Source organism: Mercenaria mercenaria, chromosome 18, assembly GCF_021730395.1.
Source record: "Mercenaria mercenaria strain notata chromosome 18, MADL_Memer_1, whole genome shotgun sequence".
In the NCBI taxonomy this organism is placed as follows: Eukaryota; Metazoa; Mollusca; class Bivalvia; order Venerida; family Veneridae; genus Mercenaria; species Mercenaria mercenaria.
In genome coordinates, this window is record NC_069378.1 from 41,071,263 (window position 1) to 41,186,438 (window position 115,176).

At 33.9% G+C, this 115,176-nt stretch overlaps 4 protein-coding genes and 1 long non-coding RNA gene across 5 annotated transcripts; 4 read left to right on the forward strand and 1 right to left on the reverse strand.

Moving 5' to 3' along the window:
• Positions 1-38,538: 38,538 nt before the first annotated feature.
• On the reverse strand, positions 38,539-41,102 carry LOC123538785 (uncharacterized). The gene is made up of 3 exons (XR_006683826.2): positions 40,902-41,102; positions 40,452-40,549; positions 38,539-40,000 (listed from the first exon to the last, which is right to left on the reverse strand). It is a non-coding gene; the product is annotated as an uncharacterized LOC123538785 (long non-coding RNA).
• Positions 41,103-44,368: 3,266 nt separating this feature from the next.
• On the forward strand, positions 44,369-48,390 carry LOC123538141 (uncharacterized). Its single transcript, XM_053530699.1, has 2 exons — positions 44,369-44,514; positions 44,981-48,390. The coding sequence occupies exon 2, from the start codon at positions 45,088-45,090 to the stop codon at positions 48,259-48,261; it is 3,174 nt and encodes a 1,057-aa protein (XP_053386674.1). The 5' UTR covers positions 44,369-44,514; positions 44,981-45,087; the 3' UTR covers positions 48,262-48,390.
• LOC128550551 (uncharacterized) lies at positions 48,377-51,223 on the forward strand. The gene has a single exon (XM_053529791.1). The coding sequence runs from the start codon at positions 48,377-48,379 to the stop codon at positions 51,221-51,223; it is 2,847 nt and encodes a 948-aa protein (XP_053385766.1).
• Positions 51,224-60,357: 9,134 nt separating this feature from the next.
• On the forward strand, positions 60,358-62,142 carry LOC123539429 (complement factor H-related protein 5-like). The gene has a single exon (XM_045324008.2). It carries the CDS (start codon positions 60,494-60,496, stop codon positions 61,544-61,546), a length of 1,053 nt encoding a protein of 350 aa, XP_045179943.2. The 5' UTR covers positions 60,358-60,493; the 3' UTR covers positions 61,547-62,142.
• Positions 62,143-69,932: 7,790 nt separating this feature from the next.
• On the forward strand, positions 69,933-87,808 carry LOC123538611 (chitin synthase chs-2-like). Its single transcript, XM_053529792.1, has 27 exons — positions 69,933-69,947; positions 71,401-71,740; positions 73,186-73,316; positions 74,036-74,177; positions 74,682-74,890; positions 75,520-75,890; positions 76,478-76,589; positions 76,751-76,917; positions 77,272-77,359; positions 77,667-77,788; positions 78,075-78,148; positions 78,965-79,064; positions 79,626-79,785; positions 79,993-80,179; positions 81,405-81,605; positions 81,764-81,856; positions 82,127-82,431; positions 82,982-83,146; positions 83,550-83,685; positions 83,866-83,983; positions 84,249-84,445; positions 84,705-84,885; positions 85,284-85,470; positions 85,668-85,796; positions 86,212-86,384; positions 86,559-86,699; positions 86,996-87,808. The coding sequence occupies exons 1-27, from the start codon at positions 69,933-69,935 to the stop codon at positions 87,189-87,191; spliced, it is 4,440 nt and encodes a 1,479-aa protein (XP_053385767.1). The 3' UTR covers positions 87,192-87,808.
• The last annotated feature ends 27,368 nt before the right edge of the window (positions 87,809-115,176 follow it).

A 115,176-nucleotide genomic window follows, 5' to 3' on the forward strand; every position in this document is an offset into this window, starting at 1 on the left:
TGTCTTTTTGCAATATATATCTCTGTCCACACAAATTTCACAATGCTATTGGAAAATAGTTGCAAAGTAAGTGCAGTGTCTTTTTGCAATATATATCTCTGTCCACAAAAAAAATGCACAACGCTATTGGAAAATGGTTGCAAAGTAGTTGTAGTATCTTTTTGTAATATATATCTCTGCCCATAAAAATGCACAGCGCTATTGGTAAATGGTAGAAAAGTAGGAGTTTTTTTTCATTTTACGTTGATATGTAATGGCTCGGCGATTTATGACCTTTCTGTGTCGATTCGCCGTAAAATCCAACTCATTAATTTGATATGTAATGCATTTAGCAACCAGAATTTACATTTATTGTGGTTGCTGTAAGAAATGTCATTTGGGCATTTTGTTTTAATCCATCTCATCCAAAAAACTGATTGAAATTTGACAATCTGAAAAAAGGTGATCTATAATTTCTGAATGGGTGTGAAAAAATGAACACCTATTATCATTTCTTTTCCTCACCTTTTGCAGTAGACTGTTTTTTTGCAAATAATTCTGTAATTAATTACATACTGGAACCATTGTAATTAAGTGCTTACTGATACAGCAAAAGTGAAATAATATGTTTAAATCCATATAAATTTAATCGACACGTTCGCAAGTGAAAGCTAACACGTGCGCACGTGATAAATAAAATATTTCCTATGTCGCCTCTATGCCATCGTAATAATTATGAAGTTGGTATAAGAATTTACAAGACTTAGTGAAACCCACTGTCTTACAAACCTAGGAGAGTCATAATTATCATCTCCTATTTTAAATATTTCATTGACCAACCTGATATAAAGCACAGAATTCACTTCATATTTAGGTGTTTGCATACTCAAATATATATACCCCAGGAGAACATTTTTCCAGATCGGCTTCATTACAATGTTAAATTTGTTCCATTATATTCATTACAATTAGTAAGAAACGGATATTCCTGGGTAATATCATTTAATCAATCAATACTAAACTTATGACCTGAAAGTACTATTTAAAGTGAAATATTGTTATAAAATTTATAAAATTAACCCGTTGAGCTTTAATGATATTACAGGAAAGCTTCAAAAACATTAAATCATATTAGAGGCGAAGTGTATTTAAACATAATTACCTGTTAATAGTGACATATAAAAGTTAGTGAACAAGTTAGAACTGCATTAACTAACTCGTGTTGTCTCCATCGAATCGTATTGGAAAACAAAATTAAATTCAGTTTTAGAAGTAAATAAGTATTTACGAGTATTTTCTGGGAATGGAACCCCCGACAAAAATATATTTATAATTCATAAATAGCCGATTCGGAATCAATGTGGCGTCGCAAACGTAGTGTATTGACTTCAATTTAATTTTATGTTATTGTTGTTGTGCTTGACGCTATAATACTGTGCAATACCTATAGCAGCACGTTAATAGCCTTGTTATATCATACATGGGCTGATCAAGTAAAAAAAGTGGCTTTCATGCAAGAATGAAAAACAAACCATTAAATTGAATGGATACTCGTCCAAATGTATAGCCGTATTGGACAGAAGAAGGTTTAATAACCTTATAATGTTCCATGGACAAAGTTTAGTAAAATCACGACATAATGATCATACTATCTTTTTCAGGGTCAGTATTAATTTTGAACAGGAATAGAGTGATTCACTATATAAAGTAAGTTCATCAAAGGAAATTGTAAAGCAATAAAGCCTGGTGTCATTAATCAAAATACTGCCTTGGTGTAAAATAAAATCTAAAATAAATAACATACTGTTGTATGATTTAACATCCAAGGTATAGTGAGAGCAGTGATAGCACAATAAGGCGATCTCTTAAAGACGCTCTACAAAATAATTGTTTTCTTTTGTATTTCCATGATGATAATTATACATGACTTACATGTCGAAAAATATGAGATATACAAGAATTTAGTTTCAAATTGACAGTGACATATATTAGGTCAAGACAATGTGTTTAATATCTTAACATTTTATTGAATCTATTTAGTAATATGTACATAAAACAGTGCATTAAAGTTAAATTTCAATCACATTTTGTTTCTACAGTGTAGGACAGTTATTTATTTTTATTCTTAAAACTATCCTGAAAAGAGATGGACCGAAGAAGCTTGCAGATAAAGTTGTGAAAACAAATTTATTTAGGAAGGGTCGAAATTGTCCACCTGAAAACCTTTAGTATAGCTGTAAATTACCTGTATTTAATTTATAAGAAAAAATTTTGTAGGCGAAAAAAGTAGGTCACTAGGTCGTGGTGGGTCTTTAAATGTATATTTTGTTCATAGTTATTTACTCTACCGGGCAAACTTTTGATCAGGAAACAATATATGATTTTTCCTACTTCCCAATCAGGAAAATTATTACCAAAGCTTGAACCTTGCTACCCGTTCAGGGAGCAAAATCACCATTGTTGACTTGCTTCGTGCAAAAAGCCATGGTGCATTATATATACGTGGTATCTCTGATAGAAATTTGCCATGTAAAATTAAATTTCTACCTTTATTTTTTTAAATGACCTATTTTTTTCATCATTTTGTGTTTCTTAATAACAAAACTTCCCGAATAGAAAACTTAACTTCCAGGTAGTATATTTACCCTTGTCAATCCTTCCTTTCATGTGACAGTCCGTCCGTCCGAATTGTGTCGTGTATGTTGAACAAAGTATTTGACCGAGAGTAATGAAACATTATAGGCGTTTTGTTCAGCATGTGAAGTTTGGCACTTAGGGCTTTGTTTGTGGTTTCATTCAGTAAGAGAATAGCTATAACTATGAACAGTCAGATATATGCATAAAGGCCTACAAGTTTGTGTCGCATATGTTTCAAAAATATTTGACATAGAAATTATTGTGAAACAGTATTGGTTTGATGTCCATCATGTAAAGTTGTACACCTAGAGTTTAATATGTGGTTGCGCTCAGCCGAAACAGAATTATGACCCTTCACTTAGTCAAAAATATAATTCAAGGGTTTTAAAGTTTGTGTTGCATGTATCTCCAAGATTATTTGATCTAGAGTCGAATTAAACCCAGCGCGTGAAGTTGTACAACAACAGTTTTGTTTGAGTTCTTTGTCTGCAAGACCAGAATTATGGCCCTTTACTGAGTGAAAAAAAAATGCATTAAAGGCCTAAAAGTTTGTGTCGCATATATCTTGAAAAGAGTATGTCCTGACGTCATGAAACTTTTTAGGAATGCTGTTTAACATATGAAGTTTTGCACCTGGTGTTTTTATTTGGAATTAAACCCATTTCTCTGTCTGCCAGAAAATACAATTTCAGTTTCAATTATCTTGTGCTTCTTGGTGGTGTTCAATAACATCAACCGTCTATTGTGACAAGACGTGAGGACATCAGTGTCCTGTGGACACTTATCTAGTTCCTACTCACGTTAATCAAGATCTGATTAAGCCATGATTGCCTCGAAACGTAAATCACGCTTTGGAACAAGCTGAGGACATCAGTGTCCTGTGGACACTTATCTAGTTCCTACTCACGTTAATCAAGATCTGATTAAGCCATGATTGCCTCGAAACGTAAATCACGCTTTTGTTTTAATCAGATCTAGGTGTAAGATAAAGTAGGCCTAGCATATCTTTATATTGCATTCAGTCAGAACAAGGACCCCTTTTACATTGTTTTTGGTTCTTGTTAAGCCAGGGTAAGTCAAAGATTTAAATGATAAAACTATAGCATACGTGATTTCGGTCATAGAACTTTAATGAAAACAACAATTAATAATTTTATATGTATAAGAACATAAAAACAAACGTTGTGTGATCTTTGTGAGAAATCACTATATTATATAGTTGTTTAAATATTTACCTGTTACGTTTGTGGAATTTAGGTACTCGAAATAAGACATTAGCTTCTGTGTTGGGAAGTTAAGATCTCATTCGGAAATCTTAGAACTGAAATGATTTCGGTGTTGAATAATATTTTAATAGGGTCATTTAAAAAACTTTAAAGTGTAAAAGTAAGAAATACCTTGTAGTTTTACACGGTTACATTACATCTAATGATCCCTAGCATATTCTTATAAGATGGAAGCTTTCAAATAAAAAAAAATCCAAAAGATGATGATTTTACTGTATAAAGTAACAAGTTTCCCGAACGGGACGCTTCCCCTTCTGGGTCCACTTGTTCGAAACTTTAACCGGATGTTAAACAAACCGCCGGTTAAATTTTGATTCAAAATGTTAGTCTTAGTGGGAAACACGTAGTATGGTCTTTGGAATTTAATGTAAAGTTTTTTTAGTGTCCATGATTCTTAACCCATACATCTGTTTTTTATTTAAGTAATATAACCCTAAAAGTTAATTATCCCTAAGCTTCATAGCCAGTTAAAGTTTCAAACAACTAGATCCTGACCGTTATTGATTAACGTACTGCTTGTTATTAAATTTTAAATATGCAGTAATGTTAAGAATAGTGATTTACGGGCGCTTGAAGTTATACGTTGTTAAAACACTGAATTATTTAATATAAAATACTTAATGTTTTAAAGTTACATTTACAATAATTTGTACAGGACATTGTGTCTGTGAAACTTTTATTGATTGTATTAAGTTACAGAGGTGGTGTTGTGGTAATATGACAGATATCTATGAAATATTCAGTGAAGATTGTCCTGCTTAAAATTGGTTATTAAACAAACTGGCGCGTCAGACAGAATGTGTACAGATTCCGCGTCTTATTCCGCATTTCACTAGGTATAATGTTTTGATTCAATACTGAAGCGAACTTGAATACAACACCATGGATGCCATTCGTTAATCAATTGTTTATCAAAACAAGCCCTGTTACGTTACAGCTATGCATCTAGCAAAGTACTTGATTCTTTTGCTAGATGTTTACGATATCATGATGTCGATTGCTTCCTTTCAAGTGATAAGCATGAAAAGAAATAATTCTTTGCAATTATTTTACTGATGTTTTTAAAATCTAGATTTTAATCAAACTTCTCGCGGTCGTAAATAAACATATTCATATAGTTTATTACTTGTTCATGAAACATTTTTCCATGATAAAAATATTAATCACGTTCAAAATTGATTTTATGACACTATTTGGCACCATTTGACGTTTCAAACTGTTCATACTTCATCTTAAAATAGATAGTAACGTTACCGTTTAGATATGCCATCAAGTCATAAAATGATTTTTGTTTTCGTATGCCGAATGCAGACATTATTCTATGTTATCCGGATAAATGACGTTACTCTTTTACTTCCGGTCATCAAAGTGTAGAACAACCTTAATCGATGTGCTCTCGTACACATACCGGAAACAGAATGAACAAATTTTTACATGAAAAGGAAACAAAATGTTTATTTACTATCAAAGTATATTACTTTTTCTGTGCTTAAATAATACGATACTCACTGACAAAGGATACAGAGAAAAACAAGGCAAGTGAAATCGGTACTTATTAGGCAAAACATACTTTACAAAAGACATCATAGCAGCCACTATTATAAGATGCTCCTGTATTTTCTGAACCATCTAGTATAAAGCCAGGGGCAACATTGTAAATTGATGAAATTTCACTTTTGAGGAGATATAAAAATTAAGTTCTACTTGCCAAAAAGCAGATGCTGTTCTACGTGGTTTGCGGGCTCGACCCCTTTAATACCAGTCGGCTTAATACGCTTTTGGGAATAAAGGTAGTGAGTCTGTTATGACAATCTGTTAATTCCATTTTTTTTTTTGAAATAAATATTTGTTTGTTGTTTTCGGAATTTTTCGGAAATTAATGCAACACTTAAAAGCTCGTGACTTTCCTTACCAGACAGGAATTGCCAGAACATAAGTAACTTGCCGGAAATTGCCGGAAATTGCCTATCGTCATTGCAGGTGAGGTATCTTATCTTATATCTGACTACTATAGTGGGAATTATAAAACAGCTCATATTGACAAGTTGAATTATTAAAAAATCTATTTTCAAGTGAAATCTCTTTAGCTTATTGCTTATGTTTTAAATAGTGAAATAATTCTGCACAATATGTTAACTAGAAGTGAAGTTTTACGTCCTTATGCCAATAAAGATCTGATCATGCCAGTCACAACTTACCGTTAAATTGATTAAGTGTTTAAGATATTAATGCATGAGATCCCAAGCAAAAAATTTATGTAACAGATATATATGAGCTTAGGCAGCAACAGTTTCAGACAATTTATTTTACATATACTTAGAGAACATCGTCTGTGGTTATGAGACCTACACTTGCCATGTATAGTAATAAGCTAGGAATTATACTTATTGCTATAATGCTAAATCATCAGATTACAACAACGATAAAACTCGGAGACATTCGATTTTCAAGACGGTTATCTGGATTTGATATCAAGACCATTGTACATTTGTCTCTTTTGTCGTGCCAGGAGGAATGTCAACGTAAGGTGAACTGTGAATCTATCAACTACAATCGCATGAAGAAGATTTGTGAATTTAATTCAGCGCCACAAACTGAATCTTTTCAGCTTAAACAAGAAGCAGGATGGGTTTTCGGCAACATAAGTAAACGGTCACAAAAAACAATGAATCCTTGCAATAGTGACATTTGTAAGCAGAATGAAACCTGCGTTGAAAAAGAAGACACTTTTAAATTTAAGGTAGATGAGTGTCGAGCTCCTCCCCTGTAATTGAGAACGGAACAGTTCTCGGAAACATGAACAACATTGGATCTGTGCGTGCGTTGAAGTGTCATTCTGGTTTCACTTTAATTGGTTCAGATAATGCTGTATGCACAGAAACTGGAAAATGGAACTCCTCTGAAGAGACGAAATGCGAAATATTGTGTCAATCCCCACAATCATCGAACACTTTGCTTGAAATCGAGGATATATTTGTCAAAACTCCTGATGGAACTAAGTATGTGACAGCTTCAAATATGAGCGACTTATCTTCCCTAATGATAATGCAGGGTTCTAATGCTATGTACAAGTGTAAAAATGGAATGTATGCGATTCGAATTCCAGTTAGCCAGTGTATAGCTGGCGCATGGTCGACTCCACCAACAATATGCATTGACCAGTGCCCACCCTACTTAAGCTACAGCTACAGCTTGTATGAATGTGTCACATTGGACTCTTGTGTAAACGGGTATAGAAACACATTTCAGAAATACGAGTCAACTGTGATGTATGACAACGATCATCGAGAAATTCAAGGCATTGCGGAAAACGACTGTCTTCAAACTTGTGTAGCGGATCCAGAATGCAACTCATTCGATTATTGCAACGGTCATTCATCATGCCATTTGGAACCAAAGTGCTTCATTCAAAGACTACAGGGTGTAACCATCCCAATTATTAGAACGCACAAAAAGTGGACATATTATCAACGTAATTGCAAATAATACCATGCACCAGAGATGAAACGGCTAAGAGCAATATAACAAACGTTTCAAATATCATTGATCTAATATGTTATACTCTATTGTAAATATTTGAAATATTGAAACAATTACGTATATTTCTCATGTTCATATCACTGGTTGCTTAGGTATAGCTTTGCTCCTTGTGCCGACTTTTTTTCTATACTCTGCAACATATTTATGTATGTGGACCCTGGTCTCTACTAACGAAAGGACTGCAAAGATATTAAACTGTATTTTTAAGTACTGATAAGATGACATTGTTTAAATGTTGAGTTATGCTCAAACTGCGACTGAAGAGCGTGGACGGTAGCTTGCGAAATCGTTATCGTCCGTGAACAGTCTTAATCAAACCGAGCCTGCAATATTTTCATTTATGTCGTGTTGGGCGACATGTGGTTTAGCTAACTCATAATGTACAAGATCACAATGACAACTGCTTTTGTACAAAGAAAACACGTGTTTTACAGTTTGCAGGCTATGTCCTGTTCCACAGTGTTATTCAATTATTTACTCTTGAACTGGTGTTCGAGAACCTGGCCCAGAAATTGGCCACAACTTTCTGTTCGAACACCCTAATTAGGGGTATATTTGCCCATCGCAAGATTAAACGCCATTGCCTTATTCTGGACTTCTATTTTTAAGGAGAAAGATTTATATCCCTAAATTGCTGCCCCATAAGCTATACTTCATTTATTCTTCATTTTGTGTTATTGTGTTGTTTGTTTACATTTTAAACGCCATAATACTGTGTGATACTAATAAACTTTGATAATGTGCAGTTGACCTCAATACAATCGACACTTTTTATGTTCCAATACAGGTAAATCCAGTAACTGCTTTACAATAGATCTGTGAGGGATTATCTTTGAACACCCCTGGACTAACTGGACTCAACTGCCACATTATCAAAACTTATTAGTACCTATACGTGTGCGCTCTATTGATTATTATGTTCGGTGTTATTTTTTCGTACTGTCATGTGGTGTGTGTAAGGTGCTCTCTGAACGGGGTCCTTTGTTTTTTTTTTGTTGTTTTTTTATATAGACCGGGAAATCCTTATCAGAAATCGTACACGAATGTTTTTGTTTTAAATCTATTAGGAAAACAACGATTCCCAACAGATTCGATGAAAACTATATTGTTAGAACATCAAATATGTGACGTAAAGATGAATATAGGACAAGTTTGATTTTTAGCTCGACTATTCATAGAATAGTGAGCTATTGCACTCACCCATGCGTCGGCGTCGGCGTCCGCGTCGGCGTCCGCGTCCAAATTTTGGTTAAGGTTTTGTATGTAAGCTGGTATCTCAGTAACCACTTGTGGGAATGGATTGAAACTTCACACACTTATTCACTGTGACAAACTGACTTACATTGCACAGGTTCCATAACTCTACTTTGCTTTTTTACAAAATTATGCCCCTTTTTCGACTTAGAAATTTTTGGTTAAGGTTTTGTATGTAAGCTGGTATCTCAGTACTTACTAATGGGAATGGATTGAAACTTCATATACTTGTTCACTATCATGATCTGACATGCACTAAGCAAGTCCCATAACTCTACTCTCTTTTTTTTCAAAATTATGCCCCTTTTTCGACTTAGCAGTTTTTGGTTAAATTTTTGTATGTAATCTGATATCTCAGTATCCACTAATTGGAATGGATTGAAACTTCACACACTTGTTCACTGTCATGATCTAACATGCACTGTGAAGGTCCCATAACTCTACTTGGCATTTTTACAAAATTATGCCCCTTTGACTTAGCAGTTTTTTGTTAAGTTTTTGTATGTAAGCTGGTATCTCAGTATCCACAAATTGGAAAGGATTGAAACTTCACACACTTGTTCACTGTCATGATATGACATGCAGTACAGAGGTTCAATACCTCTACTTTGCATTTTACAAAATTATGCCCCTTTTTCAACTTTTGTATTCATTCAATTGACAAGGCTGTTGAATAGTCGAGCGTTGCTGTCCTCCGACAGCTCTTGTTTAAAATCTCACACCACGATATGTTGGTTAATCCACAATTGACCTCAAATCAGTTTTATGTGAATTTACTCTTATCGCATAGTGCGACAGTTTTCCTTTGATCTTTGCAGTATGTTAAACATGGTAACACACATTAATACTACAAAATCTGTGCTGATATTTTACAAAACTGTTACGATATATATCAGCACAGAAATCTCTATAGAGTTTCATTAGAAAAAACAAACTGTTTTGATATATATCAGCACAGTAAAACTGTTCCGATATATATCGCAACACTTTTTCTCTATCGAGGTCCTATCGAGAGAGTATAATTTTTTCCTTTCTAAGAAAAGGTGATTTTAGCTCCAATTTACAGTTCACAGAGAAAGAATTATCACAAACACCTACATTTATAAAGTAAAAGAATAAATAAACTAGAATATTTCAAAAACTCGATAGTTATCGCCAAATTCAGAAATACATGAAATATATAAAATTCTGAGATTTCTCAAATGTTTATTTTTTTTTCAAACAAACAAAACAAGACGTTTCACAATATGTTTGGCCAATGAAATGCAAAGATTTAAAACCAATGCAGAAATCTGATACTTTTATCTGGGGAACACATTTACTAAAACAGAAATTTTAATGATAAAACTATGCGATAAAACAGTTATAATATGCAATGCTCGTGTGTTACGAGGATATAACAGAGCTAGGGGTACATCTCGGTATTTTTCTCTGCACCTACCGCCGAGACAGATATGTGCAGAGAAAAATACCGAGATGTACCCCTAGCTCTGATATATCCTGTTATTCTATACATATTTTATCTATCCAATCGCGAACGTTCATTTGCAACACGTGACCGTACAATATATTACGGTATTTGGATGCACGTGCGTACAAAAATCCTGTATTTTCTGTATTTGGACGCACGCGCGTACAAAATATCTTGTATTTTTTGTATTTGGACGGTTCAACAGTCCCATGTTAAAAATGCGATAAAGCCCGAAACGCGTGAAAATGTTCCGAATGTAAATCGGATGAAGTAGGCGCTCTATGTACAGAGTTTGATTATGCGTCTTGAAATCTGGATTAAATTTGAGATTTTTTTTGTTTACAACACACAAAAACGTTTCAAGGGATAACAATGCTATCTGATTAAGATATCAAAACTTTTGTTAATAATCAAAAACTTAAAAATACAAAAAAAAGGATCATCAGATGTTGGAATATTTGAAAAGTCGCTAAAAGAAGCCGTTCCGGACGAAACCTAGAAATTGGTATCAGCCCTGACTGTCTGAATAGCTACCTCAGCAGTTTTTATTTAACGGTTAAGAAACAAAATGGAGAAGATTATGAATGACAGCGGACGGGCGGTCAGCATCCAAAACATGTCTGCTCTATAATTCACTTTTCGTCGGATCTTCACCAAACTTGCTGACAATGTTTGTGGGCATTACATCTCGGCCAATTTCGATAACCAGTCAAATTGTACCAGGCACTCTTTGATTATAGTCCTTTAATTACTCAAAAACGGGGAATTTAGCCTTGTCCGCTCTTTTAAGTCGAACAGTTTTCATTCGATCTTCACCAAACTTGCTAACAATGTTTGTGGGCATAATATCTCAGCCAAGTATTATTACCACCCAAATCGCCAAATGGCTGTTGTAGGGAGGTTGCACCATACACTTTTTTTAATGAAGATACGCAGAAAAAAAAACATTCAATGAATTACGCATATTACGTATGAAATGAAATAAATATAGAATAAAAATGTTATTTTAAGGTCTAACATTGTTCTGTATAATATATATTTGCACTCATACCAAGCTGGGAAAAACTAGAAAAGGCAGGAATACAATATTCAGTGAAACATTTTTAATTTAAACTATTATTATGATAAGATAAAACAGATACAGAATAAAAAGGTTATTCAACATTGTACTGTACAATACAAGATATATTTGGACTCGTACCCAGCTGAGAAAACCATATTGAACTCGCCTAGCGGCTCGTCCAATATGGTTTTCTCAGCTGGGTACTCGTCCAAATATATCTCCGTATTGTACAGAAAAATGTTGAATAACCTAATAGTAACACACTCTCACACATACTATAACTATTACTTACACACGAAGACACAGAATTGTAAAACGATTTAATAGCTTGTCACTATTCTGTATTCTGTTTTAGCCGATTTATTGAGTCTCAAGCCGTTCTAAAGAACGATAAAGTTGTTATCTAACAGTTTTGCGAGTTTTGTATGTTAGATAATGAAGATAAAAAGTGTCTTTCTGTCATCATTTTGCTCACCGATAGAGATATTATTCTCCTCAATATAATTGTTCGATCTGCTATTAAGTGTCCTACAGTTGACTTTGTAAATTGCAGAATATTAGTTTAGGCCATGATTAAAGATTGCCTGACAGGAACACATGTGGCTGTAGCTTAAGTCCATCCTAATTAATAATGTATATTGTGCAAAGTACTTAATTTTAGCCTTTTTAGTGCCCGTACACAAAGCAGTCAAGTCATGTAGAGCCTTAACAAGTTTTGAAAATATCCCCAAATTACGTCGAGTATTAGATTTTTTCTTCTGTTAGGTTTATAGTAAAATACATTTCTCCGTCCTCCGTCTAAGACTTTTACTTCTTTACCCAACTCCCACGCATGGCCATAATATATCAATATTAAACGTTTGCCATTACTGAAAATGTTGATGAATGATGAAATGTCATGAACTTAAACTGGTTAAATAGGATCATTTTTAGAGGAATAACTGAAAAGTTGGCCACAGTATACACAGTATGTGTACTAAATGAAACAGAACAGACCTGTAGGAATACAAGGAGTCAAAGTATACAAGTTTTACTTAAATGCTTTTATTTCTTCTTTCGATTAATATCAGTATTTGCATGAAAATAGATGCAACTTTGCCACATGAAGGTGTCGATGCCTCCAGAGGTACATGGAATAAAATATACATTCCCTACTTACGGTATCAGTGTCCCGTATGTTTACAAATGTTGATAAATTTAAGGTTGTACAAACCATTACACTTCTTTTCATAAATTCTTTCTATTGGTCCGGCATTCATTTTCATATTCTATGTATTTGCATTGAAGCTATAAATGCAATATATATATCATATGATTCCTTAAATGCAGCACGCTGTTTCATTTCGACTCTTGTTACATTTGACTTTATTTATACACTTTCTCTTCCTTTACAAAAAAAGTTGAAATTGAAATTTAATATATAATGAGATAATAGCAATTTCCTTGATAGCATTTTGAAATTAAAATAGATATCTTGACACTGAAATATTACCCATTCAGATGTTTTACAACCAGAAAATATTAAAAAAACATCAGATGGGTCGATTGTTGAGGTCAATTTAAATAGACCTTCCCAAACTTCAATGATTACTGACAAGGATGATATTTCAGCTATTAGTCTAATCAATTTTGAAAGTGATGAAATATGGCGGTTCAATAGTAACTAAATGATTAACAATGTGTGAATGCGTGAAAACAGCTTCATGCAGGATAAGAAGAGCAGGAATAAGAGGTTTGAAATTAACAAAATTAATACCACTGAAATGTCAAGTCCTACTTTCATTCATTTCTAATATACAGATTTGAAGTCGTTTCAGCTCATTCTAGCATGAAACTGCTGTGGTTTCAGAAAGTGTTTTAACAAGGTACTCTTAAAAGTGTGTTAACAGCTGTTTGATACACCTTTTTTATATATGCGTGTCCCATTATGACCATTTACACGTCTCACGTTGTAGAAGGGAAAAATTACTATTATTAAAAGTTGATAATACACAAGAATGATAAATGATATCGTTTTAAGTATAGGAGACGTTTGTCCGATTGACTGGGTCTGTAATAGTCTGTAATAAGTAAAAGAAGAAGAAATTTTGATGTTTCATCAGAAAAAGCTTACATATGATAAAAAAAAATATTACATTTGTGTCTTTCCACGTTGAATTTATTAAATTTATTGGACGAAAATGATAAATCGCTCGGCAGAGCCTCGCATTTTATTATCTTATTCAACTCGTTTAATAAATTCAATATGGAAAGACACACATATACTCAAATTAACGAATATTAGAAAGGAAATGACATCAATGTAACCAATCAATATTCCCGCACATTTAATAAACGTTTAAAGACCTTGATGCACAGTACTAATTTCAAAGTTTTTACACGCTTTAGGGTAGAATAACGTTAGCGCAAGTTTCTTTAATTTCATAACATCAGCAGCTTCCCTAGTGATATATCAGTACGCTCGTTTTACCGGGCTCTTGTCACCAACCAATACCTCGGGATTCTGAAGATTCTGACAGGAAAAAGCATGCATCATCCTTACCTTCGAAGTCATAAATTATAAAATTCACAGTTAGCTATTAAGCATTTTGAAGTTATGACACCCAGAGAGCCAGTTTTGTACCTAAATTTTAAACAATTAAATACACATACGTAAATGTTTGACTGAGACGCCACACACTTGAAGAGCGATTTTTAGTTCTTGCAAAGAAATACTTAAAGCTTATTCAAATATATAAAGAGCAGCATTATTTTCATGCTAATGGAATGCAGTTGCACATAATACTTAAAATAAACTAATATCTACGACAAAATCTTACAATAGTGACCTAAGCTTTGAGGAAACTAATTTTTAACACCAAGCAATGTATGGCATTTACTAAGAGGTTCGATGACTATAGGAGGAAGCAGTAGTTAGTATACCTTAATACCTGACACTAAACTATTACATGTCTGTCTCTACCACGGCCATCTATTATGCAAGGTCTGATGATTATAAAGAAAGTTATCAAGCAGATACAGTGAATTGCTCTAGAATCAACTTGCCGTATAGTTTAACCCAAATGCAATGACGACGCCGACACCAGGGCGGGTATAAAACTTTTCTTTATTTTCCGGAGTAGTCGAGCTAACACACATATGAAAACTAGAGATTTATTTCCCACCGCTTTACGGGGCGACATTGTAAAATGCCAGGGATTTAGGGTCATAAGTCCATTGAAAATCATAACAAGACTTCGCACTGATTACGCATGTAAAGTTTGGTGGAATTTCAACTAGTGCTATAGGGGGAGTAGCAAAGGCATCAAGAAATTTGACAAATCAAGGGCCATAACTCCGCTGAAAATCTCTTAACAAGAACATGTCGATGCGGTTTTGTGGAAATCCGTCAAATAATTAAAAGAGAAGTAGCCAACAAAACATCATAAACTTTGAAAAATCAAGGGCCGTAAGCTCCACTGAACATGCCAACAACGTGTGCAACTAGATAAGCAGTGAAATTTGGTGTAAATCCGTCAGGTGATGTTATAGGAAATGCGTGGACAAACTTTGTGACAGACTGACAGATTGACAGACACGCAGACCGACAGCTATAACTCAATATGTTTCCCCAGCTACATGTGGCAGACATAACAATTATACTCACCCACAAGCGGGTTTTAGTCCTGGTTTTAACATTAAACGGTCCGTCGAGGAATAAATTGTGTTTTGTTAATTCACATTTCAAAGTGTAATAATGATGTTCAAAATAAAATTATACTAAAAGAACTTGTTCAGGGATAAAAGACAGTTTGTCATGAACCACTCATTCTTGTGAGCGTAACAAGGATTCAAATTCCATATTTACGTTCCACGCGATCTGCCATTTAGGAAAGGGATCATATATTCAAAGGAAAGGTTTTCGATATACGTGTAGTTATTGAAAGCAATCTGACTTTGTACATCAGCGGGATTTAAATTGGTGTGTCAGCAAAGAAACATCTCTTTGCAAACTATTTGAGATTTAGTCGGCTTAACAGTTTCTCATGGGAATATCTAATTTATAGTTTACATTTTGAGCCCTACGGAGAGTGGAAAAGATTATCATGGTCATGCTTTGTGACGAATGAAAATATAATGTGAAGAATACTGGTTGACGATTCAGGATGATGATGCGTGTGAATATTTTTCCAAGTCAGGAAAATAGGTCGTGACAAAAAACATATTTAAATATTGAGCTCGTACATATAGGAAAATGTTACTACGCTCACATATTGCTACGGCTTATTAGAGGAACATCGATGAAATGTGTTTGTGATCGTGAAACCGGTAAAGAGTAAGATTTTAAAATTTTAATGTTTGGACTATAACTATTATGGCAATAAGTTCAGGCAGTTTTTAAAAAGGCACACTACTCTAGAAGTTACAGATATTTGCATGACTGTTTACGGCAGAATGTTTTATCATAACTCCCAGCTAAACCATTAACTGAATTAAAAGGAATGCTTACCTAAAAGATACGAATGACGGACAGTTCAGATCTTGATCAGTCTGCACGGACGATCATGATCTACACTGGTCGCAAAGACAAAATCAATCGAGTCCAGCATAATAATGGTTAAACAACCCTTTTCTAATGACAACATGTTAAAAGAGACGATCTGACTCTTAAGATATAATTTTATTTCAAATATATATATTTAGAGAACATTTTAACGAACAAGTAAAAGCAACTTCCATTTCAAAACCAATTGTTTCTTCAAAAGAGAATAATAAGTAGGTACAATACAAGGATGACTGCGTGGACAAAATATTTTTTATATAAGGTTTGGTAATAAAGTCGCCAAAACTATAATACTATATCGGGTCTATCAATCAAAACAGCGTAAAAGACAGAAACATATAATTCGTATTGGATCGATTTGAATATTGCAAAATTTTAACTTTGAAATAAATATCTTATAGTTTTGCAAGTTTTAATCTGAATAGTTGATTATATTACAGATTCTGTGAATGAATTCGCTTCGAAACCAAAGTAAAGATACTCAGATAGTGACCTGACAGACATGATGAAGTTTCCTGAGCTATCATAGCTAACAAGCTATGATAATTAATTTAGTAATACGTGTCTTCACTAACTCGGGAACTGATTTAGTTGCAGTTACGTTGATAATACGACCAGGCTGACATATTAGTTCCAATAACTGAAATATCTACATGTTGTAGTCTTTGAATATAGCATCTTTTAGGAAAATGCCAGTAATCGAAGGAATTACATTGTGGGTCAGACAGGCATGTAGCTAAACAGTTTTGTTCACTAACGTTTATGATTGTATCGTCGTCTTTAAACCACATAACTGTTGCGTTGTACTTATGAAATGTGTCAGCATATCCATTAAAACAGGACTCTATGGCAACGCATTCATACAGACTGTAGCTGTAACTTTTGTAATCTGGACATTTGTCAATACATGATATTGACTGTAACCATTCACCGCTTACACATGTGCTTACAGGATTCCCTATCAAGTAAGGTTCAAACGTGCATCGATATGTAACGTTAGATCCCTGCATAGCAACTAAAGAAGAAAGATCACTGGCATTCGAAGCTGCTACATATCTAAATCCTTCTTCAGTGTTGATATATGCTTCCGTGATTTCAAGCCCATGGAATGATGACAGATGTGGACATAGAAGCTCACACCTTGTCTCAAGAAAGGATGTCCATTGTCCGGTTTCGTCACATACAGAATTATTCAAACCAAGTAAAGTGTAGTTTGGTTTACACACGAACGCAAGCACAGATCCAATACTATTCATGTTTCCAAGCACTGTCCCGTTTTTTAATTCGGGAATAGGATGACATTCTTCTACTTTACATTCAAAACTTGCGCCCTTCTCCATACATGTTTCAGTTTGCTTGCAGGGATAACTTTTGCACTGGCTTGGCTCTTGAAACAACCATTTACTTTTGTCGCTGAAAATCCATCCTGGCGCTACTTGCAGCTGAACGCAATCGCTACTTGAAACTGAATTAAGTTCACAAAGCTTCTTGGGGCGATTGTAATTTATAGATTCGCATTTTACTTTATAGTTACATTTCTGTGCACAAGACGACAATGACGTTTTATCAATTGTCTTGATATTATATCCGTAACATTTTCTTGAAAAACGAATTTCCTTTACTTTAATTGGTAATGACTTGTGAAAATAAATGAGAAAAAATCCTATTACGAATCCAAACAGTTTGTACATTTTTGGATCACATGCTGTTTGCTCAGTTTCTTTGATTGGCACGATGGAAATTTCCTTTATCAACTGACATTTGATCTGTATCAACTACTGATTTTGTTTGCAGCAAAGTGCATATCCTCCTATCAATGCGCAGCATTGAAATGTTAATTAAATCAATACGTTTTATTAATACCTGGTTGGAAAAGGAGTTATACAAATATATATAATAAAATATTTTGTAGCTCTGTAATGTGAAAATACGTAGTGTGTTTGGAAAGGGAGAGTCCAGCATTTCTCGATGCTAATTTAAATTGTGTTTCAATTTTGTCAGCTGCCAAGCGTTCAGTATCATTCCATTGAATGTTAGACCTAGTAGAGAGGTACACTGATTGCTGAATTCCTTTATGATGATGTTTCTGTAAGAACAGAATAGAACTTAGAATAAATATATGAGCCATGCCATGAGAAAACCAACATAGTGGCTTTGCGACCAGCATGGATCCAGACCAGCCTGCGCATCCGCGCAGTCTGGTCAGGATCCATGCTGTTCGCTAACAGTCTATCCAATTCCAATAGGCTTTAAAAGCGAACAGCATGGATCCTGACCAGATTGCGCGGATGCGCAGGCTGGTCTGGATCCATGCTGGTCGCAAAGCCACTATGTTGGTTTTCCCATGGCGCGGCTCATATATCATTGTGTTCTGCGTACAAGGTCTAAACGAACGCTAGGGTCATTTCGAAGATGCAGAATGTCTAATGAAGACTTTCTTGCCGTTCAGCATCTCTTCAATATTTATTGTCTGGGCTGTCATTAGTACCTTCACATGGTAACCGTTTCTTTATGAGTAATATGACATTAATTAACCTTTAACTTCTAGCCGGCGGTCTCACCCGCCTTCTCGTTACAATAACACAACCACAGTAATTTGATTAATTCGAGGAGCAAACCTGTTCTGACAGTAAATTCTTTGTTGTCTTGAGTAGGGTAACAGCGCGGTGCTCAGAGCTTCAAAAACGGACATAAACACAGCTGTCAGAATATCAACATTATGATTTCCGTTCCTGTTGTGTAATTGATATAACGTTTTTATGTACTAATATTCAACTTCTTAGCTCATCAGTTTACGTGGAGTATTAAGAATAAAGCATCTTTTTTGTTATATAGCAGATATTCTAAATCTCTTGTATACACGCGTATCTCTGACACGTAAGTATTTTTCCAGAGTTGATGACTTGTGTAAGATACTAAACCAGCAGGTAAACCCATGTGTTTCTGACTTCTCAGTATTCTTTTTAGGGATGAAAAACGGCCTCTAAACACCTGGCGCCGCATCTATTTGGACAGGAGATGGCGCTAATGAACTGAACTTTACGCGTGATGTAAAGAACACAGTGGGTGAGTTGCTCTTTTTACTTTACGTAACTAATCTAAGACATCATCATCAGATAAAAACACATATAAAACGGGCAATGTAATTTCTAATGCATATTTAACGTAAGACTGCTGAACGCTTTTAAGTTAACACCAAACCATCCGTTTTCATACATAGCTGCACCCTTTTTCTCTGTTGTAACGTATTTAATAGCGCTCGAAAATAAGGTAATTAGTGGAATGTAACGGGAATTTCGCATACGACAACAGATTTTTCATGGCTGACAAATTTTTGAATTAGATTGAATAGTTAAAATATGTGGCAGTCGATGTGATTACAAGTTTCAGTTTTGAAATCACTCTTTTTATTTTCAATATTTGCTTTGTTTGGTTTTTAGTCAGGCTAAAGTATTACTAAAAGTCTTATTGTAAGTAAGTAGACTTGTGGGTAGCCTAGTTTGGGTAAAATATTAAGAAAGTATAATTAAAATGTACTTGTTTTTCTTAAGCAACCTGTCTGCTCATGTTTCTGTTTGTTACGGACCTACTTAGCACTGTATGGCTCTAGTAGTTATGTGATTCTGGGAAGTCTACCCTTATCTTCCTTTCAACTGCTTTTTTTATAGATGATGCCTAATGTAAGATACCAGAGAAGTCTATTTACACGTGTATCTCTGTCTTTTTCAGCAAAATCTGCAGAGATGATGTCTTATGTAAGATGCCAGTGTAGCCTGTACACACGTATGTTTCTGTCTCCTCAGTAATGTCTTCAAAGATACTGGCTTGAATAAGATATTCGTCTTACGTTTTTATTTACACTGGCATGTAACTTAACGTGGATTTAGTGTCAGTTTTGTTCGTTTCGTTTATTTACACTCCCGCGCAATTTTGGAACATTTTAGGGATTTGGTGTCGGACCTTCTTCGCATCATCCGGTTTATAGTTCCAATGGTGATTTAGAACTGACTGTTCCTCTAGGTGATGCCCAACCATCTTCCTTTATTGATTTGCTTCATGTATCTATTTTTGTGTACACATCTATAATTGACATGTATATATACAAGTATTGTATTTTTCTGTATGGAGAATACGTGCTTGAAACGTAAGTAGATCTTTTTGTTGAAAGTTGGTCCTGGTTTTCATCTTCTACACAAGATTTGAGTCCAGGTACTCTGGTACCAGTAATTATGTATGGAAGAACATACTTTGATGCTTGTTTTAGTTCTGATTGATCAATATTAGGTAAAAGTTTTGCAGAATGAAGCCTTATCAGTTCATCCGACTCTTTTTTAAGAATTCCACTGTTTATACTATTCTTAGTTTATCTTTGCCTGTCTCATAGAATTTTCACAGTAATGTGGTCCTGTGCCAACATTAGTTACGGAATTTTGCTAAGTTTTATATTGATAAACTAATTTTGTTAACGAGATTCACTGAATCTTGATTTTATGCTTCTAAAGGTTTATAGGAAACATGTCATAAATTTGCATAGAAAATATATTTTTTTGACAAATAGAATTCAAAATCAGGCATCAGAAGTAAATAATTAAATAGATATGGTTTCCTAGTGAAAATTGTTATGACACTTCCGGTACGTATTTAGACATAGCTTGACAACGTGATCGTTTGGAAACTGCCAAATGCAAATGGGGTGTGTTCCTTTCAAAATGAAATAAGTCTTTTCAGACAGTAGCGCAACCTATTTGTTTTCGGATGAAAGCGTTTCCTGTATTGAAAGAATTGACTGTTGTTGATTTGTAAAAGAATTAATATGTACCATGTGCGAACAATTACGAATGTCGAGTTTTTTAAAGTCCATATTTAAATCTCATTCACAGGTTTTAATTGAATATTAAAGTAAATATCTGAGAGTTATATAAGTTCTGATTTAATTGTTAGCTTTTGTTAGTATTGTTAATGCTTAAAGTGTGATTGTCTTTGCATGTTTGCTTACACTGACGCTAATGCAATTTTTCTTTATAGTCTCATACTGCCTTTGTTCGTGCTGTGGCTGTCACAGTTTTTGTTATGAACTACCCTAATCTCTTGTTAAATACTATTTTCGATAAGTGTTAAAGGAATGAATGTCATTTTTGTTTGTTTTACACACCCGAAACCGAAGTACACATATCCGAAGCCGGAAGGCCGTTATCGTAGATATGTGTACGAGGTTTCGGGTTTTGCAGGTGTGTAAAACAAAAAATATGACATTTATTACTTTTGTTTCTTTTTATAGTCATTCTTACAAATGTAGATCTACAAACTATTTCAAATCTCTGTACTGGCAGTATATGTAAGAAGTGAAAAAAGTAGTCCAACATCGGGAGCAGCACAAAAGTTATCCGAATAAATTTGTTTTACACACAAAAATTCTGTTAGCCAATCAAATTGAAGGAAACGATCCAAAAAAGAAACAATTTCTCTTAAATCTATCAAACAAACAGAATTTATTAGTAAAAATGGAATGTAGTATCGAATCAATTGTTTTGATGACATCCCTTTATGATGCTGACCGTTTAGGTCCATGTGCAATATTGAAAGCTTTGACTTTCCAACAATGTTATAAATGTATAGCATCTATTTGCACTTTAACATAAACTCAAAAGCCTTATTGGACTTTAAGCAATTTTGCTATACTAGGAAATACAGTAGTTATAATATTCTAAAAGTGAATAATGTTTTCTTTATTACCAAAATCTAGACTTAAAATCAACACTGTGAACTGTCTACCTTTCCATGAAAGTTTTTGTAATACCTATATCCTAACACTGTGCAACACATTCTCATCCATCAGAGGTTCGTCAAAATCCCGAGACGAACCTCTGATTTATTTCCATCGTTTATTTGGTGAGCATGTGCACTCGTAATTACTATCGGGAGTGGTTTCAGCCAATCATTGTTCGCCATTATTTGGAACTCCGAATTGAAACTTCAAAAAATATGTAAACAAGATACTTGCTTACGATGGATAAAGGCTGTATTCCATGATTGCGATAAATAAAGATTTATTCCTGTAATTCGACTTTAAGAGATTTACATCAAGAAATAATAATATTCGTCGTAAATGGACATCGTATTCACTCGATAATATGGAAAGGACGCGGACACGCTTTTCACGGACGATTTTGATTGGTTCGCTACGATTTGTCGCGAAACGACGCTGATTGGCTGAAACGTTTTACCTGTAATGTAACCAAACCATAAATATCGGCGAAATGTGCCAGAGGTTCATCCGGGGAACCACGGTAGACCTCTGGTATGCGAGAATGTGTGCAACAGGGCAACACATACTACAAAAATGTACGCTTCTGGTGCCCTGGGCATTGAAATTGTCAAGGATTGTTTAATATACATAGAAAGAGAAGTCTTGTCTCTAACAAATGCAGCATTTTTCAGTACCAAGACTGACTTAAAACAGTATAAAGTAATCATTTAAACAGAACATGATGATGAAAAGGAACAGTTACAGTAACGTTTTTGATAAAAACAACCAATTCATTTTTACATTAATTTTTATTTTTGGGGCAACTGTACTTTTGCTGAATAATCATAGTAGCAGTTCATTAGTCGAAGATTTCATGGTTTTTATCTTAAAAAATACTGAGATTTTGGAGGTGTCTGACAAAGTATTTACATAAAACTTGCATGGAGGACGGATGCTGGTAACGGTATCAAACAATTTAACTAAAGTACCCGATCTGCCTAAGTATGTTAGATCTGATGGCTGATCTTTCTGTGTTATCGGATTTCCAGTATAATTGCTATTAATTTTATATTTCCGCCAATATATTTGTATTTGAAGCAGTCAGACGACTTGTTTCAACAGGCATAAAGGGATTGGACTCCAGATTTTGGCTCAAATGATCTTTCTTTAAAATTGAAATTCCGTCATTTTATGAATATGAAAACATGAGCTTCTGTCTCTAAATTTCTAAAAACATGCGAAGTACGAACTTACGAATAATCTTAACATATTATTAAATTTTCATTTGAATTAAAGTATTACCTGGTGATTTTCATGTTTATTGTGTTACTTCTACATATATGCACTTGGTCAATATTTGTATTGTTCCTCAGGTTAAGCTCTGTGACTAGAACACAAGACTGTTAATCGCGACATCGCAAATGTGGTACCCGGGCGAGGCAAATATTCTTTTATACCTCAATCTACGGTGTTCCATTAGGGCTGCATACTGCGAGCTCGAAAAAACGAAATAATGGTATGCGATGTTGGAAGTCGAAAAAAAGAAACTACGATAGTGAAAAGTTGAAACAACTGTGATGAAAACATAAAACTACGATAGTGAAATATCGAAACAATAAAATGATGATGTTGTCATGAAAAGTCGAAACAACGAAAGCACGATGGTGAAAAGTCGAAAGTACGATGGTGAAAATTCAAAAAATTTCAACTTTTTGCTATGGGACTGCGGTGATTGCGGTATATAAGAATATTTGCCTCGCCCGAGGATGTAAATGCAATGCGACAAACCTAGACCAACCAGCTTCTGATAAACCAGCCCTGATAAATTCAGGTCTGATAAACACATCGAATCAAAACAGTCGACCTTTTCCATGAAATTTGCAGAAAGATGGATATCACACCACCAGTAACTTTAGACCATATTGAGCATTCACATATAATCGGTAAATTAATTACAAAATAGTTTATGAAAAACCTAAATCAATACTGTTATACAAACTTGTTTTATTCATTACTTTAAATACAAACGCTTTGATATAACTTGTTCAAATAAAAACCCATCCAAAGTTTATTTGTCCTGTTGCGTAAGAATCTATTTGAAAGGTTTACTGATATAAAAAGCGAGAGTCTAATATCTGCTCTATTTTTCAGTTTTGATGCTTTTGTTGCACATTAAATAAATTTTATTCTATTTGTCTTTACAAAATGATTAAATTGTACAAATTATTGTATGGGATTGGCTTAGTTTTTATTATTTACACGCTTTTCCCGTGTGCAACAAGGATAGACGGTCACATTATATTTTCCAAAAAGTTAAACGGTTGGAAAATTAATACCATTGTCCGAGTGGCAATGTCCACATGTGCTAAGCATTGTCATAACAGATATGACTGTTTTTCTTTTAATTATCACCGACAAAAAATACTATGCGAACTTAACGCCGGTGTTTATGATAACCGTACTGAATTAGACGTTGCAAATGGTTGGGTGTTTAGTGAAATAGCAACTTGGTCTACGGTTGAAAATATATGTGACACGGATGTCTGTTGGCTTAATAAGACTTGCTCAGTAAATCCACCTGAAATTGAGAATGGCGACATACTTGGAAATATGAACAATATTGGATCAAAGGCTATTTATACCTGCGAGAATAGTTTCGTCTTTGTTGGAAACAAAACCATCGTTTGCGAGACGGACGGTAGTTGGAGACAAAATACGAATTCTAAATGTGTGACACATTGCCCAGCGCCAGTAATTGACGGAAATTCAACAGTAAGTGAAGCCACTATTTGGACTGCGGGCGGTAGGAAGTATTACAGAGGAGACAATATGACAGATATACTTTCATTACAAATGATTGACGACTCTCTTCTAACATTTACCTGTCCTGATGATTACAGCCCTTATCCAAGTACAAGATCAGTTTGTCTTAACGGCTCATGGAATGGCTGGCCAGTGTGTTTGGAAAGTAAGCTAGGGAAGCCCTGTAACATGTCATCAGACTGTGAACTCGATGGAATAAAAGCATCTCTACTCATTTGCACTAGAAATGTATGTAGATGTTACGTAAAATATTCGTACAGCTTCAGCCGGTTTACCTGTGTACCAGAATGTCCAGCAGGATATGCGGATACGTTTCAGGTGTCAGAAGACAGAACTGTTTCTGAAAATGTGCTCATCCGAGTTGTTAGTAGTGATTGCAAAACGACCTGCCTAAACAAAACAGACATTGCCTGCAACGGATACATACATGAAACCGGAAATGACTGTTATTTACAACTACATCCATTGAACAATACAAATTTCTAGACATCAGGATTTTAAAGGAAGCTTCTTCCGACGAAACTGCAACTGAATCATTCATAGAAGAAGTTTTCGTCGGCGGGAATGCTTTTGCTGCATCGAACTATTTTTTTTAAACTCTAGTGGCGAACTATAAATAGATCATTAAGAAATGCATATTTATTTAATCTAGCATAAAACTAATGTTCTTGTCACTTTCCGGGCGTGTTTTAACAGAACAGAAAAAAGTGTGTTAACAGAGAGATTCTCGCGTTAACGTGCTGTTAAAACCCCCTTTTATATAATTATGCGCTTCCGTTGCAAAGCCTAAACGTAATTCGGCCCCTAAGCGGATAATTCACAAGGAAATGACGTCAACGTGAAAAAAAACTCAAATATTCCCCTCACAGTTCATGGACATTTAATGAAGTTGATGGATGATGTATTCATTTATTAGGTTTCTTTGCACTTTGTGTTAGAAAATCTTTCACGCATGCACGTTTCGTGACCTAATTGCAATAAACGTTCATTCACAGAATATAGACAAGTTTGTGAAAGACTTTGAATCGGAAATAGAGGATGTCCTGATTAAGCACGCTGTCCTGAAAGAAAAAACTATAATTCAGAGAGCACCCAAACCATGGTTCAATAAAAAAAAAATTGCAACATCAAAAGCAACAAGTTAAAACAGGTCAGTTTGAGTCGTATACACAAGTAAGAAATGAAAATAATTTTGAAATCAAGCGTTAAAAGAGACACACACTCAGTGAAAAGATAGAGAACGCTAAAGGTGATTCCAAGACTCTGTATGAATTGGTATCTGAACTCACTGGTACCAAATCTGAAAACCCACTGCCTCAAGGAGAGTCTAATAATTCGATGGCCGAAATATTTGCTGACTTTTTCATGGCAAAAATCTCAAAAATACGTTAATCCCTAAGTAAATACCAAAACTTTGAACCTCGAGTAAAGGATATACAAAATTTAAACGAATTTACTGAATTGACTCAAGATGAAGTGAAAACTCCCATCGATGAATTAAATACTACGTCTTCAGAGTTAACATTTTGCCAAAATTTATTCTGAAATCACAGAATGGTGGACGGATAGCTCAGTGGTTTGCACACTGGCCTTCCAATCCTGAGGTCGGGGGTTCGATCCCCGGCAGCTACTCGGGAATTTTCAGAAACGCTTTTCAGTGTTTCCCACCCAACTAGAGGTGTACTGGTCAGGAACCCAGGCAATCCTTGCGTGTATCAGTGCTATACACTGGGCACGTTAAAGAACCAGGCTGTCTATTCGCAACGAGCTAGGCTAAGGTAGCCGGACAAGCCTGTATCTGATTTCTGATCTCTCTGTCGTGGGGGCTTTGTCTCACTCTGTCCCTCTGGTCAGATCGCTCTGTGTCTGTACTAGTAGAGGATGAATTATGCGCCCTATGTGGCTGCATTTGAACTATGTAAAGCGCTTTTGAACGTGAAATTGATCATGAAAAGGGCGCTATATAAATCTGGTATAATAATAATAATAATGTAGATGAACTTCTCTCTAGTATTCACTAAACTGGTGAATCTGCTACTTCGGTTGGTCAATGATCTTCTAAGTGGTATGGAGAAAAAGGAAGTAACGGCCCTTATTGCGATTGACTTAAGTGCGGCATTTTACACTGTCGACTACGACATTCTTCTAGATGTCCTAAAAGCACAATATGGCGTCTGTGATAAAGCTCTTCAATGGATAGACTCTTATAGAAGACTTCGTACTTTTAAGATTATTATCAACAATGTATATTCATCAGACCGCCATCTTGAATGCAGTGTGCCCCAGAGCAGTTGCCTTGGTCCGTGGCTGTATCTCACCTATGCTGGAACACTTTTTATGTCATTCCAAAATCCATATCAGTCTACGGTTTTGCTGATGTTCATATAGCAAATAAAAACTTTCGTCCTACATCTGTTTCCGAAGAATCACAAGCGATCGGAGTCCTTGAACGATGCGCAGTTATAATCAATGACTGGATGAATAGAAACAAACTGAAAATGAACATGTTTGGTAGCAGACCTCAACTGAACAAATGTTTTATAAATTCCATTAACATTGCTGGTGATGATGTCAAACGTGAAAGCACAATTAGATAGTTCTGTGCATTTCTTGACGAAACTTTGAAATTTAAAGATTATGTAAATCGCAAATGTCGTACAGCCATGTTGAATTACCTACGAACTAAGAACATCTGAAAATACCTAACAAAAGCAGCAACTGAAATTTTAGTTTTGTCTCTAGTTATTTCACATCTGAGTTATTGCAATGTCATACTGTATGGTGTAGCTAACTGTGAGGTGCGTAAGATGCAACGTATTCAAAACATATGTGCAGAACTTGTCCTTAACAGGAGGAAATTTGACAGTTCTAAACAAGCATTGTATCACTTACATTGGTAGTCAGTGAATTTTCTTCTTTTTTTTTTTTTATTTAACGTCGCACCGACAGAATGTCATGATAGGTCATATGGCGACTTTCCAGCTTTAATGGTGCTGAAAATTCTAAATGTCGTTATGTTGTTCGATACAAGTGCAAAACATTCAATGATAGAGGTTTCTGTGCTATTGGTCCAAAACTTTGGAATGAACTGCCGTTAGAAATACGCAAAAGTTAATCACTTGACATATTGAAAAACAAAATATCTTAAGGAACTGTATTTCAGAGATTTCGCGGCATTGTTTTAAATTTTTTGATAACTGTTTATTATGCGAAAACAGCAAGTGAAATTTCTTAAATTTTTGAAAATGGTTTTACATTTCAACATTGATATTTCCAAGGTTTGTTTAATTAAACGCATTTATTGGTAAGGCTGTATGGGTAGGGTACTGTGTAGTATTTCTTTCTTAAATAGTATATGATGACACCATTAACCGGGGGTGGGGGAAGTGTGAACCTCTATATGCATCTCGTCTGGGCGTACCATGTGATGCTTTAAGCATTGTTATTCGCAATAGAGGTAAAATGGCCTCAAGGGGAGGGAAGCGGTCATAACTGTTTGTTAAATAAGGCTGTTATTATTATTGTTATTATTAATATTGTTATAATAATTGTGATTTTTTTTTTTTTTTTTTTTTTTTCGGGCTCCCTATTAGGATAACCCAATTTATTTTATAAGGTAAGAACATTTACAAGACAATAACATAGAAGAAGACATTAAATTACCAATTCATACAAACATTTGAATAATAAATTCAGTAATTAAAGATAATAGTTACTTCGCCAGTGAAATAGAACTTGTTCGAAACGAAATGACAAGTAAAATTTGACGAAGTTTCTTTTGACTAAATGTTTTCAGGCTTACAAATATCTTATCATACATGATTCAGAATTAAGTTTCATTTCAACAATTAACTAGCTGATATTTCAGAGAAAAAAATCACAGTTTAATGACTCTAAAGTAATAACATAAACATTTCATTAATATAAGTTTCAATAAATACAAAACGAAAGGAAAGAAAATACATTAAAAATCAAGATTTGTGGCATGCAATCCAAGATCTTCGTTGTACTTGAAAATCGTTATTTTTCAATGATGATGCACTCTGACATATATACAAAAAAGTTTTTTTAATGGTATTTGTATACCACACATATGGTATATGAATGTTGACTTGTTTCTTATAATCTTGTGAATTAGAAGAAAAGTTGAAATATTAGAAACATTAAAATTCAACATTATTTTCACTTTGAACATGTTAGTGCTGATTATCAATCAAAAATTCAGATTATCTTACATTAATTTCCTCTTTTAATCTCTTTTTTTATTATTCTTTTTCAACAGAACATTTTGTATTTACTATATAATAAACCACTTGTTGGTTTTCATTAGTCGTGTTTTGATACTGTATTTGTTGTCTTACGGTGTTGGTTATTGAAATTTTTAAATTCTTAAGTGAAGGGGTTTCTAATTCAGCTCTGAATTTATGAAAATTCCGAAATTTCCAAATGTGCCATTTAGTCTCGAATATAAACGTGTTGATTAAATTAACATTATTTGAAGAAAGTCCAAAAGCAATGTCTTCAAACGAAAAAATATTTTTAATATTCAGTATTTTAAATGGTTCTTCTAATATTGTTTGAACATATTTCCAGACTGGTTTTACTTTTTTGCACTCCCAGAATAAATGTATTAATGTTTCCCTATGAGATTTGCACATGTTACAAATACCGTTTGAGAGACGCATCAAACTTAGTTTGTTTTCTGTGAAAATACAATTATGTAAAAATTTCCATTGGAACTGCTTAGCTTTTTTTGTGGAGTAACAGCGGTACAAATTTGACCAAGTACAATTCCAATTTATCAAAACGCTTGTAGTTTTAAACTTTTCTTCCCATTTTTGTTCTGTATGAAGTTTTTTTGGTTGATTATGTCGTACAAATAAATTTAAAATGTCGCGTGTTTGCAATTTACTAGGCTGAATTACGTTTCCTTTTCGCGTACAGACAGTTAAATTTCTTTGGGACAAAATGATATTTCGGTTATTTTGATCATTAACCTGTATTTGGGAACCTAGCTTTAAGATATTCGTAAATTCTTTTGGTATGCTGGATTTAAGTTTCATCCACTCTGCAATCCAGTTAGTGGACTTCTTTAATTTTCGTAGAAGCTCTCTTTCTGAAATGAAATTTCTATTTGAATAATCCCAGACGTCTTTAATTGTAACAATATTACTTTCCAAAAAGGACTTAAAATACAGCGGCTTACTGCGTGATAAAATTTTATGGTTTCCAAATAATTTACAGTTTAAGAGGTCGTCCGATTTTAACGGTTCAAAACATTTGAGAAAATCACACCAGTTTTTTATTGCTTGCATGTAAAAAAACATGAACCGGGGTTTTCAAAAGTGATTTATCAAAAAATGAGCATGTACATATAAAATATCTTTGGTAATATTCTTTATCTCGTGCAGACAACACAGACTTTCCTATTACATTCCAGTTTTGAACATCTGCATGCAAAATCTTGTATAACATTCTTATATTTAAAGCCATGCTCAGGTCTGATATACTAAAAAGATTGAGACCACCGGAATATTTTTCACGCTTAAGTGTATTTTTTGCAACCAGAGGCTTTTTATTATCCCAAAGAAAATTGAAAATTATTTGCTCTATTTCTTTTGCGTTTCTTTCAGGTATACCGCGTGTTTCTAGTTCGAACATTATAGTTGAAAAAACATAGGTTTTGATGATCAATGATTTTCCGTTAAAAGTGAGATCTCTTGATTTCCAAACTTCTAGACATGATTTAATTTTATTGATTTTCTTTCTCCAGATGTCCTCGTTGTCAATGCCGTAGCCATGATGAATGCCAAGCGTTTTAACAAAAGACTTAGTCCAATTTATTTCTTTATAGTTTGGAGTTTTGTCTTTTAATCTGCCAATAAATAGACCTGTAGTTTTTTCTTTGTTTAATTTTGCCCCAGACGCGCGTTCATATAGTTTAAGATCTTTGAAAATATGGTACAAAGAGTCTTAATTTTTCGCGAACAATTGCATGTCATCCACAAACTGGTTTATTTTTGCTTCATGGGTGACGTCATCAAGTACCGGAAGTTGGATGCCTGCTATTCGGTTATTATTTCGTATTTTGCAGGCCATAGGTTCTGCTTGTAGGATATACAAAAAAGGTGCACATGGGCAACCTTGTTTTATTGAACGCGTGATAGTGAAAAAACTTGACATAAAACCATTACACTGAATACTCACTTTTGAGTTTTCAAGAAGCATGTTGACCCAGTTTCTGTAGTTTTGACCAAATCCGATTTTTTGTAAACATAAATCAATCCATTTCCATTCGCACCGATCAAACGCTTTGACCTGATCGAGAAAAATGATAAGTCTTGATTTTCATTATCACAATAATTAATTAAATCTTGAATATATCTATTTGCCTCGTTAATATTTCTGCCCTCTATATACCCTTTTTGATCAGAATTGATTAAATATGGTAAAACAGGTTTTAAGCGTTCCGAAAGACATTTTGCCACAATTTTATAATCAACATTAAGTAGGGTTATAGGCCTCCAATTTCTCAAATCTTCCCGCTCTCCCTTTTTATACATTAATGATAGTACTCCCTTATATTGGGAGTCGCTTAAAGAGTTGTTTTCTAAAATTTCATCAACAATTTCTTTGAAATCATGCTTTATCAAATACCAAAATTTTTGATACCACTCAGCTGGAAGTCCGTCAATGCCCGGTGATTTCGATTTTTTGAATTTAAACACTGAATTTTCTAATTCTAATAAATTGATTTTTGATTCAAGTGAACGTTTATCGCTTGTCGTCAATTGATTTCTTATGTTGGAGAGTAGAATATTCGCTGATTCATAATCAATATTTTCAGCTTGAAATAAATTTTTGTAAAATTTTGTTTGAATTCTTAAAATGTTTTCTATTCCAAATTCAAATTTTCCTGATTCTGATTTTATTTTCGACCAAAGCTTTTGCTTTCCGTTTCTTTTTTCAAGATTAAAAAAGTAAGCAGAGGATGTCTCATTTTCCTCAATAAATTGTGCCTTTGACCTTATTTTTGCAGCGGTTGTTTGATTTTCATAAAATTGTTTTATTTGAGTCTTTAGATTTTCTATTTCGGGATCATTTGTATCACTATTTTCTTTTCTGCTTAATAAAAGCTCTAAGCTGTTTTCAAGAGTTGAAATATTTGGTTTATTTCGTTTTTGCTCGGAGCAAAAAGCAATTGTTATTGATTTTATTTTACATTTAGTTAAGTCCCACCATTTTCTTTTCGAATTACATTCTGTCTTGTCTATTTTCCAAACCGCCCAAAACTCTTCTACTAGAGAAACATAATTAGGATTATCGAGAATACTGGTATTTAGTTTCCAAATACCCGGCCCCCTTTCTACGTCTTCTATGTTTATTTTTAAGGAAATTAGGTCGTGATCCGAGAACATGAAATGTGTAATTTTCGTATTTAATATTTCGTTATTGATCGACTTCGAGGTAAGAAAATAATCAATACGCGACTTGCTGTTGTTACGTACGAATGTATAATCTCTCGTTGACGGATAGCGCCTTCGCCATCGAAATAATTGTGATTTTTATTATATACAACGCCATTGAATATATCATTGTATAAAAATAGGCGTTTAATTAAATTATTCAGTTTAAGTTTCAGTTTCCAGTACAAATGCAAGTCCCTACTGTTTGACTGGAAGTGTGGTATTAGTTATTAGTTCTTCACTTGAATACGTACTTGTTTGACTATCATAAAATGCATGTTATTATCCATTGGTGTTTCTCAAACTAGGATAAAACGTGTCTGTAACTGAAACAAGTTCTGCTTTATGGAAAGCTATAAATATTCAGTCAAAATCGAAAGTGCTTGTTTAACTTTTTTAAACAGTAGACCAATAAGTGTCGAATTTTCAGCACAGAGTAAGTATACTAATACCATTCAGTTGCATACAGTTGAGACCATTTTAACGCTTCCATTGTCATATTAATCGACATAAGCTCTTATGCCACATTTCGCATGTAAATGTCATGCTTAATTCATTTCTTGCGATTACAATGGCGTACGATTATGTAGGACGTTCGTTCTCACTAGAAACACATACTCTTCCAAGGTTTAACAAAAATAGCGATGCCACACCTAAGCAGACAAGAGTGAGTGACCCCAGGTGCTTGTACTGCTGGCGTCTAGAACTTCCTTTCTTGACAATGCATGTCAGTAAAACTGTCGTAGGAATCCAAATTCACGTCACAGTATTCATAATAAACAACTAGAGAATTTTCTGACAGGCGAAGGTCAGTTGAATCAGGTTAACAACGGCTGGGAAAACCGTTACAATACCCTCAGATATATATTGCGTTAACGTTTTTAAACGGCGTCAAGTACGACAGTTCAGCTTGGAATCGGGACACAAACATTATTAAACGTTTGTGACCAAACAGAGTTCCGATTAGACCCAGACAACCGTTTGTTGGAAACATCCTGACCAGACGGAATCGAATGTCACGTCCGTTATTTGCGAAAGACACGTACTATTTGGGCAAAAGAGCTTTTTAGCGTCGAATCTGGCTTTGCACACGTAAGGATTCGTGTTTAACGTTGAAGGGTTAAGGTCTGCTAATAAATGTCTCCTTGAACATGACCGCTTTTAGTGGTCGAATCTTGCATTAATATAAAATTTTCACATGGTAAGATTCGTGTTTAACGTAGAAGGGCTAAAGATTGGCAAATTACTGTCTTCTTGAACATGACCTTTTTGTGGTTAGTGTATCAGAGTCTAGGGTGGAATTATGGGAGGAACAAACGTTAACCTTGTCGTCGGACGGCATTTGAATACTCAGAGCTGCATGAAAGAGAAATTGTATCTTGTGCTTCCATTTCTTCAAAAGTACCATTGAATTTTCATGAATAATAGCGAATGTAGCTGCCCACGCAAGGTGATTTCCTGTGGAATAAAACATGCATGTTTTGCCATGTCCCGTTTATTTACAGATTGTTATCGCATATCTGTTTAGGAGGAGGGCAGAAAAAAACCGTTTTGAACAGCCTGCAAAATCTTAGAAATGCGATTCTGTTTGAATGGACCAAACTTCCAAATGACGTAAGAAGACGTTATGTTAGATCAATGCGATTTTGATTGGTATCTAAATTTCAAACAGGTGCTCCCACTAGAAATAAGTTAGTTTCAGGAGGAAGGCGCTTTGTTCAACCTATCCTACAGTTTCTGCCTGTTTAAAAATTGACAATATGCTATAAATCAATGATAAAATCTTTTTTTTCTTCTGAAAAACACTTGACAACATTGATGCAGAAATATTGATAATAAATTGAACCTTTAATTTATATCAACTCTTATATTTATACATGGCTGTCTTAACCATATGCACACTTTCTTTTTTTGACTGAGCATGTATGTATTGACAAATGATAAAAGCATGTTTTATCAGTTATTCAGTTATTCTAATATGACTGAAGTACTATAATCATCACAAAGTCACTTCGATCGGCGTGATATTTATTGTCACGTATGCGCCAAGAAATAGCGTTTCATTATTTGATCAAATGGTTTACTCACAACAGACAGTTACGTTAATTTGCACAACTTTTTGATTATTTTTTTATACACTGAAATGGTTAATCCTGTTACCATTCGTATTTTAATGGAACTAATCCACAAAACGTGCTATGTTTTGTATGTGTGCGTGTGCGTGTGCGTGTTCGTTCGGGTTTAACGATTTTTTCAAACATTTATTTTCAGTCATATAAACGACGGTGTCTATTTGTAGCGGTACGCAAAATGCCCAATTTTGTAGTGCTGCCTCACTGAAATATCACGCCGGAGACACATGGCATTATACCCCACCCAATCACATTATACTGACACCTGGCTGACCAGTCACAGCACTGTCCTCTTAATGCTGAGCGCCAAGCGAGGAGCCTTGTAGTATCATTTTTATATCTTTGGTATGACGCGGCCAGGGATCGAGCCCGCGACCTCCGCGCTTGAAGCGGGCACTCTACCACTAGGCAGCCGATGCGGTATGCACAGCGTATTGCTGTTTGCGGTCCTGATGCACGTAACGACTTTCTATTTGGCGGCACTATGCATGCACGAAGAAAGTGTTCTGTCATATTTGATCAAAGAGTTTTAATAAATGACACAGTAGTTCGAAGAAATTACATAACAGGACAGTTTTAAAACTTAACTAAACCATCCATTCGGATATAGGTGTGAAGAATGACTCACTCGAGATTCGCTCTTGTAAATTTATTTAAAAATGTTTCTATGTATTATTTCTTGAATTAGAATACTAAACCTCAATGTTCATACTGTATGCGCAAAAATACCTATTGGGTGATGTTGAAATAATGCACGGAAGAGCACCTGGGATCTTCCCCCACCAATAAAGCTGGAAGGTCGCCAAGTGACTTAAAACTAACTGTGTCAAGCAAAACAATCCCAGTTTGTTCTTAAAAAGATGTAAGCGTGTTTCAAGTGTAAGTTATATAACTGAGTTTGGGCTAAATTTGAAGATGATGTCTAGGGATTGTCACAAAGTAAGTATTATTTCTAACGAAAAGTTTGATCTCTTATTATGTTAAGTCTCAGTCACACTACACCGTATAGCGTTAACGGACGTCCAACGTATAACAAAATTTTCAATCCGTTCGTGTCCGTACGCATGCGTACCTTTTTCGTTTGTCATGCGGCGCCTGCGCTCCTTGTCCGGCGATGATGGTTCCATCCGGTGGAAGGTTTTGAGCATGTTCAAAATTTGGAACGTACACCACCGGATAAAGTTATCCGGTAGATGTACGGTAGCAATGCGCTAGTATACACTAATCGCGATAGCACTGAGCAGGAGTGGGGGATGCCTTTCATCACCGGACAACTTTCTGCCGCAATTTTTCCATATGTTGGAAGTCCGTTAACACTATATGGTGTAGTGTGATTGACCAATTAGGTGTAAAGAGCAAAATCATTCGAAAATACAATGTCGACAGGGAAATATGTTTTCTTTGCATTATAATGATTAAATCATTTTTCCTGATTATGTCATGCATGTGTTAACCTTGACTTTCAACGATTATTGTGAATTTTTTCTTGATATCCAGTTAATATTTGTACCCAAATTGGCAATTAACGGTTAGACTTTTCGTAGCTATTGTTCTCAAAATAAAACATGTGTCATACATACATGTATTCAAATTTCTTGACAGTGGTGTCAGATATTGGATATATTTACATTTAAGCATATTTAATGTCTTTGAAGTGCTTTTTAAGTTTTAACAGTTTCTGAACTATTCCATCAAAATATGAAAATTTCAATTTCTTTCAGCCTAAACTTGAGGACTCTAAATTCCTGCCACCATTTCCTTCTTTACAAGAGAATGTTCAAACAATCAAACTGTTTTAAAAATGATTTTTGCTCCTTCCCATAAGCTTTATTCATTTTACAAATATCTGTGTCAACATTAAAACAGTTTTGTGTTTGTCAGTTACCAATCGTTCGATTATTTTTCTCAGTCACACAAAAGTTGTAAGGCCATCTGTCCACCTGCTTTTATATATAGCGGACTTTAGGTGGAACAGATTGGATGATAGTTTAGCTTTTCGGCATCTCCACTTGTTATATCGTATGTCTTACTGACATATACTGACTACGAGGTGGTACACTTGTGTTGCATGGTTGTGCAGTGTTCAAAAACATCTGACAGAAATAAAAAAAAAAGCTGAATGATTTGGAAAAAGTGTATATTTGTCTTTCTTATTATAGTAAAAGGCCTCATCAGATGTACGCCCGCCCGCTTAGCTCAGTAGGTAAGAGCGTTGGTCTACGGATCGCGGGGTAGCGAGTTCGATCCTCGGGCGGGGCGTATGTTCTCCGTGACTATTTGATAAACGACATTGTGTCTGAAATCATTGGTCCTCCACCTCTGATTCATGCGGGGAAGTTGGCAGTTACTTGCGGAGAACAGGTTTGTACTGATACAGAATCCAGGAACACTGGTAAGGTTAACTGCCCGCCGTTACATGACTGAAATACTGTCGAAAAACGGCGTTAAACCCAAAACAAAACAAACAAATCATCAAATGTAAGTTTTGTTGCAGTTTTCATCACAAATAATAAAATAAAGACCACAATTATCCATTAAAGACTAAATCAGTGTGTATTTACAAGCAAAGATAGGCAGTGGATTAATTTTGAAAGAATTTTCAAAAGCTGAAAGTTTTGCAAAATGTATTTGTTATCCTTATATATGGTACGAATTCCTAATATCTCACGTTTTTTACAGTATTTTACAAAATGAGTCGCGATTGCAGCCGCCAAAAGTGTTTTGAGTGCATTAATGGGGAGGACCGCACAGTGTTTAGTTAACGTATTACTAAGTGAATATGTGGATGGCACTAATGGGCACCAACATGCAGTTTCGTCCTGTTAAGATACATATGTGGATAAAACGCAGTTTTGTCACTTGCCAGATAATAACTGAAGAAGTGACATTTTACATATTCATACGAATTGTATACGTGAACATCTGTTCTGTTCTAGTGATATGTTAAACAATAGTGATGTTTACTTAGTATATTTTCAAATAACATTTTCCCTTAAATCAATACTTTTATACAAACCCGTTTTATTCATTACTTAAAATACAAAAGTTTTTTTCAAAACTTGTTCAAATACAAAAAGAAACGTTCTATTTCTATTAGATTTTTTTTGCGTAACAATCTATTTGAAAGGTTTACTGATGTAAAAGTGAGACTCTAATATCTGCTCTATTTTTACAGCTTTCAATTGACGCTTTTGTTGCACATTAGATAAATGTAATTGCATTAGTCTTTAAAAGATGTTTAAATTGTACAAATTACTGTATGGGATTGGTTTTATTTTTATTATTGACACGCTTTTCCCGGCTGCAACAAGGATAGACGGTCACATTATATTTTCCAAAAAGTTAAATAGTTGGAAAATTAATACCATTGTCTAAGTGGCAATGTCCGCATGTGCTAAGTATTGTCATAACAGACATGACTGTTTTTCTTTTAATTATCACCGACAGAAAATACTATGCGAACTTAACGCCGGTGTTTATGATAACCGTACTGAATTAGACGTTACAAATGGTTGGGTGTTTAGTGAAATAGCAACTTGGTCTACGGTTGAAAATATATGTGACACGGATGTCTGTTGGCTTAATCAGACTTGTTTAGAAAGTCCACCGAAAATTGAGAACGGCGTCATACTTGGAAATATGAACAATATTGGATCAAAGGCTATTTATACCTGCGAGAATAGTTTTGTCTTTGTTGGAAACAAAACCATCGTTTGCGAGACGGACGGTAGTTGGAGACAAAATGCGAACTCTAAATGTGTGACACATTGCCCAGCGCCAGTAATTGACGGAAATTTAATAGTAAGTGAAGCCACTATTTGGACTGCGGGCGGTAGGAAATATTACGGAGGAAACAATATGACAGATATGTTTTCATTACAAGTGACTGACGACTCCGTTCTAACATTTACCTGTCCTGGTGAATACAACCCTTATCCTAGTACAAGATCAGTTTGTCTTAACGGCACATGGAATGGCTGGCCAGTGTGTTTGGAAAGTAAACTAGGGAAGCCTTGTAACTTGTCATCAGACTGTGAACTCGATGGAATAAAAGCATCTCTATTCATTTGCATTAGAAATGTATGTAGATGTTACGTAAAATATTCGTACAGCTTCAGCCGGTTTACCTGTGTACAAGAATGTACAGCAGGATATGCGGATACGTTCCAGGTGTCGGAAGACAGAACTATAGCTGAAAATGCGCTTTGTTATTTACAATTACATCCATTGAACAATTCAAATGCTAGAGCTCATGATTTTAAAGGAAGTTTCTTCCGACGAAACTGTAACTGAAACATTGAAAGAAAAAAATCCGTCAGCGGGAATGCTTTTGTTACATCAAACGTTTAAGACTAGCCTTGCATTTTGAGAATATTGTATCCTGTGGTTTCATTTTATCGACAGCACCATTGAATTCTCATGAATAATAACGCATGTAGCAGCCCACGCAAAGGGATTTTTTGCGGAACAAAACGTGCATGTTTTGCCATGTTCCGTTTACAGATTGTCATCATATATGACAAGCCATGACAAAATGGTCCCAAATGACATTTTTATGGAAACCGAGTTTTTCACATGTTCTGAACTGTACATGTGTCCTTAACATAAATTCAAAATTTTAGACCTGCATCTTTTAAAATAACAAAATTATAGCATTTTTTGTACAATAACTCCCCATCGCAAAATTGCATTTTTTGTTTAATAATAATGACAAATGATAAAATCATTTACTTTTATCATATATTTTAATTTCATTCTTTGCCATCATTATCAAAAGTATTTAACATGATTAGCACAGTTGATAATGCCTTCTTCCTATAAATATGCTATTTTATGTTAAAAAATTGTCACAATTCATGTTTCCATAGCAACAAAATACAAGAATTGCTTTAAATGTCAATTTAACAGACATTTTAGTCTACATTTGATACAAAAATGTAAATTTATAAAATGTATATTAGTTCTCTAGATGAACTAGAATTTGTGAATTTTCTGATTTATATTCATCTCAAAAATATCTAAAAGCAATTCCATAAATATCTAATATTTGTAATGTGTCATTCAACTTCAAATGTACTTAAGATGCATTGCTCAATGACTGTAAATTGAAAATCAAAAGTATCAGATGAGTGATGATTATATAACTGTGTTACATTAAATTGTTAACATTATTATAATTACAAGTCATATAACTCTGGTATGAAAGCAGATAAACTTAATACTCAAGTTATGTTTCCATGGCAACAACATTTTTTATAAAATAAAGAATTCATTTTCACATCTATTTCCTTCATTTTTCACATAAATTTTCAAGTAAAAGTATCATTTCAAAATATTCTTCCTGGATGGTAGCTTTTTTCAACTTATATAGTTGCATAAAATATATCTTCACTAAAATATTTAACATTCAGGTAATTACTTCAAATGTAGATAATCATCAAGATGATTAATAAATATATTTAACTTTGCTTAATGTATAAATCATGTGTATGTAGAGCTCCATTCATAATTTTATGTCATGCAGTACTAAACTGTAGATTGTTGAAAAATCTTCCAGTGTCTTTTAGGAATTTCACATTTATACTGTGTTCAGCCTTACATACATACAGTGTGTCTATATTTAACCAATGCATACTACTGCTGACACCATAATGTAGCATTTGTTCATATTCATATATGGAATTTTGGTCTAGTACACCTTTAAAAATTCAAAAACACTTTCAAATTAATTAAAATTTCAGAAAGTACCAAATGAGCTGAGCTCTTTCTCTGTATTACTTTAAATGTTAAACACTTTTTTCCATTCATTTTGTTTTAAATGACTGAGTTCTCAATTTTAATGTCTTTGGCACTGCTAATTTGGAGCATACATTGATGTTGCTGCAAAGGGGCGCTATTTCATTATACAGGTACAACTGTCGACTGGCATCCAGCTCAGGAATGGTAATACCATTGGAGAATTTGCGTCATGCCAATCACCTGCCTAAAATATTAATATCCGTCTCTGTGTTGAACTTATTATCCTTCAAGAATACTATACCAAGTCACGCAGAAGACATTCTGTAATGATAAGTGTATCAAATATTTAAGACAAAGAACACTAATAACCTTTTTTTCAATCCTGAACAACAGCTGTCCATAAGACAGCTCACACATAATTACATTAAATTACATTTTAGAATTTTATTATAGTAATGACAACCTCTTTTCATCAAAAAGTTCAACCATTGCACATATTTTACATCAAGTAAGGGCCATGATTTTGATCTCGTTTTAACAAATAGTTCTTTAACCTGGATAAGAAAAAAAAACAGTTACTGTATTACAATTATGTTATTTCTGTTGAACTGGCTTGCAGTGAGCTAGAAACTCTTTAACAACATAAAAAGAAACAGAAAATGTGGCATCTTAAATATAAGTGGCCTTTTTACAGACATCAACTCTGCAGCAAGTTTTATCAATACCTGATTATTACAAAAAACTGCTTAAAGAGGTGACAAGCCAAATATACCTAAACATGTTCAGGACTGAATTCTGCAAGCCAGGCCTCCATCAGGTTGTACTCCAAGTCAATCATGTAGACCCATCATAACAAGCCACATTCCAGAACTGAAATAAGGGTATATTTAAACAATGAATTCTTAGACAATAACTTTTAAGTAGTAATAGTGTAGTCCTTAGAATATAACATAGCATCACTTTATTACAACAATTAAATACCAGCTACACAGTTGAATTTAATACAATATGTTATGCAAGTATGCAATATTCAAATTATAAATAAATGTTTATCAGTGGAGATATGATGTTTCATTTACATAAAAGTATGCACATTATATATATAAACTGGAAACCAGTGACTTTCCAAACTGAAGTGTATGATCACACTGTGAAATTAAATATTTCAACATCAAGTTCTGTGAGCTTAATAAATATTTCTTTATTTTTTGGAAATTCTTACCTTATTAGAACACTTTTCTTATTTTGTCCAATATAACTGTCCCTATGTAATGAAACCTTTTTTTATCCATAGCCATGATGCTCCTCTTCCAACAGCAGTACTGTACTTTTCATACACTAGGTAGAAAATCTGAGAGCATTAAAAACAAGAACGGTTTATGAGAAATGTATCAAAATCCTGATCAAAATAGGGTGAATCAACACTGACCAAAAATGTCCATCATTTCTTATAGATACTGCTTGACAAAAACTTGCATTTATCAAAATTTAATTGAATTCTGATTTACAGTGCTTATTATACAGCATCTTTATTATAAACCAATGCAGTATTTTCAATCCCATTTCAGGGATTTACAAAAAGTTCAGTGAAAAAAAAACGAGCAAAGAAATCAATAGTAAAATCAAGTCTTAAAAACACATCTTCCTTTGGATAATTTCACTTAACAAAATTTCTGTAATTAAGGTGTCACTGTAAATTCAAATGTAAAATGTGCACTGTAGCTTTGTAGCTTTTATTTGTAGAGCCATGGTTGTTTTGAAGACTGTGGAATTTAAGTTAGTGGTACTGCAGTATATGGAATTTCATATTTAAAATTGATATTCAAAAAATGCATTTGAGAAATCAATACTGACACTGATATGAATGTAAACACTAACTTTAAATATTATACCTGCATGAGAACTCACAGCAACTCCACTTGCTGAGCATAGTATGTGTACAGTACTTGTTGAGCATAGTCAAAACTGCAGTGAACCTTTATATCTCATACTGCTGGAGGTTGTCCTGAAAAATATAAACAAAGAATTTTTCATTTATTTAGTAGCCTACCAGTATGCTGTCTGTCAGTACTGACAGTAGTGAGAATGAACAAAAAAAAAAAGCATTGTAAATTGCATGTAGATTTTTTAAAGAAATTTTCAAGGTCTATTTTAGTTGCTATTACAACAAAAAGTGACAATTTGAAACACCACTTTTCCTGTGTTATTGCACTTTTCTTTTCTAATTGTCATAGATTCTACTGTATGTGCATAAATTAATAATTAATGACCATGTAATTATTCACCAGTTCACATCTGTGACAGTTAAAGAAAATGTACAATATTCCTGTTTATTTACAATTTCTGGATAGAAAATTTCCTACAGAATGTACTTAATATAGTAGATGCCTGACTGTCTTGGCTGCAAGTATATTCTGCCATCATGAAAATTTACAAATATACAGAAAAAAATATTAAAAGTATTTGACAGCAGACAGTCAAATCGAAATGTCAACACGGCCATTTTTCGCTGCCAAGTTGTCTTCGATACATCAACAAAAGAAGTGGTCTGTCCATTCTTTTTAGCTCACCTGTCACAAAGTGACAAGGTGAGCTTTTGTGATCGCGTGGTGTCCGTCGTCCGTCGTCCGTCCGTCCGTCCGTGCGTGCGTGCGTAAACTTTTGCTTGTGACCACTCTAGAGGTCACATTTTTCAAGGGATCTTTATGAAAGTTGGTCAGAATGTTCATCTTGATGATATCTAGGTCAAGTTCGAAACTGGGTCACGTGTGGTCAAAAACTAGGTCAGTAGGTCTAAAAATAGAAAAACCTTGTGACCTTTCTAGAGGCCATATTTTTCAAGAGATCTTCATGAAAATTGGTGAGAATGTTTACCTTGATGATATCTAGGTCAAGTTCGAAACTAGGTCACGTGGGGTCAAAAACTAGGTCAGTAGGTCTTAAAATAGAAAAACCTTGTGACCTCTCTAGAGGCCATATTTCTCGATGGATCTTCATGAAAATTGGTCAGAATGTTCATCTTGATGATCTCTAGGTCAAGTTCGAAACTGGGTTACGTGGCGTCAAAAACTAGGTCAGTAGGTCTAAAAATAGAAAAACATTGTGACCTCTCTAGAGGCCATATTTTTCATGTGATCTTTATGAAAATTAGTCAGAATGTTCACCTTAATAATATCTAGGTCAAGTTTGAAACTGGGTCATGTGCGGTCAGTAACTAGGTCAGTAGATCTAAAAATAGAAAAACCTTGTGACCTCTCTAGAGGCCATATTTTTCAAGAGATCTTCATGAAAATTGGTCAGAATGTTCATCTTGATGATATCTAGGTCAAGTTCAAAACTGGGTCACGTGCGGTCAAAAACTAGGTCAGTAGGTCTAAAAATAGAAAACCTTGTGACGTCTCTAGAAGCCATATTTCTCAATGGATCTTCATGAAAATTGGTGAGAATGTTCAGCTTGATGATACCTAGGTCAGATTCTTAACTGGGTCATGTGCGATCAAAAACTAGGTCAGTAGGTCGAAAAATAGAAAAACCTTGTGACCTCTCTTGAGGCCATATTTTTCATGAGATCTTCATGAAAATTGGTGAGAATGTTCATCTTGATGATATCTAGGTCAAGTTCAAAAGTGGGTCACGTGCCTTCAAAAGCTAGGTCATTAGGTCAAATAATAGAAAAACCTTGTGACCTCTCTAGAGGTCATATTTTTCAATGGATCTTCATGAAAATTGGTCAGAATTTTTTATAATGATGATATATAGGTCACATGTGCTCAAAAACTAGGTCACTGTGTCAAATAATAGAAATAACGACGTCATACTCAGTTCAACACTGGGTCATGTGGGGATAGGTGAGCGATTCAGGACCATCATGGTCCTCTTGTTTACTTAACTTACGAATAAATTTATGATGAAAATAAACACTTACCATAACAACCAATAAATCCGCCATGTACTTTAAATATCCGCGTATATTCAGCGCAATAACTACATGTTTTCTCTGACCCAGTTTCACACATGTATACACCGTTAATGGCGTGGAGATTTCAAAGGGAAACAATTCGCTAATTCACTCATTATTTGTGATATTTCACTACATTGTATTGCGATAACTAAATGTTAACCGTTTAAACTTAAAAATCTTCGTCTGATATTATTGATTTTAACACTAAATGGCTGTTGCTTTAAAAACAAATTAATGAAAACAAATATCTAATTAAGTGACGTCAACTTCAACGTCATTTTACCGATATCGAGGCTTGTGTCATTTGGGATAAAAATGTCATGGCGGGATATCTCATTTGGAGGAAAGTCAGAAAAAAAAAGTTTTGAATAGCCTGCAAAATCTTCGAAATGTGATTCTGTTTGAATGGAACAAACTTCCAAATGATGTAAGAATACGTTATGCTAGGTCAATGCGATTTTTATTGATATTTAAACGTCTAACATATGCTCCCTCTAGAAATAAGATAATTTCAGGAGGAAGGCGCTTTGTTAAACCTATTCTACAGTTTTCTGGTTGTTTTCTTTCAAATCTGCGTGTTTTTAAAATGATCATTAAAAATTACTGATAAAATTAACGTTTTCTGCAAAACACTTGACAACACTGATGCTTTTATATTGACAATAATTTGAACATTTAATTTTATATCAACTATGGATGTTCCGTTTTTGTACAGTTTGTGTACCGGTTTAGTACGGAATTTTCACTTTAATTTTGTAAGAGTTGTGTCCCTTGGTATAAGTACGCCTTTTGTATAGGAAATGTCGCGTCATGCGAAAGGCAATTTTGCTCCGGCAAATTGTAAATTTATAGGCCTCCCTAGGTTCCCCACAGTGTAAGTAATGATCATGCAAGTGTATTAGTAAATGGATGAACTGTTTATATATGCAATTAAAGTATATTTATTCGTTGAAGTGCATTTAGAATTTCCTTTGTTTAAGGTCACGTGATAGATTTTTGATTTGAAAATCTTCAGAATCGTTTGTAAATGTACTAGAATTGCAAGTTGCATATATCTATTGTCCAGTTATTGTTTAAAAAAGTATTACATTGTATTGTTTAAGGTTGTGCTCCTTATTGAAAATTATTGTGTAATTTAACACAGTATTTGGGACTAAATCAATTTAAAACAGGTCAGGTCTTTTAGATCTGGTATAGTCTAGTAAGGTAGTACCGGGCTGTCCGGGAACTTTATATGTCATATTATTCAGGCTTCACTTAGACGATATCGATATTTGTCTGATTTGTATATACCTATGTTTCACTGTATTTATCATTTATTTGTTTGTGTGTATTTACAGCTTTTTACCTTGCCTCTCTGGAGGGATGTAATCGATGAATAAAATACTAGCAAACTCAAAGGTCGTTACAGTAAAAAGACTGTGTTTACCAGCAAGTGGAGGATAAGATGGATCCCGCTAAGACTTCCTCAAGAAGAACAAGAAAACTTACAATTAAGGGACAAGAAATGTATGAATTAAGAGTCTGCGAATTTGGCCGTATTCTGTTTAATATTCATCAAACAATAGAAGAAAACATTACACTAGTAGAAACATATAAAGAAAATAAAACTGTTCTAGGAGAACTAAAACAAATATTAGAAGAAGAACACCACAAATACGTAACATTATCAGACCAATTATGTGTTTATTTGAAACAAGCTAAAACCAAAGAAGCAGAAGCCGAATTAATGTCGCATTTAATTATCAGACAGTCTGTGGAAGAAAAGGTCAAGTATGCTCAAGAGTTTGTAAATGAACAAATAGGTGAACCTATTGAACAGATTGAAGTAGCACAGAGTGAAGTAGCACAGAGTGAAGCAACGGCTACAGATACAAAGAGCCTTAACGACAATAACAGTCAAAGTCGAGATAATGTTTCAGTGAAAAGTAACCAACAACAGTCTGGTGGTTCGGTTAAAAGTCAAAAAACTCGGAACAGTCAAAGTGTTGGAAAAAGTCGAAGTACACATTCAATTTCATCAAGTAAAAGTAAGATGAGCCAAATGCTGATAACAAAGAAATCCAATCTTGAAACAGCTAAAATAAAATTAAAAATAGCAGAAGAGGAAGAAAAGTTAAAAAGGCAACAAACTGAGTTTGAAATAAATGTAAAAAGAGAACAAGCAGACAAACAAGCACAAGTTGAAAAAGGACAAAAGGAATTAGAAGCCAGTTTACACATTTTACAGTGTAAAAAAGAAGTACTTGAAACTGAAGCAGAGTTGAAAGTAGTAGAAGAAATAGCTAGTCTTGAAGTTGACAACACAGAATTACCTTCAGAAGTTGACAACAGAAGTATCTTCGTGAAAGAGTACATAGACAATTTACCTGAAATCACTAGAGTTGACGAGTGTGTAATCAGTTTACCTCTACACAGCAATCCTTGTACTAAAGTAGTGGAAACTTCTATGCAAAATAAACTTGACAATACTAAAACTTCTTCATCACCACTGGAAAACCAATCGAATCTTGGAATCCCTGAACCCACTTCACAAGTCGAGAAAGATGAAAACAATTCTACACCCCAAGGTGCAGGAGTATCAGAACTTACAAAATATATCATGAAGAAAGATCTTTTATTGTCGCGTTTATCTAATTTTGATGACCGCGCAGAGAGATACTTCAGTTGGAAAAATAGTTTCCTCAATATAGTGAAAGAATTAGACGTGACAGCCACAGAGGAACTTGATCTTTTAGCACGTTGGTTGGGACCAGAATCTAAGCGACAAGCTGTGAGCATTAGAGTTTCTAATCCACACGATGAACAGAACGCGTTAAATAAAACATGGGAAAGACTTGATGAGCGTTTTGGAGCACCTGAGCAAGTGGCGGAATCCCTAAGAAGAAGACTAGAAAGTTTTCCCAAAGTGACACTAACAGAGAGACAAAAATTGTATGAGTTGTCTGATTTGTTGTCAGAAATTGCAAGTGTTAAAGACAATGAGAGATATAAAATGTCACTGTCATATTTTGATTCTGCATTAGGTGTTAACAATGCTGTGTGTAAATTACCTGTATTTATACAAAACAAGTGGGTAGATCATGCTAGTTCTTATAAGGTTCAACATAATGTTATGTATCCTCCTTTTCATGTTTTTGTTGAATTTGTAAAGAAAATGGCTGTTAGACAAAATGACCCCAGTTTCAGAATTCAGTCAAATGATAGTCAAAAAGGAGACAGTACAGTACATGTAAAGCAAATGTATAAGGTCAAATCAGTGAACACTAGAAAGACAAATTTAGAAACTTCACAAAGGTTTGAAACTAAAAATCTCAAGTGTGTTATTCATGGAGATGAATCCAAACATAAATTAAAACACTGCCGTACATTTCAGGCAAAATCTATTCCTGAGAAAAAGGAAATTGTGCAAAAAAATGGTATATGTTTCAAGTGTTTAAATGGTAAACATCTGGCGAAAGATTGTAAAGAATCTGTTAGTTGTGAAAAATGTAACAGTTCTCGTCATTGCACTACATTTCATATTGATCGTCCTGAAGCATTAACAGGTTATGGCGGGGAACATCACCAACAGGATCCATCTTCACGGGTTAATGTAAGCTGTACAGAAGTATGTGGAGATCCTTTAACCACTGGTAAATCATGTACAAAAACTGTGTTAGTGCGTGTATATCCTGAAGACCAACCTGACAGAGCAATTACGTGTTACGCCATTATAGATGACCAGAGTAACAAATCACTTGCTAAATCTGCACTCTTTGATAAAGTAGGTAACAATACAGACACTATAGATTATATTTTATCATCATGTGCAGGAAAAGTAGCCAGATCAGGAAAGTGTACATCAGGAATTTGTGTTGAACCTTTTGATGGTTCATGCGTATTGAAATGTCCACAACTGATTGAATGTAATGAAATTCCAGACACCAAGAAAGAAGTTGCTACTCCAGCAGTTGCAAGACAATATAAACATTTAAGAGATATACAACATTTGATTCCAGAGATTGATTCTCATGCAGATGTTTTGTTATTATTGGGAAGAGACCTTCTTGCAGCACATCACGTTATAGACCAGAGAATAGGAGCTGAAAACGAACCATACGCACAACGTCTCCGATTGGGTTGGGTTGTCGTAGGAGAAACATGTTTAGGCATGATACATCGCAATGATCAAAACATGATTATAGTAAACAAAACCAATGTTTTGTTTAATGGGCGTAGTTCAATGTTTTTGCCTTGTGAAAACAAATTTGAGATCAAAGATACTGTTTTTCAAAGAACTGTTGAAGACGATAGTCCAGGATTATCGCGAGAAGACAGAGAATTTCTTGACATGATGGATAAAGAAATGACAAAGTCTGAAAGTGGTCACATCATTGCACCGTTACCATTTCGTAAAGCGAGACGCAAGCTTCCAAACAATTTTGAACAAGCTAGACGTAGAGCAGAGAATTTATCACGGGATTTGAAGCGGAATCCTGCCAAACGAGAGCATTTCGTTGAATTCATGAAAAACATATTTGAGAAGAAACATGCAGAAGAAGCTCCTTCTGTATATAAAGGTGAAGAAGTTTGGTGTGTATCACCCGAAAAAGCCAAACAAAATTCGTGTTGTATTTGATTCTGCTGCCAAATTTGAAGGAGTTTGTTTAAATGATGTTTTGTTAAAGGTACCGGACTGGACGAACAATCTTGTTGCTGTTTTATTGAAATTTCGCAAGGAAAGATTCGCTGCAATGGCTGATGTAGAGCAGATGTTTTTTAATTTTGAGGTTCAAGAAAAACATAGGAATTTCTTACGCTTTCTCTGGTTCAAAGACAACGATCCAGCAAAGTCACTGGTTACATATAGAATGCGTGTACATGTTTTCGGAAATTCACCATCTCCTGCAGTTGCGACCTACGGTATTCGTCAAGCTGTGTGTGGTCATAACTCGGACATTGATTGTGATGATGTGTGTGACTACGTCAAGAAAAGTTTTTATGTTGACGACGGGCTGGTTTCAAAGGCGCATGAAAATGAATTGATAAGTTTAATCAAACGGACACAGGCAAGATTACAAGATGGAGGTGTTATTCGACTCCATAAGATAGTGTCGAACAGTACAGCTGTTTTAAGCAGTTTTCCACCAAGTGACTTAGCAAAGAACATTACTGAAATTGACTTTAGTTCGGAAACACCATGTATACAAAAAAATTTAGGTCTGAGCTGGAATGTAGTGAAAGATGTATTCTCATTTCAGGTGTCTACAGATAAGAAACCGTACACCAAAAGAGGTCTGCTGTCTACTATAAATGGATTGTTCGATCCCCTTGGTTATGTGGCACCAGTTATATTAGGCGGTCGTCTTATAATGAGAAAGGCCATCCAAGACAATAATCTGGGCTGGGATGATCCATTGCCGGAAAACTTAAAGAGAGAATGGACAGACTGGCAAAAATCTCTTGTTCATCTTGTGCAGCTGGAAATACCACGTGCCTTTACAGAAATGTCATTTGAACACAGTACAAAACGCGAACTTCATGTATTTTCAGATGCATCCAAGGAGGCTATCGCCGCAGTGGTCTATATTCGTATATATGAATCAACCGGAAATTCTCACATTGGGTTTGTACTTGGAAAGTCGCGGTTAACTCCTACCCACGGACATACAATTCCAAGGTTAGAGTTATGTGCTGCTGTAGTAGCTACAGAACTGGCTGCATTTGTACAGAAATATTTAGACATACCATCTCAGTCAACATATTTCTACACAGATAGCAAGGTGGTCTTAGGCTATATAAACAATGAAACACGTAGGTGTTGTGTGTATGTGGCAAATAGAGTTGATAGAATCTTAAAGTTGTCGTCGCGTAATCAATGGAACTTTGTGCCTACTGAAAGAAACCCAGCAGATCATGGTACACGTCCAGTGAGTACAATCAATATGAAGGACTGTAAATGGTTGACAGGAATAGAATCTGGGTTGCAGAGAAATATTGAAAATCAACATGTACAGTTTAAACTAGTAGAGCCTGAAGAAGATGTAGAAGTTCGCCCAGTTGTAAAAGTGAACAAGATAGAAGTGAGAAAGGCGAATCTTGGTGGACATCGTTTCGAGCGTTTTTCATCCTGGAATAGACTGGTTCTAGCAATTTCGTGTTTGAAAAGAATTGCAAATAAATATCATAAAACTGTACAGACTGATACAAGAAACAATGTAGAATTCAAGAAAGCTGCAGAGATTATGATTCTGAAAGAAGCTCAAAGGGAATCCTATTCTAAAGAAATAGATTTATTAAAAACTGACAAATCAGTTGCTAAAGACAGTAGTTTATTGAAGCTCTCACCTATTTTAGACTCCAATGACTTGTTAAGGGTTGGTGGTAGAATAAGAAATGCCAGGTTAGAAACAGGGGAGAAAACTCCTATAATAATACCAGGAAAGCATCATATCGCAATGCTTCTAGTTAGACACTTTCACCAGTTGATATCTCATCAGGGTCGTCATCTGACTGAAGGAGCAGTACGTTCAGCTGGATATTGGATTACAAGTGGAAAACGACTTATTAGTCGTGTAATTCATAACTGCGTTAGATGTCGTAAGTTAAGAAGACCTACTGAACACCAGAAGATGGCGGATCTTCCAATTTGTCGCTTGACTCCAAGTCCTCCTTTCACATACGTGGGCGTCGATACTTTTGGGCCTTGGTCTATAGTTTCCAGACGTACAAGAGGTGGTTTAAGCAATAGTAAACGCTGGGCAATACTGTTTTCATGTTTGAATACTAGATCAGTCCATATTGAGGTGATAGAGGAGATGAGTGCTTCATCATTTATAAATGCGTTAAGGAGATTCATTGCCATTAGAGGTCCAGTGAAAGAGTTTTACTCAGACCGTGGAACAAACTTTATAGGAGCTGTTGGAGAAATGGGTATGGACAAAGTGAATGTAGAAGATACAGATATTAAAGGTTTTCTAAGAAATCACAGTGCTGTCTGGTATTTCAGTGCACCTCATTTATCACATATGAATGGATCGTGGGAAAGAATGATCGGTTTGGCCAGAAGAATTTTGGACTCCATGTTGTGTGATATTAGTACTAAACATTTTACTCATGAAGTACTTTGTACGTTGATGTCTGAAGTCATGTGTATTATTAACAGTAGACCAATTACCACTGTGTCAGATGATCCAACTTCTCCAGCCGTTCTTTCTCCAAACATACTGTTGACACAAAAGGTAAATTCCGACATTGAACCTCTTCAGAACTTTGATATAAAAGACATGTATAAATCTCAGTGGCGGCAGGTACAAGTACTAGCTGATCAGTTCTGGAAACGTTGGAGAGTTCAGTATCTTCACAGTCTACAAGTTAGGAGAAAATGGCAAACTGAACGTTCAAATATAAAGTCTGGTGATGTTGTATTAATGATGGATAGTAATGTACCGCGTATTCACTGGCCAGTAGGAATTGTAGAAAATGTGTTTCCTAGTTCTGACGGACTTGTACGTAAAGTTTCGATACGTGTGATAAATGAAGGCAAAGTTGCGAATTACACGCGTCCGATTACCCAGTTGGTGCATTTGCTTTCTGAATGACTGTTGATTAGACCGATACGTATACTTTTTGAGATGAACAGGAGATGTATTTGTTGATTAACATCATTTAATTGAAATTTAATTCTTTTAAATCAATAGATTTACAGAAAGGTTGATAGCATTTATTTAAAGTTCTTTATATGTACAGTTTAGTTGGAAATTTGTAATATATATCTCAGGTTATAATTATCAACTAGTATATATTAAAAATAAGGTTTATGTATACTTATGTTAAATGTAAAATTAAGGTATATGTTAACCTTTGAAAATTGGTAAGATTAAGGTTTATGTTAACCTATGATTAAATGTAAAGTTAAGGTACACGTTAACCTTTGAAAATATGTAAATTTAAGGTTTATGTTTACTTGGGTTGTACCAAATTTCAAATATTGTTGTATTTTGATGTGAATTTGTTTCCAAATTCAGGCGGGGAATGTTCCGTTTTTGTACAGTTTTTGTACCGGTTTAGTACGGAATTTTCACTTTAATTTTGTAAGAGTTGTGTCCCTTGGTATAAGTACGCCTTTTGTATAGGAAATGTCGCGTCATGCGAAAGGCAATTTTGCTCCGGCAAATTGTAAATTTATAGGCCTCCCTAGGTTCCCCACAGTGTAAGTAATGATCATGCAAGTGTATTAGTAAATGGATGAACTGTTTATATATGCAATAAATGTATATTTATGCGTTGAAGTGCATTTAGAATTTCCTTTGTTTAAGGTCACGTGATAGATTTTTGATTTGAAAATCTTCAGAATCGTTTGTAAATGTACTAGAATTGCAAGTTGCATATATCTATTGTCCAGTTATTGTTTAAAAAAGTATTACATTGTATTGTTTAAGGTTGTGCTCCTTATTGAAAATTATTGTGTAATTTAACACAGTATTTGGGACTAAATCAATTTAAAACAGGTCAGGTCTTTTAGATCTGGTATAGTCTAGTAAGGTAGTACCGGGCTGTCCGGGAACTTTATATGTCATATTATTCAGGCTTCACTTAGACGATATCGATATTTGTCTGATTTGTATATACCTATGTTTCACTGTATTTATCATTTATTTGTTTGTGTGTATTTACAGCTTTTTACCTTGCCTCTCTGGAGGGATGTAATCGATGAATAAAATACTAGCAAACTCAAAGGTCGTTACAATGGATTTTCATACATGGTTGTCTTAACCACTTTTGACTGAGCATATATGTATTGACAAATGATAAAAGACCGTTTTATCAGTTGTTTTAATACGACTAAATTACTTAAATCATCACAACGAAATTACAAAATGTGTCATCCTCACGCCGATGGACGTGATATTTATTTTCGAGTATGCGTAAAGAAATGTTATTTCATAATTTGATCAAATAGTTTAAAAAACACAGACACATTGAATTACACAATAATTTATATATTCACTGGAATATCACACCGTAGACACATAAAATTATATCCCACCCAGTCACATTATACTGACACTACACCGGGCTGTCCAGTCACAGTACTTACCTCTTAATGCTGAGCGCCAAACGAGGAAGCTACTAGACTAACATTTTTACGTTTTTGGTATGACCCGGCCAGGGATCAAACCAACGACCTCCCGCAGTCGAAGGGGGCTGTCTACCACTAGGCAGCCGAGTTGGTATGCGAAACGCATTGCTGTCTGCGGTCCTGGTGCACGTAATGACCTGTTTTTTGGTGGCGCAATGCATGCACGAAGCAATTTGTTCTGCCATATTTGATCTGAAAGTTTTAATAAATGACATAGTAGATCGAATTAATACATAACAAAATGGCTTTAAAACTTAACTAAACCATCAAAATTGGTTATACGCGTCATGAAAGACTCACTCGGGTTTTGCCCTCGTACATTTATTTCCTCGGGCTTATAACCTTTTCCTCGGGTTTTAATGATATTTAAACATGATTTTGCTATGTATTATTTCTTGATCAGAGTACTAATCCTCATACTGTATGCTCACATATACTTACTGGCTCCTGTTGAAATAATGCACGGAGGGACACCTGGGGTCTTCCTTCACCATTAAAGCTGGAAAGTCGCCATATGACCTATAATTGTGTCCGTTAAACCAAACAACAACAAAAACAAGAAAACAATTTGTTTCTCAATTTTGCTGTCCGCGAATTCATGATTCTGCATTTATTCATACCAAGATTGATTCCATGTATTAATGTTGTATTAATTCACTTGTCTGTTTACACTTTTAAAGATAAACAATAAAGGTATCTGTTACTTACGCCAATATGTTCACACATTGATGAACTTGTTTATCATTTCCCCATGTGCTTTTTAGCGTTGCATTAATGCCAAAGCAGAGATTATTTGAAAAACTGCTAGGTTCCGTTTTTTTCTTTCTGAACAAAAAGTTTTAATTTCATCATAGTTTTTTGTAATTATCACACAAGATGTAATAGTAAATGTACATCAAACATGAATATTTAGATACATTATATATACAACAGCAAACCAAAAGTACACAAAGACATATAATACAGCAGTATATATCCGGTAACTTTGCAATTGTGTGATAATACAAAAGGGCTGACCACAAGTTTTACCAACATTAGAAATCGGTCTGTCCCTTGATGTCCCTTTAAAGTTAGATTAAACTAAATGACGGATTTTCGTTTGGACTAGAATAAAAAAGAATATGCTTAAAAAATATAACTTTCAGGTATGAATTTACATATATACGGGTGAAACACAATATAGGGAACAGTAGTGTTGCACTTGGAGGTGAAAAAATAAGTTCTTAATTTTGGCAAAAAAAGTATTTTTCTACATAGTAGAGTGCTTGAAGAATAAGCAACTTAAGTGGTTTGCTGGTACTTGCATCGGAAATGTAATTTTTAAAGGCTGATAAAATGCATATTTTTGCTGGTTACGGACACTACAAGTGGTACATTTTGTAAAATAAAGCTTCAAATTTATGATAAACTGGAACTATTTTTACTGTTTTGTAGGACAAACACATGGAAATACATAATGCAAGGCAAAAATAGGACTGGGAAAGGAATAAATACTGAAAAAAGAAACATATTGTTGGATATTACTTTGTTGCTAAAAAACATGTATTTTTCAAATCATCTGACATATTCAATTTTAGTGTTAATGATGAAAACTTAATGAAAAATCAACACAAATTCTGTCTTTGTTGAAAAAAAAATGACTTAGATTAAAGGGAAAGTGATTAATTTTCAAAAAAATCCTAAATATTGATAGATACCAGTAATTGGTTACGGACACTACAAAAATGCCTCAAGAATGGTATTGCATTAGATTATGTTAAAAACATTAAACCCACTCATGAATTATTTGGTATAATGTTAAAATGATACCTGAATGGAAAGTGTATTTAAATTGGATATTCTTCAAACAAAAATATACAACTTGCCAAATTAAAACCAATGAAAAAGAAAACAGAACAACAAAATCTGAAAACTTCCTGTTTTCATGAAATCTTGTAACTTAATAAGCAATATTAGGTTCTCTAAGAGATACATTATTATCAATAATTTGTATTCATATATATCACACAACTAACACTTACACTTTTTTTACTCAAGAATGTCACTAACCAGAAAAAAGAAATTAAGTTCATGGTTATGGACACTACACTATGAATTATCTAACGAAAGTACAAGTATCTATAGTCTTTTTGTAACATTTTTTTTTCAAATTTCAGATGTCTTGGTGTTGAAAATGTAGCCCTGTTATCAGTCATAGTAGATTCATCTATAAATGCAACAACATTGTCTCATATCTCCTATGACAGATCCTGTTTGTGCGGACACATAAATTTCTTTCCACTCTTTTTCCTTCATCATGTGATTTTGATATTTAAGTTCTGCTTTCTTAACTAATCTAGTTTTGAGTTACTCTTCTCTGCTTCTTGTCACTGACTCATTCTACAATCCTTCTTTCTCTCTCTCTCATTTTTCTTTTAATTTTCACATTGGCCTGGATTGAGATTTCTGCCTTTCTTGCCATTTAACCTCTTCTAACCTATTTAGCATTTTTGTGCCTTTTAAGTTTCAGCATTGCAGCTGTTTTATCAGATCAAAACTCTATATCTGAATCACAAATGCACAATGAAATCAGACATACTTCTACCTATAAAGCAATTAAATTGCAATATAAAACTAGATTTTATAACCATACGGCACAGATGCACACACATACTGTGCCATTTTCTACAAAGCAAAAATGATCATAACTGCCGCCAGTAAAAATACACTCAGAGAAGATTCCTTCCCCTATGGTCATCTGAACATAAAGCTTGTTCATCTGTTAAAGTTTGAAGCAAATCAGGCTAAAAGTTTTGGAATCGTTGGACACACAGGATTTTCCCCTATTGTACTATATTCCCTATAACAAAAATTATCAAAGGGCCATAACTGAAGTAAAAACAGTCACAGAAAGAATTTCTCCCTATACGGTCATCTGCACATCAAGCTTGTTCATCTGTGAAAGTCTGAAACAAATCAGGCTACTAGTGTTGGATGAGTTGGACACATAAAAATGTTTCTCTATATTCCTTATGATTAAAACAGAAACTATCAAAGGGCCATAACTGTAGTAAAATAGTCCTAGAAAAAATTCCTTGCATTATTGTAATATACACATCTTGAGCTTGTTCATCTGTGAAAAGTTTGAATCAAATCAGGCTAATAGTCTGGAAGTAGTCTGACACACAAGATTTTTCTAGATATATCCTATATTTCTATATAAAAATACCATAGTATCACAACTGTGGTTAAAATAGTCACTGAGAAATTCCTTCTTTTATGGTTATCTACACATCAAGGTTGTTCATCTATGTCAAGTTCGAAGCAGAGCAATCTAATGGTGGGAGAAGTTGGACACACAAGATTTTGAACGAACTGACGGACGTACATACATAGAGTAGCAACACTGTATGCCCATCACATAAATATAAAATCTCATCTAAATGAATATACATGTACCTGTCATCACATGGTTTGTACTTTGTACTTCTTGAAGAGATTTTTCTTTCTTTTGCAAGTTTTTAGATATTACTTTTAATCATTAATACTCGTAAAGATTTATTCACTTGAACTGTAAGATGTATAATAATTTAAACAGAAATTTCAGTAATACTGGTTGTTTTTTTTTTTTTACATTGTTTTAATTTCTGTAGTGTCCGTAACCAGATAACACTGCCTCTCAGAAACATTTTGAAAAGAAACATTATTGTAAGCTACATGAATTTGAATTATCTTAACAATGATGCTCCTGAAGAAATTTGTCTTAGTGAATAACTGTTAATTATCATTATCACATCTTTACATTTTTAATATAAATCTGTGCAATTTAGATGATAAACATGATTTTAGCACTTTTGAACTGTATCTATATTTTTATATCTGAAAATATTTGTCAACAAATACATATATTTGTTTTTTTCTCAATAATAATAAACCTTGAAATGACAATTTTTCATTTTTCTGTAAAAAGATGCAAGTTTTAATTTTTTCAGCTCTGGTTACGGACACTACAGTTTCAAGTAGCATTATTAAATAGACAAAATTTACCTTTTATAGTGAAATTATTAATTGACTTTGTTAAATTTGTCATCAGTGAACCTTCCATATTGAAAAAAATAGTGATTCTTTATCTCTCGTCGCTTCCATTTTTGCTATGATATCTTTCAATTTCATGCTGCAGCAACAGAAAATGATGCTGTATATAAAGATGCCGCAATAAGGGTTTTCCAATGTGGTTGCAACATCAGCAAGTTGATGAAAAATAAAGTTGATAAATTAACTTGTGAAATCAGTTATTACTTTCATAAGAATAACTATGAATAAAATTTTAAAAAATGTTTATTTACACCATTGAAAGACAGGTTACGGACACTAAATTTGATAAGAAAAAATCAATAAAGACTCTCATAATATCTTACAAATCTACAAAATTCAATTGGTTACGGACTCTACATCTTTTCATAAAAACCTGATTTTCAATTTTGAAAATTCATACAATTAAATTTCAGAAATACATGATTTTTATTTTTTTTCTTTAAGTACTATTACAACAGAGAAATGATTCTGGACCAAAATATTAAAGAAAAAATAATGTTAACATTGCAATTATTCATTATAACAAAAGGAAGGAATTTCAATGAAAAACTGCATAACATCTTACCCATTTCACATTTTTCTCGACAGCTTCAACAATTTTCATCCGATCAAGACAAATCAGACACCAAAATAATCCTTAAAAAATTGTCTTTATGTTGATAACAAACATTTACATGCAAATATATAATATCATACCATTATTTTATTTGAAAAATATGGAAAATTCTAAGTGCAACAACATAACGCTTCAAAAATGACTTTTTCTAGATGCGTTTTTTGCCACTGCTTGAAAACTATTTGAGCTAGATCAATAAAATTTGGCACAGAACTTCTTCATATTTAGTGTTATGAAGTGTAAATGTTAAATTGCAATAAAGGGTTAGGAAATTTATGAAAACCATGTATAACAATGTGATATTCTAAATGCTCCCTATATTGTGTTTCACCCGATAGCAGAAGAGATAGGAACAGCAACATAGTTCCGCAGTTAAGTTCAAAATAATTCAAAGCACCATCGTCACACCTGCTGCCGCATCCCAACACACGTACGAACCAAAAGATACCAACTCAGATAAATAGTCAGACGATGCAGGAAAGGATGAGTATTTTTTAAATATATATGTTTGTACTTCTATAAACAAATTTTTGTTCTCCTCATCAGTTAGTGAATCAATTCTGTGAAGTAATTTGCGAGTATCAAGTGGATGGAATCTACGAGTATTGATAAATAGTTAATTTGCTACATCGGTGTCTAATACGTGTTCGAAATTATACATAATGGGAACGTTCTCCTATAAAAAAGATAAAAAGACGGAACAATTGGAGATTTAAGTTTGCTCTTCAGTTTGTTATTAAAAGATGAAAGTGTGTAAACATTGCGTCTCGGAAGGCCAATGTTATTCTATAGTTTAACTGAATCGGGTTTAACTTACTTTGAGTAAATTTAAAGATGTCTAGGCATTGTAACAAAGTCAGTGTTATTTCTAACGAAGAGTGCGATCTCTTAATTCGTTAGTTCGATTATTCCCTATACGATGAACATGGTTTTGATTAAAAAAATTTCAAAATGTTCATTTCGATATTTTTAGTTGTGGAAATCAAAATATTTTGAAAATACAATTTTGACAGGGTAATATGTTTACTTTGAATTATAAGGATGAAATCATTTTCCTGGTTTCAAGCATCTGTTCTCCCTGACTTTTCACGATTAACATAAAGTATTCAATGTGTACGTTATTCGGCAAGTTTTACATGAACACCTGTCAATAAACATTATAACCTACGTGTATGTATAGTGACAATAGTGATACTTGCTTATATTGTTTTGTGTTATACATGTGCTAAATCCTGTATATAACTTGTATATTAATCATTGTATTGTGAATTGTACATTATCTAACTCTTTGTAAAATCTTTTTAAGCGTTAAAGTATACGTATTAATTTAATTTGTACTTAGATATACTAAATTAACGCCATCTTGGCTAAGCAAAAATTAGGAAAATCAAATTTAAAAAATACGTCCAGTGAAAATTTAACTTGTATTAAGAACTTGGTGAATATAAGTAAGAGTAAGTGTAAACGAACAATTTGTACAGTTTTGAACACACCTGTTAATCGACCCTTAGACTAACGTTATATCCTGTATGAATAAAAAAGAAATGTTCTAAACATGTTTGTTTTACAAATTTGGTGAACAAAACAATAATTGAGCCGTGCCATGAGAAAACCAACATAGTGGCTTTGCAACCAGCATGAATCCAGACCAGTCTGCGCCTCCGCGCAGTCTGGTCAGGATCCATGCTGTTCGCTAACAGTTTCTCTAATTCCAATAGGCTTGAAAACGAACAGCATGGACCCTGACCAGACTGCGCGGATGCGCAGTCTGGTCTGGATCCATGCTAGCCGCAAAGCTACTATGTTGGTTTTCTCATGGCACGGCTCATATAATACTCCATTTTTTTTCAAACGGTAACGTAGCCTATTTATAATTTCTGCTAGATCTCTTCTATTAATTTCTTTTCGTATGATGACTTGACTTTCTTCTTTCAAAATTATATATTGGTGAAAGGCATATTGTTTTACATTATGATATCTCATTATTTTCAATTAAAATCAATAAATATTCTTTCTTGTATTATTAAGCTATTTAGAAGTCAATGAAGACATTGTTAAATGGATCCGTTGCGACATAACTTCACGGAAAGAGAAACTTGAAACCATCATGAATATGTGACTAGAGAAATTCGTATATTTATATGCAAAAAGTGACTGGACAAATTATATGCTACAGGAAATCTTATAAAGCGATGCACATGTATTGCCAGTGTCTTGGGCACAGGCGCCCTTACCTTTCCGTTTCTAAGTCTAATTCTATTGACAAGAAAATACTGTTGTTAAAATTATCGACCCCTTTTGTAAAATCAATTAAACGGTAATGTTTAATGGTCAATTACGTGTATGTTATATACTGTACCATTGGTAACCACGCACAAATAATAGAATAAGCTTATTGAATTAATTTTCCGGCTTTACCAACACTCAGCAATCAAAGGCATTGGCGAAGTACCATTTCTAACTTTTTTCAAACAAATTCTTTACATGACAGGCTCTGAAAGCATTTATTGACCTATAGAACGGGAATGATGAAATAACAACTAAAGTCCGTTTGTGACACAAAAAAGCTTTTGAGGAAATTTGATTTCCATGTTCGAAAAAGTAGAACAACTTACAACTGGTTAGCTGGTGGTCTGTTTTACTGAAAACACAGAATTGAGATGCTTGCGTTTAGAGTTTGTTCAGATGAAGCAAATTTGTTTTAATCGTTACATCTGTATAGCTGTCAACTTCATTATGATAAGAATTATAAACGACTGAATATTTGTGTTTTGTATTAGAGGAGCACATTATTATGGGAGCTACATTTATACAGAAAGGAGAGATGTTATATCAGATCCAATGATTGCATCTCCATTTCGGAAAAATTGCAACAAGACTCTATTGATTTAGACTCTAAAAGTACCAGTTTTCTTTGCAGAGCGCAATATTTTTTAGAAAGTTGGGACTATCATTTTGATCATTAGAGCACTTTACAGCAGAGCTTTATTCAAACCTAAACACGGGATATATGAATTGTATTTTGATAAAATAAGCAAAATGAAGTTTTCATATCTGTTTTTGATTTGTTTGTTTTCTATTTGGGACTGTTGCAAAGCAAGTCAAATTGGACAAATTATTTTTTCGAGACAGCTTCTTGGTCAAAAGTTAAACACACTACATGGTGTATCTCTGGAACTATGTGCTGAGAATTGCCAAAGAAAAGGAAAATGCTTATCAATAAATTATAACCGGATGATGAAGTTATGTGAATATAATGTTGCAACGAGAAGCTCAGAGATTCAATATAACCAGTCTGTAGGGTGGATATATAGTGACATCATCACCTGGCCACACCGTATTCCTTCGCTGTGCAAAGACAAAAGTTGTTCAATCAACGATACATGTATAGTAGAGTCAGAGACCGGCCACAGATGCAAAATAGAAGAATGCATATCACCTCCAGGATTAGAAAACGGTGTTGTTTTAGGGAACTTGAATAGCGTCGGATCGACAGTTCGTCTCAAATGCAACTCTGATTTTGCCCTTGTAGGACAATCATTTTCCGTCTGTCTAGAAAATTACGGATGGAGTAGCTACGGGCAATGTTCAAAAACATGTCAGACTTTACCTATAAGTAATGAGCTTAGAATTACAACACTTACCAATGAATCACAGTCTGAGGTTGTAAGCGTTACATACGAGTGTATAGGGAATTTATACATTATTGGTAACGCTACAAATTATTGTGCAAACGGAACATGGGCGTTCGAGTTGCCGCAGTGCATCAGTGAATGTCCTGCTGGAGAAAGGTACAGTAACGGTTCAAACAGCTGTGTGGAGGACAACATGTGTCCATTGGGTTATACAGACACATTTACGTTATACAAAAACAGTGTATTACCCGGCGAGGATTCGTCTGGGGCTATATTGATAACGGAGTCGGTATCAGAATGTATGACCCATTGTATTACAGAGACGAGGTACGAGTGTGTATCTTTCGATGTCTATAGCAATAGAACATGTTACTTACAGAACGTTACGGGTGACGGATTAGGAGGCCTTAGCTATACTACAGACTTCGATTATTATCAGCGAGATTGTCTAAACTAAACGCAGTCCCGGGTTGTCAATTAATTCTTTAGATAGTTAAGAAGAAATAGATCATAGTAATATCTAGTTATTACTCGTAAAAATTATTTAGGACCTCACAAAAAGGATGATTTTGTTGTACTGCCGATTCCGATTGTAAAGAAAGTGATTGTATATGTTTAAGAGTAGAGAGGCATCGCTTTTCCTTCTATAATAGTAAATGAAATGCAATCAGTTACAAGAAGATATAAGAGCATTACAGAATCATTTGTCGTACTGTACTGTACTGTCCATTTTGTGTTCTTTTATACGTGATTGTCAAGAACCGAGCTTAAACCGGCATTAGTTTTCAAATCGAATGATTATTTTTCAATAGTAATACATACAGTATCAACAGTATTTATACATTGTCACAAAGTAAACCATGTGCCACACCAGTTAGATAAATAAAATCTGGAAAGTGGATCCCTTGGAAGCACCGAGAACAAGGCAAACAGTGAAAATTGCACACTCGGTTTGATTGAGTCTGTTCATGAGCAGTAATGGAAAATGCAACACTGCCCACGCCTCCTAGCACCGGCTTAAGCAGTATTCAATCTTCAAATCTGAATGAGTTGAAAAATCAATGATCCCGTAGGACCAGAAAATATAACAGCACTGAGAAATCTTTTTATAAGCTTGCAAGATCTGTGAAATTTATTTTCGAGACAAAAATACATACATATATTCTCAAAAGATTTTCTGCATTTACATACGACAGTTTCATATTATTCGGTCGTTTGCTTAATTTATAAGTGCTTTTTCACAAGTTGTTTGTTTTGTTATAACTGTAGTTTGGCAAGCGGATATTTTTTACTATTTATCATTTGTAATATCTTTATATTTTTTTGTACTTATGGGAGAGCAATGTTGTCATATTAATTGTGTTATTATAATAATTATAATTATCATTACGTTTTTCTGTTGTTAGCATTTTATAGTTAGTCTGCTAGTATATTGAATATCTGTTTTAGCTTGTTCACTGAATATCGATTTGTATGCTTTCTGCTAGTATATTGAATATCTGTTTTTAGCTTGATCTGTATGCTTTCTGCTAGTATATTGAATATCTGTTTTAGCTTGTACACTGAATATCGATTTGCCTGCTTTAAAATCGTACTACAGTTAAATAATTTGTATCATTTTCATAGAGTTTCTTTCTCAAATCATTTTATTAAGCATAACCATAAGTATTAATTGATTTCAGTTAATTAAAGAACAGTTAATAAAATGATACTGACGTATCAAGTATTAGGTACCTCATCCCCTATTATAATAATTATGAAAAACGTGGCAGTTTTAAAAGCTACTGGTGCATTTAAGGGAACTATTTTGTATGCGCTCATGTTTATTGCACATTCTTTTTGGGAGCCTACCTATGGTAAGGTATACCCCAGGGTGATATTTCATACCATAGTGTTTAATGTGTTTTGATTGCATTTCCCAACCTTTTATTTATTTTTCTTATCATCCGGAAGTCATCTCATTAATCCCAGAAGGAATATTCGTTTTAGTCAAACAGTCATATAGATGGACAGAACTTATTCTTACCTCCAGCGAGGAATCTATTTTTACCAAGAAATCATTTGCAGAGCCTGGATCTACACATTGCCGGCAAACTATCGTGCGATGCATTAAAATCCGTAGACCGCTGATTTCGGTGGAAATAAAACAGACACTACTAAGAACTAAAATGGAAACATGGCTGTCCGGCTTTGATTTTTGTGGAAGTAACATTTGAGTGTTATACAATCGTAGTGTTACATTTTTTAAGTAATATACAAGTGTTTGCTTTTAATTTGTATCTAGTATACGTCTCAAAGGCAATATCATATTTCAGTCTTTTTCTTTCTTTTCATTCATTTTCTTTCTTTTATGTATTCGTTGTATTATAATCATTATTTGTTTTCATTTGTAAATAAATTTTAAAAAGTTTTAGAAGTTTTTGATATTGTTATGATTTGCTATAGTGATATATTTGTCCTTCTGTCCTTCGTCCATCCTGTGACATGCAGGCACATATATTAAAACAAGTCTACTGTCAAATCCGGCCAAACAGATATACACATTAATGGTTACAAACCTATCATTCAGACGCGCAACACCAAGGATGTATGCAAAACTGAATGTCTGTACTAGAGAAATTCCTCTAAACTTGAAAATACTTAAATTAGCCACAAGACAGTACATGCACATGCTGGAAACAGATACAAAATAAAATCTTTTGTGAACAAATTTCATTTCAAACAGATACATATTTGCATAAAATGTAATATAAGAGTACATTTCCCCCTTGAAAAATATCAGACTTGAATTCAATGTGTATACGTTTAACAGTTTGTGCTTTCTTGTTCAATTCCAAAGAAATCAAAGTATTTTCCTTGTTAATTGGTAATACTGTCAAATTCCTGCTAACGCAATCTGTCAACATATGTCACTAATTTGAAAGAAAAATACGTGTGTTAAAGGCACATCTTGAGGTTCCTTTTTCGGTTAAAATTTGTTTTGAAGACGTTATTTGTTTTCAGATGGAATGCTTTGAAATAGATCAAGCCTTTAGATTTATATGAAGAAGACATTGCAAACGGTTGAAATGCCCATATTTTTCGTTGTTTTGGCAATTTCAGCTAAATTTCTAACCAAAAGTCATTTTTATCTTCTAAATGAGGACAGTGATTTTAAACGTTTTCAATGGTTGCAATATTCTGTATCTAGGAGTTCATATGGAACAAAATCTGACAATACTTTTCCTAATTTTTATGTGTAAATTTTGGTATTGGAATTTAATCATATTCAGATTATTGTTTGACCCTCAACATTTCTAATGTTTCTATTTCTTAACAAATCTGATTTAGTATTGAGACAAATTATGTTAGTAAGTTAAAGAAAGTAAAGACTTAATTTTAAAATGAGATTGATTAAAAATGTTGCGTTTGTTAAAAATAGAGTATGCAATAAATTATAAATGAACATCTTGAACATACTATTTCTTGGTTATTTTCAACTTATTCTTCGAAGTCAACAAATGAGCAAAATTTCAGAAAACCTGCTTGTAAGAAGCAGACTGTCAGATATGCCTTTAAGTTTATGAAATATATTTTAAGATTTGAAAAGACCAACAGCAAATTGATTTTGGGTCTCCAATGTGCGGTCTATATATACAGGTTTTGATTGTAATCAAAACGAATCATTGTTACTCGACTTACTACACGTACTTTGATAAGCATTTCCAGTAAATATACAGGATATTTATTTGTTTCAATTTCAAGTCAAATATTTTTCACTGAGCGAATACCAGATGTTGACAAAACTAGTGCAAATTAAAAGCCTGGTGTTCATGAGTGAAATATATTTCTATCTTAAATATAAAACAAATACTTTTTTCTCTTATTATTTCAAAGGAGTTTATCAAATTATACTAGTTTTACCTGTGCAACAGTCGCGCGCAATGCACCAGCAAAATCATGACGTCACAATATAAATATTGAAGAAAGATGTAAATAAATATAATTGATCTCATGATGCTAATTTTGGGGGAAAATCCAATTTCTTTTTATTCATATTCTTTCTCGATCAATTGTGTTTCGTAACAGTAAAAATTGAAAATAAAATGCAAATCCTAAATTGTTTTAAAAAGGGTTAGTTTCAAATAAAATCCGTCTTTACATTTCACTAAACAACTCCAAAAATTTGAATAAATATCAAGTGGCATTTTGCTGTTTATAGTATTCCTGTAAGTTGATACTACGCATAAAAAGTTAAATGCTGTTGTAATAGTTCAGTTACGATTGGATACCCGTTCAGTATTGAGCTGTTCACCTTTATCCTGTATTGTAAGTCAACGGACCTTATTTGCATTTTGGATGTACATATAAAGTTGAAACTCGATATCTCGGACTCGCTTACCTCAAAATTCCGGCTAGCTCGGAGATATTTTCAAGTTCCGTCCCGAAAACATGTGCACAAAATATCATTTCTAGTCGAATTGCGGTTTCCGCTCGAAAACGCTCGATCCGTTAGAATTCGAGATATCGAGGTTCAACTGTAGTTACGAACAACTTCTATTGGTACGGTATAAATTTTCGTCTGGAATACCAGTAGTTGGTAGTTGTGAATCTCACTGGTGTGGATGACCGACTGGCTGTATAATTTATCGCTTGCCTGGTTGACTGACTAACCCAAGGGCTGATTGACTGGACGAACGACCGAAGTGCTGGCTGAATAAATAATCGATTTTATAATTCGTCTTAATTGATTATTAATTTATTGAATGACTGATCTACTGACTTAATAAAAGAAATTATTATTCAACTTTACAATATTACACACTGTATTAGACCAATGGCAAACATCATTTGAAACAGACAGAGCTAATACAAAACATAACTGAGCCAATATGAGAAAAAAAACAGGACCAATAAGAGAAAAACAGGGCCAATACGGAATTCAAGCATTTTGATTGGTTCAAAAGAGAGGGCCAATACGGAGAAGTCACTTCCGTTAGATTTTTAAATGACGCCATTTTGTTTTACATCAGAGTTATAGATTACAATTTTTTCTTTCACATTTTGACAAAAAAACATCTAACATGTTCATGTAATAACCAAGTATAACTGAGCGGGCTGTACGTCTTCATAGATTACAACGATACTTTCGCTTATTCGGTATTTTGTAAAATGCAAGTGTTTCCTGTCAGAAATTCTGGCAGTTGTCAAGGAAAATAATGAGAAAATACGGAAACTCAGATTAATTAAAAGGATGAGACTTATCTTTAACAGACATATTGATAGTGTGGACCATTTGTGCAATGATAAATAGCGATTCAAATGCTGGAAAGTGGATGAATAAATTGGCGAACAAGAGTGTCAGTTGTGAGCTGCAAACAATTTCGGATAAGAATTAAACGAGGCATGGGAGTGTATAATGTGTGCTTGGTCGGTTGTATTATCTTGATCAACACATATATGTACAATTTTGTGTCTCGTTGCCTGCAGCCTAAAAGGAAATGACTTTTAAAACAGTTTTATCACAGTTCAAATGATAAGATAACTCACTTAGTCACTGAAGTAAATAAATAGGAATTAAAAAATTAAGGTAAGTTCTAGTTACTCTTGATTATGTCACATCAAAAATATCTCTCAAAATTGATGATAAATAAATAGCTGATGATAGTGATAGATGATGATGATGTATGATGATAAAGATTATGGCAATAATGATGATAAATCATGGTAATAAATGATGATGACGATAATATTGAATGACACCGATTATGGTTATAAATGACGTTGAAGGGTGTTGATGGTGATGGTGATGACGACGGCGATAATTGATAATGATAGATAATTATGATGATTATGTGTGAATGATATGCGAAAATTATGTTGATAATGTTGTTGAAGGGAGATAATGCCAAGTGACGAATGATGACGATTAAAAAATGATTTTGATAGTGATGATGATGAATGTTGATGATGAGTGATTGAGAAAACTGATGATGACTATAGCCGTCCACGAACAAGAAGTGTTGTCTTGTAAAAGCAAAATACCATAATATGTTTATAAATATAGATGATTTGGTTTGGCGCAAGGTACTATTTAAGACATGGATGGTCACTTTGTAAAAACAACCGACATTCCGTAAGCCAGCTGGATGGCTTCTTCATATGAAAGGATTCTACACCCGGAATAATCATGTGGGTCTGTATTAAGATCATAAAATATGTAAGAGAAAAAACAAATAACCAAACCGCACTAAATATATAATATATTTTGCCTCGCCAATCGTTCTCTGGTATCAATGGGATATTGTTTATTTATAATCCATAAAAGGCTAATTATCTTAAACTATTTTTTCAAAGCGGACACCGTGGTCCAGTGGTAACACTGTCTGAATACGACACCAGTGGTCGTTGGTCCGGGCCCCGGCTTCTCCAAGTTAAATTTGCTAACATTGGGAAAAGATGCATGGGTGCTTAACACACCAGGGTAGCGTCTGTAATCGGAGTGTCTTCTGTATCTTACACTATCCTCCCTCACAAATTTACTACACCGTCGTCCAAGGGTTACCGGTGGCGACTATGAATAAATCTAAATACAAATACACTATTTCTGTTCTACATATTGTTGAACAGTCCATTTTGGTAAAGTAGTTCAGCATGATGTCATAGTCATGGAGTTTGTAAATTACTAAGCAAAATCAATATGATGTAAATTGAGACGTTGTGCTGTATATCTGGCGTCATATTCCTAAAGTGGAAAATACATCAACAATGATTTAGCGCAAATAAATATAAAAAAACAACAGGAAAATGGAAAACCCTTTTAGAAGCTTAGAGATATTTCATAAAAAAATTGTCGTTGATTAAGAACTTTCTTACTTATTGTAGTTTATCAAACAATATAATAGCGTACAGTTAATTTGTGTTATATAGAGTAATAAAAAATACCATTTGAGTAATTTGATGAGAAAATGCGTACTGTCCATCTATAATCACTTAATTGCAAGGTTTCTTCAAATATTTAATACACTGTTAGGCTTGTGTGTTTCAGTTTAATGGCACAGATAAAGCATAATTTTGTATACTTTTTTAAATGGAACGGTTGGATCACATTTTACAAGTGTCAGCCTAAACTACTCAAGTTCCTCTAAGACAGTAGTTGCTCAAACTTGATAGATAAAAGTTTATGAGTTTTCCTATCATTGAATGAGATTTTACGAAGGAAGTAAATCACATATGTTATCTGTCTCGATACTTGGTAATGACATGATGCGAAACTAACCTACGTGCGAGACATTGTTATTTACTTACGTTGATATGGTTTCGATAAGACTGCATGGATAGCTATGAAATGCATATATGCAATTATGTTAAATCATGGCTCAAAATTAGGGTCAAGATTCAAATTGATTAAATATTTCCTGATAAGATATTTAAAAACTGAATTGCAAAGTCAATAAATGACATACCCACACAAACTTTAGCATCACACTGTGAAAATATAGCAGTTTCTGTGGTAAAATGGTAAGTCAATTTAATATGTGTTATATTTATAAAACTGCTTACCACACTCAATCAAGTATTTATCTTTCCTATCAGTTTTCTAATTATTGGTGTAATTGTAATTTAAATTTAATATTCATTTTATAATATGCTTTACGGTAGTTTCTTTTTCAACAGTTTCGTTTATTGAATGTTGTCTAAATACATACGTCAATTATTTTCTTTTTAAAACTACTTCCTTCAGATTAAAATATAAATATTCAAAAAGCACGATTTATAAAATCTGCATTGCAAACGATCCTAACGGAACGGAATTTTTATGTCTTTAAATTATACAATGTAATTGTTCCCCGAAATTTCAAACAATTGTAACAGTATCAGTGGAATATGTTTAAAAAAAATACAGACTTAAGTTTAATGTAAATAGCAATGGATCTGTATTTTAAACAGTATTTGATATAATTTCCATTAGTTATAGAGATTCAGTAGTGTGATTTTATATCAGGGATTTCATGTCAAATTAGAGCAATTAAAATGACCGTCATATAAATTATAAGCAATTTAGCACTATCATATAAATAATAAGACACTGTGACTATTGGAATCACAGGGCGAGCGCAATTTAGCACAATCAGTGTTGCCGTAATGATCTTGAAGATATCCTGCAATGCTTAATCAATAATTTTTTTATAAAATATGCATTGCAAACGGTCCTAACGGAACGGAATTTTTGTGGCGACTAAATTCTTTAAATTATGCAATGTAATTGTTCCCCGAAATTTCAAACAGTTGTAACAGTATCAGTGGAATATGTTTTTAAAAAAATGCAGACTTAAGTTTAATGTAAATAGCAATGGATCTGTATCTTAAACAGTATTTGATATAATTTCCATTAGTTATAGAGATTCAGTAGTGTGATTTCATGTCAAATTAAAGCAATTAATTATAAACAATTTAGCACTATCATGTAAATAATAAGACACTGTGACTATTGGAATCACGGGGCGAGCGCAATTTAGCACAATCAGTGTTGCCGTAATGATCTTGAAGATATCCTGCAATGCTTAATCAATAAAAGTTATGGAAGCATAGAATGCAACAAAGCAAAAGAATGGCAGACACGGGTCCAAGATATTGAAAGTGCAATACCCCTCGCGTCCCCTTGAACCTGCTTAATTCTATTATAACAGAACTAAATATTGTCTATGATCCCAAAGAACCCGAAAATATAAGAACGCAGTGTCCAAGTTAAGGGAGACATTTTACAGCCGTTACTTAAAGACTGCTGTTACACAGTAACAGTCGTGAAAGTTAATAAATTCTGTGAAAAGACCCTTTGGGACCATATACTGCAACTAAGCAAAATGATAGCAGACTCTGTATGAAGCCTCCATTCATTTGCTTTTATTCACGATTTCATCATTTTTAACGATACATTTTCGCTCTATTTCTCATTATATAATGTTAATTATATTGTTAATTTCGGGTCTTGAATTTATTTCATTATAGTCTTTTCTAATAAAAGAAGTATGTTTAAATTGCTAAAGCAAAGTGGAAATAATGAGATGCTTTCAATGAAATAAACTAAGTTCAATAACGATAAACTTACTTATACGGAGAACGTAACAATAATAACTAATTTTCCATAATAAACGTATGTCAAGTATGAATATTAACAATGAGACGCAACTAGTCCGATAAAATCCGAATGATATTAATGTACAAAATACGAATGAAGTTTGTACTCTCAGGTACAAGGATTTGGTTTCATCAAATTATTCATAAACTCTTAAGAATTTCATTAACTTTAATGCCTATCCAATGTCTTAGGCAGCTACAAGTACTGCGATGTAATGTGCACAGTAGGCTAGGTTTTAGTAACTTGGTGAACAAAAAACGGGAACTAAACTGAAATCTGTGGTTTATAAACTGATAGAAATAACACATTCTTAAGACCAATGTTAAGTAAATAATCTCATTTCACTACTCACTGATGAGTCAATACGATATCATATCTTTTTTATTTAAAAATTCTGACAATTCTGTAACAATTGTACAATTAAAGCGTAGTTTCTAAATTTGTACAGATTTATCAGTTTGAGATATATCTTATATCGTTTGTTTTTAACAGTTATAACATTAAACAATTTGAAGTTTTGAAAACAAGGTTAAAGGAAACGAAATTTGGCCTTAACAGAACTTTCCAAGTGCGATTCACTATTGTCAAATTTACAGCTAATAAATATGAAATATGTGCTTTCTAAATGTCAGTGTCAATCTAACTGTAAAAGAAATACATGTATTATTATCATTTTATTTTCTTCTATTATATGATTCACAGCATGTTTAAATAAAGTGCAGTACAATGTTTCTGTTCTCTGTCCTGGAGTATTAAAGTTGTTTTACTGCTGTTTTTAATCGTGAAATTATGACATGGTTTCGTAGCTATCATGGCATTTATTATTCATTATTCTTTATTAAAGCGAGTAACCAAAAGATGTATTAACATGCAAATGCTTTATGTTGCTTTCATTACAGACATATAAAAATAAAAAATAAAACAAAAAAAGCGAAATAGGCCAAATATTTTATAAATGTTTTCAAGTGTTCATCTAGGAGTTTAGCATGTTGAGTACATCGATAGTGGCGTCGGTTTGCTATCATCTCTGGCTATCTTTCAAGTGCATTGATAAGTCAATTTATGAATGTGTCAACAACACAGATTTTATCACACCTTAAAATATTTTGTAGGTAAAGTCAATAAACTGTCATAATGCGACAAAATGTTGTATAATGTATTGCATTCATATAATAGTTGCATATTTTCTTTAGGCAGATGCAAGTCCTGAACAAAAACGAAACGTAAAACCACCGAATGGAAAACAAGGTTATGTGCCACTGGACGAAGAGAAAGAGGGGGGAAACTATCCTTGGGACACATTTAAAGAAACATCAACAGACAATTTATCTTCCAGCGATATCAGGCTTTGGAAGACAATACATAAAGTCACAAAAGTGATTTTCATAGTCATTCTCTTTTTCATTGTGCTCAGCACTGCAGTTGTACATAAAAGTACATTGTTTCTATTACTGGCAAATATTTCTCCTCCGAACCCGACCAGAAATTCTTCGCTGAAGACGTCCATGTACCACTTTCAATACGACAGTATTGGTAAGACATGTTTTTGACCGCCCTAAACTAGTTAGATATAGCAACGGGAAATTGTTAGGTTTAATGTAGTACTTCAGTATATTGAAAACATGATACTTTGTGCAGAATGTTTTTTTTTTAAAAACTCGAATAAAATGTAACTACTGTTAAGTTACATCTTCAGGGTATTGGAAATGTGGAAATGTTATCTATGAAAAGCAAGGAATGAATTAAGTAATTTTAATTGTTATGTCAAGTTTATAAAAAACGTTCAAACAGTTTAATAAAGCTCTCTGCCGTTTGCTGTCTACACATGACTAGATTAGATAAAGTATTTGCCTAAGCAGATCAAATATACAAAAAATGCATGGGTATTTTCTTGAAACTCATCAAATGTTAACATCGAAATTAGTTTCCTTAGTGGGAACTAGAAATTTTGTTTTGCAATGCAGGTATTTGAAAAACTCGCTTCATACTTACTCGAGCTAATGGAAATAAAAAAAAAAAAAAAAAAAAAAAAAAAAAAAAAAAAACACACAACACATTTTCCATTATTACTATAATTTCTTTTGTTTATATATGTGAAAAGGTTTTAGTATTTGCCATAGAAAATAAAAATATTTTGCAGTGGCAAATCTACCTTTTGCCTAGGCAAAATGCATTGCTATGACAGTTGTATCATTAGCCATAATGATTGAAAAATTGCCATCATAGCAAATAGTTTCATCTAGTCTAATCTTAATTCATTTCAATGTGTATGTTCAGGTGGAATTATAGCATATCCAAATATTTGCATGACAAGGTTTCGGAAAAATTTTACGAGGACAAAACTATATTTGTGTATGTGTTTTATTGTAACATTTTAGACTTGTCAAAGCAAAATTTATGAAATTATTGTCATGCACGAAATTTGCTAACATTGCCATGGCAAAATATTCTAATATTTTAACAATTAAAAACATGTTACATTTACTCGTAGTTCATCTTAAGGGTATTTATATATTCAAAAGACCCATAAATACTCGCGTTGCAACTTGATATGTATTGTTGTGTAGGGAGAGGAAGGGTTGGACTGGGAAGCAAATAAAATAACATATGAAGAGAAACATACATAGTGCAAGATGAAAATGTATCCCAAAATTGAAACTGCCGGTAATTTTGGCTGAGGGAACTGGGGAAGGGGAGGGTGATGTTAACCTGTTTAGAAGGAATACTAGAACTAAAAACGCGTTAGAGAATTTTTCAAATAAACTGAAAATGCGACACGTTGTCCAGGCAGTCAGACAATTTTAAAATAATCACGACACAAAACTGTATGACATAGAATTTTAAGAGGTATAATTATAATACGTACGATTATAATAATTTGTTTTCAGCAACATCCTATTAATACATTTTATTTGCATTTGTGGAACTTTCATCTAACATAATAAAACAGAGTATTCAAATATTCACTTCTATTTCAGAAACCTCAGCTACTTACATTTGGTCTGTGGTACTTGTAGTGATTTCACCTTACATCTTTACAACAATATCAAGTGTATGGAGCCTGCTTTTCAAGAAACACGCACCTTTGGAGTGTACACCGCTGCTGCTTGTACGTATTCACAGGATATTTGTTTGTTTCGGTGTAAGATCAAAATATAATTACCATCACAAGTGTGATCACAAGTGTGATATTCACTGTAAAATTACTAGATATATTTCACTTTAGCGTGTGTGTGTGTATGTGTATTTGCGTGTGTGTGCGCGCGCGCGCGTGTGTGTGTGTTCTGGTTTAACGTCTTTTTAAACAATTTTCAGTCATATAAACGACAGTGTCTGCTTGTATCAGTGAGCATTATGCTCAACTTTATAGTGCTGCCAAACTGGAATATCACACCGCAGACACGTGACATGATACTCCACCTAAGCCAAATTATTCTGACACCGGGTTGACCAGTCCCAGCACTATCCTCTTAATGCTGAACACCAAGCGAGAAAACTGCTAGTACTTTTATTTTTACGTTTTGTTATGACTCGGCCAGGGATCGAACCCACGACCTTCCGCACTTGAAGCGGGCGCTCTACCACTAGGCTACCGAGTCGGATTCGCTTAAGTATTCAAATAATTCACAGACAAATATATTATGATATTAGTGCATTGTATGAATTAATTCTGTTTTATGGTACAGTACAAGGTCTCTAAAAGTGCATCTGATTCAGTACCACATCAACATATATTGTATTAACCAACTTCATGTCTAAATATGTATACTTATACATCATATAGTAAAATGTGATATATTTTGTAGCATTATAATCTCCTTATTTCAGAGTATATTGGTTGAGTCACTACACTCCGTTGGACTTTGCTTTTTCATATTTGGGCTGCTTCCAAACTTAGATCCAATTGCAGGACTATTGTTTTGTTTGAATGTTGTATCAATTCCAGCTGTTCTAAAACTCATTTATCTGGGTAATATCTAAAACTATAAAATGTAATTTTCACTGTGGCTGATATAACGCATTTTACGTGTTATAATTCATGCACAATCGAAACTAACTTTCATTGCTAAAAGATGATGACAAATTCATTTTTATCTGTCTTGTTATCTGACAATTTCATAAACTATTGAATTATCTGTTATATGTTTGTATATCATTTTGAAAGATACATAGTATATATGTTATGATATTATATTACGAATCAAGACCCTCTGGGTATGAACCTAGATCAGTCGCTCTGTTGTGCAAAACAAATCTCACTCTCTGTGAAATAAAGGATTACTAGTACGTTGTACTTATATGATTTCTATTACATGGTGAATTTGACAATTAAACGTCCACAAACAATCAGTTTGTTGACATCACATCATGTATTATGTCAACTGCCTTATAAACTTGAATGTAAAAAATGTTTAATACTAGTTTATTAGTGTGCTATATTTATTGTGACAATATCATTCCTCTTGTTTTACAGAAGACAGTCGTAATTCCAAGGCAAAAGCAGTAAAGCGAATACTCGCTATAGTAGGACTTGCAGCAACACTTACTTCCATGGCCCTCTGGGTTTACTACTTGTATAAATTAGACACTGAATGGCAGAAAGACAGACCAGGGTTACTTGTGATATCGATATTGTCACCTTTACTTGTATCAGTTGTCTGGTGGGATAACTTCATTCCGCAGGTAATGTTTCGGTATGAAGTATACATCGTATTGTATATTGGTATCTTTTTGTCCAGAAGTTTTAAGACGAAACTGATTGGGGTGAAATCATGTACTTGCCAGTAAAATGGTATTTACAGTGATCTAGTAATTACAGAACGCCTGTAATGTTTCCGTATCACAGTGGTACTATTCTCATAGTTCAAATGCAAGAATTGTGTAAAAATATTAAAAACTAAAAATATTACAGCACTTGTAACATTACACGTATGTTCAAGAAAAATTAGCACAGCTTTATTAAAAAAAATACTTTTAAGCTTATTTTTGACATGGAAAAGCTCATCTAGAAAATGAAAACTTCCTATCTCTACTTATAACACACTAGAAAATATCATGTAATATGAATAACAATATAAAGCCTAATACCCACAAACATTTGAAAGTGTTTTGTCCAGGAGATAGAAGCACTTCTCTGCTTTTCTAAACATTTGGTAAACACAGTACGCATCGTTAAGGATGCAGGATATACCAATCGGCGAAAACGATATAGTCTTTGAATAAAACGTTACGTTTAGGTTACTTCATTTAATCGTTAAAAGATTTCGTAGATCAATGATTAAATTATCTTTTTTCTTAAATTTTGTTTACAGAAGCCCGGTAAATATTTAAAGTGTTTATCGCAAATGAAAGAAAAAATAAGGGATATGCGAACCAAAATCTACGCCATTGTTAGCATCTGGAAGACCATTGTTACTCTTTGCATGGTGACATTTATCTATGGAACAGGGTGTAATGATAGTACTTCGTGTTTGTGGGTATTGTATGGCACTACACACGAAAGTTTACCCAGTATGGATGGATTAAACAATGACACCAGTCAACTACAACTTAATGCTACTTTGGATTCGTGGATTCTCGGTCCAACGTCTCTCGTGGTAGATCTGGTTCATGGAACTTGTTCAAGGCACATGCCTATGTATATAGCGGTGGTCAATATAATTACAGGCCTTGTGTGCTTCAGGTAAATTAGTATTTTTCTTATATTGAAATTTGATTACCAACTGGTTTGTTTTGAAAAGCGTTCCTGTTAAATTATTATCAAATGCAACTATAATTGTCTTTTATTTTGAATCAAAAACAAGGCTTTTGATATCTTAACAACTTTATGCAAACTTCAAGGGCGCAGTTTAATCTAACGTCGTACCACTTGCTAAGTTTTTCCCTCCATACATAGTCTTTTTGATAACTTAAATTGTATTGATCTTATAGCTAATCCTTTAAATATGATTAAGTTTTTTTAAATCTGTTTTACATAAAAATAAAGAAGCCTGTTGCCAAGAAACTGCACGAACGTGGGTTTAAAAATCCCCCAAAAAATCGACTTTAAACATTAATAAATAAATCATGTAAGTCAAGTGTTAGTGTACGAACACATTTTTTGTAATTTTGGTGAATGCTCTAGATTAATGACACTCAGACATATTTTAAACAAATCCCCCAACGACTTTAAAACCTGAATTGAACATAACCTATAATATTACATAACAATAACATTTCGAACATTCTATGTTATTCTGTTACACTATTGACATTCAATTTTTGATACAGGTGTTGTGTGGCAGCAAATAAGATACTAGCTCAGATCCCGGGCTTCTCTCTACCTCTCGTTCTATCTACACCCACCACACTACTTTTCATGGTCACCCTGTATGCTAGCCAGGTTAGTTTTAAATTATTTAACCTTATTATTCAACATCGTAAATTGACAACACTTATTTTGAGTAGACATTGTTACTCTCTTTCTACTAAGCATCAAGTCTTTGAGCGTGTCCTCCCAGTGTTTTGTAAACATTAGGAAATATAATCGCATGATATTTCCAGGACATGCGCATATCTGACACGTGCAGCTTACCGTTTCCAAGATGGACAAGCGGTATTCAATATGATTGGACAATGATAACAGCTAGTATATTGGGATTCATCGCGATTGTGGCGGTAACCAGCCATATTTGGATTCACAGTCAAGAGCGAATGCAACGTGGAGATCGGTATTTCAGACCAGTTTGATTTCCATTTTCGGGTTTTTAATTCTTTTTATAAATTTGTATATTATATGAGTCTTTTCAAGTTTCAAGCCTTTTGCATATCAATATTATTTTGCATTATACCGAAGATAACATTTGAATTTTCGACAGCTTCTTCGCAGACAAATAACGTCAGACGAATGCGTTATGTGGAATGGTTGACTCGGCCGGGGATCGACCACGTGATGTCTGCACTTTTCATCTTGTGATCTCAATGCTGAGCTAATCGAAAATCTTGTCTTCAACATTATAATGATATCAACATTTCTATTTTGTGCGCTTCTGTCAGTTCTAAATGTATTTTTACTATAATCACAGAATGTTTATGCGGCCGATGTATTGTGGGCTCTTCTTAGATCAGTCCATGATTTTAAATAGAAGACGAACAGAAAAGCCTGGCGACAAGGTATAATTAGCAATGACTTCATTCCTTGTTTTTTTTTACATAGATCGAAATACATGGCAATAAAATCTTTTCTGCTTCTTTATTTTGGACTGCTGTGAGATTTGCTTTCTTAGCACTTGACCTTATTCAAAGTCGAAATATACAAAATCGGTAAAAAGAAAAAACACATGTACTAGCAATATCGAACTGGTAAAAACGTAGACAAAACAATACAAAAAAAACACAACAAATTTAAAATCACAAATATGAAAAATGTCATGTTCACAATTCAAACAAATTTTTGAAACAACTATATTTTCACAAACAGGATACGGTTAGTGAGGACAACTCTGAAATTGAACCTGAAGAGACTCCGAAGATTTATCTGTGCGCAACAATGTGGCATGAGAATGATAACGAGATGACCCAGATACTAAAATCTCTTTTTAGGTACTCATATCCTTTATAATATAATCCGTATTTACACTTTGTTACTTTGTTTTCAAAGGTGTAATACTGTGTGTGTGCTTTTATGTTCTTTGTGTGAATAATATATGAAATAACAGAAATTGTTATGATGGAACTGACATTTGAAATACAATCTGTATTTAACCAAGCTTATATATTTTGTGTTTATTTATTTTTCTTTGTTGCATTATGAGAAGTGATGCCATAAAATACACGATTTATCTTGGTTCAGTTGTTCTGCAACTTTTCTAAACAAATCGGTTTTCAGACTGGATATAGATCAATTTGACCATTGGGCCAAACACAGACTTGAAGCAAATCCTGACTATTACGAGTTTGAAGGCAAGTTGAACTTTTTAATTCAATTTAACGAATTAAGCCCGACCGCTTCGCTCAGTAGCGAGAGCGCAGATAAGTGGATAGCGAGGTCGTGAGATCGATCTTCACGCGAGGCGTATGTTCTCCTTGATGATTTGATTAAAGACAATGCGTCTGAAATCATTCGTTCTCCACCTCTGATACATGTGGGGAAATTGGCAGTTACTTGCTAAGAACAGTGTATACTGGTACATAATCCAGATAACTGTCGTTACATAACTGAAATACTGTTGAAAAACGGCGTTAAGCCGGAAACAAACAAACAAACAAACAATTTTCGAGTTAAAGATAACAATTTTTATAGCAAGTTTTAAAACATAATAATCTAAAAGCAAATCTTTGACAATTATAAGCATATGTAAAGTAATTTATCGCCCTATAAATTAGAGTGCAGCATAAAATTGATTGTGTCCTCAGAAAATCAGGAAATGTCAATTTTGTTCATTTTCTGAGTACATAATTATGTCAAACTGTAACATTTTGCATAGGTCTGCATTCACCTTTGATGCTGCATTCCAATTGGCATGAAATATATAAGACCAAAGCGGAACAGTCCAAGTGTCAAAACTATCATTGGCTTCGTGTTTTTACGTATGTAATGTCATCCGTTGGGAAGCGTGCGTCGTGACACAATGTCATGACCTTTGCTATTGCAAAAGCCACCTTGTTCTTGGAGAGAACAATTATCTACAAAGGTATGAAACATTGCGCCACTTTAGAAGAAAGAGATAGAACACATGACAGAAAAAATGTTAAAAAGTTATTTTTGAAATGTTCCAGCGCATATCTTTTTCGACGATGCATATGAAAACAAAGATGGAGCAAGGCAGATTAACGAATATGTAAAACGACTCTTTGTAAAGATGGAAGATGCTCATCGGTATGTAACATTATCAAGTTATATTTTGTTTTACATAATCTGGTTTTATCTAAAATACATATTAATAATATACAATTTGCAAAATTAATAAAGCAACACTGTTGGCATAAAGTAAATAAGTAAAACATCAAAGTGAAGGTGTCTGCAGCCATCTCTTTTATTAACTATCTTAAAAGCAATCTTTATGTGCCGTGTGGCGGCTGTAAAAAGTCTCCCTGTACTTGGATTCAGTTTTGTTATATTTTCTTGTCCTTTGGGATCATGGAGTTCATTCAACAAATGTGTAATAGAGTTCCGCTTAAGGCGGTGCTAGTGGGCGTCAAACCGAGTCTGCTATCATTCTTCATTTTTGCATTCCTTGATTCCAAAGGATCTTTGTTCACAGTTTTTATTCGATCGAAATATTTTGTCCTTGGAACATGATTCTTTGCATAAATAATTAGGTAAATGCAATACAGTTATTTTTCAATACAGCTACTAGCAGTTTTCATGTCTTTAACATTAACACAATGTAATATAACTTTAATGGAAAGATCACATTCGTTAGTAAATATTTTGAAGCTCTGTGTATGGCACCGCTGAAGACAGAAAACTGGAACCGCCACTACGGTTAGACACTCCTTATGGTGGGAGGCTGGTATGGACACTTCCATTCGACAATAGATTGGTAGTGCATTTAAAGGATAAAGAAAGAATTCGGCACAGAAAAAGATGGAGTCAGGTAATTTATAGGCATACGAATGTATTCATTTTATATATTGGAGAAATTTATGAGAGTTAAGTTTAGACTGACGAATGAAACGTTCTGACTTTGTTCACTGTTTTCTGAAGGTGTGAACTATGCCAGTCTGTGTCTTTTATCGCGATTGATTTGTCAATATTGGCAGGAAAAGATGTTAGTAACGCAAATATATTTACTATTTTGCAGGTTATGTACATGTACTATTTGCTTTCTTACAAACGCCGAACGAACCAATCAGACAAAAACACATTTATACTTGCCTTAGACGGAGATGTTGATTTCCAACCTTCGGCCTTGAAACTTCTTGTAGACAGAGTGAAGAGAAATCCAAATGTTGGAGCAGCATGTGGTAGAATCTTACCAATTGGATCTGGTAAAATATTTATTGTATTTTCAACCTTAGTTACTCTACAGGCGCGGAGTGTTTGTGATAGTTTTTATGAGTGCAGTGATGTCGTAAATGACGAATTTTTCCCTATCAATTTGCAAAATTTCAATTTTTTATATTTAATGTCTAATCTGGCCAGTAATAATGGCATCAGATTTAGCAACAAAAACGAGAAAAATTAGTTTCACTAGAAAAAAGAAGCAGGAAAGAAAGCAATTTGTGTCGGACATCACGTGGAAAATTCCTTTCGTTTTCAGTTTGATAAATGCACCAGAAAGAAAGTTACGTTGTTTTGTTTGCAATAATCTTGTTGTTAATTTTAATTCAAATATTGATTCATAATATTGTAGGCATTGTTATTTATCACATTTATTTTATACGATAGGTGCGTGTGTGTGTGTGTGTGTGTGTGTTTATGGATAATGCTTTGTACATGCATGTGAAATTAATTCATGCTTGGGTGATTACTTTCTTATTCCTTCTGAACTATGAGTTTCACGCACCGCGGGCGGGATAAAATTATGTATGTTGCGTTTCATTCATTGACATCTTAGTCCTTCTTCATCATTTAACATGAAAGTATCATATAGACCCATATTCCTGATTAGACATTTATCGAAAAATGGTCTTGATATCATCAGTCATTTCGGATGAACAACTACTTAAGTCTGAATTAAGCACAACATTGTGTATGCAATACATTTCATTCCATATACCAAATCTTAGAGGTCAATTTCGCATATGAGTCATGATCAGTCAGTAATTAGATCACTAAATACAACAATAAAATCCTGCTCACACTATAAAGGAAATGTTTTCCCTCCAACATTCATGAAACACTATTAGACTGTGTATTTGCCTAGGGTCTACAACAAAGATACCAGTATCGTTGTATCATCTCCTGTTCTATCAGTAAGGAGCCTCCATGGCCGAGTGGTTAAGGATTGAAGGATTTAAATTGCACACTGGTTTGACCTCATACGTGGTATTTTGCAACTGATTGTTCAAAGGCCTTGTACAGTGTTGTTCCATAATTTATTGTTTGTTTGTTTTTTGTCCAAAAATATCTAGTTTGTATACTTTGTATTTTTTACATATTAATTACATAAAAATATATATTCTGTTCACGTGATTCTTTCTTGTGGGGTTGCGTTCGTTAAATGTTCCTGTTGTCCTGTATTTTTTTCAAAACTTGTATTTCGATTTACAGGGCCAATGGTATGGTATCAGAAGTTTGAATATGCAGTTAGCCATTGGTTGCAGAAAGCCACAGAACATACGATTGGATGTGTGTTATGTAGTCCTGGCTGCTTTAGTCTGTTCCGAGGCTCACACCTTATGGCAGATAATGTAATGAAAAGATACACCACTCCACCCACGGAGGCCAGACATTACGTACAATATGATCAAGGTCACGTGCACTGTTAGAAATGTGCTTTATCCGAATGTTAAGATTTCTGATGTTCAACCTTTGTAGACTTACACTTTTTACATAAAATCTCTTCAGTGATACGAAAGGAAATTTAGAGAGTGCATGATTATTGCATTTGTATTCACAATATTTTTCAGGTGAAGACAGATGGCTTTGTACATTGCTCCTTCAACAAGGGTACAGGGTGGAATACTGTGCTGCATCGGATGCTCTAACTTACGCTCCAGAAGGTTAGCAAGGTGTTCCTCACGAAACGTTTATTCTTACAAATGATCCATTGTTTACATCTTTTAACAAATAGGTATGAGTTAAAATTTAATCTTAAAATCAACCAAAGTCTTACAGACCGCGTATGCTTTCAGACAAACTTATCAGACTGGGTGTTGGTTTTTTAGGTCAAAGTAAAAGTAAAATCAATAATTTGTTTTACATTTCGTATAACAAAACATATATTTGAATTTTTAAAATGAAAATAATATTATGTGAAAATATATTTGCAGGTTTTTATGAGTTCTATAACCAAAGAAGGCGCTGGACACCTTCGACAATGGCAAATATCCTTGACCTCCTGCTAGACTTCAAAAATGTCACAAAGCTAAATAACGATATTTCTTTGCTTTATATTGGCTACCAAATGCTTTTAATGGTCTCTTCCATTCTGACACCAGGAACTATATTCTTGATGATTTTAGGAGCTATCAATATGGCGTACCCTTCGTTATCACTATACTGGGCTTTGACATTGAATTTAATACCCGTTGCAATATTTATCATATTTTGCTTTCTGGCAAAGCCAAATACACAAGTAAGTATGGTATCAAACTTCAGTTTGACACAGTTACATTGTAATCTCTTTGTACATCTCTTTTTACTTTTATATATTTTGAAATAAATAACGAAAATGGGTTCTATTTGTTTGTTTTGCGTTTAACGCCGTTTTTTCGACAGAATTTCAGTTATTTAACGACAAGCAGTTAACCTAACCAGTGTTTCTGGATTCTGTACCAGAACAAACCTATTTTCTCCGCAAGTAATTGCCAACTTCCCAACATGAATCAGAGGTGGAGGATAAATGATTTCAAACAAAATGTCTTTTATCAAATCGTCACGGAAAATAGGTTTGAACCAGGCATAATGCTGACAACATTTTTTGACCTTTAAGTTAGCTGAATATTTGATTGTAAATCAACTTTGATTAAAATAATAAAAGTGGCTATATTCTTCTGAAGCAAGCAATCTTGTGCTTAATTCATCTATTTTTATTATAGAAATTATACATTTAATGTGATATACAGATACAGAATGATTTATGCTTGTACAACGTGTATATTTTTGTTACTAATTTGTCTTTACAGCTGGCATATGCAGCAATTCTGTCAACAGTCTACTCACTTGTGATGATGTTAGTGATTGTCGGTTTGATAAAACAGGCCGCAGACAACGGGTTTTGTTCTGTTACAACAGTATTTCTATGTTTTGTTGTTGGTGTGTTTGTCATAGCGGCATTTGTCCACCCCAAGGTACATGTTACTTTAAAGAAACGCGAATTATAATTGCTTTCAGACATTGGGATCTTTTTCTAAAAATGTGTTTAAAATAGAACAATTCGTGTCACGTTTTTCGTGCGAAATATTTGGACATAACTTTGATGGAAATAAGCAAAAACGCCTTTAAAGAATAAAGATTAAAATGTTAAGATTACGATTTTTGGCGAAGTCTCATACGTTTTATGATTGTTGAAATATGCGATGTATAGTACACTGTTCACTGAAACTGCACTTAAAGTACGTTCAGTACAGATGAAGTAATTTTAGAAAAGTGTTTCAATATTGACTATGTACAATAACTTTAAAAGGAACTACGTCTCCAAACCTACATAGTATTGCACATGAAAATGTATATAACATACATGATGTTTTACAGGAGCTTTGGTGTATACTACATGGCTTTCTATATTTCCTGGCAATTCCGTCCATGTCAATGCTGCTTATGCTTTATTCAATAGGAAATCTTCATGTTGTATCATGGGGTACAAGAGAAACAGCAAAACCAGTCTCAGGTTATAAAATTTCTTCATTGCTTCAATCATTATTTTAACCGTATAATACAATTCAAAACTTCATATCATTTACTATTTACATTACATATTTGTGTACCTGCTATTTTTAGTGTTTCGGGGTAAGAGTTGACAATGAATATTATTTTACATTTATATCTTGTCATTATTATTTTTCTTTAGAGCAAAATCCATCAACAAATAGCTCAGCTAGTAAAAATAGCAACGTCAAGGAATGGCTCACAAATTTTGGAGTTGCTAGAGAGTCAGAATACATGTTTTCAGTCGGAAATCTTTTAAGGTAAACATTTCTGTCGCTTGACAGTTGAAGCAATGAATTGTCTGATGATACCATGTGATATATCAATTAGGTTACATCTTTTTAAACATTTACCTTTGTTCCCAAACTGCTTGAATAATGTCAGCTCGATTAACGCTGAACCTAACCTGATTTTGAATATTTTTAATGTTCAGATATTGAAACACATCATTGAACTTACAAATTCAAACCGGGAGATAACTGTTTATATTTGCACTATAAGAGTATTGGTTCTTGTCTTTTGCAGATGTATTTGTTGTCCTAATGACACGCGAAACGACACGGATGTCAAATTGCAGACGCTTCTTGAACGTTTCGACGCTCTCGAATCTACCTTGTCCAACAAGGATGCTCGACCTCACGTGCCGAATGACCAAATCAGTAAAGATAATGAGAGCCCGAGAAGTGAAGTTAAAAGTATAAATAGCGACGAGCAGGACATAGGTTAGCATAATATAAGAAAATTGTAGGAACACCTACAGGAACTAGTATGTATATATATAATCTATAATTAGTTGTCTTTCAAGCCCTCTTTTCATTTCTGTAGCACTGCATCTTTATAGTGTATTGTTCCTTTACGATGATATCAAGTAAAGTGGTAACAAAACAAATCATAGCTTCAGTGTTCTTCATTTTAGCATGAACATTGCAATCATAAATAAAAATAATAATACAAATAAGATCACTTTCACTCAACCTTCAGAATCCAGTGATAGAAGGTCGTTGCAAAATTTGGTTCGTGCAGAAAACGTGAAAGGAAAGAGGCGAAAGATAAAGGAATCAGAAAAAGTGTTTTGGGAGCAACTGATCAAAAAGTATCTTTTTCCAATAAATGAGGACAAGGCTCATCAGGAGAAAACTCAACATGATTTGATAGAACTGAGGTATGAGAGCAACATCACGAAATAAACGATATATTGAAAACATTTATTATTAAGTGGAAAATATTTTCAGTACGAGCGTAATCAAGTATTTTAAAGCGTTTTTAATGAATACGGCCTTGTTATATCTTGTTCACTCATATACATTTGATAAGTTTGAAACACATGAAATGCGCAGTCTTGGCTAAAAATAAAGCCAACATAAACTAATTTCTTGAAATGAAAAAGATCTGTATTTAAAGAAATGATCAATGCAGTCTGAACTACCATACATATGTCGAAAAATGTTCATTCTATTGATCTTTCAATGATCTAGTTTATGCTGTACGTACAAAAAGTCATCGATTTGAAACTTAATATAATAAATTATTACTTTAACTGTTTTCTTGTTATAATTTAAGAAACAAGGTGTGCCTTTTCTTCATACTCGTAAATGCATTGTTCGTGACGATCGTCTTCAGCCTGCAGCAAGTTAACCTAGATTCAGGTGGTTCAATTTCGAAAGAACTGCCATGTGCCAACGGAAACCACGGAGGATCATTTGAGCCGATTAGCATGGCTTTTACAGGAGTCTTTGGTATACTGTTGGTTAGTTAAACGCTTATTATTATTTCGGTTCAAGTACACAAGTTCTAATAACAAATAACGATTTCGGGTTCAGTCCGTTTTAATTCCTTTTCTTTTCTCATGCACACTAGTAGAATTGTTTGATCATTCCTTCTGTTGTCTGTGGATCTGTTTTATATCAGGAGTTATGTAATTTAAGTCGCTACCTTCCCTTTTAGTTTATTCAGCTGATTTGTATGCTCGTGCATCGGATTTCAACATTTCTACAAATATGCTCCATCACTGAAGTTTCGGAAAAACATCATGATGAGGAAAAAAAGATTCAAGAAAACATAACAAAAATAAAGGTAATCATCATTACGTTTGAGTCTGAAAAAAAGCACAAACTGCCTTTTCTTATTTCTCTTTGTTTTCCTTTGTTTACTTTTCAACGTCTATCGACTTGAACAAAGGCATTTTTGTTCACAATTTGTTTATATAATAACCTTAACTTTAAATTGGAACGCTTTCTGTAGAGCTTTCATCAAAGGAATGTTTATGTATCAACTACTTCGATATACTTCTTACATGTTTAGCGTAGACTTGTCAATTTAGACTAACGGTAAGATACAAACCTCAAAATGTTGATTTTCTCTGATTTTGTTTAGTTTTCTTTTTTTGCGAAATGGTACGTATCGTATGATTTTAGAAATTTGTTTAAAATATGGATGTAAAGGAAGAACGTTGATAGTTACATAAAATACATAAAACATACTTTACCAGAATTTCGGAAGCAAAAATTCAGCTACAGCTGATTTAGGGGACTTTGAAGATTATGAGGAGACAACTGATACTGACTCTGGTGTGGAAGAAGAAGGACAGCAGTTGATCGATGATAGTAGACGCCAAAAGACTAAATACAATGGTCGCCGCGGACAGTTTAAGCGAACATTAAAGTAAACATTATTTAATATCAAGTTAATGTCTATATAATTATGATTTATTCTTCATATCTTTCTTGGATGTTAAAAAGTTACGACGGTTGAAAGTTTTATCATGTAACACGGATATAAAAAGACTTTTGAAATCAACTTGCAAAATGATAAGCGTATATCACTGTGTTACTTCAGATTATTGATGAAGGAACCTGTGAGCGGAAACGATCGAAGAGTGAAATCAGTTGTTTTTGAGGATGAGGTGCTGCGGAAATCCTGTATTGGGATAGATAAAGACATTATCAATGACATGGTACATCTGGCACAGGACAAAGGGTATTTCGTTCATGCTTATAAGCTTTAGTAAATTGGCAAGGCTTTTAACATCGCATCAAGAATGAATTTGGTGATATATAATATGGATTATACAAAAAGTATTGGATTTGACACATTTTATTTGCTTTTTAAAGTGTACTTATCAAAATTTGACCTTACGGCTTAAACTACGTCCAACATAACTTGGTATAGCATACTTAGGACAACACTAAAGGGAAAGTTTTCCAATATATATATATATGTGTGTTTAAGTAAAAATGTGTATAATACTTTTGAATTCAAATCCGATTTTATAGGTTTCAGAAAACCATTCGTCGACGAGGAAAAGAAATAGCAGAACAAGCGAAAAAGCGGACAATCAAGAACGCTAGGACTGCCCCACTAATGCCATCAAATGCTAGCCCATACGAAAATGTTGTCCATCTGCAAGGCCTTCCATCAAACAAAAAGGAAATACATATTGATATGTCGAGTTTTAATGAAAAGTTCTGAAATCAATACATTATAACTGACTTTATCACGATAACTATGATAGTGACATGTGTAAATTGAGTAATGAGTGGAGGTGGAAATTAAAAAAGTCCTGTTTTTATAATGCACAACATATCAATATGAGTGCCTGAATTATGAATACAGGTGTTTTTGCACAATTATCTGTAGGTGTTTTATGATACACGATATAATGCTAGTTTTGATTAAAGTAAGACTTTAGAAACGCCGTTTTAGGAGAAATGCGAAATGAGGAATTAGATATACTTGTAAACAAACAATATATTCTGTGAAAAAATGAGAACTCTACTCTATTTTCATTCATGTAGAATTCAAAAGAAGAAGAGCTGATGATACCTGTATGTTTTATTAGTTGACCAAACAACATTAAGTGGTGAAAAACGAATGAAACATAAATGTTATGACAGATATATTCTCAGGATCTTCTTGAAACAAGACCAAATGAAACAAACGTGATGGAACTGATGAATTTGTATTTCTCAGAATATTGTCATACAAGCTAAATACCTATATGCCATGTCATAACCTTATACAAGGGCAAAACGCTATTATTCAGTAGGCAAATGTAATATATGTACTGCAATACATTATACCAGTTATTCTAAATCGTTATTTTCTTCTTGTTAGACTGATCTCGGTCACGGTCTGCTGTGTTGGCAAATACGTCACATGCATGTATTAGATTGTGTTTGTTTCCTACGTTGCCTATCCTGAGAAGGGAGAAAGGGGAACGAGGGTAATGAACAACAACAAAAAATAAACAAAGACAAATATCAAACAGGGAATGCCAAGTACCAAAAACGGAGCCTCCCCAAAACGAAACCCACAGCACGCAGACGTGCACACCACAAACACACGCACGCACGCACGCACACACACACACACACACAAAGCCAACATACGAGGACAAAACAAACAAACAAAGGAACACGGCTGGGCACCGCCGTGGCAAAAACATCACTCGGGAGTTTAAACCGGTCGGTTTATGGTGCGCACCCAACCTCACTCTTACCCCATACATCTTCCAATGACACGGGACAGTGTAAATAAAAGTAATCCCCTCCAGGTGAATCTCTAACACACGTAACGGAAACAAAAAATGCATGACAAGTAAATCACCTTCTCGTAGAAGTGTCTTTAAATTACTATTGAATTTTAAAACCATATTAGAATTACGATCATAGTAAACCTTAGCAAAATATTTACGCAATTTGTAATAACGGTAGCCTTGCTGAAGAAGTTTACTTGTAATATATTGATTACGTTCATTGAAATCCTTGAAATGACTACACGCTCTGCAAACCGAATTAATTGAGAAATATATACCCCATAAGATATAGTCTGAGGTACATCCCCATCCAAATGAAGAAAATTTATAATACTAAAATTATAATCATCCCTCTTATCATAAATTTTGGTCTATATAATATTGTCATAAATAGAGAGATGTAATCTGAAAATGAAGCATCAGTATCCGAATTGTTAGACTTGAGTTATAATTAACTAACCGAGAATTGTCTTTGGCACTGAAACTATGCTTCTTTTGTAAAAATTACGCTACACATATGCACCTTATTTCAGCTAAACAACAGAAGCATGTTCAGGCTTACCCTATGGTCTTAGACCAAACCCTCATAATCTGCATAACTGAAAACCCATAAAACAAAAGCGAAAGAAGAATAAATGTCTTCTCTTATAACGCCAAAAAAGAAAAACAGAAAAAAAAAAACAGAAAAAAAAACAAAAAACACAACAACACACACGTACACGCCTCGGTCAGGCCTAAAATTCGCGGCGTTTTTATCAGTAGTCGAAGCCTTACCCTAACTAAGCTGAGCGGATGGTGTCAAAACAATGAATACTGCAGAACAGAATTGTTACCACTCTAGATTTACAACAACAAAAAATGATAGAGTGGTGAGTATATATATTTATATATCTCAATGATATTTACAAGGAAATTTCTTGATTATTGCTCTTGAAAACTGACATTTTCTGTCAAAATCAACTTTTATCCCAAATTCTTTCACAAAAGTATTTCAGACATTAAACAAATGCGAAGAACGTAAGAACAGATTTTCAATTCTTGCCACTGATACCTCGATTCTAGCAATTATTCATCAAAGTACAAATATGCACATGCCTCTATTTTGTAAATTCGACACTAGCAGCTGAAAACTGTATACTACCTACTAAAGAATTGCCACTGAGTTACATGTTCTTCACATTATATCTGTCTATGACAATATATAAACTACCACAATTAGTTACTTTTTAAATTAAAAAGTATTAATGAGGCACAAATTGTAAATTCAATATTTTCGATAAAAATTGTGAAACATTGCCGATATTTGACGCGTTGATACCGCAGATCGGCTTTAATGGGACATACGCTTTATCAGAAAAGGCTTGTTGTATTTTTACCATTATAATAATATCGTTTCTTTAGCTGCCGTGTTGGGTTTTTTTCGGCGTAGCTGAAAAACATGGATTTTGACCTATATTCTATAGTAAATGGAGCACGGAACAGGTGCGCGCTGAAAAGATAAACCATTTACTACTACGTACTAACATTGAATATTAGAAGGAACATATTGAATAGGGGATATTTAGTCATTTTAACCCAAAACTAAACTGATTTATTCTAACTTAGTACATTTCTTTCCCGTTGCGTACCTCACTTTCATATAAATGAGTGGTGGATGGTTGTAACTGTAGTCTGGGTCGAGATATTGTGCTAGAGGGTACTTTTGGGGGATTCTGACCCAACACGAAATAATTTCAGAATCAGCACAGGACGTGGAATCATTTTGACCTATTACTTAAAGGATACATATTGATTATTTAAGTTTGCTACTTAGTTGAAATATTTGCAAATGAGCCATGTGTTCATAGTTGCATATGCAATTATGTCTGTACATCCTGTTTAATTATGATTTTTTTCCATGCGCCAAAACATTATTACCTCTACGCCGTTTGTCTTTTTAAAAACATTTCTTGTTAATCCTTCTTTTGTTTTCAGTTTAACTCTTCCTAGAACACATAATATATGAATTTTATTTCGAATATACTTAACGCTTATCCAGTGAATATTGTCCATAAGATTACAGAAGAAAAATATAAAATAAAGGCGTCCTCGTTATAATTGCCGACGTACGACATGCCAAACGACGCGCGACAATATGAAACAACGCACAGCACAACGCGCGACATTGGGAAACAACGCACGTGCGACAATACGACAAGACATCGCGACAGGAATGTCGCGCGTCGTGTCGCGTGTCCTGTCGTATTGTCGCGCGTCGTGTCGCACGTCGTTTGTCGCCTAAAACACAACGGACGACACACGACACGAGTTTTACAGGATTCCGTAGTAACTTTGCATTTATTTAGTAAATAATGCTTTACATATCGGCATGTTACAAATTCTTCACGACATGTTGTTTCTGTTAAAGCTCTAATTAGCACCGGCTTTGAGACGGCGTCCAGTGACACTACATTCCTTGTGAAGTTTTATGTTTGTTCGAAGATTGTTTAAATTAAAGAAATGTATAAACAGCGTAATCCGTCACTTCGAATGCTTTACAAAAACACAGAAAGTATGCCTTTGTAATAAATAAAAATTTTGATAAATAATAAGTTTTGATTATTTCAGTCTCTACTGTCATGTTACGTTTAAACATATCTTAGCAAACTGGCATTTCTATCAAGAAAATTAGTGAACAGTTACTAATGAAAACGAAGTTCATTTATATCAATTCTCTAGTATTGTAGTTAAATTTTTTATTTATTTCAGCATTCCCGTATCATTAATTTCATCCGTATGACCAGTTTTTGTCTCGATGATCCCTATGACTGACACAAAATGTCATACGATTATACAAGTAATCTATGTACTATCAAAACTCCTTTCTAATTTCTAATATGAAGATAAATACGTAAAGAAACATGCCGCTTTTGAATATTACTCTTGTGGAAACGTTACAATCTATTTATATCGGCAAGTGCTGAACTATTACAACTCCGAAGAGCACACACATCTCCAAGAAGAAGACATGTTTGATCGCATCAAGCGAACATTCAAATATAATTTATCTCTTTAGAGAAACAGCCTTTGTTCAACTAACGCATAATCTTTTTTATCCAAGGTCGGACATTTTAGAGACGTTTCACTGCGTTATAGAGTTGTATGACATGGTGAAAATGAAAACATTTATTTTATAGTTGACTTGGCACATTAGTGCAAAGTTTGATTAGAATAGTTGATACGTAATGACAATAAGCAAATTACTTATTCTCTGTTTGTGATTTCGGCATTCTCCGGGTTTAACCGAATGTTATGTGCGCATTGATACTTAATGTCCAGAGAATGTCGAGTTTCCTAGCAAAAATACGAAATTACACGGAAGTATCCGAGTGGATTACGGGTCTTCATTAAATATATGAAATGGTGAACTCACTACAGAATTAAATGCATTGCACTTACTTTTACAAGACCATTATAAATTTCATTAAATTATGATGGACCGGTGACTTATATAGGTCATTTGTTTTTATGCGTTGGAGCGCGCGCGGCATATGTTCATTCTCTTTCACCGTACTGGCGCGCAGGCCAACGCAACATAATATAATCTTGAATGTTTTGGCGTCAGAAAAAAAGAGAAAAAAAGAAGAAACTATCAAATAGCGACATTGAAACATTGAATGCGACAAAAGTATAATTTGATTTCGTGTTCGCTCGCGTGCCATTACAAAAATTTCGTGTTAGTGCATTGGCGTGTGCACCAAGAACAAATGGAATAAAAGTGACTTTAACATCCACAGACAGACTGCTACACCAAAAATTCCAGCAGTGTTAGAGGTCTTTTGGACTGATCAACATGTCAATGCTCCAACTCTTTCTGGTGGTCATATTCTTGACCTGATGATCACAAAGCTTGAAGACAAACGTGTGAATGTCTCAGAACCTTTGTCAGACTATTACATCTCTGACCACTGCTTTGTTAGTTGTAACATTGAACAGTGCCGTCCTCCCTTGATCAGGAAAGAAATCAAATCTCGCAATTGGAAATCTGTATCCGGTGACAAATTACAAGCAGAATTCGGACAATTAAACAACGTTGTAGTGAACTCGTCCGATGTCAATGATCTTGTGTCTGAGTTCACTAGATTCACGTCAGACATTGTTTAGAAACATGCCCCTCTAAAGGCATGAACTATTCTCTGTAGACCGACAGTTCCTTGGTACTCAGGATACCTAAAACAGCTGAAACAGTAAAAACGTTCAATAGAGAAAATCTTTTTGAATGACAAGTCTGACCTGTCAAAGAAAGTATATAGTGGTGTAAGAAACATATATAGTGCTGAACTTTCTAGGGCCAAGGATGAGTACTGCCAGAACAAGATTGGAGAAGCAGAAGGTAACATCAAAAAGCTATATGACGTTACATCAGATTTACTGGGAAGGACGAAGGACAATCCGCTCCCATTACACACAAGTGCAGTATCTTTGGCAAATGACTTCCTACGAAAACTTTGCCCATGAAAAAATCAAGTTGAAAATGATCTTTACAATATACCAATTGAAACACCCCCAGCAATGGGAATTCTTCCTTCTCGAATCCACCTGTGATTATGAATACATTTACTGCGTTCAAACCCACTTTCCCCAAAATGATATTTTGAAACTTGTATGTGCATCAAAATCTACAACTTGTGAACTTAATGTGATTCCAACCAAGAAATTAAAGGAGCATTTTTCACAACTTGCTTCCGTTGTGACAGAAATTGTAAATCGATCACTGCTATCTGGTGTGTTCCCTGATGAGGAATGGGAAAGTGCTGTGATAAAACCTTTGTTGAAGAAGAAAGGTCTTTCACTTGAACTGCAAAACTATCGCCCGGTGTCAAATTTAACAATCGTGGCCGTGGTCGACTTGAGTGCAGCTTTCGATACCATCAATATCCCGATACTGATTTTAAATCCTTTAAGATGAAAATTTTGGGATACAAAAGCACTCCCTTGAAACGTATAGAATCTTTTCTCACGAACAGAACAATGAAAGTTTTAGTCGAACAGTCAGCATCTGACACGGAGCCAAAGAGGTTTGGTGTCCGCAGGGGTTTTTGTGCCGGACCGGTGAACTTTACCCTGTATATATCTGCTCTCAACCGAGTGCTGCAGAAATATCCAGCCGATCTCTATGGATACGCGGATGATCACAAGATTGCGTTAAAAATTCAAGCAGGAAATTCTCAAAATGAGACAACTGTTCTTCAACAACACGACAGTTGTCTTAATGAAATCATAAAATGGATGACAACCTTTAAACTGAAAATGAATCAGTCTAAAACTGAAATAATTATGTATGGAACCAGACAACAGTTAGCGAAATTGAACATCACAAGTGTAAACGTTGGTGGGTGTAACGCAAAATGCGTCGATCATGTCAGAGACCTGGGTGTAACTATGACCAATACACTCAACTTTGACCATCACAACCAGAAAAAGTGTCAGATAGCTCATGCGCAGTTACGAAACCTTAGGGCTGTATGGAACATTTCACACAAAGGTCAACTGAATTATTAGTGCATGGATTGGTTCATTCTCACATTGACTTCTGCAACAGTTTATTTACCGAAATTCCAGCCTACAAAATATCAGTAGTGGTATAAAATAGTATTTATACATGTCTAAATCTCTAAATCTAAGTTCTAGAATCATGTTCATATTTTGAATGTATATATTTTAAATGTGTGTTGTGTAATTGTAAAGCGCAATAGAATATTTAAACAAATTTGCGCTATATAAATACCATGTATTTGTATAATGTTCTATCATGTAATTGTTGAATTCCGGTCCGCATGCGACATATGACGTAATAAAATGGCAGATCAGTGGGAACGAACAACTTTTTAAAGGTAGAGAGATCCTCGCATTTTCAAAAATGTATCTGCAAGAAGACAATTAACAAACACACCTTCAAATTCAGCTATTTGTTCTGAATATGATAAATGCTACTACTGTGAAATTTCAAGTCAAAATAATTAATATGTACATGACATGCAACAGAACAAAATTTTAGTGTGTCGTCTTGGCGCACGAAAAAAAAAAACAGTTTCGTTCTGTTGCTATCCAAATCTCTTTGTGGCGCGATTATTGATTTGTTTTATCGCACTGGGGCGTGCTTCTAAACGACACAGCAAAACGTCTAAAATACGTAACGGCGCGTTGGCGCGCGACAGGACGACTCAACTAAATGGGTTATATAAAAAACAAGGATAAATATCCATCAGGGAATGCCACGTTCCAAAAACGCAGCCTCCCCTAATCGCAACTCACAGCACGCGGCCGTGCACACGACCAACCAACACAAGCACGCACGCGTGTACAGTACTTTCGGCTGGTTATGTGGGATAATGCACGTTTTTTTTGTGTATTAAAGTCTGCAGAAGCCCGCGGGATTGTTTGTGACCGAGACCGATAGAAAGGCCAGTTTGCTAAGATATTCTAAACGTAACATGACAGTAGAGACTGAAACAATCTAAATTTAAACATTTAACATCTAAACATTTATCAAAATTTTAATGTATTAACAAGACAGACTTTCTGTGTTTTTGTAAAGCATTCGAACTGACGGATTACGCTGTTGGTACGTTTCTTTTATTAAAAACTTAATCTTTGAACAAACATAGAACTTCACAAGGAATGTAGTGTCTCTGGACGCCGTCTCAAAGCCGGTGCTAATTAGTTTCTAACAGACCATTAATTATGATTAAGATTATATTCCAAAACATTTACAAGATATCAAGCCTTTCTAGGCTATTTCATTGAACTTTGCAACAAGAAATAGTTTAAACATATCCTGACTGCATAATACATGATATTAACGCAGATTGCAGTCTTTAGAAGACAGCTCTCACTATTCTAATTCATCACTGTCCCATAGAAATTTTGAACATCTATATCTGTTTTAAATAAAATCTAAATACTAAAGTTATTTTCAAAAATATTCAGTTTGCATAAAAATCTTTATTGCATGCAGCTTTTATGTACATTATACGAAGTTTCATTGAAGTTCTAAATTTGAAAGGTTTACAAAAAGCTCCAGTAAAATATCTCGGTAACGTTTCAACTGTAATAACTGATTGTTTATTTATATCAACAGAAATTGCCATTTTATATAACAGACATGTGTTTTTAGGGTTTATTTTTGTCCTGGTGAAACTGATGATTTTATAAAAAGGGATTTGACAAAATAATCCCTGTTTGGGGGTAGTATACGCCATTTTGGGTGTCCTTATTTGACTAAATAACGGAGGACTATTTAGGAAATGGTCGAATTGTAAATAAATGCTAAGGTTATACATGGATTAATCCATGCATTGACAAACAAACGAATAAAATACGTAGCCTATTATTCACTTTTTATTCCATGGGGCATTATATAAACATGGATTAATCCATCTGCAAAAATAACATCCATGGCTGATAATGCCTTTACAATAAAACTCCAATATTTATCGTAGATCTTCAGGTAACAGTGCATGGAAATTTAAACCATCATTCAGTCCCAGTCATTTCCAAATAATTCTACGAAATAAGAAACCAATACAATCTTAAACATGGATTAATCCATCATACAATCAGCAAAAATCTAAAAAAGCCCAAAGCAATCGACTGAAATCAAGAATTTTTCCAACTTATCTCATTTTAGTTTGATCAAATACATGATCAGTCCACTTCAAGTGTAATATAAAAGATGGGTTAATCATCCTTTCATCTTGGATTTGTTATTACAATGCCAAATTTCTGACTGTGAAATGCACACTGTAGGTTTATCGAAATGTAAAACCAAAAACATGGATTAAATCCAAAACATTGACTTTATAAGAAAATCAATACTTCTACCCAACAGTGCCACATTAATTATAGAAAAAGATGGATTAATCCATCCCCTTTTATCTTAGAATTTATTACAATGCCATTACTGACGTGAAATGCACACTGTAGGTTCATCTAAAATGTAAAACCAAAAACATGGGTTAATCCATGCATTGACTTTATAAGAAAATCAATACTTCTACCGAACAGTGCCAGCATTAAAAATTTTAGAAAAAGATGGATTAATCCATCCATATTTTATTTTTTTAGAAAAATATTGTTCCAACTCTATCTCATTTTAGTTTGAACAAATACATGATCAATCCACTTCATGTGTAATTTAAAAAAAAGGATTAATCCAGCCTTTCATCTCGGACTGTTTTACAATGTCATTGTGAAATACACACTGCGGTTAATCTAAAATGTAAAATAATAACATGGATTAATCCATGCATTTAGTCTTTAAGGAAACCAATATTTCTACTTAACAGGGCTTAACATTAATTATAAAAAAGATGGATTAATCCATCCCCATTTTATTTGGTGAAAAAAATATTGTTCCGACTCTATCTCCATTTTAGTTTGAACAAAAAATATTATCAGTCCACTTCATGTTTAATATAAACATGGAAATTTAAACCTCCTTTCATTTGGAACTGTTACTGACCTGTGAAATACGCGATGTCGGTTTATCTAAAATGTTAAACCAAAAACATGGATTAAACCATGCGTTCATTTTATTATGTGAAAATCAATACTTCTACTAAGCAGTGCTAACACTGATTATAGAAAAGGATGGATTAATCCATCTCTATTTTGTGTAGTGGAAAGATATTGTAAGACCGTCTAAAATGTTAAAAAAAGGCATATATCGATCTGTCCATTTCAACTTGTAAAAACAAATGCTAATATTGTCAGAAAAAGATGGATTAATCCATTCCAATTTTATGTTTGTGAAACGTCTCACAAGTAAAATCAAACACAAAGATTAATTCATCTTTTTTCTATCATGTTTCCATAATTGCTACACACATTGTTGATATCGATAGAAAAAGATGGATTAATCCATCCCAGTTGCATGTATTGAAAAACACATATTAAGCAAACCGTATGAAACGTTTCGAATTTATGTAAAATCATAAAAGACCTGGAATTAATCCATTTTTCTACTTCCAAGTTACCAAACCTTTTTTAAATTCAGTGTATTTAAAATAGAAATTATGAATTAATCCATCCCTTAATTTTAATTGAATTCTAATGTACTTTCTGTTGAAACACTCTTTCGCTACAATGACGTCATGTTAACGTGCGGTAACTTCAATGTTTAGGTTGCGACCAAGAAAAAGCGCTACTATATTGTATCTACTGTTTTAGATTAAGGGCATATTAGAATCAAAATAATTTATAACAAAACCTAGTTTTAACACTGTTTATACATTCGGGCGATAATACGTCGTAAAAAAATCATTTTCGCCTGACGATAAACGCCCATCCTGCATGAATAGTGTTAAACACTATTTTGGGTATAAGTTATTTCTTAAATAAAAGCACATTCGCGGATCACATTAACTATAAAAATCAAAGACACGGATTAATCCATGTTTTCCCAAGTTTTTACACTCAATGTTTATATTAATTGAAAAACAAAGAAAAAAGATTTATCATCTGCATTTATGATTTACTTATAGTAAAAAAAACATTGGCTTACCATATCAAAAGAAAAAAGAAAAAAAATCAAAGACATTGATTAATCAAAGATGATTAATCTATCTGCAGTTCTTTTAGTGCAAAAAAAACAACATTTGCTGATCTTTCCAAATAAAAAAAAAAAGACATGGAATTTTAAAGCGAATCTTTCACTGGTTTTTGGTGCAGAGGAATTTCCGGCCGAGGCTCTGCCGAGTTACCGCGTAAATATGTACCCGAGGGCCGGATATCTGCACCTAAAACCAGTGATATAATCTCTTTCTTGCAGATATCATATTTAGAAATAATAAGAATAATAATAAAAGCTATCGAACGGCTTTCTTTTTAGAACTATTTCTTAAGCAGCGGGATTTAAAAAAATACGGGAAACCAACGTCCATAAATAAAAAAAATTAAATACATAAAATCTTCTACAAAATAAAAAATAAAGGTAAAGTTCTTGTTTAATAAAAGGGCCAGCCAATTGGCTTATGGGACACCTAATTGTGCGTACCAATTGCCTCCAAAATCCTAAATACTATGCCAGGCGCCAGGGAAAAAGTCCCGGGAAAACCCTTTAACTACTTGCGGTCACGAAACGGCCTTTTCGGAACGAGTCCCATTACAAACATTCTACGGACGAACGCTCCCCATGGGGCCGAACCTTCGGCCTCCCTATCCCGATGCGGACGCCTTAACCACTGGGCCACGGTAACCCGATATATATAAATAATATTCGTAAAAAACGTCCTTTACAGCATGAGAGCCACCCAGGGTGTAAGATGGACTTCCAGCAGCGGTAAAGAATACCGAAATTCCCCGTCTGTAAATAATCTCCAAACTTTCTTCATTGTAATTCAGTTCAAATGATTTCCAAATAATTTCAAAAAAATTACTATTAAAAACCAAAAGAATCTTAAGCATGCATTTCAAAATTGCCTTAATTACGTGTGTAAAAAATTTATTCAACGGTCCGGCGTAAAAAACCTAGTGGGCCAAGTGATTTCTGTCTTCATTGGTACAGTTGGGGGCTGATGACTGTTCTAATCAAATAGGGTCAAGTCAGTCTACCTTACAAATGTATTGAAACAAATTTGTAAGAAGGGGAAACTGAAAATTTTTTTTTAAAAACACTAATTCATATTTGTGCATTTTTGTGAAAAGAAAAATATTTGTTGATTAAACATCATAAAAAATAATAAGAAACCTATTTAGGAATAAGTTTTCAAATTTCATTAATGGTTTTTAGGGAAAAAGTCAAGTTTTTATTTTTTCGAGTTCTGTTTGGAGATGTGCACTTATTCAAAATCTTATAAAAAATATAACATTTACTTTTGTTTTAATGCTTGCAGAATATTGTGAGTAACATTTGTCTCAGATTGAAAACCGAAAATTTTCAACAACAACAACAATAATAATAAAAAAAATCAACATTCATCGAAGGAAAATCAATTTTTTTCAACTCTACTACACACGTCCTTCACGGTCTAGCTGGACCCCTTCTGTGCTAATTGCCCCTAATCAACTACTGTTACATAATCGCTGATAAGCAACAGATAAGATGGGGGTTGTTAATTTGATTGGGGGACACTTATATAGTATGGATCTAGGCCTCTACAATGCAGTACTGGATTAATGCTTAAAAATGCGCATTATACCACTTTTAGAATTTTGTACATGTTAAAATTTAATGGATGAAATAAGTACCCGCACGGTTATAAAAGTTACCTCATAAATCGCTGATGAAACGACTACTGTTTCAGTTAGACTGTTTTTTTTTTCTGACATTTATGTAATGGTGGTAACTTTGATTGATATTGGGTTTATTTATCACTAGAAGTAGTACCAAAATAGTTTACGTGACAAATTTAAAATGTTATATGTGTGTAACTATGTAAAACGTACAACGATGTACGTATGTACAAGTTGAAATAATTATATGTTCTGTTCTGTTCTGTTTTCCCCTACAAATTCCCCCATGCTGTATTGGTCAAGATGGTAGAATTTTTTTTTTTTTTTTTTTTTTTTTTTTTGCCGAGGCAATCCGGATTCGACTCCCGGCTAAAACTGCATGTTCTAATATTGATTAAATGGCCAGGTTTCATTTAAAAAGAAGAAGAAATCAAAGGCCTGAATGGCCTGAGTCGGCTAATGATTGATGTACTGACAGTATAGTCTACCAGTTTCAGTTTGTTTTTAGTTTTTTTTTCTTAAAATTTCATAACACAGCTCGATATTTACCCAAAATATTAATCCGGATACGATTACACTTTTCTCCAGTTTGAACAATATATGTTACAAATTGTGATGATACGAAGACATTTAGCAGCAATTGGCCCGTATCTGACATTGAAGTTTTACGGTTAAATTACCTCTTTTTAAATCTTTTCATAAAAAAGTTGTTTCGTTTCGCCAAACATAGACGATCTACTTTCGAAATTTTAAAAACTAAAGAAAATACAATTTAATGTTTCGCCGATTTGTTTATTTCTCGAAAAATAAGAATTAAAATCATTTTTAATATCAGTAGTAACAAACAAACCAGTAAGAGCTTCTTCTTCCGATAACTTATCCGTTTACTGACTGCAAAATTCAACCCACCAAAGTTTATAGAAACATACGATGCGTGTTTACGTTCAATGTAGGAGAATTAAGGCTGATCGGCTATGTTACCTAACGCATCCAGACGATTCAGATTTTGTTTTTAAAAAAGCATTGTGTGCGTTTCTGTAATTTTATATACGTTTTTATACGCTTAGAAATTATTAGACATGCGTATTTGCATTATTTCTATACGTAATTTACGCTAATACGCATCTTATCTGGAGCCCTGCTGGAACTATTTTTTGTCTTTCGCTGGATGTTACCCAAGCTTTGTAAGCCTGCGCAATTCTTAAAATGCACATTTATGCTTAATGAGTTACATTCGAGAATTGCACAATTACAAGTCATAAATATGACAGATTACATCGTATATTGGTCATAGCAAAGGGAATTGACACAACTTAACTTCATTCATGCAGTGAACTGTTTGAAGTTTGAGAAATCTAATGGAACTACATCCCTTCACTGTGTTATTTGGTCCATTTAGAGAATCGTTGGATAGCAAGGACTCGTCAAAAGGCTTTCAGCCTTTAGCCGACTCAAAAACCGATCATTTTAGCCAAAATCTGGAGCACAGACCCTCAAATATTGATAGAAAAAGATGGATTTGCTGTAGTAAAACACATTCGTGGACTATTTCAAATGGAAGCCAAAGACATGGAATAATTCAGTCTTTCTTTTTGCGCATTTCCAAAATTAAAATAAAAAAAAAACACATTCACGGACCATCACAAATTCAAAATCGATGATTTCGTGTCACCCATCCTTTCTTGCACTTTTCAAAAAAAATCTGCATTCAGTTTTGATATTCATTGATAGATTTTTCATTACAAGCAATTAAGAAGGATTTATATAAAATCATTTTCTTTACATTCACAGATCCTTACATACGAGAGAGCGCTATACAGATGGAAAATAATTTTTAATCAATCCCAATCGCAGACATGTTGTAAAAATATATCCTTCGGTCATTTCAAAGGCCAAACGTTTTACATTCTTTCAAACTTGTACAAGTTAAATGAACGCTGATATTGACGGAAATAGATGTATAATACAAATATTTCAAAGACATGAATAAATCCATCATTTCTTCTTGCGCATGTCCGAACTTTTTTGCCACTTAATGTTAATATCCGATTTAATCCATCCCTGTTGTTAAAATCAAATGCATGTATTAATCCATTCTGTTGTCTGCACTTTTACAACACTCTTGCATACAATGCAAAATAATTATGATAATATGTCAACATCCAAAGATTCGAACAAACACGCTGTCCTTCATTCAGTTGATAAAATATCGTCTGCTACCATCTTGATGATATAGTATTTTGATTATTAGGTAACAGCAGTCATTCGGCATTTACTTATAAAATCATTAAGTGAAATTTGTGTTCATATCCTTTGATGTTTTTTTTTCCAAGTAATTCCGCAGATGTTTTATGTTGTTCCAAGATTATTTTGTTTCCGTGGTACTGATATTGTTCATGATCATTAACATGTTAACATACTTTTAATCAAATGTTACATAGATTAATCCGTCTCAACAGTTTCAACATTAATTTACATTAAAATCATACACATTAATTATAAAAGGCAAAGTACCCTGCGCCGCTAATTGAATCGTCCAATCAGCGGGAACACGCATTGTGTGTTTATCTAGCCCGCGGCGATAACATCCTGTTGAAGTGACCGCACTGGAGAATATACTCTGTCATTAATTCTTCAGTGGAAGACTTGGACAATAGGGTAAGTACATATTTGATTTATAATTATCTTTTAATTTTCATTAACTGAATTAGAAAAAATATGAATAGTGCGTTTAATTCTTTTTTTAAGAACACATCATTAAACATATTTTTGTGCATCCTAAACACGAGTTTCTTCGTATTTCAATGAAAATGTAGATCTTACGAATTGCTGTGTAACGAAATAAAAGTGAATGAAGAACATTTCAACTGACTAAATTTTGAAATATCGATATGAAAAATTCAGAATATAGCCGGAAACAATTCATTCATTCATTCATTCCATCAATCAATCAAAATTCATTTAAATATCATTTCATTAGTAATCGACATCAAACACTGATGTTACAAGGTTTTGAAATAAAGTCGAAGAAAAAAATTTATCGTGTAAAAATTTTTCATGAATGCCATTGGAATTAAACGAGAAAAAAAGTTGCAAGGAAGAAAAAAGCAACTACAGTACCGATAAAAAGTTTCATTTCGTATAAGCAAATTTCTTTACGAATGAATTGGGCGACACAGACATTAATTAATTCATTCGTTCAAAACTGTAATCTCAAAAAATGCATTAATGAAGTTTAATATATTTATGATATTTCATCTTAAGAAATTGGGTAATCTAAGCGTCATATTATACTGTCAAAATAACGCTATTTCAAGACTTAAGTGTAAGCAGTTTTGATGTATACGTAATATTGTTTCGAAGTATTATATCAAAAATTATATCTGTCACTACGAAATAAATTAACACACCCACTCCTTTGTTTACCTAGGGTCTATACAAGGGCGTTCAATAAATACCCGGAAAAGTGCTCTCAATTCTTCATGTATCATCAAAAATAAATGAAAATGCTACAAAATGTAGACTAGGGAATACTGAGTTGATATGTCAAAATTAGATTGTCTTTGGATAAATAATAAGTAAATGCGAGTCCCCATGGCAACGTCATGTGACGTCATCCGGCCCAATTTTGTCTCTTTTTCTATTTAACATGCGCTAAAACATTACTTGCCACTTACCTATTTTTCAAGTTACCTTTTCTTAAATTGGGTGAATATTGATATGAAAAGTAAGCGTTACGCCAATAACGTCAAATTATAAATGTGACATCATTAAAATATTTGGCAGGCATACTGAGTTGGCCGTCACTTGAAAATCAGTGTTGAACGGAGATGTGAGATAACATTTTGTGTTGTGAATCGAAAATCAAGGAAAGAGACAAATGCTATGCTGAAAAAGGTTTAAGGGACAATGCCCTGAAGAAAACTAAATTTTATTAGTGGGACGTGACGTTTAGAAGTGGTCAGGAGAATATTGCTGACGACTTGTGTTATAGACTTGAAAAATAAGGCTCAGTCACATGTAATAAATTAAAGAGCTCCTTGATAGGGCATCAGTTCGGTGTCAAATTTCTTCAATACAAGAGGAACATCATATGAACAGTATTTTTTTATTCTAAGGAAGGTGTAAAAATGCATTTAATGGTGATAAACATTGAATCAATGGTAATCACGAGTTGTATCGATTAACTGAGTGTGATATGGCAGCATCATAATGACGTTGGGCCGCTTTTGAGGTGATGGCGTTGCCTAGGAGATGACAAATAAATATTGTGCATGTTCTGAAATCTGTAATTTAGGTATTTGCATTCAGTATATTCATGTCCGTCATATTTTCAAATTTTAGCAAAATGAGACCAGAAATAAAGAAATGAGAGCACTTTTCCGGGTATTTATTGAACACCCCTCGTATGTTTCGGAAAGACTTGCATGAACAATATATATCTCGCGGGAAGGCCTATAAGTAAGTAAGTAAGTAAGTAAATTGTTTATTATTGTGACATGTGCATAAACAATTTCATCATAACCCATAATTATACATACAACATGATAGCACCCGGCCCAATGGACCTATAAGTCACCAAATCAGATAATCAGTATCTACAAAAAGCCACATCAAAACATGAAACATAATAATCATGGTTTAAGTAAGTACGGAATGAAAGGATTCTGGTTCATGTGAAAATCTAGTGGATGGACTACGATTCAATAAAATAAACATAGATAGGATAAATATATACATCAATTGTATAGCATATACAACATTGATATCTTTCTTGTTTACGTAATTATATCAGCTCTAGCGATCAGTGTTAAGAATATATGTGGTTCCTTCTGCAAAGATATGCCTTAACAATATATTTGGACACCTTTCGTGGAAATTTTACAATCAAGTGTGCGAGTCTTTGCTCATTCGTTAAGTTAGCGAGAGAATTGTCTGTCAGTAAATTTTCAAATATATGTGCACGTAAACCGGTATTCTATTACACTAGCCAGACCTGTTCACATGCACTTAGAGACATGCGCACGTGCATCACAAATTATTCTGAAAACAGAGGTCATCTGTTAGTAAATTATTCGAGTAGGTCTGTAATTCAGATCTTGTAAAGAACAACAACAACAAAAAACTCAAACTAGAATCATTCCTTTCATTTTAATTACCACTGATTAGGCATGTATACAATATTACATAATTATTTCGAATGATTGGCAACTCCAGTACAGAATAATGTATACTAAATTGGTTCCAGGATGAAATACTGAAGCTGAATGTTACACTGCATAATATCTTAAATTTCATTTAGGTTAATCTATGAGATTTGGTTACTTTTAGATTTTATTAAGTACTAGTGCGCCTTCCAATTTGCAGCTTTATCTTCTTTACAACATTTATTCATCAGTCGGCTGTTACTGCAGTGTATTTTTCTTTCAAAATTAAATAATTCCGAAAGAGCGCACTTGTGATACACAGTAAAATGTGCATTATATACAGGGACGAATCCAAGATTAGCGCGGATTTTCTAGGGGACCCGTGATCCATGAATATGCTCCCTCGGATAATTGTTTTTGATGTGTAATTGAAATAGTGCAATCTCATTTTAATCTGGGCGTGACTATTTGAGGCATAAAAGCAATATGAGCTGCGCCATGAGAAAACCAACATTTTTACTTTGCGACCAGCATGGATCCAGACCAGTCTGTGCATCCTCGCAGTCTGGTCAGGATCCATGCTGTTCGCTAACGGTTTCTCTAATTGCAATATGCTTTGAAAGCGAACAAAGTGGATCCTGACCAGAATGCGTGGATGCGCAAGCTGGTCTGGATCCATACTGGTCGCAAAGCCACCATGTTGGTTTTCTCATGTTGCGGCTCATAAGATGAAGTTGAGACTGTCGTCCGGTCCCTACATTTCAGCGATTATAAATTTGCGAGCGAAGCAAACCAGATATATCAATTTTAGGACATGAAATGTATGCTTGCCGCCCCGCCCCCTCCCAACACACACATACAAACACAAACACAAACATGCACAAGGTAATAATTTTTCAATACGGACGAAAGAAATTTTTATTAAGGAATAGCTTATAGCAAAACCGTGTTTTAACGTTATTTATACAAGATAGACGGTTGTACGTCTGGCGTAACAGTTTCACAGTCCGACCGCTTAGCTCAGTAGGGGGAGCTCAGATCTACGGATCATGGGTCGTGAGTTGGATCCCTGGACGGTGCGTATGTTCTCCGTGACGATTCGATAGAATACATTGTGTCTGAAATCATTCGTACTCCCGCTCAGATTAATCTGTGGAAGTTGACAGTTAATGCTGAGAACAGGTTTTTACTGGTACACTGATAAGGCTAACTGCCCTCCGTTACATAACTGAAATACTGTTGAAAAATGACGTTAAACCCAAAACTAACAAAAAGTAATAATTTCACGAGGGCGCAGAGTTAACCGGACATCGGCGGCCTTTAAGTGTAAGAAAGACCTGCCGACATGCTTTATTAAACACCTCAGGCGCTCCGCGCTCATGGTGTCACATGCAGAAAGATCTCGTACTCGGCTGATAATCTATACTTTAACATGTTTTTAAAAACATAAAAAATAAATACGTGTTTTCATAATGATCTGAAATAAATCAAACATAAATATGTGTTTTCACAATGGCCTGAAATAAACATGTGTTTTCATAGTACCATGTAATAGATCCAAAGATTGTCGTTTTAGCGAAGGCCAGAAGGCCACAGGGACATGTCGTTCATTGCGATCATTTTAAAATGTTTTAAAAATCGAAATAATAGAAAAGTTTGAATGTATGTACATTTTGCTCTTTATCAAACAATGTCATAAGTGTTGCCACAGTGAACGTATACCTCCAGGCAAGGAGGTGGAGATACTACCTCCGTGCTCGTGCTCTCGGGTTGTAAATCCAAGGGAGACTAATAATACACTTGATCATGTCATAAAAGCATTGCTATAGCTTAAGTTTTTAGCTATGAAATGTTAGCAGCTACAGTTAAATATTTCACAAATAGTTTCTTAAAAATTAAGTAAAGCTTTTTAATTGATGCGAAAAGTTAACGGACTTGAATACTGGATGCCTGTAAAAAAAATTTAACACAAAATGATTAGACGGTTATGACGATTATTTTACTTGTCTATAAAACACGAAGAAAGAAACATCAAATAAAAATCGTTTTAGATTTAAAAAAAAAGTCCTTGCAAAAATATTATACTGACCGCGAGACTGAAAATCAAAATCTTTATTTTAGCAAACACATCATTTTCACACATTTGGACAAAATTAAAACATTAAGTTAGAAAAATATCGATCGGAACTTGTACAGTCACAAAGAATAAGGAAAGTATAAAATTATTTTTTGAAGTAAAAAATAAACCTGTCATGTCACTGTCACATATTTCATCAAAATGTACATGAGAGAATTATTTTGCATTTTAAAGTACAGTAGTCCTAAATATAGGTGATCAAGCAGCCAGATAATGGCGGAAAGAAATAATCCTCCATTTTTCCCCAGTAAAAGTGGCATTTTCATGTTTTATATAAGACAGGTCCTTTTTTTATTTCATTATTGACCTATACCCGACATTTTGGTAGCATTTCAAGGAGTTTTTTTTTGCTTTTAGCTTTTAAAGAAATGTAAATAAACATATGTACACATGTATTCTTACCCACAATTTAGAACTTTGTCAGTTTGAAAGATATTCCATGGTGTAGACATGTCAGACATTAAATCTCTGACATTAGAAGATACACAATATCTGCTTTTCTTGGTGTTCTTTTGTGGTTTATAGGTCATTTAGGAACATAAGGCTAGTGATCTTTTTATGCCCCCCTTCGAAGAAGGAGGGGTATATTGTTTTGCAGATGTCGGTCGGTCGGTCGGTCGGTCGGAATGTAGACCAGTCCGTTTCCGGATGATAACTCAAGAACGCTTGGGCCTAGGATCATGAAAGTTGATAGGGAGGTTGGCCATCACCAGCAGATGACCCCTATTGATTTTGAGGTCTGAATGTCAAAGGTCAAGGTCACAGTGACCCTGAATATTAAAACGGTTTCCGGATGATAACTCAAGAACGCTTGGGCCTAGGATCATGAAAGTTGATAGGGAGGTTGGTCATCACCAGCAGATGACCCCTATTGATTTTGAGGTCTGTATGTCAAAGGTCAAGGTCACAGTGACCCTGAATATTAAATCGGTTTCCGGATGATAACTCAAGAACGCTTGGGCCTAGGATCATGAAAGTTGATAGGGAGGTTGGTCATCACCAGCAGATGACCCCTATTGATTTTGAGATCTGTATGTCAGAGGTCAAGGTCACAGTGACCCTGAATATTAAAACGGTTTCCGGATGATAACTCAAGAACGCTTGGGCCTAGGATCATGAAAGTTGATAGGGAGGTTGGTCATCACCAGCAGATGACCCCTATTGATTTTGAGATCTGTATGTCAGAGGTCAAGGTCACAGTGACCCTGAATAGTAAAACGGTTTCCGGATGATAACTCAAGAACGCTTGGGCCTAGGATCATGAAAGTTGATAGGGAGATTGGTCATCACCAGCAGATGACCCCTATTGATTTTGAGATCTGTATGTCAAAGGTCAAGGTCACAGTGACCCTGAATAGTAAAACGGTTTCCGGATGATAACTCAAGAACGCTTGGGCCTAGGATCATGAAAGTTGATAGGGAGATTGGTCATCACCAGCAGATGACCCCTATTGATTTTGAGATCTGTATGTCAAAGGTCAAGGTCACAGTGACCCTGAATAGTAAAACGGTTTCCGGATGATAACTCAAGAACGCTTGGGCCTAGGATCATGAAAGTTGATAGGGAGGTTGGTCATCACCAGCAGATGACCCCTATTGATTTTGAGGTCAATATGTTAAAGGTCAAGGTCACAGTGACCCTGAATAGTAAAACGGTTTCTGGATGATAACTCAAGAACGCTTGGGCCTAGGGTCATGAAAGTTGATAGGGAGGTTGGTCATCACCAGCAGATGACCCCTATCGATCTTGAGGTCAATATGTTAAAGGTCAAGGTCACAGTGACCCCTGAACAGTTAAACAGTTTCCGGATGATAACTCAAGAACGCATAGGCCTAGGGTCACAAAAGTTGAAAGGGAGGTTGGTCATGACCAGCAGATGACCCCTATTGATTTTGAGGTCAGTACGTTAAAGGTCAAGGTCACAGTGACCAGGAACAATAAAACAGATTCCGGGCAGTAACTCAAGAACGCTTGGGCCTAGTTTCAGGAAAATTGATAGTTAGGTTGGTCATGATCAGCAGATGACCCCTATTGATTTTGAGGTCATTAGGTCAAAGGTCAAGGTCACATTGGCCAGGAACAGTTAAAGCAGTTTCTGATCTTCTTGTCTAAAACCACAGAGCCTAGGGCTTTGAAATTTAGTATGAATTATCATCTAGTGGTCCTATACCAAGATGATTCAAATTATTGCCCTGGGATCTAACCCCGGGGGGTCACATGGTTTATAATCACTTATATAGGGAAAAGTTTTTAAAATCTTCTTGTCAATAACCTACAACATTCAAATTTTGACCATATGTATGGTTTTGAGTGGCAAGATGAACCTTGACATGAGTTGACCTTGACCTTGACCTAGTGACCTACTTTCACATTTCTGTAGCTACAGCCTTCAAATTTGGACCACATGCATAGTTTTGTGCACCGAAAATTTTTTTGACCTTGACATTGACCTAGTGACCTACATTCACATTTTTGAAGGTACAGGCTTCAAATTTGGACCACATGCATAGTTTTGTGTTCCGAAATGAACTTTGACCTTGATTTTGACCTAGTGACCTACTTTCACATTTCTCAAACTACAGCCTTCAAATTTGGACCACATTGCATAGTTTTGTGTACCGAAAAAAAGTTCTCAAGCTACAGCCTGCAAATTTTGAAGCACTTGCATATTTCTGTCTACTGAAATGAACTTTGACTTTGATATTGTGATATAGTGACCTACTTTAACATTTCTCAAGCCACAGCTTTCAAATTTGGACCACATACACATTATATTGTACCGAAATGAAATTTGACCTTGATTTTGACCTTGAGCTAGTCTTGAAATTTGGAACATTCAAAAATGGCTCAGTGGATGGCACCAATATCACTTTGTAATCTCCTGTTAGGTTAAAGGTCAAAGTCAGATTAAAACAGAACGGTAGAACTTTAATTTACAGTGAGCATATAATTTCTGTTCCTTGTGCAATTACTAAATGCATCAAGGGGGGCATTTCGTGTTCGACGAGCTCTTGTTCTAAAATGGGTCTGGGTATATTTTACAGCTCGCAGAAGATTGCTAATTTTATATAGAAGATACAACTTTTTTACTATTTTATACCCTTAAATAAGTCCTAACATTGCAGACAGGTCATGGAACACTAATTAAGGGCAATAACGGCAGACAGGTTATTGGACACTAATTTTGACAAGGTATCGCTACGGAGCTGGACTTGGTTTGGTTAAGATTACATTGTGGATGTATTTGTGACATTTTGATAGAAGCAGAATGAGAAGTGTAATTAATTAATTTATTTGTTTGTTTAGTTATTTTGGCGAAGTAAAACTACATTTTAATAGGAGTAGTAACAGCAGACCACATCACTGCATTTTTATGTACTTATGATCGTAAAATCTTTCTTGAAAAATCTCTACCCTTTTTGTCTCAGTTTGAAGACAGTTCTTAAATTGAGGAAAGGACTGGCCCGGCTATGTGTGACAGGAGTATGAACACATTGCATTTAATATGGAATGTTATTTACAGTTTAATGAATTATAACCATAAAACGCAAATGAAGTTACTAACACTATCTAGATAGAAACAGTTTAGATAATTTGTATCAAACTACAGTAGGAAAATTTAATATCTATTTTCTCTTTTCGCGATGGAATGGGTATGGTGCGTAATGATACTAAAACTATGTCATCCCTCCCCATACCAGATTTTATTCATAATAAATTATTAATTTTCACACCGGATCATTTTATAGCCTTTGTCAATCTCGGTATCTGTGAACTGTAAGATCACGGAGTCCGTTATTCTAGATTTTAATGCGTGTACATTATTTCAGGTTGACACACGATGGAAATATGCTTATGGGGTATTCAGCAGATACTGACAGACAGCCTTTTTTATCATTCAGAAGTTCGTCAAAAGTCAGAGATGAACTACCGGGGAACCATGGTATGCGACAATGGCAGACTGATATTCGTATCTCAACAGATTAAATTACACTTATGGAGATCATGAAACTGAATATTTCCATGGGTTTTATCGTTCATAACTCTACTCTTCATAGCAGACGGCAAATAGAGGTCTATAGATCTTATAAAGACATTTTTGCATGTCTGTGAATAACGAAAATCTGAAAGAAGTGATGCTAAATTAATTTGATGCGTAAACGGCGCAGGATTTAATGTGTGAAATGTTGTGTATTACTATTAACTAGAAACAAACATCAAGAAGTGCATGACGTAGTATATTACTGATCATTTTCTGCTGATTTCATTTAGGCTAAAAATGAAAATAATATATTATCGTATGAAAAGCTGTATAAACTGAACAATCCGAGCTGAAACAAAGCAGAAAGTTTTACAGTTTGATATTATATCAAACAGGAAGGAATGCTTTGTGTATGAGAGCCATCGTCAAAGAATTTTAACGCTTAAAAGAATTTTGAAAGTCGGACGATAGGATATTGGTCACACGGCAGTGTAAAATCTAAAACCAAAATAGCCAGCCATGGTGGCAGCAATTAGAAGGGTGTATAACCTCAATCACTGATGAAATATTTATTTACCAGCCTTTAACCTAGATTAATTTCTAAAGCCCATTGAGTTTATGACACAGAATGCGAATTTCCTTCGTTCTAACTGGGGAAAAATGAGAAAATATTTTTGGACTATTATGATTATTTTCCATTTAAACCAACCAAACATGTATGAGTTGATAGAATAATCTATCCTTTTTTCTTGAAAACCTATTTTACTGTTTTCAAATTTTTTATAGAGGGATGGATTAATCTCTGCTGTAGCATAGAAATCATGTAAGGTACGCGCAACGAGAAAGGGTGGTTTGATTTAACATTTGAGATTGTCAGCAAATGTTGTTTGTTTTTTTCTCACTACATGAAATATGGATAGAATAACCAATATTACCATTGTATGTAGAAAATTTGGAAAACGTGTTGGAATAAAAGATGGATTAATCCGTGTCTTTGATTTTACGACCGAGACTGTTTTAGAATTGCATCCACTAAATGAAAAATGAATCCATCTTTTATACAATATGTGCATCGCATGTAGAAGTTTTTGAAATGTACAAGAAGAAATGATGGATTAATCCATGTCCGCGAACTGGTTTTCACTACATGAGTAGTATTAGAACTACCGAAGCGAGCGTTTTTGACCCCACTTGGCCTTTTGACCACTTCTAAAAAACCGACCAATACCAACCAATTAAAAACCCACAGATTTTAACTTTACTTTCGTTTTCTCATATTTTCAGAAAACCTGGTTATAAATAGCTGACATATTTTCTGAAAATGTTATATTGGGATTTACGTTGTATTTTCTGAAAATGGTTATGTGGGAAACCACAAATTCAACCAATCAAAAGCCTGCCATTTTTCTGCCAACTTGGCAGACACTGCCACATTCCTGCCACTTGGCAGAACTTTGGCAAACTTTTGGCAGATTATATTTATTAATAAAATGTAAGGTGGGTCTACGACCCCCGGAGGCAAAGCCTCTGGTCTTTGATCTTATTTTCAATTAGTAAGTATATTATTAGGGTACACATAGTAATTAAAACTTTAATTAAACTTTTAATTAAACTTTTAATCCAAAAGTCTGTTTCTATCATAGGATACAGGTTCATCCGATATGTAGAATCTGATGTAACTATCCTTCATAAGCATAAATGTTAATTCTGTAGATGCTGAATCGTTATAAGGATGAATATCAAACATTGTCCCTTGTTTTAGATAAATTTTAATTTTTTTCTTATACATAGATATTAACCGATCAGTGTCAAAGTCCTCAGCTGCCTCAGCTGTTATATTTACATTATCAAATATATCAAAAAATAAAACATCATCCTGAGGCCTATTATTTCGCCACCTAAATATAAAATTTGATATTGGGCTTTTAGTCGGTTTATACGGTTCACCCGGGGAGCTCGCACCCTTTAATAAAATCTTAATATCTATTATATAAGTTCCGGTTTTTCTGACTATAAACACACCACTCAAAAGCATATCTAGTACATCTATTTTATATTTTTGGTCTATGAGTATAAAATCTTCATAATCTACGATAATTCCAGGTCTTACTTGAAATTCATTTAAATAGTTCAAACCAGCCATATTTTCATATGTTGAATGTATCCAGACACCACGACGGTCAAAATACTTTTTCATTTGTATGTAATCAAAAGGATGATTATAATAGTATTCAAAGAGAAACACTTCATGTCTCACTTCCTCTACCCTTTTTTCTATTTTCCTGTCTTTCTTTTTAAGTTTAAGAATTATTTCAGCTAAATCATCAAGTCGTTTTGTTGTGGCAACTTCAGAAGCAGATAAACTATCAACAGCATTCTTTGTTCTAGCTAATTGTGTTTCTTGTTTTAAGAAAACATTTTTTACTTTTGTAATTTCTTCATCATTAGTAGCAATTTCTTCGACATTAGCGGTTATTGCTTTAGTATTAGCAGTAATTACTTGGGTATTAGCAGTGATTGATTCTCCTTGTTTAGCTGATATTTCAACTACAGAGTCCAAATCATTTATTATTTTTTTAATTTGATCATTAATTATCTTAATTGCTTCAGTATTAGCAGTAATTAACTCTCCTTGTTTAACTGATTTTTCAACTACAAAGTCCAGTTCATTTTTATGTTCTTCAACTTTATCATTAAATTCATTAATATCTTCTTGTAATTTTTTTGTAATATTACTTAATTCTGCATATTTTAAATTGTGACGGTTGTCAACAATACTAATCCAATTTCGAATTTGTTTTTTAAAGTCATCTATTTTAGAATTAATTTCTTTTTTAAAGTCCTCTAATGCTGTGTCATGATCATCACCTCTTTGTGAAGCTGCCTTTTCCAATTCAGCTTTATATTCTGCAAATTTATTTGAAAATGTGTCGAGTAAATCTTGATTCCCTTTTGCCATTTCAGTATTTAGTTTATTTATTTCTGTTCTGATTTCTAACTGATACATATTTTGTAACTTTTTCTCAGCTTCAATATCTTGTCTTTTAGTTCTTCATGTTTAATCATACTATCTTTTAATTCTTGAACTTGAGTGTATAACTTTTCAAATTGCTTCTAAATACTTTTTTTATATTGTCATCTGTCAAATCAGATTTCTCTTCAAGTTCTTTAATAGAATCAGTCATAGCTTTCATTTCTTCTTCAATTTTACCTTGTAATTGATTAATTAAAAATGAATTCTTTTTAAAATTTTTTGTTAATTCTTCAATATTCTTTACTTCTACTTCTAGTGTTTGTTGTTATACTTTTGACATCTTCAAGTTTATAGTCATCTATTACACTTTGAATTTTTTTATACACAAACCGTCCTGAAACTGCATCGTTGGGTTTATCTGGATTTCCTAGGTTGATTATTTCATTACCTCCCATATCTAATGCTCTATTCATTGTGTTATCAAGTTCCTTATTTCTGTGAAGATACGATTCCGTTCCTTTTAAGCTTTTTGAATTGTTTTTTAGTAGCATAATCACTTAAATCAATATCAAATTTAACTTTACTTATACTGTCAGGTTCACTTATTGTTTTACATCATTAAAAACTCCCTTTATATATTACCAGTAAAGTTTTTTCTTAAAAACTTCCTTGGTTTGTCAATATATAAGAAATCATATTTTTGATTTGTTGCATTAGCAAAAGAATCACGATCTATATTTTGTTCATCACAAATCCTATTATTTTCCATTTTACCTGGACTTTCAAATAAAATATAATGTGAACAGTTAATTCGAATATCTTTTGGTGTTTTATAGTAAGACTGACTTAAATAAATAACACAACAGTTTTGTGACGTCCTTGAATAAAGTATTTTGTTATTTCATTTTGAACTTTTTATCTTCACATACAAAATCATCAAATATTACTACTTTTTGTTTTTCTGATTCAAGATTTTCACAAGGTTCAATTTGGTTGGGATCAGCTGAATATTCAAGTATTTCATTTGGATCTACTTAATTTTTTTTGCAATTTGGCTTAAGTTGTTAATTAAATCCTGATATTTATATTGTTCTAGGTTTTTAGCATATAAGTATAATTTTATCATAATAAAATAAGAGGTTTTCGAAGTATAAAGCATTAATGTATTTGTTTTTCCAGATCCTGACGATCCACATATTAACATTCTAAAACATGAATCTGGCATAAAAGGATATTGCTTAAATTGTTTAAAGTTATTGGATTTATCACTTTTGTATCATAATTTGGAATTTCCATTTATATATAATTACATTATTTTACATTATTTTACAATATCTTACATTTTTTTTACATTATTTTACATTATCTTACATTATTATATAAATGCAATCAAAACTTAATGAAATAAGAATAAGAAAAAAATTAGTCGGGCAAAAGATGAGAGATCTTAGAGAAGAAATAATG

Coding starts and splice junctions, on each gene's coding strand:
- LOC123539429 (XM_045324008.2), top strand. CDS start 60,494: ATGAAGTTTTCATATCTGTTTTTGATTTGTTTGTTTTCTATTTGGGAC.
- LOC123538611 (XM_053529792.1), top strand. Junction 80,180..81,404: donor AATCTTACCAATTGGATCTG/GTAAAATATTTA, acceptor TTCGATTTACAG/GGCCAATGGTATGGTATCAG. Junction 85,797..86,211: donor AAAACATAACAAAAATAAAG/GTAATCATCATT, acceptor ATACTTTACCAG/AATTTCGGAAGCAAAAATTC.
- LOC123538141 (XM_053530699.1), top strand. CDS start 45,088: ATGGATCCCGCTAAGACTTCCTCAAGAAGAACAAGAAAACTTACAATT.
- LOC128550551 (XM_053529791.1), top strand. CDS start 48,377: ATGGCTGATGTAGAGCAGATGTTTTTTAATTTTGAGGTTCAAGAAAAA.